The 144,179-nt window shown below is 39.9% G+C and overlaps 5 protein-coding genes across 8 annotated transcripts in view; 3 read left to right on the top strand and 2 right to left on the bottom strand.

Moving 5' to 3' along the window:
• The window catches only part of hic1 (hypermethylated in cancer 1), a 10,515-nt gene extending 3,396 nt beyond the window's left edge, over positions 1 to 7,119 (bottom strand). Inside the window, exons 1-2 of one of the 3 annotated variants that reach the window (XM_055196627.2) lie at positions 6,881 to 7,119; positions 1 to 1,060 (exon numbers count right to left, since the gene is read on the bottom strand). The exon at positions 1 to 1,060 is cut by the window's left edge and continues 3,396 nt beyond it. In XM_055196627.2, coding sequence (XP_055052602.1) covers positions 1 to 1,043 — 1,043 coding nt within the window. In that variant the 5' untranslated portion in view covers positions 1,044 to 1,060; positions 6,881 to 7,119. Of the gene's footprint in view, positions 1,061 to 2,710; positions 2,796 to 5,385; positions 5,788 to 6,880 lie in introns of those variants that run through there. The other 2 variants (XM_055196626.2, XM_055196628.2) reach the window with 2 other exon arrangements.
• Positions 7,120 to 24,348: 17,229 nt separating this feature from the next.
• On the bottom strand, positions 24,349 to 41,221 carry tsr1 (TSR1 ribosome maturation factor). Its single transcript, XM_055196625.2, has 15 exons — positions 41,065 to 41,221; positions 40,742 to 40,845; positions 40,379 to 40,604; positions 40,102 to 40,236; positions 38,924 to 39,363; positions 38,361 to 38,517; positions 36,359 to 36,531; positions 34,896 to 35,119; positions 34,648 to 34,807; positions 34,444 to 34,554; positions 33,937 to 34,069; positions 32,211 to 32,327; positions 31,965 to 32,105; positions 31,793 to 31,867; positions 24,349 to 24,773 (listed from the first exon to the last, which is right to left on the bottom strand). Exons 1-15 carry the CDS (start codon positions 41,180 to 41,182, stop codon positions 24,598 to 24,600), a joined length of 2,490 nt encoding a protein of 829 aa, XP_055052600.2. The 5' UTR covers positions 41,183 to 41,221; the 3' UTR covers positions 24,349 to 24,597.
• Positions 41,222 to 44,374: 3,153 nt separating this feature from the next.
• Positions 44,375 to 77,789, top strand: taok1a (TAO kinase 1a). Its single transcript, XM_073863163.1, has 20 exons — positions 44,375 to 44,818; positions 61,408 to 61,651; positions 64,256 to 64,327; positions 65,410 to 65,511; positions 65,788 to 65,833; positions 65,981 to 66,077; positions 66,610 to 66,723; positions 66,943 to 67,039; positions 67,128 to 67,216; positions 67,298 to 67,379; positions 69,443 to 69,610; positions 69,697 to 69,912; positions 70,005 to 70,136; positions 70,263 to 70,499; positions 70,630 to 70,758; positions 70,834 to 71,037; positions 72,560 to 72,799; positions 72,946 to 73,158; positions 73,237 to 73,419; positions 73,528 to 77,789. Exons 2-20 carry the CDS (start codon positions 61,520 to 61,522, stop codon positions 74,044 to 74,046), a joined length of 3,072 nt encoding a protein of 1,023 aa, XP_073719264.1. The 5' UTR covers positions 44,375 to 44,818; positions 61,408 to 61,519; the 3' UTR covers positions 74,047 to 77,789.
• A 407-nt stretch (positions 77,790 to 78,196) lies between these two features.
• On the top strand, positions 78,197 to 86,230 carry tp53i13 (tumor protein p53 inducible protein 13). The gene is made up of 9 exons (XM_055196622.2): positions 78,197 to 78,743; positions 79,179 to 79,250; positions 79,336 to 79,371; positions 80,552 to 80,610; positions 80,703 to 80,781; positions 81,038 to 81,166; positions 81,448 to 81,654; positions 81,902 to 82,538; positions 82,626 to 86,230. Exons 1-9 carry the CDS (start codon positions 78,648 to 78,650, stop codon positions 82,739 to 82,741), a joined length of 1,431 nt encoding a protein of 476 aa, XP_055052597.2. The 5' UTR covers positions 78,197 to 78,647; the 3' UTR covers positions 82,742 to 86,230.
• Positions 86,231 to 86,359: 129 nt separating this feature from the next.
• On the top strand, positions 86,360 to 94,508 carry LOC129438081 (matrix metalloproteinase-20). Of its 2 annotated transcripts, none has more exons than XM_055196621.2 (10): positions 86,360 to 88,011; positions 88,376 to 88,611; positions 88,679 to 88,827; positions 89,036 to 89,161; positions 89,243 to 89,401; positions 90,835 to 91,006; positions 91,439 to 91,572; positions 92,960 to 93,116; positions 93,189 to 93,292; positions 93,858 to 94,508. In XM_055196621.2, the coding sequence occupies exons 1-10, from the start codon at positions 87,829 to 87,831 to the stop codon at positions 93,956 to 93,958; spliced, it is 1,521 nt and encodes a 506-aa protein (XP_055052596.2). In that variant the 5' UTR covers positions 86,360 to 87,828; the 3' UTR covers positions 93,959 to 94,508. The 2 variants fall into 2 exon arrangements, with proteins under 2 accessions (XP_055052596.2, XP_055052595.2); XM_055196620.2 differs by having other exon boundaries at positions 88,373 to 88,611; positions 93,858 to 94,507.
• The last annotated feature ends 49,671 nt before the right edge of the window (positions 94,509 to 144,179 follow it).

The raw sequence follows: 144,179 nt of genomic DNA, 5'->3' as shown, positions 1-144,179 counted from the left end.
GGTTCGTTTTTCACCCATCGATAGATGCTAGACCCATCTCTGCCATGTTCTCTTGAGTCCTCCATGGGCTCGGGACTGGGGTGGCAGGGGTAGGACTCCTGGCCATGAGACCGATGTAGGTGTGGAAGATGTGGTGCAAGGGGATGGTTGGACAGGGGGAAGGCATGTGGGGTTAAAGACCCAACGTGGTGAGCTGTCTCTACTTTTCTGGAGCCATCATTGGGGCTGTGCATTGGGCTAGTGCTTCGGTCCAGCTCTCCCTCAGGATCCTCATCTGGGTGCAGTGAGGATATCAAGTGTGGGTGACTGGAAGAAAGCTGAGACTGGGAACTGGGGCTTTTTTTGGACAGGTCAAGGCCATAGACGGATGAGCAGTTCCTGTCAGTGGGTGGTAAGCGCAGGCTGGACTGGGGTGACAGGGACGCCTTTGTTGGGGGGTAAGGTGGCGGCCCCTGTGTTGGAGCTGGGGCATAAAGCTCTCCTCCGTGGGGAGCCATTGGGAGGGGAGGCAGGTCCTCTAATGGTGTAGATCGAGGTGCACTCACAACCCCTCCAGAAAGACAGGATTGAATGACAGGAGTAGACACTCGAAAACGTCCTCCCATCCCACCAGAGCCTATCTTGTAAGGTAAGAAGCCAGGGTTAGGATGTAAGTGGTACTTCCCATTCCTCTTCAACTTCTTTTTGCATAGCGCTACCAGATCTAGAAGCTGCAGGTAACTTGCGGCAGCCAGCACTGCCCCTATATTTGGCTCAGTGGGGGAGGTGGGGTCACCTTCACTTAACCGTCCTGTGTAGATGTAGTCAAGAATGACCCTGAAGACACCTGGACTGACCATCTCATGGTCCAGATTTATGAGGTTGTCATGAACAACAAGAGACTTAAGGTAGAGGCTGCTGGCAGCCAAAATGTTCTTGTGAGCACGGAAGAGTGCATTCTGCACCACGATGATGACATCACACAAGAAGCCCTTGGTGCGTTGTGTGTTCAGTTGCAAAAGGAGGTGCCTAGCATGACTTGGGACTTCCATGGCATCCAGCATCGACTTTAGACCGCCACCTGAAGCAAAAGAGAAATTAATCAAAAGTGGGTCAGACAAACATAAATTAACTTTTTTTTTTAGAAATAAGCTTTTATTAAATATTGTAATATAATATTTCTAATCTTTATGCTGTTATTGGAGCACTACATGGTTTAGAAAGCCGTGCCATATCTACTCTTTATAGAATTGTTGTGTTCTGAAAATATATCTTAAACATTATTTATAAATAGGGCACAGCTGTATGTCAGAACGTCACAACCTGGAGATATAAAATAAGTATACAGATACGGTAGATATCTTTGCAGACTTTCAGGTAGAACAACTTGCAACTACTTCTAAACAATTCAGCTTTTCCTTTAATACAAGCAGCATCAGTTTGACTCCATAAAAGTGAGCTGTATAACTAAACCAGTAAGTGCTATGGTTTTGTCATTATCAAGATACAAACCCACATGTTTAAAACCTATAGTGTAGTGCAGTTAACAAAAAAGAAAGAAAAAAGACACAGGAAAAATGCCAGTATAAACATGTTTTTATATTGCTGTCTTCCCGATAAAGAATTCCAGAGGTGGTGTGTGGAGTTTTAAACAAAGTCAGAGTGAGCTTTTTGAATGTGTTATGAACAGAAGACATAAACGGGGTGGGAAAAAAAATGCAGCAAATTCACTATAGGACACTTTGTGTAGAAGTGTGACTTACGAATACATTTTTAAAAGATCATCCATCACAATATGCCCATATAATACACAAACACTACAGCAACAATGCAAAGCTTTAACTAGATAGCCCTTGTCTAGTAAACACAATACACATTATAAATTTACCAGAATATACAGTTTAAGTCATGCATGAAAATAGTCTGTATATGAGATATAATCTATTGTCAGGGTCCCTGTGGAATTAATTATTACTGATTGGAAACAAGACGTTAAATAAATACTAACATCAGATTATTGTTGTACAAAAATAAAGTTAAATGCAGTCATTTACAGTCATAAACTTGTATTAGTCCTTAATACAGCATCCTATTGCTACACGAACAATAACACTACAGCATCCTTTCGCCATACACATTTGTAAAAAAGAAAAACCTACACATGTAATTCATATTTGTTAATTTAATTAAAATTAAAATCCAAAGATATACGTGATGCATATAAAATCGCAGATCTGTATCCTGTTAAATATATGTTTGTTTTATTTAAAGAGGGAGCCGACGCGCGTGCACATAGACACAATACATAAAGATAAATATAAAGTTCGCTTATTTCTGTACATGTATTAACGAAACAATAATTTTGTATTAAAACGATATTTATTAAACAAATAAGTAACACTTTAATCAATACTGATGTTTAAAATATTTTTAATTAGTTTAATGCTTTTTTTTGTTGAAATAATACTGGCTGACATCTTTGGTCTGAGGTGCACCTGTACACCCCCTCTTTATTTCAGTCTGTAAATGCGTTTAAGGTTATTCAAGACGATTTTCCTCATTTACATGTCTTCCGTTTTATTCCCGAACGAGTTATTTATAGTTTCTCAGATATTATTATGCAATTTTTGATGATACAAAGAGGATACATTTTTACACAGCTGCACTGGCTAAAAGGCGGAAACAAAGAGAAGACGACACGCTATTAATTGCCGCATACAGACAGCATTACCTTAACACTGGAGTAACTCAACCAAACCCGCAACATTTCTTCTCAGTCCGTCTGTCTCGTCTGCGTCTTTAAAAAGACCTCTTAATAAAAAGCAATGCATTTGTGTAGCTCTTATCCCCTCCCCTGCTGCCCACGGACACGTCTCATCACCTACAGGTGTATTTTAAGGTGAAGATCCATTTTTGGCTGATTTCCTCTATGTGAGAGTTTGAGAAAGCAGCATTTGGGCTATATTAGCGCATGATTCATAACTGTCGCACTGTCCCCAACCTGCTTTAAAGAGGAACTTTTAGCAATTTAATTAATAGCCTATGTAAAAGGGGGAAGAAATATAAACGAAATAAAAAAAAGTTAAACTGTCTGCGATGGTTTAAAACTACACGTTTAAAAAAGAAGGAAAGAAAGTTGTCATCTTGTTTTTACATTTAAAAAGTTTTTTCTGTCATATGTTCAAAGCATCAGGTTTAAAGGGAAATGTTGACAGCAGTAAATCGTGTTTTAAAACGATTGTTTGAACTTTACGCGTAAACACTTACATCCTCCCGCGTGTCACCCGTCTTTAAAACGCGCTTATTTATCCTTGAATTTTAATTGGTCAGTGAATGGGTCTGACAAAATATTTTTTTAATAAATCATCAAAATATACGAATCTGACAGAAAATACCCCAAGAATCCACAGTCAACGCAGTTGGTTTAATAAGCACAGAGTTAATAAAAAAAATGCTAATAAAAATAAATAGATCAAAAGCATGTCAATGCTAAAAAATTGCGAAGATTTGTACGTGGTCGGCGTGCGACAGAGTCCTGGGTTATTTGCTATATTTGGTATGGTACAGGGACTGGATTAAAGACAGTGCATGGGTCATATTTTAGGTGGTTTGGTATTCATTAGCCCTGTGTTTTGTCTGTGTTGTCATTTTGCTCGTTTTGGGGTGAGGCAGGGGTCTGCTTGTGTTCTTAAGACGACTTCTCTCTCTCTCTCTCTCTCTCTCTCTCTCTCCCCCCGCCCTCGGTCTGTCATCTTTGTACCGCGAAATCGTCCTCCCTGTGAGATTTATCCCCTACACTGATGCTAATGTACCTTTAAGGAATAAACAATCAGTCAGTAAAGCATAACTTTTTTAAAATGTGAACTGAAATAGCCTATCAGGTGTTGTAGGTACGGACACGCCAGATATGTCAAGTTTGACTTTTAACATATAAAATAAATAAATAAATAAATAAATAGTGCTGTATTAAATATATAAATCAAATGCAGAATATAGTTGTGTTATTCTGTCAGAGACTTCTAAAGGTATAAACAATTAATTGATTTCAGTTAAAAGCTTAAAAAACTACAACGTTTTTGTGTTTATTTTAAGTATTTCCTAAGACATTGTAGTTTTGTGAATGAAAGCTACAAACTCTATTAGTCAGTTTGTCTTAGATCTTTGCTGATGATGAGACATTTAAGTGATTTAAACGGCTAAACACCTGCGTTTTTCAAATTTGTGTATATGTTAAATGTAAAAGTTTGGAAAGAGTACAGTGGTTCATGCGCAAAACTTTCCTCTATCACGGATGCTTGATATTTTCTGAAGCGCTTCTTCTTTGAACACAGAGCTCTGGATATTCATTCATAAATACCACTGCGAGGATTGCTCACTATACTCTGTATGTGGCCTCCATAGTCGAGGATAATACGGATTTTTTAAAATAATCCAAACCTGTTTTTATAGATTTATGATAGGTTTAGTACAGTTGCGTAAGAAAGCACAGAACCAAAAATTAGGCCTGTTGCAATACTCTGGTTTAGTGTTAAATCAAGGTGAAAAAGTTAATAAACAAAACCATGAGCTGTTAGGTCTATTATAAATGTCATGACATAACGACCCATCACAAGTCTGAGAGATAGTGTTTAGCGTTTAAACATTTTTTATGCTGCATAAGCTTCAGATAATTTTCTTAGTACATAAACCTATTTTAGTTTTTTGTAATAATAAATGACATTATTGGGAGCTCATCTGTAAGGCTGCCGTATACACATGGCCGGAAATATTGTTTAGACTTAACAAAGAATAGCGTTTAAAATACTATCCAGTGACATCAATAGGCTACTTAAAGCTGGATTTTAAATAGTTTAGTTGTAGATCAGACTAAAAATACATGCATCAGGGTGCCAATTTTATCTTGTATTAAATTTAAACACAATGAAACACAATGAATTTTCAATTAACGATGACTGTGAGTCCGATCAATGATGAAGAAATAACTTTGTAGTCTATTAAAGAAGAAATCAATATGCAGTTACAAAACCTTTTGGACTCATCCTGCAAATACAAACGTTACGTGTTTATAATGCTTTATAATAAAGTCTCATGTAAATCTAATACATAAGATAGCTTAACGTTTAGCAGTCGATAAGTGGAACCTCTGAAACTTTTGTAAAATGTATTTTCATGTTGAAAACAATCATGTCCTAGCGCGGAAGTTAATACAGTCTTTAAAACCGAAAGACAAACAACCAGCTCTTATTGTTAAAGTTTTACTTTGATCATTTATAGTGCTCTCAAATTTAAAGTCGCATCAAAGAGAATAAATAAAACCTCGTGCTCGTGTTAATATTATAACTTTACGCATTATTTGTTCATAAAGTTGAAATAAAGAGTTGAGATGTAAAGAGCATAAAACTTTACCTGGATGCCCGATCTCTTCTGCCATCCGATCTAAGTCTCTCTTAATGATCATCTCAACAGTCTTTTGGAGTCATTTCTGACGTTTCAACTTTGAACTGCCAGCCTCCCAAAAACCATGCCAGTTTTCCGAGCACGACTGCCAGCTCTTTTTTATTATTAATTGCAATGAATTTCTTGTTGCTCACCCTCCCTCTTTTCGTCTCCCTCCTCCCTCTTACTTGCTCTTCTATCTCTCTCTCTCTTTCTCTCTCACTCACCCACTCCTCCTATAAAAATATGTGCTTACTCCTGCATCAGTTTTCCTCGATTTTTTATGTTTGTAATTTCCTTGGCTATATTTGCGTCCATGCAATAACGCGACTGGAGATGATAATGGGGCTTCTGGGCTTCTTGAGTGTTTTAGCGCCCCGTGTGATGTCAGTCTATAATAAAACTAAAAGGTAAAATCGAGGGCAGGAACTTACAGTGACCCCAACTTGAACTTCACAACGCATCGAGAGTTCGTCTTAAAGAGACAGGCGTTTTATCGTATATCGCAACATCACTTACGTTAAAGAGTGTTATTATGAGTGTGAACTATGTGGCGCGTGACCTTGATCATACGTTTTGTATAAAGTTCATCAAAATTTCTTTTTTTAGAAAAGTGTCCTAAGTCGACTTGTGGATGCACAATCCTGCTTGTTTACACACAAAGTTTGTTGCTGTAACAAATTATATGGTTGCCATTATTCTAATTTGACACGATTAATTGCTAATTCATCAATATAAACAAGCCATTCATCTGTAATTGTTTTATGTAAAAATGTAAGGCTTAAATTGATAGGCTAATTCGTTTCAGTTATTTGTATGCCCTTTAATAGATGCGTTTGATGATACGGTCCATAAAATGTCTTTACTCACACACGTCTACACAAAGTAAACAGACATTTATTGGTTTTCTGGGTTTAGTCAGCACAGCAACACTTTCAGCATTTGCGCAGACTTCATCTGTCAACACCTTGACAAAGATTAATGTAGTGATATGATATCATAAGCATTGTTGGAAAGTAATAGCTTTCAGTAGTAGATTTAATTAATTCTTTACGTATTTATTCTAAAAGTACAAAGTCTAATATCTAAAGCCTATATCATATCATCTGGCCTATTGATGCATTTTCAGTATAGCGGTTAATTTTTGTTTAGGCCTATATAAAATTAATTCACTATAATTATTCTGGTTGCTAAAAATGTACATACATTTTAAAATATATGAGGATAAAAACTTTAAAACAGTTTGCTGTTTATTTTTTAAATGCGCAACATGGTGTATTCAAATAAATATCTGATTTAAAAAAAAAAACAGCTTTTCTTGCTGTCCACACACGCCTGCAGCACGAGCGCCAGTTAACATAATGTAGCAGATAAATATGCTGGCACGCGCTCAGTGAGCGCACCTGAACGCGCCGCAGGTAACTCACGCGTCTGAGCGCGATGCATGCATTAACAGAGTACTCACCTCGGATTCATGTCTGATGCTCCTGCCGCTATTGACTTTGCCCTTACGGGATTCCCCCATCCAAAGATCCCCAAAAGTGAAAAATTCCTCTGTAACGTCAACTTTTCCCGGAGTTACCAGCTTCTTCCGTGTTTTCCCTAGTCGTTACTCTTCTCCCGTTCTCTTTCTCTACCTCCCTCTCTCTCTCTGCGTGTGTGCGTGTTAGTGTGGATCAGACACTTCAAAATCTGGACGCAAAACCTGAGAGCGTCCGGCTGTCAGACCAACTGTACTGTACACTGCGCGTGCAGCGACACCTATTGGCTCAGGTTATAAGAGACAGAGCGCACGATACCAACACGATACAGCAGACTGCATTGATTATAATACTAGAAATAATGTAACAAATGACATACAGACCTGACAAAATATTCAGATATTTTTCGTTAGATGGAGGTCATTTCTTGTAAAACACTTAAAAGGCATTTAAATATTTAAATACGTCATATTTTTTTATTAATTTGCAAATGGTGTACTTGGCATACAATTAGAAATTATTAAACAAATCTGTTGGATTTATGTGAGAACTATAAATTGTATATTTTTTACATTTTTTTTATTTTATTTAAACGTTATTTGCTTGGTTAGTTTGTTGCACAATAATAATTTCACATACTGTATTTTACATTTATGCATATGGTAGTAGATGCATTTATCTAAAATGACCAACAGTCCTTTCAATTTTTTTCTTTGAAAAACTTTATATTTTACACTATACATGTGATCCCTGGCAATCAAACCCACAACCTTTGCTATCACAATGCTCTACCAACTGAGCTGGAACATAATTTTAATTAAGGAAATATAAAAATGTGGACTAATCCATTAAAAAAATTTTCTGGATTGAATTCCCCCCTTGAAAGAATATTACATATATTTTCGTTAGCTTAATAAATATTAAAATGATTTAAAAAAGCTGCCATAGGGCATCTTGGTGACCTATATGTTTTTTTCATTTAGCATTCAGTAGAGTGCTTTATATTTTTTGTTTTACCAGCACAGTACCCACATATCTGTACACTCTACAAATGCTGTTTTCAATATGGTTGCGTAAAATATAGACATACCCAACCGTTGGGTTTAAATTAACCTATGCTGGGCTGTTGTAACCCACAATTCTGGGATGTTTCAACTCATGGTCAAATATTTTCTAGGTTAATTTAAAACCAGCGTTTTTTCATATTTTACCCAACATTGGTTGAAACAACCCATCATTTTTAGAGTAATTGCTGTTTGCTTATAAGAAACATGACACCTGTCTGACTGACTAAAAGAGAAATTCCCATGGTGTCATGTTTTAACATTTAACATGGTTTGCTTTTGCTATCACTTCGTGGCGTCTGTTTGTTGTTGAGTGCCGCGATGAAAGTGGTGTTTAGCTGGGCATTCACCTGGCAGAAGCCTTTTCGTGTCAAAGCCTGCAGGCTGCACCCCATCACCCCCAGGCCCTGAATTACTCTAACAGCTGACTGACTGACTGACATCTGTTTCCCGATCTTTCTCCTGAAACTACTTTAGAGTTAGATGCTGCGTTTTAATTAGAATGGTCAAAGTCATAGCAGTCCAACTTTACTGAGTGGGAGGTATTGTCTTTCACTTCCAGTTTCTCCAGATGAACGCGTGATAACCTCAAAAACAGAGATATCAGAGCTAGACAAAGGATAGATCAGGCAGCAAACAGCACCTGGATGTTGTTCAGGTCACTTTTAAAGTTACGGTGTGGTATAAAATTCACAGCCCATATGTTGAGAAAAACAATGGGTGTTAGTTGCTCGAAATAGCTCAGTTGTTAAAAATAATTGCTTTATTTGACCTCTGCGATTCACTGACCTTGACTCATTTGACACCAAAGTCACATTTGGCTTGGTTATGTTTATTGTTTGTTTATTGCTATTAAGATTAACCAAAGCTTTATAAGCAGCCCCCTTTAGACATTCTGTTGAATAGAAGTAATGTTGCATGTCAGAAATCTACATTTTAAAAAACACTGTTAAGGTTAGTAAAATAAGTTGATGTGTACTTATAAAGTTACTTTGTAAAGTTACCATCACAATGAAGTCTTAACAGATAGTCTAATACTCTAATGATAGTTACTTGAGCTAGTGTATACATATAGAGGATCATGCTAGCAACGCAAAGGTCATCGGTTTGATGCCAGGGAACGCACATACTAAGAAAAAATTTATAGATTGAATGCATTGTAAGTCACTTTGGATGAACTCTAATAAGGGGTGGTTTCCTGGACAGGGATTAAACTAGTCCTAGACTAAAAAAATTGAAAAGATGTCCTATTTGAAAACAACTTGCACTGACATATCTTAAAATACATAAGTGCCCTTTGTTTTGCCTCAAAATGCAAACAAGTAATGTTTTTAGTAAGGCACGTTTGTTAAAACTAGTTATATTTCCTACTTAAACTAAGGTCTAGTCCTGGCTTAAGCTAATCCCTGTCCAGGAAACCGCCCCTAAAAAGTGCTGGGTTATTTTCAAACCAGCGTTGGGTCCAAAAGGGACGAGCTCAGCCTTTTGGTTAAATTAACCCAGAAAATGTTTATATTTGACCCAACAATGGGTTAAAAAACAACACAATCTGGGTTGAAACAACCCAGCACAGGTTAAATTACAACGCAATGGCTGGGCTCATCCCATTTTGACCCAATGCTGGGTTGAAACTAGCATTTTTGAAAGTAATAAAAGTTGAAATGTAAATCCAACATTCCTAATACTGAACAGAACGTCAAAGCGAACCTTCAACATAAAGTGATATCCTCTGGCCTTATTTACAAACAAGATTACATTTCTGTATAAACTATATTCTTATATTGTTGTCTCAGATTTAGCCCAGCTGTTTACACAAAGATAATTTGACGAATGATTCATGAAGACATTCATTCTCCTAGTCTTTTAAAGGTCACCTGATATGAGAAATTCACTTTAATATGTTGTTTGAATATGATTGTGTGTCGTTTGTGTGCGTACACAGCCACCCTAATGATAAGTCTGCCCACTTTTTTTTTAAATCCTCGTAAAACCTCAACAGTCTCATGGCACAAGCTGTTGGCATTTTCTGAGGGAAACTGATGTCACTTTGCCCACGCCCCGGCCACAATCATCCAAAGACCACAGTTAGGTCTGTAAATCTTCTTTACATAAATCATTACTGTACGTTACATTATGAACACTTAAGTAAGGTGGTTGTCTTATTAAAAACGATGTATGTTTTCAGTATAGATAACAGTAAATGGGAGGGAAGCAGCAGCTCATTTGCATTTAAAGAGACACACGCAGTGGCGGCCGGTAGTGATGTAGTACTTGAGTCGAGACCGGTCTCGAGACCGATTTCTGCTTTCTCAGACTCGTTTCGGACTTGTTCCTTCAAAGACTCGGTCTTGACTATAGGACCACAGTGGGAGGAGAAGGACTCGTAATTTCAGACCGAGTCCTCGAGACCAACGCATTTTTTTATGTTCATATAAAAAACACACAACACATAACAATAATATGCAATGTTGACGGGCATTATTTGAAAATTACATCCCATGGTGCAATGCAAAGATACTGCCATCAGAGCCATTTATTTATCTCTAGAAAAATACGCAGAAGATGATGCATGTGGTAGGGATTTTTTTAATGTAGTCCTTAAAAGTGTAGTCCTTATTAAGACGTTAAGACTGCTCCTCTAAACAATTCCCAATCTAGCTTAGTCTTTAGGCTTAACTATTGATGATTATCTGAGGTGAAATTAAATCATGAATATGAAAACTGACATGTTTTTATGGTCTTCGTCTCGACTCGGTCTCGACTCCTAAAGGACTCGGTCTCGACTCAGACTTGCTTCCTCAAAGACTCTGTCTTGACTCAAGACTCGACTCTATTTGAAAACCAACGGACTCGGTCTCGACCCTTCAAAGACTCTGTCTTGACTCGGACTCGGCATAGGTGGTCTCGTCCCCATGACTAGCGGCCGGTGCACAATGCACCCTCGATTATGATAAAAGAGACGGTTATGATAAAAGGGGTTATGATAAAAGAGACGCTCACGTTGCCAGATACTCATTTAATCTCATGTGTAATCAGACTTTAGTGTTAAGTGAGTGTCTTACGAGTATTTTGTGAACGTGAGCGCCTCTTTATCATAAACCGTTTCGACGCACGTGCACTAGGCACTTATTTTAATATGGCGCATGGTGCACGGGGGTGCACGTGATGCTCCTGACACATGTTTTGACATGACGAGGCATACACGACACTCCGAACACATATTTTAAATTTGCACCCCTTTGAAGTGAAGTCATCGGCCGCTACTGGATAAACACAAAAACAGCACACACAAAAATGGGCCTTTTCAACATGATGTAATAACTGATCCATAGGGTATTTGCACCTGAAACTGCAGGCACATTCTGGGGCCACCTGAGAATATTATTACATCTTATATGACATATTAAAGGACAAGTTCGGTATTTTACACATAAAGCCCTGTTTTCAGCTTGTTTATGATGAAATAGAACGGTTTTGACTGAAATTTGGACATATGATGCTGGCCCGAGAATTTTCGGTTGCTGTTGTATGTATCACCCCACCACCTCTACAATGGCTGCATAGGTGCACTGGAACAATCCTTCCTAAAATGCATTAAACTTTAGTGAAACTCACCGAGTGGTCAGGGGTGCTCACTGATATGCTCACACAAAAATCGCTGCAAAAGATGCTTTCCAACAGGTGTTTTAGCATTCGTTGTAAACTTTTGAACCTATTTTTCCAAACGCCTCACACCCGTATATTCTTCCGTTGAGAGCTTGAATAATAGACACTACAGCCTGGTTGGTGGCGATAATCCGCCTTTGCCAATTGCAAGAATACAAATAATGTTCCCGGCGCGGAGTAATACCGTACCTCACAGTATATATAATACAAGTCAATGGAGTTGGACAAAAACTACGATAAAAACTGTTGGAAAGAATCTTTTGCAGCGATTTTTGTGTGAGCATATCAGTCCGTGAGTTTCACGTCGTTGTTAACGAAAGTTTAATGCATTTTAGGAAGGATTGTTTCTGTGCACCTATGCAGCCAAGGTGGGAGGCGAAACACAAACACCCGAAAACTCTCGGGCCAGCATCACATGTCCAAACTTCAGTCAAAACCGTTCTATTTCACCACAAACAATCTGAAAACAGGGCTTCAAGTGTAAAATACCAAACTTGTCCTTTAAATGAAATTTAAAAAATGGGTGCATTTTACAACCTACCAAAAAACTGCCATTTCCAATGCTTGTAAAGAGTGAATTAGTAAAAACATGATATACTGTAGAAGCAGCGCACGTATAGTACACACTGTAAAAAAAGATCTGTTCATTCAACTTAAAAAGTAAGCTACCTGGTTGAATTGTGTAAAAATTATTGTCAACTTATATTTTTAACTTGAATTAACTCAAAATTTTAATGCAACCAGGTAACTTAATTGTCTTAAGTTGAACTGTCAACTTAAAAAAATCACTGGTGATTAAAATAAGTGATTGATAGCTGTGATAAAATGTTAACCAGAAAGTACAGAACAACTTCCTCAATGCCTGTTGTTGGAACACATGAGCGGGAGAGCAGGAAAACTCAGTTGACTCACTGGCACCTAACAATCAAACATCACCTCCTAAATAACACACATAACCTTGTTTATTTGCGTTTGCAAGGGTCTGTGTTAAAAATATGAGTAACAACAAGAGATGTGTGTGTGTGTGTGTGTGTGTGTGTATGCGAGCGTGTGACAAGAATATGTGTGAAGATTGCAAATTTTGTTTTAACAAGTGGGATGTTTATGTGCTGCATGTTAAACTTTATTGACCGTGTGCATGAGCGATATTGCTGTGAGAGTGTATTGCAGCACTTCTGTCTCAGTTGGTACAGAGAGTATGTACTGTATGCCTCACTTGGGACCAATGCTTTTATGTTCTGGTTGTGTTGAGAATGACTCATAGCAATCCACTTAACTCTATATTACACTGTTATAATCAGAATAATGCACCATAGGAACTATTATTTGGCGGTTTGCTGACTTGTGCCCTTGGCAAGATACCCAACCAGAACGCTCTCTCTATGGTAGTGTGATGAGCACTCTTTGTATCTTTGTGGGTACGGCCACTCAATTCACCACATGCAAGATCACCGGCCCCCAATGCCAGACACACCCCTGAGAACCAACATCTCACCCAAAATTGAGTGGTAAGGCTCAACATTTGCACACACCCTCTCCTAAGTCACTTTAATGAGACGCTGCAAGACAGCTTTAGTGGATAGGCACGCTAAGAGAGGTAATTTGCATCCTCTGCCTTTTGTGAAAGTCCTGGAGTCGCACTCCACTGGCACTGTTGCCGTTTTCCGGAGATGAAAGCTAAATGAGAAGCTGTCATGATTGATCGCGAGTGTGGGTTTCGAACTGGGCATGTTGTGATATAAAGGTTGCGTTGGAGGGAAAGGCATGCACACCATTTGCAAACCAACCACTCTTTATGGTGCCTGTAGGGGCTGATGGTGTGACTTCCTCAAATACCTTTACCGACCATGTTTCTATTGTTACCAGATGTCACCCTAACTGTGAAACACACTTTAGTACAATATTACACGATTGAAGGTCTTGACATCTTATAGCCCCGTTCTGTGCATTTACATGTATGCAGATGCTACAATTACAAGGTATATTTTTATCAGTATGTTTGTTCTCTGGGTTTGAACCCATGACCTTTGCGCTGCTAGTGCAATATTTACCACTGAGCTATACAGAAGTTTATGTGGGTACAAACATGAGATATTTGAAAACCATACATATCTATACATGTTCTCTAACAAAAATAAGGTCTCTTTGTCACACACTTTTTATATTTAGTGCATCATAAACACTAAATATGTTTTTGACAAATGTAATTGAACAGGAGAGACACATTCAAAACTGTATGTTTTACCAAATCATTTTTAAAGGGACATCCCACTTTTTTTGTAAATATGCACATTTTTCAGCTCCCCTAGTGTTAAACATTTGATTTTACCGTATTTTAATCCATTCAGCTGATCTCCGGGTCTGGTGGTAACACTTTTAGCATAGCTTAGCATAATTCATTGAATTCTTGATTCTCTGAGTAGAAAATTACTAATGTATTGAGTATTTGACAAAATAACAGAGTTTAAAACGTGCATGTTTAGGCTGACCTTTGTTGTCATGGAAACAATGCTACAGTTTTTATCAGACTAAAGGCACATTCACCTTAAAAGCGACTTTGTTGCTGTGTGTCGCTCGTCTCTTTTAAAAGAGGCATTTCTATATCTGGTTGTCATAAACAAATGAGTAACTTCCACTCCAGTAACTGAGGATACACAGATGACGTGAACGCCACTCCTTTGTTCTCATTGGTAGTCACTCCCGAAAGTCGTGCATAATTTGCATAAAGTTAAACATTTCTCAACTTTGTCGCGCGACTGGACACGCCCATCCAGCCGGAGCTTTCATTGAAATCAATGAGATCGCGTCGCTCTGCTACTGCTAGTCGCTTATAATGTGAATGTACCTTAAAGGTACTTTATGCAAATTATGAGCGACTACCAATGAGAACGTAGCAGGGGAGTTCACGTCATAAGTCTCTTGTCCGTTACTGGAGTGGACGTTACTCATTTCTATATAGCCCTTTTCACACAGAAATTCCGTAAAATACACGTACAATGCATCCTGGATTTTTCCGGACTAGTTAGAGTTTTTGTTCGTTCACACTGCCAAGATTACACGGCATCTGATGGTCCCGGAAAGACACGTGACATGTTGAAAGTCCCGCCCTTTCTTCTACGCAGCGTCTGAAGTTTGCATATTATATATTATTTCTCTCTCCAAAAACAACTCGCGTGCATTTTTGTTTATAATAAGACTACAAAGGAGCGCGTGAATGCACAGTTCTATGCTGGTGAATGATCTCAGCTTCAGAGTGGATATTTGACGAGCTCCCTGATTTCTGCTTTCATACAGTTTTCAGACATTTCTCATCGTGATTGTTTATATGCATTTAAAACCCGCATTTTGAGGAGCTGAACAATATATCTCGTTGGAATGACATGCGGGTATTTTCGTTTATTGTAGCTCAAATGAGCACGTGACGCGATATTCTTTTATGCTGTTGAAAGATCTCCATTTCAACGCAGTAAGTAACGAGCTAACTTACCTGATATCTGCTTCAGTCCAGTTTGCTGACATTTCTCGTAGTGAATGTTGTAAATCCCTCATTTTAAAGAGTTGAACCAACTTCATGTTGCCATGACACGCGCGTCCTCACTACAGCACGTGCGTCATTGTTTATGCGTCTCATTTATCATTTCCTGATAACTGCTTCAATCAAGTTTGCAACATTTCTCGTGGTGAATGTTTATGCATGTTATCTGTTGTTGTAAGGAGCTGAACCATAACTTGTGTTGTGATGATGACGCGCGCGTCCTCACTTCGACACGCCCTTTACGGCATTCTTGTTCACACAGAGGGTTACCCGCGTATCTTACTAGGTCCTCTTTCCGGCAACGATCCAAGAAGATTAACGGAACGAGTTTTTGTTCACACAGACGCTTGTCTGGCAATTTTACGGGTATTTTCTGGGACCAGAGGTCTGTGTGAATGGGGTTTATGACAACCAGATATAGAAACACCTCTTTTAAAAGAGATGAGAGACACACAGCGACAAAGTCGCTTATAATGTTAATGTACCTTAAAGGGAAACCAGGCATGTCTGCGTAATAATTCTCTACGAGCTACCCCTAGTGTCTGAAAGTAAATGCTTTCAAACACACTGTCGTAAAAACGAACTGTTGTCCCTCCCCCCTCGGAACCAAGTTTAGCAGCTTATTTCCAATCCAGTTATGTTTTCCTTCCGTCAAGGGTTTTTGATGCTTCTTCCCCGGCTCTGCCATTTGCAACAATCCCTAGCCGTGTTTAGCTCGCCTGCCTCTGTGTTGTTTGCCGTAAAGTGATCCTGCTTCTCGCGATATCTGAGACTTTGCGAGACTGAAGGACACCGGGTCGGATACAGCGAACTTGCAAGTGGGGTATTCTTCCTACAGTCGGTAGGGGCGGGCGAGAGAGTCTTCATTCGTCCAGTAATGAGTCACTTAACCAAATACCTACTTACGAAGATGATTTATTAACATAAAAATGCTGCCTTGTGTCCCTTTAAAGCTGCATTCAGACTAGCAGCGACTAGAAGTAGCAAACTGATGCGATCTCATTAATTTCAATGAAAGCTTGGCGACAGTGACCGTTGGCGACTGGATGGGGTGTGTCCAAATGTTAAACTTTATGCAAATTATGAGCTACTTTCGGGAGCGACTACCAATGAGAACGAAGCTAGGGAGTTCACATCATCTGACTCTCGTCAGTTACTGGAGTTGACGGTACTCATTTGTTTATTACAACCAGATTTATACACGCGTCACACGCCTCATGGAAAGAGACCAGCGACACACAGCGACAAAGTCGCTTACAATTAGGGATGCACGATATGTCGGCCGACAACTGCTTATTTTTAATATTATCGGTTATCGGTCTGATAGCAAAATTAGGCCGATAAATGAAAGCCGATAAATGATGGATTATTTTGGTTTGTTGAACCACTTCACTAGCTCATTGCTGGCCATATGGAGTTTTGATTGGTGCTTTTTGTGACATAGCACGAAGATGACACATGTTGCGGTCTTAAGAAGAGTATGCTAGTCTAGTGCAAAGACAAGATGTCCGCGGTCTGGGAGTTTTTCATTGTGAAAATAATATGAATATTTATCGGCCTATCTATATCGGTTATCGGCCCCCAAATATAAAGAGTTATCGGTTATCGGTATCTGCCAAAATTTCCATATCGCTGCATCCCTACTTACAATGTGAATCTACCTTAACCCTGCATCCAAAATCATGTACTCTGAGAGTAGGTCCTCAATTAGATGAATCACCTACTCATCGACCTTTAAAATAGCAGGTACTATAAAGTATGAATATGGATAGTATGAATGTATTTGGGCATACTACATCTGCCATGTTGATACATCACATGACATACGTCATCATAACAGCAATTTAACCAAAATTGACAGCTGTTTAATATATGTATTTGCATTTGAATAGTCCGAATAGTCCGAAAGCGGGTTAACGCTTTCAGACTATTTGAATAAAATGGGGGCTATCGGGATAGTAAAGTATCCATCAAATGAAGTAGTAGGTCATCCAGGTACTTTTCACCTGTTTTTCGAATACTATGACTTTGAACTTCTGCTTTTCGCGTACTTTATAGAATGGAAGTAGGCTGTTTCGGATGCAGCCAAAGATGAAAATAACATGAATATTTTCAGAAATGGCAATGGCAAAGATTGGAATCAGGCCAGATGTGAGGGTTTTCCAGATGACCTTCCCTCACAGCTGCTATGCCCTTGAGTCAGTGCCCTGGCTGTCATACCAAGGTCATTTCCCCTTTTGCCATCCTGCCCTGGGGTTGCATTTTTTGGCACCTGGTGTTGGTCGCTGAGTGTCTTGGTTTGAGCAAACCATTCATCCTGGCATCTGGGCAGCACATGGTTGTCCGCTTAGTGGACTCTGCTCTCTAAAGTGCTCTCATTAGTCCCAGAGAGCCTTGCCACTACACACACACACACAGACACACAGGGGAAGAGCGGCCTTTTGTTTTCTGTGTCCTACGCACACCCTACACCGAATCACCTCCTTTTCTCTCCTCTCGTCCAACTAAATCTCTTTTCCGGCTTGATTCTCGCTGAAAACCATATGGTGTGTGACATCATGGGGGCAGGAAGCCGAGCTAAAGGGAAGGATAGAGCAGAGGAGAGAGATCGTCGGACTGCCAGGTCTCCGCACGGTGATGTAAGCAGACAGGCATGCTGGGAGGCCCATTGAGGTTGGGGGGAGCAGGTTGGAAGTGCTTTGGGTTTTTTTAGATTTCACTCCCACCTGGATAATCAGGGAAGAGCGAGGTGGGGGCCCGTGGACTGTGTGTGAACTTTTTTCTTTGGGGACCTGTTCCTCTGTTGTAATATTGAATGTCTGCCCTCATTTACCAGTCTCATAGATTCACATTTTTACATTGTCCAATCTGATACTTGCGAAATGCGCTCCAAGGTATAATCAGGCTTGCACAACATCTCGGGCACCAATCATGAATAATCAGGAAGGCATTAGGTATAAATTCATTCCTAATGTGCTCCAATTTCTGCACTCGGAAATGTGTTGTTTCAACCCATGGTTGGGTCAAATATGGACTTTTTCGAGGTTCATTTAAGCAACCATGGGTTAAAACAACCCAGTACATTTTAAGGATAATAGTAAGGTCAGCAAAAATACAAAAAAATATAGCAAGTTTTGCAATTACCAAAATAAATTACACTGCCAGAAAGAAATGGTCAAAAATGTCTCTAGCTGTCACCAAGGCAGTACCCTTTCAAAAAGTACTAAAGAGTTCATATTAGTACCTCAGATGGTACCAAATGTATACATATCTGTACCTAAATGGTACACTCTGAAAACGCGTTAAAACAACACATTCTGTGTTAGTTTAAAGGGACACTCCACTTTTTTGAAAATATGCTCATTTTCCAGCTCCCCTAGAGTTAAACATTTGATTTTTAATGTTTTAGAATCCATTCAGCTGATCTCCGGGTCTGGCGGTACCACTTTTAGCATAGCTTAGCATAATCCATTGAATCTGATTAGACCATTAGCATCCTGCAAAAAATAACCAAAGAGTTTCAATATATTTTCTATTTAAAACTTGACTCTTCTGCGGTTACATCCTGTACTAGGAACAACGTAAAATCAAAAGTTGCAATTTTCTAGGCAGATATGGCTAGGAACTATACTCTCATTCTGGCGTAATAATCAAGGACTTTGCTGCCGTGGCATGGCTGTAGGGGGCGCAGTGATGTTGCGCAGCGGCTGAAATTGGTCCCCTGCTATTGAAAGATGCTAAGGGGACTGTTTTCGGTCGCTGCGTGGTGTCATTGGGCCTGCTGCAGCCATGATACAGCAGCAAATTACTTGATTATTACGCCGGAATGATTAAATATGGTGTTAAATGTGTTGTCCTTAAATAGACACATCTCCGTGTTGTTATTGGAAAACACATTTTATGTTGTTTTTTTACACATCTTGTGTTGTCCCTTTTATTTTTTTGAACACAAAATCACAAAATTCATTTTTTTGATCCTTTACCTACACATTACATTTTTTTACACTCTAGGCAAAGTTATGTGTATGATAGAACGTTTTTTTAACAGTCGTGGCCTAATGGTTAGAGAATCGTGTTTGTAACATGTGAGTTGCCAATTTGAGTCTCATTGCCAGCAAGTTGCGACCAAGGTGCGTGATCAAGGTACCTGTCCCCCAATGCTCCCTGTGCAATGTAGTGATAGCTGCCCACTGCTCCGGGTGTGTTCAGTACTCACTGGATGGGTTAAAGGCAGAGGTCAAATTATGGGTTGCCATATATTGGTCATCACTTTCACTTAACAGTTCAGAAGTTGTGAGTTAAATCCCAGGGAACACACATACAGATAAAATAGCTTGTAATGTGCTGTAAGTGTGCGTTCACACCGCCACCGGCGAGAGCATCAAAGTGGCCGGAATTCATTCATTTTCAATGGCGTGGTGTGTCATGTAAGGTGTGAGCGTCGAGGAGAGTTGAAATCAGCTCAACTTTATAGTAATGAGCTATGACGCGGTTTGGCGGCAACCAATCGGAAGACGGAAACCTCCGCTTGAGAGGATTCCAGAGAATGCATTCGAGCGTCCATTACACTTTTTCTATAGCGTTGTTGGCAGAGCTTTTATTGATGCTCTCGCCGGTGGCGGTGTGAATGCAGAGTAAGTCACTTTGTATGAAAGCATCTGCCAAATACATAAATGTAACAGCTCTGAAATAGTTCTATTCTGGTGTTTTGATGACTGCTGTTCTGTTTCTCTCTGGTCCAATTTAAATAAAAAGTCACGAACATTTTAGTGGTCATAGGTAAAATTATTTGCCTATGAAACTAATTTTAAGTATTTAAGCACAGGCCTTTCGACCGAGAACGTTTTTGAGATCACTAGAAACAGCGTTCGGGTTCGTCCAAACATATTGTATTTATTTCATGCTGTATAGCGGCTTTGATTTGTGTGGTACTGTAATGCACTGAGACCTTGGGCAGGAGTTCAGTCTTGATATCTGGTATATGCATTAACCGCGACCGAAACGCACTGCGGCCAACTATTTTCACTGAACTGCCTTAATGAGACAAAAGTGCACATTCTACAGCTGTTTGCATTGAACCATGAGATTTTCCATGTTTATATGCATTGACAGACAGAATCTTGGATCTCCTCTCTTCCTCCTCAGCAGACCCCAAGTCCATTTCCGCTAGCCTATTCCCTCACACTCCCTCGTGCTCCACCTAAACACGGTCCAACATCTCTGCTCGGGTTGTCTGCGTCTATCTCATCCCCTCTCTCACTAAAAAGTCACGATCTGAGCACCGGGCTTTTTTCCCCGTTCGCTCGCTGGGTGAACTCCACAGCTTTGTTGGGAGGTCCCGGTCTCCATACCACCCCCGTTTCAACCATCTCTCTATCAGCACAAATGCACATGTAACACACTCGCACACATGCACACGCACACTACCCCGCGCTCCTCTGATTAATGGCAGAGCTGGGGAGTGTGCCAGGCCGGCTCCTTGCTAAGTGAAGTGAGAGAGAGAGAGGACAGGAGAGGCTGGGCTGCTGCAGCTGTGGTTTGGAGTTTGTCTCTCAGCCCCTGATCTGCCCCTCTCTCCATCTCCTCACTGGCTCCTTCGGGGACACACGCATTGGCCAGGCCCCAGGAACCAGGGAGTCAAGACAAGGGTAAGGGGAACAAGATGGGGAAAGAGACAGATAGAGATAAAGTGGGTGAATAGGAAGAGATTTCATTTTACCAAGAAATTCCTGCATTAAAACTTAACACTAATTTAAGATCAATTCATTTGTTATTCATGTGATACACAGTAGCTCTGAAAAAAGTTTTTATCACTATTAAAAATGCCAAGTTTCATTTTTTGTTACATACACATCCATATATAGTTTGACATGCTTGGTGCAACAGTTTACAATAGCAATTATAGACGGTTTCATCAGACGCACGTGATACACGTCTGGATCCGAACTTCCGGTTTCGTTTTTTTAATGGTCTGACTAGTTGCTAAACTGAACTCTTGAACAAATGGCTCGTCGAAAATAACAAATGTTTTGGTTTCCTATGTAATCTATGTGTTGTTTTTTTGCTTGTTATATAAATAAACTACGTTTAAAGAACTTTGTTGTTATTTATTCTTAGCGGAGTTTACCGGAAGTTACGTGCGGACCGCGACAGCCGCTTGTTTATGTTGTTACTGCTGAAACGGCCTATAAAGATAAAGTATAATTCTTTTTCATTTTGTCATCATTTACTCATCCTCATGTTGTTCTAAACCTGTATGAATTTCTTTTTTCTGATGAACACAAAAGGAGATATTTTGAGAAAAGATGGTAAACACACAGCAGATAGTGACCATTGACTTCCATAGTAGGAAAAAAATATTTTGAAAGTATTGTGATAAATAATGAAGAAAATATTTTGATAAATGATCGTAAGCACACAGTTGACGGTACGCATTAAATGCCATCATTTTTTTCCTACTATGGAAGTCTATGGTCACTATCTGCGGTGTGTTTACCATCATTTCTCAAAATATTTTCTTTTGTGTTCATCAGAAAAAAGAAATTCATACAGATTTAAGACAACATAAGGGTGAGTAAATAATGACAGAATTTTAATTTTAAAGTGAACTATCCCTTTAAGTTTCCAAATACATTTTTGTGACCATTGTATACGTTCTGTGTCACCTTTACAATGTAAAAGTACTGATAAGTGTTGATATAATAGTAAAAAAACAACAAATAATACACAAATAATAGAGGGCATCTTAATATCTAGTAAGAAATGCGAACAAATTACATAGCAGAAAACGAGTTGTAAAATAGTTACCTAGATTAACTAAAAAGTCTAAGTTCGTTTCCACTTAAAGGTGCAGTGTGTAAATTTTAGTGGCATCTAGTGGTGAGGTTAAAAATTGCAACCACCGGCTCAGTCCACTTCTCACCCCTCGCTTTTGAAATGCATAGAGAAGCTACGGTAGCCGCCACCGGACAAACATGTCATCATCGGAGATAACTTAGTAAAAAAGTTTGTTTGTCCGTTAAGGGCTTCTAACATGGTGGCACAAAATGGCGACTTCCATGTAAGGGGACCTTCAGTGTATGTAGATAAAAATGGATCATTCTAATAAAAACAACGGTTTATTATGAAACATTTTTAAACATCCCTGTTAATATAGTTTTGTATATTATTTTGAATGTCTATCAAGAGATGTTCCTAAAAAATTACACACTGCACCTTTAAATATGTAATTGGTTCAAACCCTTACACATGCATGAATCGATAATGATTTCATTTTGCATTTTTTATTACCATCTTCAAATGCTTAACTAGTCGACAGATGACATATTTGGAGTTGTCGCCCCGATGCATCTGAAAGGATCTGCATGTGCTTGGTAAGTGTGCGTCAATGTTCTGTACCCTACTGGCGTCCCGGGCAGGCGGCCCTCTGCGTGTGTCTATCTTGCGGTGTTTTACGGGCTGTGCGCTGCGGTGCGCTGACCTTCCTCTCACCCTGGTGCCACCCAGCCAGTGTAGGACTCAGGCACCATTGGCCCCTGCCAAAATCCCACAGCGCCACATCTGCTATCCATAAACGCCAGCCACTCTTGCTCTCCTTCTCACACCCCTCCGTCCCCCCTTCTCCTCTCAAACATATTTGCTTATTCTTGTTTTCCCAACTGAGCGACACTTAAATTATACTCCTGCACAATCTCTGTTCTACATTCAATTTAAACACACAGCGGTTCAACTCTTATCTCTTCCTCCTCTGCAATCCATCTTTTTTATACTCTCTCTCTCTCTTCCCTTCCAATGGAAAAGTCTCCCATTATGTCCTCAGTGGGATCCAGCTGTGTGTGGTGGCAGTGAATTGGGAACCACAGGACATTCCTGGTCCATGCAAACCCAAAGCAACCAGGGTTAACTCTTGACTGTGGTCAAAACCAATTACGAGAGCCGTCCGTGTATTTTGCCTCTCGCTATCGCAAACATTTCGCTTTTGAGACTTAAAGTCAATTCTTTGAGCTTTGAGTAAAGGAAAGCTCCACGTTCGCATTCAACGCAATGTGTTTCTTAACACTGAGGACAATCTCCAGTGTGGGAGGATTAGATTTCCTCTCTAGATCATGAACATTTGGCCAGGCATACCACACCCCATTCAGCTTTAAACAAGATGTGTTTAACACATTCCCGCTCAATGCCCCGGGTGCACTATGGCTAAAAAATGAACGAGAAAATAAATCGAGTGCCTCGACTTAACTGTCCAGAGCTCCGAGTGCACCCCTAGGCAATAAAGAAGTATTACCCTTGCTTGATTGTTTTATCATTATTTGACTTTTTCCACTCTAATCAAATTCGCAGCGCGGGATAAAAATGTACATACTGAACTCTTGATACCCTGTTTCTTGGATCATGTTTTGTTTTTTTGAGCCCAAAGCTTCACCTTCTCTTTTCCCAGACATATTGGCATGCGTCTGTGGTGTGGTCCCAACAGAACCTGGGGATGAATCATGTAGCTGCAAGTATGCAAGAGTACCGTTTTATGATAAATATTACAATTCATAAATCATTGTTTCTCAGAAGACCAAGTGGACGGGAGAGAGAGAGAGGCGAGAACTGTAAAGTATTCGGGAATCCGACGGGAAAACAAGAAAGGGTCACAAGTGTAAATGGTGGTGAAAAGGGGGCTTCAAGTCAGGATCCACCAGGGAAAGGGAGTGGTTGGAAGTGTCACTCATAATAGCGTAAATCATGGCGTCTACGTATTTGCTTACGAGCAATAATCATCCTTACCCGTTGCCAACGATGGCAGCCAGCGGACAGTGAGAATTGTAAAAAGTGTTGTTGTCGGGAGGACATAGTTGAGGGAGATAATATTGCAGTGTGAGGTTTGGTTCAAGTTAAATGATTTTTAAATGACAGTTTTTACGGTGAGGATTTGGACGTTGGTTTTCCACGCCGTCTCCCTCATAAAACAAAAAGAGACAAACTTACTGGGAGCTTAGGCAGGAATTCAGTTCGGCTTACATAATATCTCTTCTGCTAAATAGAAACTTCACAACAAGGCATAACGCTGAGGGCCTGAATGAGTTTTGTGGCAACAAACAAAACCGATTTGTCTGAGAAATGGCATGAACGGTCATTGTCAACCTGAGGCGACCAAGATCGCTATGTTGTCACTGATTTAAATTAGCTCAGACTTGAGAGATTGCTTTAAAAGGACATTTACTATTGGATGCAGAACTCTGTACACTGTGGAAGATAATAAGCACTTTCACTTCAACACATGTTTGCCATCTAGTGGTGATTAAGGTTATTTAAGTGTTTTTTAAAACAAGCACAAGGTTTATATGTAGAGATTGATATTTAATAGTCCATGAAAGTACATACAGAGTTATCGGTATCTGAGTATTGTGTGACAGCAGTAGTAAAATTGACTTCAGTTCATTTTCTGTATCTACTCCATGTCAATATCATGATATACCGGCTGGTCTCTCTTGACCCAGGGCAGAGGTGCGGGCACATACGGGTCATAGGTCCAATGAGGATACACCCTTTTATACAAATTCATCAGTACTGTGTCCTGAGAACGTAGCTGGTTGTCAAATACACACTTCATGTGACCGTGAGTACCTAATGCACAAACAAAAATTTGCATTCAATCTGCTACATGATATTACTTTTTTATTAACTTATGTATAGCAACAAGTATAGCAAAATTTACTTTAACTTAAAAAAAAAAAAATCCAGATAATTTCCTCACCACCACGTCATCCAAAATGTTGATGTCTTTCTTTGTTCAGTCGAGAAGAAATTATGTTTTTTGAGGAAAATATTCCAGGATTTTCTCATTTTAATAGACTTCAATGGACCCCAACACTTTACAGTTTTAATGCAGTTTAAAATTGCAGTTTCAAAGGACTCTAAACAATCCCAAAGGAGGCATAAGGGTCTTATTTAGCAAAATGATTGTCATTTTTGACAAGAAAAATAAAAAATATGCACTTTTAAACCACAACTTCTCGTCTATCTCCGGTCCTGTGCCACGCCAGCGCGACATCACGTTATACGTCATCACGTCAAGAGGTCACGGATGACTAGGGATGGGAATCGAGAACCCTAGTGAATCGATTCCTTTGAACCGTTGCATGCCTGCTTAACGATTCCGCTTAACGGTTCCGCTCGTTGCAAATGTGTCATGACGTCACACACGCGCTGTGTTGGTTTGGTTCAGAACGCAGCAAACATTGCATCGAGGCAGAACGATACAAAGTTTGGTTATATTTAGTGGTGGGCAGAGCTGGGCTTCGTGAAACACTGAAACAGTTGAATCAATAACTTATATTTCACGCGAAAATACGACAATACGGTCGCGTTGCAGGAGGTTGCAGGACTGTCACGTGTTTAATACACTATTACACAACAACACCAGCGAGTCAAACACCAGCGGAGCTAACGGGACGCCATCTGTTATTAATGCAGAAGGTAATGTGTTAATGTTAATGTGAGCGCCATTTCATTATGTAAACTTTTTCTATACGGATAATCTCCGTTGCCATTGTCCATCAAATTGATGACGGCCAGAGTCTGGCTGGCTCACACACTGGCTCAGAGGCTACAGAAAGTATCTCTCGTGCACCTCTAGCTACTCTGTTTACAGAGGTAGGGAGGAATAAAATGACGGAGGCGAGGATAAACAAATTTCACTGAGCAGCAGAGGCGGACATTACTTAAGTATTTTTACTTAAAAGTACATTTTCAAGTATTTGTATTTTATCAGTTTTTTATTTTTTTGAAAACATACATTCTAAAGCATATTATCATAATTTAAAGCTTTTGGTTTATATTTAATATTTAAGTACATTAAAAATCTAGTAATGTTTTTTACTTAAGTAAAAAGTACTTTTGTACTTTTACTCAAGAAAAGTAAAAGTACACAATTGTTATGTAATTATGTATTAAAGTAATTTTTTCCCCAAGACAAACAATCTGATAAAGCACAGATGCTTGGAAAATGAAACTAAAATACTCAAGTAGTGTCCATCTATGCCGAGCAGTGACTACGTTTGTTGTAAAGGGTTTGCATCCGTTTGCCACATTAGATGCCTCTGCATTTCGGTAGGTTAATTTGCTGTATTTTGTCCAGCATCATGTCTTTTCAAAAGAAAATAACAAATGCATGCATGACCAAAAGTTGCATGTTTTATGTCCAGGGTTTCTGCAGGTTTCACCAAGTCTAATTTAAGACTTTTTAAGACCTTTTTAAGAACATAATGAATTAAATTTAAGACCTATATCACGACAATGAAGTCCAATTTTATAGTCCAATGTGAATGCATCCATTTGTTTTTTAGAACCTTTTATCTTTATTAACAAAAAACAGTATTTTCTAGGGGTGTGACAAGACACTTGTTCCGCAAGATGAAACGAGACTGGTTCACAAGAATAAGATCAGACAAGATTTTTACACTTGGCTGATATTACAAGTTTTTCACCTAAAAAGTCATACGAAGTTTTAAGAAATCCCCAATGATAAAATATATGAGGAAAAATAGCATTATAATTAACTAAAATCACATAATTTTAAAATGTTTTAACCAATCTAAGGATTTCACTAACAATTATTTTGGTAAGAATGATGATCAAGTAATCTGATATTTTTTGGTAATAAAAATAGAGCTAAATGGGCCAAAGCATTTACGATGACAATAGTGATGAGACAATAATAATTGGTTCAAATAATGTATAATGTGCATAAAATAAGCACATGGTTTTATGTAACAACAATGGTAAAATATTAGGTGTGGTTACCCAGATTAAACCTGGACTAGGTCTTATTTATATTAGGACATTTAAGGAGTTTTTTTTTTTAAATATAACTTACAAAATACATTACTGGTGTGCATCTTGAGACAAAACATTGGCATTGAAATATTTTATGGCAAAAATAGAAATAATTAAATTGATGAGACCAGGAGTAAGGGAAAGAGTAGAGTAGTAGATCCACCCTCCGGAGCAGAGGGGGCGCTAATGCACCTATAAGCTAGATGCCAACCGCCATTAAAAGAAAAAAAAGAAGACAGGCTTCGTTCGTTTTTTGACTTGGCAGTGGAGCCAAACGTTTATCGGATGTCTGATGGAGCAGAAGCCGTGGTGCTTAAAACTGCTGATGCAGATGTTTAGCATGCTGTGGTGCTCTTTAGGGCTACTGCTGTAAGCACAACAGAACGGAGAAATGCCGGATGTTTTTAACAGGTTTCTGCAGCGGCTTTATGTTTCTTACATTGCATGTGTGACACTAAAGCTTTGATGCCCATTGTTCTGAGTTTTAAAACTTTCTTGCAAAATAAACAACGGACCCCGTACGCCAGGGCCGGAGTGGGGCCACTTTTCAGCCCGGGAGTTTCAGGCCCAAGACCGGCCCACTTTTTCCATAGTGTTATTCCAAATTAGCACTTTTTTCAAATTGGATAAATAAAGCAACAGTTCAGCTCTTACTATAGTTTTTATTATTATCATGGTTCAACAAATAAGGTAAAAGTTAAATAATATTTCACTTAAGATAAGAAGTTAACAAAAATATTCCTCTACACTCTGGGTTATTTTTGACCCATAATGGGTAAATATTGGACAGAACAAATGCTGGGTTAAAAATAACCTAATGTTGGGTTGTTGTTATGCAACCATGGATTATAATAACCCAACAGTTGGGTTAAAACAACCCAGCATTGGGTCAATTTTAACCCAGCAGCGTGTTCTGTCCAATATTTACCCATTATGGGTCAAAAATAACCCAGCCCTTTTTAGAGTCTATTCCACAAGGAAAGATTGATAAATTATTAGCATTGCTAATGCTATGAGGCCTATGATTAATCAGGTGCAAATAGAAATATAAAACCCAGTCCTAATTTACTGTAAAAAGAAAACAATTTGACAAAAATATTGAATCCAATATTGGGTAAATATATAGCATAAAAAGTGATTTATACGCTTTTTTTAGGCTGCTCATTTTTGACTGGGAACACAAAAGGTGTTAACTTATATGGTTCTGAACACAACCTGAGGGTTAAATAACTTTAATTCATATTGTTTACTCATTGCCTCCTCGTTTTTAGCGGGGAACTGTCTTATCTGCTGCTCAGAAACTGCTTGCATAATATTTGCAAAGTCTATGAATCGCATGTATACACTAAAGGCTGATATTTTAACAAAAAAAATGTTGGCTTGTAAATAGTTTGAAAACGGTATTAGCCGAATAATTACGTTGCTAATGCTAACCATTACTAGGCTTATTTCTCTTTAAGTTACCTGTTGTCACTTTTGTTTGTCCTCTTGAAAATAAATCTGTAAGTTTGGCACATTTGGCAGCATCCTCCTACAATGGCTTTTTTCTTCAACCTGTTTTTTTACGCCCTCCTCCTCTCAGACGCGTTTTGTTACGGTAGCGCCGGCCCGGCCCAGCCTACCGGAGAAAAGTTTTGGAATAGACGTGCTATGGACCGAACCAACTCTATGGGAGGGGAGGGGAAAACTCCTTCACATGGTACAACCCATGCAGAGGCTGCGCGCTGCAATGTCAATGCGAAACGTGTGAAGTGTCATTAAAGAGAAGACAGACTCACTAACGTGACAAATGTAAAAAAAAACAAAAACTCGACCGGCCCAAAAGTGAAGCGGCCCACCGGGAATCCTCCCGGTTCTCCCGATTACCCACTCCGGGCCTGCCGTACGCTAACTTGTCTTTACCACGGAGCAAAATCAGGGTTAAGTAACCAGTTTTCATTAAATGTGCACTTCCCCATAGCTAAAACTCACACTTTTCTCCATTTGCTTATACCCGGGTCCACGCACTTTAGCGAACTCCCCGCAAACTTGTGCTTTAGTAGATTCCACCTATTCAGTTTTTCCTGACACATGAGATGAACATGTATAAAACAGTTACAATCTTCTTGGGGTTGTTGGTTGGACAACACTTTAAGACCTTTGATACCCGGATTTAAGACATTTTAATGCTTATTAAGGCCTTATTTTCATACTACGGAATTTAAGACGTTTTAAGACTTTTTAAGGATCCGCGGACACCCTGTATGTCAGTCTAGTTCTGTTTAATTAATTCCTAGTCCTATCACATATTTACTGGTTGAGAAACACTGCCCTAGGCTATAGGTCCCTGGACTTTAATTTAAGTAGCTGCTCACCTACTTTTAAATTTGTTTTGAGGTTGCTACACATAATGTGTGTATACTCTGTTCTGTGTCTTCTGAACAGATATTAGAGCGAGTTAATACAAACATACAACTTTGTACTTATTCCCTCACCCAATGAGAATCGATAAGGAATCGGATCGATAAGCAACATTGATAATGGAATTGGAATCGTTAAATTCTTATCAATTCCCATCCCTACGGATGACGTATCGAAACTACGCCCCAGTGTTTACAAGTGTGGAGAAAGAGGACCATTCCGACATTGTTGTATGTTGAATGATACTAATGTATGTCTTTGTGTCAGTTTATTGTTTAAAATGGTCTGCAAATGTGCGTTTCATATATGTAACACGTGACCTTTCCACGGCATTACGCAATTGACCTTTCGCCGGCCCCTCCCCCAAAACGGCCATTGTCCAATCTCACACAGCACAGCAACCGTTACTATGCGAGCACCTCCGACAAACATTCACGCCCGCAGCGTTTGTGAGCGGTGCATACAATGGATAAAACAGTGTGGACTGCCCCATTCAATGGATAAAACATTGTGGACTGCCCCATTCAGTTAAATGTGTTGAACATTTACGAAGCATAAATACGTCTGCACAAAGGTAAGGCTTACAGCTAACTAGTTACAGTGTGGTCTAGATCTACTAACTAGGGGCAAGAACACAAATTGGACCAAAGTTATGATTACCATGAATATAATTGCCAGAATGTTAACCTACTCTCTATGCTAAATTTAATGAGTTATTTTGCCAACATTAGTTAACATGTTAGCTAACGCTAGCAACGTTAGCTGCTGTTGTGTTGGGACTTTAAGCTCCCCAACTTTATTTTTCGTCAGTTTACGACAAAGTCGAACATAGCCCCCTTAACAATCAACTTTAAATAATTTGTTTTATCTTACCCCTGAGTTTCCCAATCCCGTAAATGCTGTGCAATTTTATTATATTATAAGTTTTATTTATTATATTATCTGTTCTGCAACTTTTAAGACAAAACAATTTCCTATTTGTGAAATCTATCACCATAAATAAAACATTATGATTCTCAAAACGGCTATCCTCAAAACAACAGACAGAGAAATGTTAGTTAGCTTTGAATGGCTTTGAAACACATGTAGGTTTAGCTAGCCAACATACCCTTGTATTTTAACAAAATAGCTACTCGCAATAGACATTAATAGACAATACCATATGAAAGATAACTTACTCGGCAGTGCAAGAGCATGACTGGTCCACAAGGCTGTGCTGATGGCATTTGAGTTACAGGTCATGTGGTTTCTCATTTCTTGCGTGAGACCGGTAAGCATTAGCCTCGATAGTAGTCGTGTCTCCTTCATTGCATATTTTTATTTTTTGAATATATACCTCCACTGCATACTGTAACCCCTTTTGCCTCGATCTGGAGGAAATCGCGGCGGTATTGCGCCAAAAAATATCACTCACACGCACGGGTATATCGCTTTCCGCCATGGCAATCTGGCGCGCTGGTCATTTGTTTGTCGGAAGTAGCAACAGTAACTAAGGGGGGCGGGGCTCGGCGAAAGGCTAATTACGTGAGGTCGCGCTGGCTCGTCACAGGACCGGAGGAAGATGAGAAGTTGTGGTTTAAAAATGTATATTTTTTATTTTTCTTGACAAAAATGATAATCGTATCGCTAGATAAGACCCTTATGCCTCGTTTGGGATCGTTTAGAGTCATTTGAAACTCAGTTGAAATTGCAATTTTAAACTGCATTAAAACTGTTACATGTTGGGGTCCATTAAAGTCCATTAAAATGAGAAAAATCCTGGAATGTTTTCCTCAAAAAACATAATTTCTTCTCGACTGAAGAAAGAAAAAAATCAAGACAAAGATTGGCATCGTGAAACAATCGTCACAAATCATGATTTCTTTATCAGTGGTGTTATGTCGTACAGTGAGAGAGGTTGAAAAATACGTTTTCCCGGTCTTGCGACCAAAGATAGCCTACGATTGTTTTCTGGCAGTGTCAGAAAATCAGCATGATCAATGCACAGTGTGTCTGCTGCGTACCGGTATTTGTTTACCAGTTGCGCATGCTGATGACGTAGCGCTAATGTGAGTCGCAGTCTACAATTTAATAGGTGTCATCATCGTACAGTCTACATGCTTGTCGTTCCCAACTTTAAATGCGCCACGTTGCACAGTGTAATAAGGTAATGATCTTATAGGATGGCAAAAATCGTGCAATGTATCTCGGGCTTGACACAGCCAATATTTAAAATAACAAGGTTATATTTTCACAAAATGGCAATGTTCATTACATTACGTGGCATGATTTTATGTAAAAACTGATAATTTAGCTGGGTTTTCACTGACTGGTCACATTTATGAAGTGTCACGACTGAAGCGAATCATTCCAACTCTTCATATTTAAAAAAAAAAAAACAAGTTCATTAAATACTCTTCCATGCTTACCTAATGCTTCCTTGATGTGTCCTCTTCGTCCCCATTTCGTACGTAGCTCTACTGGTTTAAACCACAGAATATCATCTGCAAAGAGAAATGTTTTAATGTTAGACCTCAACAGAATGGTTCTTTTAAAATCCTACCCAAACCTGCACATATATGGAGTAAAAATAATGCACACCTCTATTGAAGAACATGTAACGGACCACGGCAGACCGGCGGTTAATTTTGAATGGATGACCACTCAAGACGATTCTCTTTAACACCACCCGCCTAGGATCACAGCTCAACAGACTGCCTGTGGCTACCAGGTCCTGCATTCCTACAGTAGTGGTACAACAAACCACCTCTCAATACATGCTGCAAAGCTATAGGATGTGCTTTTATTTTCGTAATGAATAGGGCTTGTTTGCTGTTTCTCCCTTACCATTGTCTCTCTGTTTGAAGACCAGGACACCAGCTGTGGGGAAGGTGATGGGGGCATAGACAGACATGACTGTGGGGGCATCAGGACGTAGGAAACGCTCCAACTTGTGTTTATCACCTGAGAAAATAAGAAATCCAAATGCATTATTATTAATGGTCTTGCGTTAAATTGGACATATATTTAAAGGAAAACGCCACCGTTTTTCAATATTTTACTATGTTCTTACCTCAACTAATTAATACATACCTATGATTTTTAATGCATACAAAGTGATAGTTCATCCAAAAATGAAAATAATGTCATTAATGACTCACCCTCATGTTGTTCCAAACTCGTAAGACCTCCGTTCATCATTGGAACATCATCGGAACTAAATATAAGATGTTTTATATTTAGTTCGAGAGCTTTTGACCCTTCATTAAAAAAATCTATGTACGGTTTACTGTCCATGTCCAGAAAGGTAATAAAAACATCATCAAAGTAGTCCATGTGACATCAGTGGGTCAGTTAGAATGTGTTGAAGCATCGAAAATGCATTTTGGTCCAGGAATAACAAGTATTACGATTTTATTCAGCGTTGTCTTCTCTTCTGCGTCTGTTGTGAAGCGCATGCGCAAGACTAAAGTCACGAGACTGCAGTGAGACGGATGACGTGTTATCCTCAGACATGTTTGCAAAAAAATTTTTAAGCGTGCTTCTCCCTCAGACTGTAAACAAAGCCCGGGCGCACAAAAAAAAAAACAGTTAGCTGGAGCGCACCAGATAACACGTCAGCCACATGGTACGTCATCCGCATATGTCATCACAACAGACGCAGAAGAGAAGACAATGCTGAATGAAGTGGTAATGGTTGTTATTTTTGGATCAAAATGTATTTTCAATTCTTCAACACATTCTAACTGACCCACTGATGTCACATGGACTACTTTGATGATGTTTTTATTACCTTTCTGAACATGGACAGTATACCGTTCGTAGATTTTCAATGAAGGGTCAACAAGCTCTCGGACTAAATCTAAAACATCTTAAACTGTGTTCAGAAGATGAACGAGTTTGGAACGCAATAAGGAAGAGTCATTAATGACATTATTTTCATTTTTGGGTCAACTATCCCTTTAATCTTTGTACAGCACGTCGTGAATGTGTTAGCATTTAGCCTAGCCCCGTTCATTCCTTAGGATCCAAACAGGGATGAATTTAGAAGCCACCAAACACTTCCATGTTTTCCCTATTTAAAGACTGGTACATGAGCAGTTACACGAGTAAGTATGGTGGCACAAAGTAAAACGTGGAAATTTTTTAAGTGGATAAAAATAAGAACTATATTGTACGGTGGAAGAGCACTTAGTTTGAAGCACTTTGACCTCGGGCGCAGAATGCGAACACATTCATGAAGCGCTTTACAAAGATTAAGTGCACCCAATAAAAAAAGATAGGTATGTATTAATGTGTCTAAGTTGAGGTAAGAACATAGTAAAATATTGAAAACAGTGGGGTTTTCCTTTAAGTAATATTTTAGGAATGAAAAACATCAATAAATTTAAGGTAAGATAAACACATGCATCATTCATTCTTGTCATATGAGCAATCCTGTTGGCAACATTTCTGCAAAAAAAGCAATTTGCATTACAATAAAAGGAATCCTTCACGATTCCCAAAATTGGCAAAAATCATACAGCATAGACTTCATTTAACATCATCTGAGGTGTATGGTGAAAGCTCATACTAGAAGTGTGCTGTGAGAAGATAGCTGAAGCTCTGAAACGTCTGAATCCGCACTGAAACACCAGTTCCTCTTTAGACTTGATGGGTTCTGTATTGCTCGGGTGCTGCCTCACCAACATGTGCATCACTGACATCTGCAGAGAAACCGGCGATATTGACATCTTAACAAGCAGCTTATCTCCAATTTATTCCAATTGAAAAATTTAACTTAACTTAAAGGCAGGGTGCATGATTACTGAGAGCCAAGTTGACATTTGAAATCACCTAAACAAACACACCCCTACCCCAATAGAATCTGGAAACAATTAGGTTAGTAGACATGCCGCTTACTGCTGATTGGCCACAAGTGTGTTTTGGCACTCGGCCCAACTCCCTTTTCCAAAGTGTTTTTCAAAAATCATGCACCCCGCCTTTAATATAGCACATATGGCATTTATATCTATTCATTTATCTAGCAGTTACTACAATACTACAAATTAAATCACAATGATGCGCTCTGAACAAGTACCTTCTGCTCATGTGGCAGCAGAGACACGAGCACTAAAGGTTTGCCAGCCTGGAAGCTCTCCATTACTGAGGGAGGAACATCCACGATATGCAGAGTAACATACCAGCCCACCTGCATGAATTAAGGGGTAAACATGAAACGAAAATGCCCGGGTTCCTTTTTTGAGGTAAATTGTAAAATAAAATGTTTTGGGACACAACTAACCATTGCGCCTTCCTCATCACTGGCAGCCTCTGCCAGCATTCTGCGACGCATGCGCTCAAAGTTCTGGAACTGGAAGATGCGCGAGTAGTTGGGGGGAAGGTTCTCCAGGGGATCCCATGGGGAGGACCGAAAACTCTTTAGACCTCTGTACCTCTGGAATCTTAACATATAGAACACACATTGACTCGCATCATACTTGATTAAGAAGAACTGTATCTGATATTTTATGGTACTATCCCGGCTCTCACCGTGTCTTGGCCGGTACATCAAGGGGCGTGTCCACTTCATCTGGGAACATCTCATTGGCACGTGCCTCTCGATATCTCCTCAGCCCCTCTCCCTCCTCTGCCTCATCCATACATTCGTCATACTTCTGATCGGCTCCAGTACGTCCGGTAGAACTGATCTCCTCCTCCTCTTCTTCTTCCTCGTCGTCGTCATCATCCCCAGAAGCGCATTCAGAGCCAGCATCCTTAGGGAGGAAGAGAACCATATAAAAACATTTCTCTAGACATACATCCACGTAGTGTCTAGCAAACCCAAGCAAAACACTCGATTTCTTTGAAGTCTGCTAAATAGACGCAGCACTTCAAGGAAGATGGGAAAGGGACAAGACATGCTGCTGGGGTGCATTAGCCCCCCGCCGGGTCAACCTGCAGAACAATCGCAGGTGCAGTAATAAAAATAATCTCCGTAATCATCTGTAGTACCACTTCCCCCATTGTTAACATCTCGCATTGAAAACTCTCCTTTGGTGCTCACCAAGACATCAAACGCATGCTAATTGTGATTAAAGAAAATAAATTGACCAGAACTTCCATACATGTCATGTTTCCCCTTGTCCTTTCAAGCCCAGCTGGTATAAATAAATGGCCGCCCCCTCCGCGAGTCTCGACGGGAAGTTCTGTCCAAAGAGCAGGAAGACAGAAGGCTTCTCTCGGGACTCCCTCTCCAAACACTATTGTTGCGTCGAGATGACTGGCACTGAGGCCAAGCAGCAGACATTGAGAAAACAAACAGTGCCGCGCCACCATGTGGAGCACAAACCGACAGTCACGTATGCTCTGTTCCGCCCGCTCCGTGCCCACCCCCATCTTTATGATCAAGCCATCTTTCTGACTTTATTTAGCACCTTAATCAACAAGATAATGCTTCTGAAGTGCATATAGGAGGATGTACACTGCTTTTGCCAAGCTCACTCCTGATTGGTCAGTTCTGCTGCCAAACTGAGGGGTTGTCGTATTTACAATGATTTAAAACATCCTTGATTCCTAATGGAGATTATGTGTGTAATAACATTTGTATTACACCTTTGTTATGCTAAAAAAACTTTCCAGGGTCATATTTGTTTACAATATCCTTGTAATTTATTTTGGCGCAGAGCCCTTAATAGTTTCCTGTTCATACACATGTGGTAGATGAGGGTTTTTTCTCTCGCTTCAGGAAATGCTTCATCAACAACTTGCTCAAAAATGTATGCATGTGAAATCCAGGCTAAAGTCTCAATCTAATTCTGAGATAAAGAGCATCAAAGTTTGATTTAAATCACTGATTTTACTTTCATTTCTAACCTTACACAGTCAATATTAAATATATCAAGATTATATTTTTACAAAATGTTCTTTATATTATGCAAGATGATTTTTTGTAGAAAACAGTAATTACTTTAGCTGGGATTTCACATACTGGGTCACAAATTTGCAAAGCTCACCTGAGATTCGTTATCCATTTCATCTTCCATCATCCCATCATCATCATCACAACTGTCCACGTCATCATCATCCTCCTCCTCCTCATTCTTCTCCCCTTCGTCAATGATCCACATGGCCTGGTAGTCAGATGTTCCCTTTGGTACTTTCATCACATTCTTGTTCTTTCTGGCCTCTAAACATGCAGAAAAGTGATCAAGCTTGTACAACAAACTTTCCACTACGGCTCCAAAGCATATCGAAAAATTACCATTATCCTGATGTATACAGTATGTGCGATATACATATCGCCGAGAGTTGCGATAACTTGCATTTCTTTTACTTGTCTATCATTCGTGTGTTGCATGCTTAGATTGTCCAAATTAGACCAATCAGAAGGGGCCTTACTAAATACCCGCCAACTCGATCTTATACTATTGGCTAGATCACAGGCGCAAAGGTGAACCTAGCAGCTCAAATCAGAGAGCGGAAAATAAATTTGGCAAGAGTAGAGATGAGCGAGGAAAACTAAAACAAACACTTGGACCTAATAAGAAGCCTAAATTAAATTGAATTACATCAGAATAATTTTAATATGATAATTACATATCTAAATAGCTAATTAAAATAGCATATCTATAGAGAAATTGTACACTGCAAGAAAATATCGATTAGATGTGTCAACAATAATCGATTCGGCAATGCATCGCAATGCGCGCATGCACGATTCAACATCGATGCAGCAAAGTGCCATAATCGATTATGTCACTGTTTATTTTCTGGCCTTGAGTGGACAATAAAGTTGTGAAGTTTTAATTACTTCCGGGGGCATAACAACAACAATCAAGATAGCTGAGGCGGAGAGCGATGGGGTGATTCTCACGAAACCATTGAAACACCACGGCACTAATGATTTTAGCTTTAAAATGTGTAATATAGTAACATTAAAAAGCATCAGAATTAACACAATACTGTGTTCTACCTTGCACAATGTGTGATTTCAACATAAGAATTTATAATTGTAAATTTTATCTCATTTTCTGCTGAAATTCTCATTACCGCAATGTGTCCGGCTGTGTTTGAACATGCGTTATGTTGTAATTTAATCAAATTAACACAAAAATATTAAGAAAAAAAATAAATGGATGTTTTGCTAGACTACTTTAGATCAGTGGTTCTTAACGTTATTCCTGGAGGCCCACTGCCCTGCACATTTTGTATGTCTCTTATCTGACAGACTCAGTTCAGTTCATGGAGATCTCTTCTAATGAGCTGATGATTTGAATCAGGTGTGTTAAATAAGGGAGACATACAAAATGTGCAGGGCAGTGGGCCTCCAGGAATAACGTTAAGAACCACTGCTTTAGATGACAGAAAAAATATTTACTGAATATGTATAATAATAATGAAGAAAAATTAGGAAAATTATGTGTCCATGCCTGATGTTCTCATCCTCCGCAACACTTTTTGAATACAGTTTAAGCACACATACAGAATTTTAATAAAGTTTGATTTTGAGTGACCAAGCACATGGACCAGTTACTTCAAGATGGCTACCAGGTAAGATCATTTTTTTACAGTTAATTTGAAATATTGTCTTGTCAGAATGTTTACACGACATTTTGATTATCATTACCGCAACAGATGCTTATTAAATGTTAATTTAATTAATAGAAGCATAATACTTTGATATGAAGTGCATGTGCAGAATCTCCAAATTATGTTCTTTCAGGTTTGTCATGTCATTTTGAAAATATGTCAGTGTTGATGTTTTCTGACTGTTGCGGTAATGAGATTTTTTAGGACTACTTTTTTAAATTATGTTACAAAAAGTGTTAAATGTTAAGTAAAAGTTTTTAAATTAATGTTCCCATTTACTCCAGACTTTGTTTTTCAATGTCTGGTGGGAAAAAAAGTAAATTTAAGCAATTTTTACATTTTCATGCTTGACATTTTTAAAACCAAGTTTTCGTGAGAATCACCCACTTCCACTATTAAAAAACAAAACTCATGGTACAACGGTACCTTCAGCCTCCTCCAGCTCTGCCTCTGTAGGCCACGTCTGCTCCCCATCCATGGGGTCTACCTCTGCCTCCGCCTGCAGGCTCTCCCTCTCCTCGGGGTCAGCTTTCATTAACACCCGAACGCCATGATCACCATTCATATCTCCATCAGCACCATCCTGCAGGACAAAAATGGATGACGAAGTAAGCAACCTGTATCTCTCACTTTAACACCATAATATTGTGACCTAAACAACATAAGAGTGATTTTTTAACCACTACACTGACATTTGAAACTTGAAATTTTTAAACAGGCAGGACAGTTGTGTGGGGATCTGGGAAAAATGATACTGCATTTACATTTATGCATTTGTCAGATGCTTTAACAAAAAGCAATTCACAGTGCATTCAGTCTATACATTTCATCAGTATGTTTTATTCCTAGGATCAAACCCATAATTGTGTGTGTTGCTAGTAGTGAAGTAAAGCAAATATACCTGTAACTAGGGTAGTTTTTAACGTGGAATGTAATAACTATTTGTGGCAATTTCTTATATTCAATAAAGAACAATGCAGCCACCTTACCATCATCTCTACCTCTCCTCCTCGTCCTGGCTTCGCTTGCCTGGGTGCTGCTGTTAAGGGCAGAGGGTCTGAGGGAGCATCAATCTGACTGAGCTGAAAGTCTCCATGGCCTGCGATGTGCACCAGCCTGTTGACTTTTAAAGGAGCGCCCCGAACATATCCTGACACACACAGGGTCCCTAACCCCGTGGCCCCATTCTGGCTGGTATTAGAGATGTACGTTGCACTCTGAACCAACAGGTGCGAGCGACGAGAGCGAAATGCCAGGCGCCTCTGTTTTTGTGCGGACAGATGCCTCACCAACAGCAACGCATCCTGCTCGGTGTCAATGGGAAAGAGACGTGCATCTTGGAAACGAGACTCCACCAAACGGGAGAGAGCTCGGCGGGATTCAGTTCGTTTCTTTACCGCCAGATCAGCTATTCCTTGACACACCAGTGCTGAATGGAAAAAACAGAAGAAATTTAACAGTACTCTAAAATAGTAAATTCTGATATTTAATCACAAAATGGGATGATTAACCTATGACTTCCTACGAAGCAGTGCTACTTTCATGTCACTCTGTGCCCTTTTCTTAATTAAAATAAATACAATTGCATAATTAAGTTATTTTTTTAACTAACAAATAATTTACTTACTAACCTTATGTTCAATAATTTGGTAGGAAGTCATGTAAACAGGTGATGCGGGGTCAAATGGTTATAAGTCACTTTAAAGGTGCAATGTGTAAATTTTAGCGGCATCTAGTGGTGAGGTTTTGAAATGCAACCAACGGCTCAGTCCACTGCTCACCCCGGACAAACATGTCATCATCAGGAGACAACTAAGTAAAAAAAAGTCTTCTGTAGATACATGGCGGCCCAAAATGGCGACTTCCATGTAAGGGGACCCTATGTGTATGTAGATATAAACATCTCATTCTAAGGTAATAAACACATAACAGTTCATTATGAAAAGTCTTTATACACCCCTGATAATATAGTTTTGTATATTATTTTGCATTTCTGTCAAAAGATCCTTCTAAAAATTACACACTGCACCTTTAAGTTGTTTTTATCTGTATAGCTCTTTTCACATTAAGTATAATTATTCAGCCTCAGTTTGACCATACATTCGTCCTTATCTACTTCGATAAAGTAAAAGAGATGGAGATAGCTTTCTGATCGGTAGTGTCTCACCGTGACTTGGCAACCCCTGGGAGAAGAGACAGGAGAGGCAGTATTCTCCATAACTATCCCAGCCTTCATTCGAGTCCAACACAAACACCAAACTATCAGCAATCTTTGCCACATCAAGGACTGAATGCAGGTCAGCTGAAATGACAGATAACATGAGAGACAACTCTTAAAACAACATGGGCAATCTTAAAATGTTCAGTTATGGTCTTAAAAACAATCCATGTGAACTTATGGAATAAAATTCGTATCGATATGAATACTTTATTATAATTCATACTCATGTCTGGCCTGTAAAATGTGAATCTCTGTTTAAAACGGGGAAGCACAAGACCAAAACTATCCACGGCCCCACTGACGCCTTGATCTTCGTGCACTACCCCATCAACTTCTGCTTTTAATATTTTTGTCACAGCTCCAGCGTCCACTCCTGAGTGAAGAGCAATGACTGCCACCAGATGAGGAGGGCCATCCCTGCTACCCAGCTTCCGTTTCTCTGTCAACACCTGTTCACGTCAACAACACAAAGGCATTAGTGTTATTCTCACTTATGAGCGGTGTTTCTCAACCATTAAGGGGGTCAACAAATTGACTACAAATAATATTGTGGACTGATGTGTAGGACTACAATAGGCTGATTTACCGAGTCTTTTTTGTTACGACGCAGCTGATTGGCTTTGTTCCTCCGATCCATTTTCCTCAGCTCTCTTCTCTGTTTCTTGGTGATGGCCATGACAGCAACTTTACCTAATTTGATTGACATGAAACGTTTTTATGGTAATGTTTGTGGTACATTGCTATACAAATCAAATACTCTTGACAACGCTAAACGTTTATGTGTTAAATCACATTTACAGTGTTTTCATGCACTGTTGCCTCTTGGGATCTTTAACACGTGTTCATTCGGACAGGCTGCGGACACGCGACTGCTCAATCTCCTATAAATTTCACCATGACCGGACATACCTTTGTTCTCCCGCCCGATCTCGCCTTTAGTTCGGTGTTTGCCATGTTTATGTAGTTTGTTTTTCTGTTTATAACTCCCAGGTCTGTGGGCTTGCTGCTGATCGCCTCCCGCAGCCATCTTCTGTCACGCCGCACATGTAAACTTTAGTGACGTCATATTCGCGCGCCTGCCTGTCCATGCTTCAGAATCGCAAGCGTGCTGCTGCCACCTACCGTTGCTCTGGAGCAATCTACTGTATTTGGATTGAAAAATCCATGATCAAAGTGTTACTTTATATTGTGGCATTATTTTATAAAAACATTATCCACCCCCACAGTATGTTTATGCAGTGTCCATGTACCATTAAAAAAATAACCATGGTGTTACTACAGTTAAAGCAAGAAAAAAACATGGTTACTGTAGTAAAAAAAACATGGTTTTGCTATCAATACACCAAAAAAACATGGTCACTACACTTTTAACACCCAAAAAAAAACATGGTTAATTTTCATAAGGGTAGCTCAATTGGTAGAGCATTGCATTAGCCAAAGTGCAAAAGGTTGTGGATTTAATACCCAAAAAACACATACTGATGAAAAATCTATAGTTTGAATGCAATGAAAATTTATATTTTAAAATGCAGTTTTGTGTGATTTTTTTTTTTTAAATGTACATGTACAAACAACAAGGCACCAAAGTTCAATGTAAAACCTTCACATTACCTTGTAGGGAACAGGCACATACTTCAAGTAAAAGGAAAACAAAATAAAACAAAACAAAAACAATACAACTAGTAAACAAACAACATCAAAATTTGAAAGCCTAGGGCTTTTGATCTAGGTCATATTCTTTCATTCTGGAGAAAAGTTTAGTGGCATTCTTATTCTGCATAATAGTAGGGCTTTTAGTTGTGTGTGAAATGGTGCCCTAATTGTAAATCCACTTAAACCAATAATATACAACTAACAATTTTCCTAAGCAGTAGTATGCCTCTTTCCTATGAGATCTTTTATGTACGGGCTATAGATATCTCTCACTATTAGTTTTTACATTTTAGCCTGATGTAAAGTTTTTGAATGTTGTCCTCAGTTAGCTCTAATTGTTAAATCCACTCTCATTTGTAAGTCACAAAACATTTGCTAAATGAATAAATTTTAGTTAAAGTTAAATGTAAAAAAATTATTTATTTATTATTTATTTATGTGTATTCAGTTTAATTGCTTGTAGTTGCTTTTTTATTGAAATTGATGTTTAAATTTTTTTTTATTTAATGTTCTTATGTACAGCTCTGCTTTTAACCTGCTTTTAAAGGTGCTATATAAAATATTGTTATTATTGTTATTATTAATTATTATATTATTATTAATTATTTTTGTTTATAATACACACACAAGAACTGTGATGGTAGTATTAGAAATCTATTATTACTTGTAAACAGCTTTGTAGGCTACGCCTATTGACAAAATGTTAAATGTCGTATGTCGCTTGGATGAAAGCGTCTGCTAAATTATTAATGTTATGTAAATAAATAGTGCATACAGTACATTCAGAGTGTTTACAGGGACATGGGTTCGAATCTTGTCTGCATTGTGACCTCATCCCACCCCCACTCTCTCATATCTTCCTGCCTTGCTACACAGTTCTATAAATAAAAAGCACAAAGTCTGTAAATAAAAAAAAAATGAGTGTGCGCTGTATTTTACAGGAGAAGGGCTCATTCTCTGTTTTTCTCCACAGGAAATCCCGGGAGGTAGAGATAAAGCACAAATTAACTTCTCATTACCCGCTGAGCAGGACTGAGCGTCACTACTTTTCATCCTAACCAGTTATTCCAGAACTTTCTGATTCTCGCTTCCTATCTCATTTAAATATACTATAAAACAAAAGAACAAATGTGTTATAAACCATTTCCAGCACACACACACAAAATGTAAATCTTTTGCTAAACACCAAGAGTTCATAGAAAGTGTAAGCCATTCAGACATATTGTGAGATGTCAACTGAGTCATACAGAGATTTTTTATGTTAAATAGGCTAGTTAAATCATTAGAGCACACCAGAGTGATTCTCTAATGGCATCAACGGGGGGCAACATGGCCCTTTAAACCCATTCATAAAACAGATTCAAAACCCTCTGTTCGCATGGATACAGTGACAGCATCCCGCTCCCTCATTGGCTGGGTGGGATGTCGGCTTCAGAACCAACCCAGAGCTCTAGTTCTCTGCTCTGTTTACCAATTGGTTGCTTGTTGACATCACTGTAATAAATTTGCCCAGGGATCAGTTTTAACCTCTTAGTGATCCATAGCAGTAGTGATTACCAATATTGAATAACAAGAATATTCACTGCTTTGTTTGTTTGTTTTTAGGTTAAAACTGTGGAGAAATGTATCATCAATCAGTGTAAAGCAGGGATTATGCATTCAGCAGGAGCAAGCTGTAATCCTTCTCATTTGATTTTTTCTGATGAATTCTGCTCTGCTTGTCCTAGTTATCTTCAGGTCCATCTGCATAAGCGCTGGTGGCTTTCAAACCCAAGACTGATCAGTTGCATATTTGAGAACTCATCATCATATGATAACATCTTAAAAGTCACCACAGGAGTATCACAATTTAATAATCTATGTGATACTTCCATATATTGAAGTGATACATTTAAAATGCATTACTCAAAAAATGTCAACAAAAGGCAGAAATTTTGAAAGTCCAGTTGCACAACAGCCGCTTAAGGAATCACGTTCAATTACATTTCCCTCTGATTTCATCTGTGTTTACCTCTTCAGAAAAGGCATGCTGTAATTTAAATTATTATGCATCAGGGTGGGATATCGTAATATTTTTCCACAAAAATATGAATGGCAATCATTGACAAAGCTTACTACCAGATTTTCTTTAATTGATTTGAACAGTCCCAAAACAGACACACCCAGCTGAAATCTTAAATAATTACAATGGGCACATATTTATATCTGTATATAGATGTTTATTATATGGAGACTTTAATGCTCTGTCTCATGGGGCCAGTGGGAGTTTCCCACATTAGGAGGGCGGAACTGGCGTTCCAGGAACCAGGCGAGGACACAGCAATGGTCCGATTCACTTAATCGAACCGGTTCAATAAACCAATTAAATGTCTAAATAATTCAAATCAGAATCAATCAATCGTTTACGTCTTTGTAAAACACATTTACTTTCACCACGTTTGATTACATTATATATACTATGTCAAATGCTAGTTTAATAATTTCCCATCATGTGCTCACGCAGTTACTCCCTCACATCGCAGAGATTCACAAGCGCGTGCGGCTCGAAAGAATCATTTGAAGAACCGGTTCGAACGAACGAGTCGCTAGCGAATCGGACATCACCAGAGGAGGGCAGAGAGAGAAAAATCACAGCCACCACCACAACATGACTCCTACATCACAGTCCAAACACCCTGGTTAAAAAAATAACAACCTTCAATATTTCGGACCGAATCTGAGGTGTGGTCTCGGCCTCTGTGTGTGAACGGCTCGTGTTTTATCTTTGTTTTTTAAACCGTCAGGGAGTGGATCTGTCTCAGACGCCATCTTTAACAGCAGCAGTTGCCCGGGAGGGTGAATAGCTGCTGGGCCACCGTTAACCAGTACCGGGCCGGCACCGGACACTCATGCTTGACAGCGATCGGGACTGATTTGGGCTCGATCGGTGCGTTTCTGTCTTCCGGGTTCGCTGTTGTTGTGTTTGGAGGAGTTTTCCTGAGCTGGCTGCTCATCCTGGCCTGTTGGGAGGGTAAGTGAGCTGTTAGCTCCTCTGCTAACTTCAAGTTTCTGTCAGAATAATCAGCTCGTGTATTTTTTTTAACGCGACATAAACTTTACTGTAACGTTTTAATTGTTGGCAACGGTTTCAGCGAGTTGGCGTTAAAATGGCGCGACAGGACCAGGTTTAAGTTAAGTTGGTTAGTTAGTTAGATAGTTTCCACCCAAGTCAAGGGGTTGACTCAGGTTTTGGCTAAAGCATTTTATTTTCATATTCATTATGAAGACATGCACACGTGTATGGTTAGGACTTAAAAGTATACAGTCATCAGCAGCATTTATAGGTATAGATATAGATATAAATATAGATATACCATCCCCGCGTTGTTACACGAGTGTGTTATATTCATTGGACATGTATCTGTGTAAACAGCAGTCTAGATGTATATTAGTCCAGATATATTTGCACAGTTGAGTCATGCAGTTTTATGTATGGTAAATGATTATGATTGATAGTACTTCTGTTTACATTTGTTATGTCCTTCATCTACCTTTGAATGGGATGATGCCTTTATTGTTGTAGACATTGTGAATTATAAATAGCGTTTTGACAGTAATGACCTGTCATTTATTTATTGCAACTCTCATCCTGTAGTCTCCATCCACTGTAGTTTACATTTACATTCAGCGCGTCTATGCAAAGTTACTTGCAGTCCATTCCTGTTATACATTTTATCAATATGTGTGTTTCTACGACTTGCAACACAAGTTTAGCTACAGGACGACCTATGTTTTACAGGATTTTCGGCTGTCACCTGTGTAGTGATGATGGCATGCTGAGCTTGCCCTCCTACAACGGAAATGGCTGCAGTGATTCTAATGCAATGAAGCTCCGCCGTGGTGGCCTGCTGCATTTGTTTATGGCTTTGCATTGCGCATAAACATGCAAACCGGTGGTATGTGAACAGGAGGCTGAATAGTGCCTCTGTTGTTGAGAGACACTGCCTGCTTTCTCCACCACGATTGTCTTTCTCTGACCTCATTGCTGCCACTTAAATCTGGGCCTCTGTCCACACAGCATCCGTTACACAGAGCCCTCGGGGTCTCCACTCCCACATCAATCTGATATCAGACATCTGATTATCATTGATGTCATCAAGTGACTTACACAAGTCTGCCTCTTACCCTGGACTAATAATGTTGAAGAAACGTGGTTCAGATCGTATAAATATAGTTTCTGTGATACACTAAGGTCTGTATTGTTGCAAAACTGATGATAGTCATAATTTGTACCAATATATTTGTGTCAAGAAGTAGTGCATCTTTTTCATTAGATGCTTAATATTATAATGGTGTTTATATATGTAATGATTTAAAAGGCTGTGGTTACACTTTTTTTAAGGTGTTTTTTGTTACAGCATTATTATATATTTAAGTACTGAGTAATATTTATTAACATGTACTTACAATATTGTTAGGATTAGGGTTTTGTTTCATGTAATGTGCATACTTTACTGTTATTAGTACAGTAAGTACATGCAACATGTGTAACAAAGACTTAACACTTAAGCCCGATTTATAGTCGTGCGTAAGCTCTACGCCGTAGCTACACCATAGGTTATCCATAGCCTGTGCGTAGCTCTGCATAGCCTGACATGCACCTCGCAAAAATTTTAACAGCGCGTCAGTTCTACGCAGACCGCAAGCGCTGTGATTGGTCCACCAGAACCCCTGCCGTCAGGTAAAAAAACTGCATCATAGCTATTTCCGTTTGCGATGGTGAAAACAAAGATGAGCCAAGTTGAAGAGTGATTTAACTCAAACTGAAACAAAAGTCACTGTTTATTTACTTCCGTTATTGCTGGTCTTCTCAAATCATACACAACAAGTTGCTGTTTCTTCTTCGTTTGTGGGTTAACTTGTCAAGCTGCTTCTTCTTTGACGATTGCGCTGCTACTATGGTTACATTCGTGGAGACTGCCTACCAGCGGTCTGCGCGCGTGTTTGCACGTCGACGCGGATGACGACGCAAAAGTATAAATGAAAACCGTCGCGGCTACGCAGTAGGACAAACGCACAACAACAACGAGCCCTTTACACCTATAGTGTAACTGCTTGGATAGTTATGTAAGGAATGATTGACGACGGGCCATTGAATTATAAGAAAATAATGCACACCCAAGCTGGTTATGCGGCACAACGCAAAGTGGAGTGTTGTTACACCGCGGATGTGCATTATTTTCAAATAATTCAAAGGACCGGAGTCAATTATTCCACTTATACCATGGTTACCACAAACATTGCTCTGGTGCCTATTTTTAAGACATTTGAAAAGTAAGGTGTGTGGTTAATGCACACCCACAGAACATTTTTTCAACCAATCAGAATACAGCATTCAACAGACCCGTGGTATAATAATATTTATACCACAGGCCTGTTGAATGCTTTATTCTGATTGGCTGAGAAATGTTCCATGGGTGTTGATTATATTTTTGTAAATCGCACACCTAACCTGTAAAATGTCTTAAAAATAGGCACCATAGCAATGTTTGTGGTAACCATGGTATAAGTGGAATAATTGACTCCGGTCCTTTGAATTATTTGAAAAAAATTGGGTGTGCATTATTTTCGAATAATTAAATGGCCCTTTTGTCAATTATTCCTACATACACATAATTTCAACTAGGGATGGGACGGTATGAAAATTTCATATCATGATTATAGTGACCAAAGTTATCACGGTTAGCAATGTATATGATGAACTAATCCAAGATTTAGTGACAGCAGTGTAGCACCGGCCCAAAATTTATCATGCACGCTTTTATTTTAAATGATGAACATAATGTCCTCGTGTATGTGTGACAATTTTGATTATTTGGCTTGTTTTAACAAAGTATAAGTTGGCAAATATGGAAGAGACAACTTCATAAAATGATTAACTACAGTTATTAACTGTTTTTCTATAGGAAGCTGTTGATAAGACTTTATTGCATACAAAGATCAATGCTATGAATAGGAAGTATGTTGAAGCTGTATTGGTCGGTTAAACCGTGGTGGTACTATTTACAAATGAAGTGATCCACACAGGTGCAGCTAGAACGCTGAGCCTAATCACTCACAAGGTCAAACTCAGTGTTTATAAATACACACCAGTGTGCACCGCTAACGCACGAGAGCATCTTTAAAGTAGAGAAGGACCGGCTCAGAGTTGTCCTCTTGTTTGTCTAGCAAATGAGGGAACTCCCTGTTTGAACAGAGGACATTCCTAGACATTTCTGCTCATTTGAATTTAAAGTGTGCGGTGATATGTGACAAAGGAGAAGAGGAAGTTATTTGATGTCATGAGGAATTCCTAAAGCCCAGGCTAGAAAGTTATCAGCAGGGATATTTTATAAAGGACAGTAAAGCTAGAAGTATAGTTCAGTTTTTACGTATATGCGAGGGGGTCTGGCGTGTGCAGTGCATGTGACACAATTTTTGTGTCACATGCACTGAATTTTTTAAACTTTGCACAAGTAGGTCGCACATGCGCGTACAGAAAAATGTAGTATGTAGCCTAGGAGATGCTTTGCATTTAGTCACAAATGCGCAATTGCGCATGAGTTGAATATTGGTGTACACGTATGAGTCAAATAAAGTATGTTTTGCAAGGCTGTGCTTTCGTCTGTGCGTGTAAGTTCGCGACCAGACTATACTCCAGGATAAAGAATGCAGTTACACTCAAAGTCTTGATGCCCAATTCTGATTTGTTGATCTAATTTTGATGACCCGCTTGCATCATCCTTTAGATGTGACTCATACTCGACATCTGCATTTACACTTAACACTTGCTGAAACAATTCAAGGTAGACATACTGACCCGGAACAGCTTAGGCCACAGAGGAAGTAAAACGGTGCGATATGTAATTGAAGCAGACAAAATAATTTCTCAAGGTTTATAAACAAGATTATACAGCTTTATTTCTGTAACAACACACAAAACGTCAACATTACTTCACTTAGCGGAGCCGTTGTCCTCCATTAAGCTACTAAAAGAGTTGTGTGATATTGTGTGGTGTCCACCTGAGTTGATGACATTTGGCATTGGTTCTTTGGGGCTTTGTATCGATTCAGATGTTCCAGATCAATTCTATTTCGATTCTCGGTTCGATTTACGATTCTCGTCTCGTTTTTATACTCGATTCTCGATCCAACTCAATGAATATAGATTTAATACAAAAACTATAGTGGGTAATTAAAAAAAAGAAATTAAGAGCCACAAACCTGTATATTAAACTCTTTTATTTTAGGTACACTTGTGTACATTAAAACAGAACCCATCTCTAATTTTCAAATGCATACAATTATGTTTAATACAATACAATTTTGATGCAAGATGAAAAATGTATGTGGAAAAAAGTCAGTACAGTCGCATTCCTTGATCAAACAGGATCAGGTTATTTCTTAAAAAAAAAGTGGCTTTTGAGAATTGATTTTGAATCGACCACGTAAAAAGAACAACCTTTTTTTTCCAGCCCTAGTTCTTTTTTTATGATTTCTTGACATGGCAATATCTAATCTGTCTGCTTGCTTGCTTCCGATTCATATTAATTTATTTCCACACGTGATTGAGGCCTGAAATCGATCTGAAAATATCTGATATGTGCGACATGAGGAAAAATCGGAATTGAGTCACTTAAACTATGCAGTGTAAATGCGGACTAATATGCCGACAGAGCTGATTTTTTTTTGCAAGTCGCAGTTTTCTCACTTTTTGCACATTCCTAAACAGCCGTTCAATGTTTCTTCAATCGGGTAGTTCAGCTTTACTTTGCCTTTAGGAGTTTCGTTTAAACTCGTCAGGTCATTGGAAAATAAGATAAAGGCTAACACTGAAGGAAATGAGTAAATGAGGTAAGAATGTTGACTTAAAGAGCTGATTAGCACTGCAATGGATGATGGGAGATGTGAACTGTCATTAACACATGAGCTGAGTGAACAGGAAATAGTGAAAGACTGAACAAAGCAAATGAAAACCGAGGGAATTCCTGCCCTCCTGTTGTGTTGTGTTGTTTTGTTTTCTGGTCCTGCCACATTCTTTCTGTGTGTGTGTGTCTGTTGAATAGCATGACGGGGTGTCATCTCGCTCAGTCCTTACCGTCACATGCTTAGCATTTGGTAGCTAGTATCAAAAGTCAGCATCAGAGGCCATTCAGAAATAAGTCAATACTAGGGATGCACCGAATCCAGATTTTTTGGGTTCGGCCGAATACCGAATCCACTGTTTAAGATTCGTCCGAAACTGAATACCGAATCCTATTCGCATCCGTATTCCATTAACACAGTAAAACACATTAATGAAGTAAACAATGTCCACAGCAGTGTATTTTTCATTTTATTTAATTTTAACTGTAAAAAAAAGGATAGGCAACATTATGCCAGGATGACAAGTGGGAAAAACTATTTTGACAATTACCATAAGTTACCATATGCATAGGGGTGTGACGAGACACTTAATCCACGAGACGAGACACGAGATTGGGTTCACGAGAACGAGACGAGACGATATTTTTACACTTTTTAAGAAACCCTCGATGATAAAATAAATGAATAAGAAACTGAAATCATGTTATTTTTAATTGTTTTAACTAATCAAGAACTGGCCCTAACAATTATTTTACTAACTGATAATGAAGTAATTTGTTATTTTTGGGTAATAAAAATAGACCCTAGTGAGCAGTACCCTTTAAAATTACATAATAACGAAGATGCAATAATAATTGGTTCAAATAAAGTATTAAAACCAAGTTACATTAAACAACATTACATTAACAAACACATTACATTTGTGGTCTATAAATAAAAAGCATTATGTATCTATATTATAACAAATGCCTGCAGGGGGAGATAGTTGACTCGTCTCGCGGACGCTATCTTTATTTTCACTTTAGACGGAGAGAAACGCTTATTTTTTAGCCAAACAATGTTTAAATCCATTTAAATATTTAATATACGTCCATTTCTTTACAATAGAAATGAACACGCAGACATTAAATCATGTAAACTCTGTGATGGTTTAATCTGCTGAGACTTCACATCTGACAGTGATCAACAGACAAACACAACACGTCTCACGAGCTCCCAAATAGGGCTGCAACTAACGACTATTTTAATAGTCGACTAGTCACCGACTATTGAAACGATTAGTCGACTAATCGAATAATAATTATTTTTTTCTAAAATTAAGCATGAGATTGCTTTAATTCTGTGGAAAATGATAGTAAACAAGAAAGAAGGGGGTAGTTCAATGAACATTTTTTACATTTAATGAAAACAAGTTTTACATTTTTAATAATTGCAGCTACTATGATTTTACCAAAACGAAGTTATGTATTTCAGCTATTTTATTTATAAGGGCTGTCAATAAATTATTTTTATCTGTTCTAAATTTACCTAAATGTAACACTTTTCAAGTTTTTAATGCTCTAATCAGCATGGATTTGGTCAATATATATGCTATATGAAAATGTATGTCTACAACAGCCTGTTTACATTTTCAACAGAACCATCAGCCATAGTTTTATACATGATTTTCCCTTTAGAAGACCTTGTTCTTTCTCCATTTCTGTTTGCTGCTGCATCATTTGTGACCTGTGCTGGCAAATTGAGTTGGGATGAACAAATTATTTTAACATTCTCTATTAAAAAACTTCAAAACCATTGGAACAATTGTTGGAATCTGATAAAGCATGACATAACTACACCTGTTTACGCAGAGCAAAAACAATATCAATATATGTTACATATATGTTTTTCTTTTATTGTTTAATTTTGACATTGAGACAGACCGCTTTAAGATACTGTAGGCTAATGCAAGGGTTTAATATAATGACACAACAGATACTTTTCCTTAACAGTTAACCAAACATTCACTTCAGATATAACAGATTAAAGGTCATACTTGCATGAATTCTTGTCAAAACAGATATTTTTAAAACTGTAATTTTGTGTAAGATGTCTATATATATCTGGGTCGCGCACTCGCATGTTTGTGTGCATGCGCTTCAGACGCCTGCGTCAGACATCGCTTTTGAGCCTTGTCACTCTTAATAACTCTTTTAACATCAATCAGGTCCCGAACTTTATCTCTCTTAATAATTATTTTAACATCAAGCAAGTCCTGCAGTCTATTTTCTATCATTTCTGAATGCTTTAAAAACGAAACTAAAAAGTGAAAGAAGACGCATCTTTGCTTTATATGGATTTGAGACGGTACACCTCTCAGGAAACGTGCAGATAAAGATAATTTTAGATGTTTAATGACCATTTAGAGCATTGAATTCGCTAGACGAGAGCTTAATGTTCTTATTTTTATGAAAAGCTCCGACTCAGACAGCGCCGGTTACTTGCTGCTTCTCAATTCATCCAGCTGTGGGTCAAACAGAAATTGCGTGTTGCGTTAATCGCGCGTTAATAAAATTAGTGCCATTAAAATGAATTTGCGTTAACGCGTTTATTTTGACAGCCCTAATATTTATATATATAAATATATATATATGCTGTATTTTTTAAGTTTTGAAGGTTTAAATCAAAACAAACCAACTGCAGTTGAATTGATATTAATTTGAATGCACAACCAAAAAACGAGATTTCTGAAAAATAAAAAAAACTGTTGTGGGGTGCACGTCTGCTTCTTTTGCAGAAAGGCGTCCGTGGCTCTCTTCTTTAGACTGCATGCATTTAATTTAAAATTTTGTCAGGCACAGTCGGGCATAACGTTAAATCCTTTATTTATTTATTTTAAAGCGAAAATACGCATATAAAATGTACAATGTACATCCAAAACAAAACGTATTGGCTTCCATGTTATTTAAATCTTACCGAGGCGAGTCAAACTCTGTTTAATTCAACTGTCCGACGTGCTTTCTCTTTAAATGTTCGTGCTTGACCGAGGTGCTGCCGTGAAATGCAAAGACTGCTTTGAAAACCATGCAGGTAATCTTTTTATTCGCCGTATCCAGGCTAAAATGCTCCCAAACCTCAGATGTTTTGGTACGCGCATCTGCTGCGTTGGACGCTGCCATTTCTGTGTTATCGCTGAGCAGAGAAGCTAATGCGCATGTGCGACTCATGTCTGGCGACAACGTCGACAATAATATTCATTGTCGACTATTTCTATTATCGATTTTTGTCGACAACGTCGACGAATCGTTGCAGCCCTACTCCCAAACGAACATTATTGGAAACCCAAACAAAAAAGCAAATGCAGTAAAAGACAGAATATAATGCATGCACTGTAAGAGGCTAATTACACCAACCACGCTTTAAACGCTTGGAAACGCAAGGCGCGACACACTGCCTTTTTTAAAAAAGAGCAGTGCGAGTCGACGCGGCTTTTATATTGCTAGGCAACCACCTAGTCAGCTGTCTTGTCAATCAAATATTGAAGTGTGCGCTCTTTTGCTGTTAACTGTCATATTAGCAGAAACTTTAAAAAGATGACGCTTGCTCTGACCTTGTTTGAGGGTGAGAGGTGCACAAACACGCAGGAGAGAGTGAGCGAGTGGAGTCCGGTTCTTCAAAGCAACTGTAAACTTCCCTCACCACAACGTAAGGCCCGCATCTCCCCTCATTCGAGTGGACAATGGAAAGAGGCGAATGACGTCGGGCGCTTCTCTGCTCTCAGCGTTCCTTCAAAGGCGCGTGCTGCGGCCGCCGGCCAAAACCGCAAGGCGCTCAGCGCGCAATAAACAGCGCGCAAACGCTCCATGCCCATAGAATATCATTTAAAAAAGGCGCCTGCAACTGCCATAAACGCTTTTGGTGTAACTGGCCCCTAAAAGGGCCAAACAGAAAGCTGCATCCTCCGGAGGTCGCATATGCAGGGTGCATACGTCATTAAGGTTTATTTCAGATCATTAACTGAGCATTACATTCGCAAGTCGTGAGCATATTACAACAATTTGCGATCAACTAAATTATTAGTAAACTTTATAATTGTTAGTAGTCTCTAATAAGACAGTCTTTATGAAGTAAATGCAGTTTAAAAATGCGACCTCCGAAGGATGCAGTCTTTTATTTGAGAAATGGCCAGAATTTCACCTACACAAGAAATCTCGCGAGACACACTTAATCTCGCGATACATATTTAATGATCGCACGAGATCTCGTCACACCCCTACATATGCATAATGAAAGTGATGGAAGTGCGCTAGTTTTTTCCAGGTGCGTCCACGAAATGTGAACCGCCCCTAAGGCTCACCGAAAAAAAACTCGCTCATCTCCACGTCAGCACCCGATGTGCGTAATCAACGGTCGCGTGACGTCGACCAGCGTAGCACAAGCCTAGGGTTCGGTTCGGTGGGGAAAAAAATCTAAGATTCGGCCGAACCCCGTCAAAAAGCCCAGCATTCGTCCGAATCCTGTATTCGGTGCATCCCGTTAATACCTTTTACGCATTGACATAGGTCATGAATTTTAATTGAGATGGGATGCAAAAATGAATTTAAGTAGAATTAAATCTTGTACTGTTGTGAATATAGTTGTAAGACACAAGTATTATTTACAAAATATTATCTGTGCATTGCAAATGGCTTCCTTTAATGTGTTATTCATTTATATGCCTTGTTTTAGGCTATGATTTATCCATAGATTTGTTCTCTGTAGCTAAATAACGTAATACATTAGTCATACTTACTTATGATTCATGTTTTTTGCAAATCTTGTGTTGCATTAATAAACTTCCTCTGTTGTGTAACAGTTTGACTTTTTTGAATTGCAATCCTGTAGATTATTCTTGTCATTGCAATTCAGCATCCTGTGGGGTGTGACTCATTCAAATTCCAACATGTGAATTGAAAGAAGCCAGTTATGAATTTAGTCCAGCCCCGATTAGATGGGATGTGCTATGACAAGTAAACCTTGCTAACGGTTTACCTTATTAAACTTATTTCTTTGGTAAAGAAGAAAATTGTATTGCAGTGTTGTAGTATTCAAGAGCCGCCATAAGACTGTATACAAAAAACTTGTCTGACCAACAATCAAATCAGTTTCATTTTTCACATTTAAATTTAATCAATCTACCTTTTTTTGTATGACTTACTTGAAAATGCATTTAAAGAGTAGACTAGAGTGTAGTCTGGAGCAGTGTTTTCCAATCCTGGTCCTCGTGTACCCCCTTCCAGAAAGTTTTAGATGTCTCCTTATTTAACACACCTGATTTTACTCAACGGCTTGTTAGGGAGACATGTTATCCATTCTGGAAGGAGACTGATAAGTTGAATCAAGTGTTTTTTTTTAATTGAGGAGACATCTAAAACTTTCTGGAAGGGGGTACTCTCAGACCAGGATTGGGAAACACTGGTCTGGAGTATAGTCTGTTTTTGTGTACACGGACTTATGCGCACAGTCGAAAGCACAGCCTTGCAAACTATAGTTCATTTGATAGACGTTCTAGTCTACGCTTGCCCATTGCGACAAAATGTAACACATCTCTTGGGCTATACTAAATTAATCTGTAAGCACATGCGCTGACTGCGTTTCAAAAATCGCACATGCACTGTACTCGGACCCTCACGTACGTGTAAAAAGTAGACCATATTTTCGCCTTCAGTTTATGCAACCAACCACTGGTCTTAATTGCATTTCGGATTTGTCTTAGTCTCTGACATTATTTTAAGACTGGTCAAGACCACAACTGTTGTGATCATTAGAGATTTTTTTAGGGGTGCTCCAATCAGGATTTTTGCAACCGATAAAGAGTACCGTTTTTTTTTCTTCATGATCGGCCGATACCAATGCACGATACTGATTATTTAAGCTGATATGCAAGCTCTTTGTAACTCATAGAACAAGGAAGACATCAGCCCGTTTTGAGGACAGTGAAAGCAGCGCTATAAAGATAAGTAAATTGTGTGAAAAATACCGTGTCTTTTTACACATGAAACATGAACACATATTGCGCACTGTAAACGCAATCAAAGCTTCAAAAACACAGAAAGAACGGGACCTTTAACTTTCGGGGCCAGGCGCATAACCGTGGCAATGCGAATGCATTTGATAAAACCGTCTATAGTCAGTGTGTGTTAACCATGTATGTGTAGTTCTTATGTGTGTGTGCGGTGTGTAAAGAGTGCTAGGCAGCTGGTGTGGTGGGAGGCCGGAGCTCGGTGTCTTGTGACTGTAGCATCAGCTCCGAGCTTTCAGCATTGTGTCTGTGCAGCCGATCATCTGAGCAACGCTCTGGGGGGGAGAGCGGCGCGAGAATCCAACATGCTTGAGCAACAAACAAAGCCCTATTTGTGAATGAGGTCATTCCTGTGTGCCTATAGTTTGATGGTGTTTACTAATAAAGCACGCATTGGGAATGCGGGGCAGTTATGTAACCATGACAGCATCTCCATTTGTTATTTATAAAAGTGGTTAACTCGCAGTGAGGTTCTTGTTATCATCACTGACAAATCAGTGAGTAATATCCATTTTGTGGATCCAAACCCGTCTTTTGTGTCACTCCCTTTGCCTGCCACTCCTTTGGCTCTTATGTATAGTCCCACTAAACCAACAGACAGAATGGCATGGTTTATTATGATGGTTTATTTGCTTTTAATACTGCATCACAACAATAGAAGGGTTTGCATTGGAATACTGATGGATTAAAAAAAAACGGCAAAGGAGTTTGGGGTGATTACAAGGTGTGATGCTCCTATCTGGAATGTTCAGTCCAGACTGACACAGCTGTGGATCAGGTGTCATGATCTGGATCATTATATTGCTCTGTCAGTTAGTCATTCATGCACGTAAGCAGATAAACATCGTTTGATAGCACATTCTGAGAAGGTCGCACGCAGCCTCTCGGCCATTGGCTCAGGGATGCAGTTGCCATGGCAACTGATATGCAAGTTGTTGCTGGGCTTCAGATGGGAACCTATGCTGGAAGCGATCACTCTCCTAAGTTTTGGCTGGAGAGAATATGCTTGTCTTCTCTGATAGGCTGCTTAATAACAACATAATTTGCCTATAAACAGGAAACTCAAGTATTCCAGTCTGTTTTATATTCATGCTGCGCTGTACTACGCTGTCTATGACATTTTTTTATTACATTCATTATTTTCATTAGAGATGCTCCGATCAGCATTTTTGGGGCCGATTACCGATCACCAAAATCATGATCTGCCGATCGCCGATCAGTGCCGATCACAGAATGGCAGTGGAATGGGAATCTTTTATCTATAATCTAGCAGAGTTTGCACCATTTGTAGAAATGAAATTAACTATAAATTAGGTGTATTATTGTTTTAATAAGAGAATCAAATAAATAAGCACAACAAATATTTCTTCTTGCAAAGAGAAATGTAATATGCCTTTAAAAAGGTTTATGTCTGTTAAAAGTGATTAAAATAAAACACTTCACAGTCTTTACTGTATGAATTAAATATACACGCATTCGTATGAAGTACAACAGTTTTTCACTGATGAGCACAGAGTAATTTTATTGAGAGATGAATTAGGATACTGTAGCTTTAAGACGTGGGAGAGATCATTCTCTTCACGTGCACTGATGACAGGCTGCTGTGTATGCGTGCGGCGGGTGTCCGCAAACAAGAGCAGCTGTGAGGAAAATGGAAGTTTAAACCTTCAAAACTTTAAAACGAATGCAAGTAATAAACTTTCGGCATGAGGATGCAATTGTCCGCGATAGATATGTGTTGTATACGCTGATGTGAAGACGCATTGCGCTGAGGACCAGAGCGCGTCCTCGTAGTCCGCAAACAAGAGCAGCTGTGAGGAAAATGGATGTTTAAACCTTCAAAACTTTAAAACGAATGCAAGGAATAAACTTTAGGCACGAGGATGCAATTGTCCGCGATAGATATGTGTTGTATACGCTGTTTGATAGGGATGTGAAGACGCATCGCGCGTCCTCATAGAAAATGCGCATATCTCTGTTAAAGGCAGAGAGGAAATCCAAATCTGCACGTCACACAGACATGAGCAATAGGTTACAAAATGCTCGCACTGTGTAAAATGGTCTCTTATTGCAGCCGTATCAGGAACGCTATGATGACAAAAGTAAACAGAAAAATCGGCTCATGAGATCGGCAAATTTAGCGAGTGCCGATCGCGTCATTTAATGTCGTTATCGGCCGATTACGATCGGCGGCCGATCGATCGGAGCATCACTAATTTTCATGTACGATTCTAGTTTTACCTAATGCTTCACCATCCATCATTTGAACCGCAAAGTAGTGCTGCGCTGCCTCACGATTAGTCTAATTAGACTAATCATTTGCAGAATAAAAGTTTTTGTTAACATAATATATGTGGGTGTATCCACATATAACCAGGGTGTAAACTATAACCATTAGGGATGTTCACATTGAACGTTTAACCGTTAACCGAAGGTAAGAAATTATGACTGATTAACATTATCAGTTAAAATAAAAAATATTTGTTAATACATGGTGCGTGTCGTCATGAGCCGACAGACATTTCGCCACTTTTCTATCTTTAATTTGTGAATGTCCTGTAAATGACACAAATGATTGCTGCCCTGACGGTCTGATAAAGTAATCATTTGTATGAGAAATCATTTGTATGCGTGTTTGGAAGCTGAACGGAGACGCGCGCGTGTCCGCGCAAGATGGCGCGGTCCGTCTTCCGCACATCCGGACAGACGTTCGCTGATGGCCTCTGACCCTAACCATAAACATATAGCTCTTTTTGGACAAACAGAGAAAGACGACGCAAAACCACTGACCACTGTGGTAGATGAAACGGAGACAATCTGCCCTTTGGATATTAATCCTCTGGACCGATCACCGATCGCATGCTTTTTAATAAGGTAATGTTGCGTGAATATCTGATAATGTATGAATCCTGGTTCTGTTGTTGATCTGTGGCTGCTGTTTGCACGACGCAAAACCAAAGACGACGCAAAACCAAAACTTTCTGAAAAGCGTCCTGCTTTAGAAATGACCACTGTGATAGATGAAACGGAGACAATCTGCCCTTTGGATATTAATCCACTAGACCGATCGCATGCTTTTTAATAAGGTAATGTTGCGTGAATATCTGATAATGTATGAATCCTGGTTCTGTTGTTGATCTATCACTGCTGTTTGCACGTTCAAATTAAATTTTTTTTTTACTAGTTCACAGACAACCGTCAACTGCATTTTTACTCAATGACAATTTCATATTAAAATCTTATCAGTTAACGGTTAATGTTCGGTTTAGAAGCTACGGTTGTCGGTCGGGAAAATTAACTGATATGAGCATCCCTAATAACCATTATTTTTAGAGGATTTAAAAAATATTTCCTATAGAATTATTTAAATTTTTTAGATTATCATTATCAAAAATGATCATTACCGCCACATGATATTACATTAAATATATGCATTTACAAACTCATGTTTCGGTAATGAGAACTATAAAGTTTAAAAAAACAAAATTTCTACTTTTATCTGCAGAGAAATAATAAAGATCATGTTCCATGTAGATGTTTTGTGAATCTCCTTTCAGATATATATATATATATATATATATATATATATATATATATATATATATATATATATATATATATATATATATATGTGTGTGTATTCATCATTACCGTGGGTTCACACCAGCCGCGTTTAAGGCGTCAAAATCGCATCTTTCCTGTGTAGTTTACTCGCTTCCTTTGCACGTCAAATACTAGTCATCGAGACAGTCACGCAGAGATTCGCGTCCTGGGAGGGCCTTCCATAGGCTTCTGCGACTTCGCTCGCTTCCTGTAATCACTTCATTACTAGAGCAAGCTCCTGATTGGTTAACGTGGTTTTTCTGTTTAAATTCAAATTTTTCAACTCGCGCGTTTTCCACAGCAACCCTCAATTCGCGCCATTCACACAAACGGGTCGGAATCGCGTCTGCTCCGCTAAAAGCCTCATTCGTGCCGCAAGACCTCTAGACGCGCGTCAACGCGTCTTTACATTGACTTACTTCGATCTCTGCTATCGATATTTTAAAAGCTTTCAAAGAGCTGCAGGTGTTCAGCTCTATTTTTTTACAGAAAAAGTATTGCAATGTATTGCAACATGCAATGTATTGTATTGTGATACATTGTATCATGGCCCATGTATCGTGATACGTATCGGATCGGGAGGCTCTTGCTAGAGTTCTCAACGGGTCGGGCCAGCCCGACAAACCCGACGGGACCCGCGAATTCGGGCCGGGTTCGGGTCAAAAATATAAGCAACTGAGTCGGGTCGGGTCGGACCTTGGGCTTAATCTTTTACGCTCCGCGAAAAAAAATTATTAATCATCACTGCTGTTTACCGTAAAGAAAGTCTGGTCTGGCTGCTGCAACATGCATCACAGAGAGGGGCGGGGGATAGCAATAAGCTCCGGGGTGGATCAGCAACGGATCCAGACCGGAGCTGCCGGCTTCAGAACGGATCCGTTGCGGATCCGCCCCAGAGCTTATTGCTATCACTGCATGCACGCCTGTTGCCTGGAGAAGAAGAGATGGAGAAAAGTAAACTTGCCGCAGGTGAATTCATTTTTAGGCATATTTATATAGCCTATATTTAAAGTTTATTGTTTCAGTTGTTTGTATTGTTATAAGGCGTGAACATTAAAGCTTGGTTTGAATTTCCGTCTGCTGGTCATGATAATAGCCTAACGTTACGTGTATGAGAAAAAAGGCAGGGGGGGGGTCGGCGGCGTCGGGCCGCGGGTCGGGTTCGGACAGATAATTCACGTTGATGTGTCGGGTTACATCGGGTCCGGGCTTTAAAAGCCACGGGCCGGGTCGGGTCGGGTTGTAATTTTCAGGCCCGTTGAGAACTCTAGCTCTTGCCAATACCCAGCCCTACTACCGCGGCTGGTCTGAACGCAGCATTAGTAATATGTGTTGGTAAGGACTTCATTTTGACAACTTTAAAGGTGGTTTTCTCATTATTTAGATTTTTTGCACCCTCAGATTCCAGATTTTCAGCCAAATGTCGTCCTGTACTAACAAACCATACATCAATGGGAAGCTTATTTATTCAACTTTTATAAAATATATAATCTATAAATCTCAATTTCGAAAAATGTATACTTATGACTGGTTTTGTGGTCCAGGGTCAAAATTGTTATATGTATGTCTATACATTTTTTTATAATATATATTTATAAAGCTTCAAATTAGCATAATGAAAGAAGTTCATCTATCCTTTGAGTTTTGATTAAAGCAAATGACTGGATAGAGAAAGAAGAGACTGACGATTGAGGAGGGTTTCTGTTGTGAATGCAGCTCCTTAATTTCTTGCTCTTTTTCTCTCTGTCTAAAGAGGAACTGACTGTTCTGCACAGTGACCACATCTGCTGTAATGCGGTGCATTAGTCTGGGCTGTTTTGCTGCAAACAGCAATTTAAGCAAGTAGTTTCTCCTAGAGTTGACTTAAAAACAGTATTCTTATAATTTCCTCTTTATGGTTTCACTTAATAATTCTGTTTAAACAGTTGCAAAAGCCTGAGACCACATGTAAAATGTTAAATACATTTTAATTTTAAACAATTTAAGAATGTTATGTGCTTTAACGTCATTCATCTTTAAATCTTGAGATATCTTGAATCATCATCATAAATCTCTCTCTCTCTTTCTCTTAGGTGTTGGTCCGCATGAGGCCACTGTCTTGCAGATGAGCCATCATTGGGGGCTGTCGCGTCGCAGACCCAGATAGTGACTGGAGGCTGCGGCCCAGGCCCGCCCCCTCCCAGCATGCCCAACGCTGTTCGTGCGGGGAGCCTGAAGGACCCCGAGATCGCCGAGCTCTTCTTTAAAGAGGACCCCGAAAAATTATTTTCAGACCTGAGGGAAATCGGCCATGGCAGTTTCGGCGCGGTGTACTTCGTAAGTATCTTTACACTGTATTGCAAATGACTAAAGGGTTGTTCTCTATGACTTACTGATAAACAGATGCAATTCAAGGAACTTTGACAGCATAAACACAACAATAGTGAGCAGTTCTCTTAAAGGAATAGTTAATTTTCTTAAAAGAAAAATCCAGATAATTTACTCACCACCATGTCATCCAAAATGTTGATGTCTGTCTTTGTTCAGTCGAGAAGAAATTATGTTTTTTTGAGGAAAACATTGCAGGATTTTTCTCATTTTAATGGACTTTAATAGAGCCCAACATTCAACACCCAACCCAACACACAACAGTTTTTTCAACAGAGTTTCAAAGGACTATAAACAATCCCAAACGAGGCACAAGGGTCCCATCCAGCAAAACGACCGTCACCCCTGACAACAAAAACAACAAATATACACCTTTAAAGCACAACTTCTCGTCATGTAGATCCGGTCGTGATGCACCAGCTGACCCCACGCAATACGTGATGACGTCAAGAGGTCACAGAGGTCAAACGCGAAACTCCGCCCCAGTGTTTACAAGTGTTTTGAAAGAGGACCGTTCCTACGTTGTTGTATGTCAACTGATATTAATTAATGTCTTTGTGTCAGTTTATTGTTTACAATGGTCCGCAAATGTGCGTTTTATATATGTAACACGTGACCCTTCGACGTCGGTATCGGCCGATAATGGCATTAAATGACTCGATCGGTGCTCGCTAAATCTGCCGATCTCATACACCGATCTTTCGGTTTACTTTAGTCATCAAAAGGATCCTGAATGCGGCTGCAATTAAAGACATTTTTTACCTAGCGCGAGCATTTTTACAACACGTTGCTCATGTGCGGCGTGCAGATTTGTATGTCTCTCTTTGCCTTTACAGAGATATGCGTATTTTCTATGAGGACGCGCTCCGGTCAACAGCGCGAGGCGTCTTCACATCCCCATCAAACAGTGTATACATATCTATAGTGGACAATTGCATCTTATTGCCGAAAGTTTATTATTTGCATGCGTTTTAAAGTTTTGAGCGTTTAAACTTTTATTTTCCTCACAGCTTCTTGTCTGCGTTCAGCCGCCGCCCACACACACAGCAGCCTGTCATCAGTGCACGTGAACAGAGCGATTTCTCTCTCACGTCTTAAAGCTGCAGTAACCTAATTCATCTCTCAATAAAATCACTCTCTGCTCTTCACTAAAGAACTTTTATACTTCATACGAATGCGTGTATATTTAATTAATACAGTAAAGACTGTGAAGTGTTTTATTTTCAGTACTTTTAGGAGACATAAGCCTTTTTAAAGCAATATTAAATTTCTCTTTGCAGAATAAATATTTGTTGTGCTTATTTATTTGAGTCTCTATTAAAACAATAATATACCTAATTACTGCAAGTAATATAACAAAGGCAACATCCATGGTATTATTTTATCTAGAAAAAATGGAACAGTTACAGTCATCAAAGAGCTTGCATATCAGCTTAAAAAAAAAATCGGTATCGGCTGCAAAAATCCTGATCGGAGCATCCCTAGTGTTAAGTGTTGGTGTCCATTAAAGTCCATTTAAAATGAGAAAAATCCTGCAATGTTTTCCTCAAAAAACATAATTTCTTCTCGACTGAACAAAGAAAGACATCAACATTTTGGATGAGAAAATGGAATATTCCTTTAATATGTGTTTTGCCCCTGTGAGAAACTTTTTTATTCTGCTGATACTTCCGAAAAAGTTTTAATCAAGTTAATCCAAACATAGTTCTAAATTTTTTTAGAGGAAATTATTGAAAACATCTTTTTTTAGTCTTACTTTATTTAATTAGACTTTATTCTCACCATGAATACAGCCTTAGAAGCTGGCATGGGGTTTATAAAGAAAGATATATGTTTTACTGTCAGCATCAGCCATGGGAAGTCATATGAAGCTTAGGAAGACATTAAAACAAGTATCATTAAAAGTTTTCAGTGTTTTAAGTTTTCAATGTAATCTTGTCTGTTACATCCCATTTGCATTTGTTCAGTTGTTTTCTAGAAATTTAGTCATATAATGATTCACACAAAAAATAGCTTTAGTTTGACACATCTGAACTGTTTTAAGTCTGAGTAACCCGTGCATTTAACTCTTTCCCCGCCATTGACAAGTTATCTCATCAATTAAGAGAAAACTTTTTTCTGCCAATAGCGCTTTCCTGATGAGTTTTTACGGTAATTTGTAATTCACTCTCTTATCCAATTTATAAACAACTGCAGCAAAATTTTCAACATTTAAAACTATGTGTATGCTTTGATAACCGTTCTGAATCTGATCTCTAACAAAATTCCTTTACTAAAATGCTATTTTTTCAGCTTTTTGCTCAAAATTTTGTATTTTTGAAGAAACCTACCAATATTTAAGAGGTACAAAAAGAAAAAAATTAAGATAGGATGAAACGTTTTTTTTTTTCCGTTTTGTTTGTTTGTTTGAAAGCAGAGGGTCTGTTCTTTCATTTGATATATTTGTATGTTTATATATTTGTAGAAGAAAATTTGAAACAGGCAGCTGTTTTTAAAAAGGCTGGCGTGGATAAGTTATAATAATTTTTACACAGATCATTTTATTTATTTCAGGCATGGGACGTTAGGACCTCGGAGGTTGTGGCCATTAAGAAAATGTCATATAGTGGGAAACAATCCAATGAGGTAAAATAAAACATTTTCATGCTATCACGTCAATTTCTTTTGAATTTCCATAGAGATTACACATAATTGTGACTTCCTCTAAACCGCATCCTAATGGTATGATGGATATATCCCACAATTCATTATTCTATCAGAATTCTGTCTTTTTGCATTTACCCCCCTAGGCATGTTAAAGGTTTAGTGAGGTAGCTATGAAAGATTATAAGCAAATTCTTTATATAAGAGGAGAAGAAAGTCTTAATGATCTTTTTAAAAAACCCTTTTAACAGGGTTCCCACGGGTCCTTGAAATCCTTGAAGTTTGTGAATCTGGGGAAAAAATTCAAGGCCCTGGGAAGTTTTTGAAAATATACTTACATAGATACAGGTCAATGAAAGTGCTTGAATCTATTTTATGCAAGAAGTTTTCTGGAAAAAATCCATATTATTCCCTGTGTAGTGGAGGATAATATCATAAAAATTCTAGACTTTTAAAGCACACGTGCTAAACTGTTTGCTTTAAATGCTTATATCTTCTGTATGCGAATGTTGATTCCTACCAAAATGCTTTTTTGCATAGTTGTGTTTGACACATGAAAACATCTCTGGTTACGTATGTAACTGTTGTTTCCTGAGAAGGGAACGAGACGCTGCGTCTCCCTTGCCATACTTCCTGCATCACTGTAACGCCATCTTTGGCAATATTTCAGATAGCAATATACTTCCTGGCTCCCATGTCACCCTGTCTTTGTTGTTAAGCCTCACCATTGGTTTAATTTGATACACATTCAGACGCACTTACCCCTGGAGGCGTCCCCAAAGTGTCACCGCAGTGACAGAAAGGGAACTGTTACAATGTATCTTAAAAGGTAACACAATGTAATTTTGCTCTCACTTGAAATGTGTCCCCACATTTAGTCCTTGAATTTGAGGGTATAGGACCTGGAAAGTCCTGGAAAGGCCCTTGAATTTGAAGTTAACTGAGGTGTGGGAACCCTGTTTTAAGTTATTTGAGGATACATTGTGCTATGTCGTTGTAAATTGAGTTGGTAATCAGGGTTTAAATATTAAAACTCTGTTCTAACCCAGTCTGAATTTTTACAGAAATGGCAAGATATAATAAAAGAGGTCAAATTTCTTCAGAGGATAACCCATCCAAACAGCATCGAATATAAAGGATGTTACCTGCGAGAACACACAGCATGGGTGAGTAACAAATCTCCTGCAATCTCATACACTCTCAGATTAAAAGGTACTAATATATATCATTTAGGTATAAATATGCACCTTTGAAGTACTAATATGCACTTTTTTGAATACAAAGGGGTACTTTTAAAACGGTTTCACTTCACTGACAGCTTTTGTATCTGTGTATGAGTATGTCAGATGCAGTCCTGTAAATAATGTTATATTTGTTTGTTTTCTGTATGCATATATTCCTGTTTTAAACATGCTTAAACATATCTTCTCTGTGTCTCTTAGCTGGTTATGGAGTATTGTCTGGGTTCTGCCTCAGATCTTCTGGAGGGTACGCTTTGATGTTTTTGATGATTAGCTGCAGATATATGCAGATGCCCCCAGTTTAAACCAAAAGAACATTTATTTATTTATGGAAGTATTTGTCAGCCAGACCCACTAAGAAGATCTGAGAGACCTGTTTTTTTTTTTCTTTCAGTACACAAGAAACCCTTGCAAGAGATTGAGATAGCGGCGATTACTCATGGTGCTTTGCAGGGGCTGGCATACCTTCACTCCCACAACATGATTCACAGGTGAGACCTCACGTTAACTAGCGTTTTCTCTCTTAGTTAGTACTAAACCTGGCTACAGTGAATGTACAAATGCGTGATCTTGTTAAATGAATAGCATATTAATACACTCTCAATTTAGAGAATATAGCAGGACAATGACTTTTGTGTGGTGGCAGGGCTCCAGACTGCCACCAAAATTTGAGAGTGTGCCACTGAATTTTACATCCAGTCGCACATGTGTGACTAGTAAATTTGACCTTTTTTTTTGTGATGTGACATTTGAAATTGACATGTGACATGCGAAATTTGAAACCACACATTGTACTTTCTGCATCTATCATTCAAGTATTTATTAGTAATACAGTGGACATTAGTAGAAATGTGAATATTTGGTTAGCATGTTGATTTACAGTGTGTGCCCCTAAATTTTCTGGTTGCGCCCCTAAAATTTTCAGTTTGGGGCCACTGTGCTTCTAGTGAAAAAAGTTAGTCTGGAGCCCTGGGTGGGTTAGGGTTGAGTGTGTCAGTAAGGTTTTTCTTTGCTGTTTGACAGGGATATTAAGGCCGGGAACATCCTGCTTACAGAGCCTGGTCAGGTGAAGCTGGCAGATTTCGGTTCTGCGTCCATCGCTTCTCCAGCTAACTCATTCGTGGGGACTCCTTATTGGTGGGTTGCACTGTTTTTCTATTGCTCTCCGAGACTTTCAGCATTGATAAAAGGCTACGGGAAAATCTAATAATTAATGATAGTCTCTGTGGCTGTTTCAGTTTTTAAATCGGATAAGAATTAAATAAATCAAATGTCTGCTAATTCTTTTTTTGCCTTTAATGTATTCTTGAAATGTTGTTATAGTTGTATATTATATGATATTTGTTGTCATCTAAGGATGGCCCCAGAGGTGATTCTGGCAATGGATGAAGGTCAATATGATGGAAAGGTCGACATCTGGTCTCTAGGAATAACCTGTATTGAATTAGCTGAGGTGTAATTATGTGATGCATGCATATAGCTCTGTTTTTGCTCGGTCTGTTGTCTATTTCTGATGAAACTCTTTCTTTCTTCCAGCTGAGAGGAAACCTCCACTCTTTAACATGAATGCAATGAGTGCCTTATACCACATCGCACAGAATGAGAGCCCAACGCTCCAGTCCAGTGAATGGTGAGCACAGTACATGAGAAATAGCTCCAATGTTTTAACCTTCTTTAGCTCGGACCTGAACATTCTTCTCTTTCTTTCCAGGACGGACTACTTCAGAAACTTTGTGGACTCCTGCCTTCAGAAGTTACCCCAGGACAGACCCAACTCTGAAGAACTTCTGAAAGTAATCATTTTTCACTTAACGATGCATATGTAATGTAAACTGACAATATTAATTGTAGATTCAAATATCGCAGAAACGTGAAATCACATAGGTTCTCACATGTAACGAATTACATTTACTTGTGTTACTGTAATTGAGTCATTTTTTGTGTACTTCTACTTTTTGAAGTAGTTTTTAAAATGAGTAATTTTACTTAAGTATGTTTTGTTTAAAGTATTGTTCTTCGCTACAACTTAAGTTATATCGTTACTAAGTAAAAAAAATATAAAAAATAAAGCAAGGTGGAAAAGGCGAGCCACGAATACTGATTGATTGATGGTCGGGGGAAAGCTCTAAATTTACAAAAAGAGCCATGAAGATAGACGAAAGAGGCGCCAGTGATGCAAACTCTGAATTTAATTCGTATGAAAATTTTTTCCATTGCATAGTACCCCACGGGTCAGGTCGTGTCAGCTCACTTTACTTTGGCTTGGTTAGCTTTTCCATCGAGTTTAGTAATACTTTGGAGTGGGAGGGATTATAGGCATGTCTGTATATTTGTGCTGCCTACTGCCGTGACATTATGTGAGAGCATCGTTGTACATTCCCATACATTTCAGGGCTCCAGACTAACTTTTTTCACTAGGAAGCACAGTGGCCCCCAACTGAAAATTTTAGGGGCACAACCAGAACATTTAGGGGCACACACTGTAAATCAACATTTTAACCAAATATTCATATTCACACTGTATTACTAATAAATACTTTGATGATAGATGCAGAAAGTACAATGTGCTGTTTTAAATTCAGTGTCACATCAAAAAAAAAGGTCAAATTTACTGGTCGCACATGTGCAACTGGATGTAAAATTCAGTGGCACACTCTCAAATTTTGGTGGCAAAATGCGACCATTTGGTAGCAGTCTGGAGCCCTGCATTTGTTTATTTCTCAATCCGCCAAAAAATTAAAATTGACCACCACAAATAGATGTTTGCGCATCACGTTTATCACTACCTCTGTCTCATATGACAGTGTTGTTCAACGCACTCCGTTGAGCCTCATTTAAGTTGCGTTTAAGGATATATATGGAAGAGGGAGTTTGGGAACTTACAGCAAAGCACAGATGACAACAGGTTTAATCGAGACAGCGCAAGCTAGCATGAAGGTAAAGCTAATCTTTTACATTATAGCGATGACACTGGTAGTGACGATTCTCTCAGACCAATCAGTGATCTACAGTGTTTTCGCGTCACGTTTTGATATCAGCTCGGGTCGCTTGGTACCCCGACCCAGGTGGTACTAAAAAAAGGGTACTACGTACTGCTCCCAAAAGTAAGCTGACCGACCCAAACCAAGTTTTTACAGCTCATTTGCACAACGCGCCAGTGTTTTTGACACCATGCGCATTATCTTCTGAGGTCTAGCAGCTTCGCGTGAAGTCAAACACAACTTAACTTAAAGCAATAAACAATTATTTAACTAACCTAACTATAGTGATTGCATTTACTAGCTGCTGACCTCATATTTTTTGCCTCAAAAGTGCACCTTGTTAAATCATTAAAGAGTTCCATGAGTTTCTTAGTTATAAAAAGATATATTTATTTACTTTTTGTTATTGCACTTTAATTAAATTTTTTAACTAGTAACTTTACTTGCACTTAAGTAAAATATTATTAATGTAACGGTAATTTTACTTGAGTAGAATATTTTATTACTCTTTCCACCTCTGCTCGTGAATGTGTTTTATCACAACGCACATGATGATATTGTAGATGTTGTAACGATCGGTAAACTGCTCAAATTATGATTTTTTTTAAAACTTATCATTTCACATTTATTAACCCACCAGAGTCATATTTTTTGCAATATTAATGAAAGGATGTGCTTTGTGGAGCTTTGAAACGTTGAAATCTGGTCAATGCCATTGAAAAGCAGCTAAAGAAAAACAGACATAAACATGAGCCCTGTGACGTTTTAATCTTCTTGATATAAAGAAGCCAAGTGTTATCGTAAAGTAGAAATTGTCACAAAAAAATCTGATCCTTTTCTCTTGATCTTCATAACCCTTTCTTATCTGTGTGCAGCATGCATTTGTTCAGCGTGAACGGCCGGAGTCGGTGCTTATTGACCTGATCCAGCGCACCAAAGATGCCGTGAGAGAGCTGGACAACCTGCAGTACCGCAAGATGAAGAAGATTCTGTTCCATGAGGCCCACAACGGCCCTGCAGTCGAGGTTCCAGATGATGAGGAGGTCAGTTCGGAGGACGTTATGTTTATTTGTACATGCACTACCTCAGCAAAACCAGGTGATTCATGTGGGGTCTTAATGTGTTGTAGGAGGTGGAGCACAGTGTTGGCCGCACCGGCACGGTGAACAGCGTGGGCAGTAACCAGTCAATCCCTAGTATGTCTATCAGTGCCAGCTCACAGAGCAGCTCCTTCAACAGCCTGCCTGACGCCACAGACGCCGCCGACGACAACAAAAGCGAAGTAGACCTGATGGAGAAAGACCAAACCATTATACCCAACAGTTCCGTGATCCACGTCAAACGGGTTTGTGGACTTCCAAATACGTTCACATTATGTTTTTGCATATGATACAAAGTTGTATTTAGTATCTCTGTAAAACCGTAACCTCTTTAAAGGATGAAGAGACCTTTCAGGAAGACGTGGAGACTCCAAGGACGCCAAATGAGCCCCAGTCGCCCCCAGCGCAAACTCCACGGCGACAGTTCCGAAATCGAGAGCACTTTGCAACCATCCGCACAGCATCCCTGGTGAGAGCCACATTTCCACCCTAAAAAAGACGTGGAGAGTCTGTTTACTGTCTGATCACATTATGTTCACTGTTTTTACTCAATCTACAAAGAGTTAACCATCACATGCATGTGTTTGTGCATTAGGTCACTCGTCAGATTCAAGAGCACGAGCAAGACTCCGAGGTACGAGAGCAGATGTCTGGCTACAAACGTATGCGCAGGCAGCACCAGAAACACCTTTTGGCCTTGGAGAACAAGCTGAAGGGGGAGATGGATGAGCACAGACTCAAATTAGACAAGGAACTGGAGAACCAGAGGAACAGTTTTGCCGCAGAGATGGACAAACTCATCAAGAAGCACCAAGCCACAATGGAAAAAGATGTACCGTAACACAATTACACATAAACAAAGAGCTAAGATGTCGAAAATGAATTATTAATGTGCCATGCTACCTCATTCTCATGATTTGTTAACAGCTGGTCTTTAAGTTTAGCAACGCTCTGTATTCCAGGCCAAGACTTTTGCCAACGATGAGAAGAAATTCCTGCAGCACATTCAGAGCCAGCAGAAAAAGGAGCTCAACAGCTTCGTGGAATCTCAAAAACGGGAGTACAAACTGCGCAAGGAACAGCTCAAGGAGGTCAGAAAGCTTTACAAGCGTAAACCACTAGACCCTCCATTACACAGTCCCATGCATTGCACTTTTTATTTTCAGGAACTGAATGAGAACCAGTCCACACCAAAGAAAGAGAAACAGGAATGGCTGTCCAAGCAGAAGGAGAACTTCCAGCACTTCCAGGCGGAGGAGGAAGCCAACCTTCTCCGTCGACAGAGACAGTATCTGGAGCTTGAGTGCCGCAGGTTCAAGCGGCGGATTCTCATTGCACGCCACAACGTCGAGCAAGATCTTATGAGAGAGGTTCGAAAATGAAGGGCATTTATTTACAAACGTCTCAAAAATAAAGTTTTGTCTCCACAGACTTGATGAGTTTGTTGTAGGGGTGTCACGATTCGATAGCTTTTCAATTCTAAGGTCACGATTCGATTCTCGGGTTTTTTTTACCGTCAGACGAGATTGTGAGACTATACCCCAATAAGTCATGTTTAAATGCTGCTTTCATAACTCTTAAGCAACTGAAATAAGTTGTTGTGAAACTTAAAGGATTAGTCCATTTTCTAAAAAAAAAAATCCAGATAATTTGCTCACCACCATGTCGTCCAGGATGTGGATGTCTTTCTTTGTTCAGTCGAGAAGAGATTGTTTTTTTGGGGAGGGCATTCCAGGATTTTTCTCATTTTGATGGACTTTAATGGACCCCAACACTTAACAGTTTTTTTAAACGGAGTTTCAACGGACTATAAACGATCCCAAACGAGGCATAAGAGTCTTATCTAGCGAAACGATTGTCATTTTTGACAAGAAAAATTAAAAAATGCACTTTTAAACCACGACTTCTCGTCTTTCTCCGGTCCTGTGATGCCCAAGGGTGACCCCATGTAAAACATCATCACGTCAAGAGGTCACGGATGACGAATGCGAAACTACGCCTCAGTGTTTACAAGAGGACCGTTCCGACGTTGTTGTGGAATGATACTTATTAATGTCTTTGTGTCAGTTTATTGTTTAAAATGGTCTGCAAATGTGCGTTTCATATATGTAACACGTGACCTCCCTACATCACTACGCAATTACGTGAGGTCGCGCTGGCGCTTCACAGGACCGGAGGAAGACAAGTTTTTGTTGTTTAAAAGTGCATATTTTATTTTTCTTGCCAAAAATAACTATCGATTCGATAGTTTGAGATCGTTTAGAGTCTTTTAAAATTCCAAAAAAACTGTTAAGTGTTGTTTTAAGTGTTGGTGTCCATTAAAGTCCATTAAAATGAGAAAAATCCTGGAATGTTTTCCTCAAAAAACATAATTTCTTCTCGACTGAACAAAGAAAGACATCAACATTTTGGATGACATGGTGGTGAGTAAATTATCTGGAATTTTTTTTAGAAAATGGACTAATCCTTTAAACAGATCTCAGTTCAGAGAAACGACCGGTCCTGTCTCAGATGCCATGCTGTGCATGCGCGCGTGCTTTGAGTTCAGCTGAAGGCGGGAGCCGCGTGCCGTTTTCGTTTCCCATGTAAAGACCAGCTCGCGTGGTGTCTCCTGCATCTTTTAACTAGCTGTAATTAGCTAAGTTAGAGGAGGTTGACTTGCAGCACTCAACACGTGTTTTTTTCCTGCTTGCCAAGCCGACCGGACGTGACATGGGGCGTGGCAGCATCGATGATTTCATTTTTTTATTCGATGTTCGAGGTTGTGACTTCATTTGGATCGATTTCAATTTAAAATCGAAAACGTGACACCCTTAGTTGGTTGGTTTGCTAACTTCTTTGCATAGATCCACCAGTGTAGCAACCTCATCGGTCTTATGCATGTGTTCATAGGAGTTAAACAAGCGTCAAACGCAGAAAGATCTGGAGCACGCCATGCTCCTCCGACACCACGAGTCAATGCAGGAGCTGGAGTTCAGACATCTGAGCAACATCCAGAAGATGCGTGCCGAGCAGATACGCCTGCAGCACCAGACCGAGCTCACCAACCAGCTGGAATACAACAAGCGCAGAGAGAGAGAGCTCAGACGCAAACACGTCATGGAGGTCCGACAGCAGCCCAAGAGCCTTAAGGTAACCAGGTCACATTTTCAAGTTCAGAGTATATACAGTGCTTTAACTTTTGTTGATTGTATATAGTTTAATGTAAGGACATGTTTCGTGACTGGGTGCCAGTCCATGTGGCAAACCTCATTGACGTTTTGTTATTTCTCTGCCAGTCCAAAGAGCTTCAGATCAAAAAACAGTTCCAGGATGCGTGTAAGACCCAAACCCGGCAGTACAAAGCCCTGAGAAACCACCTGCTGGAGAGCACACCAAAACCAGAACACAAGACCATGCTGAAGAGACTCAAGGATGAACAGACGAGGAAACTAGCCATCCTCGCCGAGCAGTACGACCACACCATCAACAACATGCTCTCCACACAGGCTGTGAGTGCAGGATAATGTAATGGATAATGTCATCAATGTCTGATCGTATTATAAAGACTTTTTCTCTTTCTCTCTCAGTTGCGTCTGGATGAAGCACAGGAAGCCGAGTGTCAGGTGCTAAGGATGCAGCTGCAGCAAGAGTTGGAGCTGTTGAATGCGTATCAGAGTAAGATCAAGATGCAGACGGACGCCCAGCAGGAGCGAGAGAGGAAGGAGCTGGAGCAGAGAGTGTCTCTGAGGAGAGCCCTGCTGGAGACCAAGGTCTACTCATTCACTTAAACACATCACCAGACATTCAATCTATACAATGAATACCCTTGATATTCAAATTGATATCTGATGTCACCCTCTGATGTGTTTTTATAACAGATTGAAGAAGAGATGTTGACCCTGCAGAACGAGCGCACCGAGCGGATCCGTAGCCTTCTGGAGCGGCAGGCCCGAGAGATCGAGGCGTTTGACTCGGAGAGCATGCGCCTGGGCTTCAGCAACATGGTGTTGGCTAACATCTCTCCTGAAGGCCTCAGCCACAGCTTCCCCGGGGCCCCGGGCAGCTGGATCCCCCATCAGCACCACCCGGATAGTTCTCAGGGGACGCAGTGGGGTAGCAGCATAAGTTCGGGGACCAGCCACCACTATCACTCCAGTCAGGGAGGACCACAGGCCCAGCAGGGCTGGGGCCAAGCCATCCCCGGAGGTGGGCTTCCACCGTGGGGCCACTCTCCGTCGGGCCCCTCAGGGGCCATGCCAAAAAGCAGCGTGGGGATGCGGAACAGCCCCCAGGCGATCCGGAGGACCACCTCGGCGGGGCGCACCGAACCGGGCATGAGTAGGAGCACCAGCATCACATCTCAGATATCCAACGGTTCACACCTGTCCTACACATAGACACCAGTGCGTTTGTGCCGACCCTGAACACACAAAAACACACACGCAGGGTGGGGAAACGCACTGGCCCAGACTAAAGACAGGCACAGAGAGCAGAACTAAATGCACTCTTTCTACCCCACCTCTTTCTTTCCTCTTTTTCATTTTATCCTCCCACATGCACATGCACATGTAGTAAATATTGCTCAGGTCAAGAGGTATTCCAACTCTGCACGAAATGGATTTGACAGGCGTGCAGAGTTGGAGTCACCAACACTAGTCTGATGATTTAAAGCTTACTTGAGTGCTAATGATATATAAAGGGTATATAAAATAGATGTTTATTGATTAAGCTTTAGTCCACTTAATGTGTGGAGTTACAAACCCAAAGCGTGTCTAAAGGAGATGTTGGCCATAATTCTCAACAATAAATGAAATCCGGTTTCGTCAGCTCTTTAGCTATAAGCCTGCTGTCATGCAACGATTTGGAGGTTAAAGAAAATAGTGAGATCAATGACTTGTATGCGCAGTATATGTAATGTCTGTATTAGGAAGAGTGCCGCCACCTGGCTGTGATTCGAGTGTTTAAGTTGTCAGAAGTTTCAATTGCAAGATTTAGTTCGCCTATATTAGGACAGCGTGTGTTTTGTTTTTAAATACTTGACCATATAGACTTTCTTTTAGACGTCAGTTTAAGATTATAGGGGTCATGTTGTTGCACAAGAAGTGTGTTGTTTTTTTAGTGCTAGTAAGCACAAATCTGTTCATATCTCTTGCGTGCTTGCTTTTTTCGTTTGTACTTGAATCAGGTTGTGAGTCTCCCTTTAGTCATCTCTCAGCGTTTTTATTTTATTATTCGTGTCAGCTGGATTGTGTGTTAAGGTGATACAGAAGCAGTATATTTAAGATGCAGTTGAGAAGATTAAATAAGTATATATTGTCCTTTTGGTCCTTTTGTTTTGCATACAGCAAGCTAAAGGATATGTTCAGTGCCTTGAATTTATTAATGATTTCATGCCAAGATGTAAATGTCCCAAATTGATTTTTACTCTAATCTTATACCCCAAGTAGTAAACGGACACATAAATATCCAATGTTGTGACAGAATGTAAGTACATGCTTGTGCGAGTTTGTGAATATGATTGGGATTTTCCCATACTGTAATCCCATTTTGCTCATTTTAAACTTTCAAGGTGCCTTTTAATAGCTGCCAAGCAGAAGCACTTTATGTGTGTTGTGGTATATTGTTTAGGATTATCATTAATACAGGCGTAAATTGTATTGCGTGTGGACCTTGTTGTTGAGGGTTCGCTGTTTTAAAATATATGCGGTCACTTTAAGGAAGTGGTAGGTGGGGAACGTGTTGGATTTGTCAGTGGGTTTTGGACAGTATCTTTAAGAAGAAATCAATTACCTGTTTGAATGTACTTTGTCCTCCATCAGGTTGTGTCTTGTTTGACACTCTATGATTGTAATGAATTGTGCATGATTGACTTCCTGAAGGTCATGACAGCAGGCTTATGTGAAACATAACAGGCAAAGCGCTTTCATAGCAATAAAAAATCTTGATCTGGTATCATACCATTGACACTAAATAGCAAATGAGTGTGTTGACCATCCGACACGAATACACTACCACCGTGTTGTCTCATTTTACACACAGGTGTCACCTCATGACAATATGACAATAATAGTATTAAGGTCATAAAACAAAAGAACAACACAAGAAGACACTGACCAAATAAAATGCTAACTATAATATATTTTAGCTTTTACCCTTTGCTTACTTTTCACTACTCTATAAAGTGGATATATATTTAAAAAAAACAATAGCTGCCCCAAAGATATAGTAGATAGCCAAAAAATGCAATTATTTTTTTCCCATGTTTTATGGCTGGATGCAACCACAATGACCAAGCACATGAGTAGGATTTTCTCTTTAACTGGCAGGGAACCCTTTTATCTTTTCATCCCTGCTGCCGTTCTGTCCTCTGTGCCGCCTGTTCGGCAGGTGTCAGTGCCCGGTGTTGTGAGGATATGAGCTGTGCTGCCGATGCCCCTGCCCACACCGTTACCCAATGCTTTATCTGCCTCTTTGCCATCACACCACGCCAAGCTCAGCCTGGATCCAGCATTACAGAATGGATGGATGCCCGAATGCACTTTTTTGGGATTTTCGTTTAGTCAAGCTAACTTTTCTTCCAAGTGAGTTTGTGTAGTTGGTTTGCGTGGCATCGCTATGACTGCACGAGTCACTTTGACTACAAAAACCATTGACTCGAGCTTGTAAAGGTTTTATGTTTTGACACTTATGATGGAGTATAATGTTACCCCCTATCCCTTGTGCAATCATTTGTGAACACAAAATGCTGCCTCTCAGTCCCCAAGGCAGGACCCATCTTTCTCCCTTCCCTTACGTATCCCCCCAAAAAATTACAGAGTGGATTCAGCTCTAATTTGAAAATCGTCTGGGGGAGAGTGTTTATATTGTATATTTGACTAAAATAAAGATTTTAAAAGACAAATGTTAGCAGATTTGATGGTGGCACCCCATCAAGAGTGTCTGCACATATAAAAAAAAATATTTAGAAATGTAAACTATTTACCGTGAGCTTTTATGAGGTTTTTGGCCTGTGTACGAGGAGACTCACTCAGATTTGAACTTCAGGGAGTAGTGTGTGTTTACATGTCACCTCTACACACTTTGTTTTCCATTTTCGTGAGAAAATTTGTCTGTTTCTGCATATGCCGTGGTCCCCTGTGTTCTTCATTTTGAACCTTTCATTTGTGTGAGCCAGCAGGTGCAGCGTCCACTTATATATCCTACCGTGGCTTCAATTTATAAAACACGAATGTGCAGAATAGAACTGTAAAAAAGTCAAATATTTTAATTTTTCCATTTGTTTTACATTTTGCAATCAAGGTAAGCCTTTTGTTTTAACCAACAAATGTTTTGTTCGATTGTTTTGTTTATTTTGAATACCATTTGGGTGAGGGCTGTTTGCATTTGGTTGGCATTACTTTGTCATGTTTATTTGTCATACCTGCCACCGATATAGATTCAACATTTTATTTTTGAGTTTTATCCTAGTTTTTCAAAGACTTGTTCTACTGACTGAAATTAGGGGATATGTTAGTGATATATGAGAAATACTAGAATGACTTTTAGTCTAAATAATGGAGGTTAAACCTCTGGTCAAACACTGTGCCATTCCACAGCTGCCAAGCCCGATCACTACTGCATTGTGTCCTCTCAAGAGAAACCTATTGACAGGCTATGAAAGAGTGATGGTTACCAGTGCACCTGAACATTTTTATCGCCAACACTACAATGAAATGAGGAGTGTGAGAGAGAGGGGCTGGACTGAGGGGAAGGGCTACATTTCTGTATAAAACATCAGTATTCATTTGCTGTGTTTAAAATGGCATGCTAATATACTGCATACTATTAAATAGAGTATGGGTAGTATGCTAGTATGCTATTTTAAATGCTCCCATTGTTTTCTGGCTCAGCATCACCACTATAACTCATATGTAACCTGTAACAAAATGTATAGATTGTGTATCATGTTATTGAATGTCTAAAAAGATTATAAAAAAGTTTAAAAATACAGAATAAATTGTTTGAAATTGTATTAAAGTATTCATGAATAAGAGAAAACAAAGTCTAGGGATAAATGCTATTTTTTCTTCTGTAATTACTATTGTGTTGATGGAGGAACACTGGTCAGAGGATCCGCTGTAATAAAGTACATTTCGTACAACATTTTGGATGGTCTTTTATTTAAATGGTTTGAAACATAGACTGTAAAAAGATAAGTTGTCATTCAAATCTATCTTGAAACTTTTTTTTATTTAAAATTTACCGAGTTTGACAACTGAGTGAAAGCTTTTTGGCCAACATTACATTTTTTTGATGAGAAATATTTTCTCAAAGCCAGAATATATTTAAGTTGAATTTTTTATTTTATTTTATTTTGGTAAATATTTTTCAGCAAATTTGACTTAGTAGTTTATTTAGAAAGTTTGTTTAGTTTACTTTTTTAGTATATTCCTTAGAATCAAAGAATTGCAGATATCCTAACCTGGCGCGAGTTCGCGAAGGCAAAAATGAGTTTTGATCCATTCGAGCCACCGTAACTTACACATTGTACGTTACGTGTGTAACTTTACAGAGTTGTTATGCGGATTATTAAATGTTTTTTAATGCTTAAAGATATACTTTAAAAAAAATAATAATAAGTGCGAACCTTATATGTTCAAAGCTACACGGAAGCTGCAACGTGTCTATGACATGTAACTTCTTAACAAAGTTCAGATGTTTACCTAGTGACTCAATACTTAAGTATTTTAAACAGCTGTGACTCTTCTTTTGTCTTGAATAATGGAGACGTTTTCGATCGGACCTCATTTTGTATTTCTTTAGCAAAGTAAAACCCGACCAGGCGATTTTTGTGTGGATTATATTTTCATGAACATGGGACGTCAGACGTGTTTAAACGGAGATCTTTACACTTATAAACTCTCACAAAGTTATTTGCGCCACAGCTTGGCGATCATTTGACAGAGATACAGTAAATCTCACTGTATCACAATTCTTTGAATGCATTTATGAAGTCATCATGAATCCTCGGGTAAACCTGCTATCTGGATTAATCTGGATCGGTGTGATACAGTGCTGTCACTCCAGACTGCCACACGACTGCGACAATGGGAAGGTAATCAGACATTTACATCTAATTAATCTTACGTAGTTTTGGTTATCTGCCAAAAACAATTAAACTTCGACTAGGGATGTGTCATTCATTAACAAAATTATTTTTCTAAAAAGCGTTTCATCCTAACTTGGGTGAAAGTTATCATATTGACCTCCTCTACAAAATACTTTATTAGTAAGTAAATAGCCATCTATTGCGTTATTTGGCTTTTTTTATTAATTTTTCATCAGAAAAAAGTCAAGACATTTTAGCTGGGAAAATTTCCATCTTTGATTAATTTGACATAAAATTATTTATAACCACCACAGTCATGGGAATAGTGACCTTTGTTTTATTGTTAAACACATATTTCTATAAGCTTATATATGTAGTTTCTATGAGCTCACTTGAGATAACTCTTTATGGTACAGTTGTGTATTTCATTGTATCAAACAGGCAAATCTTGAGACAGACCTACCAGGATCTGAAAAGCTCATGTGTCAAGAGCATTGGCCACAGTCACAGATGGTAAATTATGTTGTTTTGCACTGCACAAATAACATTTAATGAAACAAAAAACATGACTGACAGGTGCTTTATTTTCATGTTGCAGAATATTCCTGATATTGACACAAAATATCCTATACAGGTAAATGGTTTGTTAGTCACATCACTTTATTTTGCAAAACAAAATTGTTTTATAATGACATTTTATTACCGCATCAGTTGGCGCTTCAATATTTGCATGTAATATTAATCTATTACGACAAACTATATATCATTGAAAAGGTATAAGAATGTATATTTTATATTTCAAAACCTTTTAGCAGTAATAATAATGCAATGACAGTCATTTATTAATTTGTGACAAGAGTATGCCGCAAACCGTAGACACCTAGTGGCCGTTATTGGTAAAACCACTAAAATTGTAACACAAACCTCATTTTATGTATAAAATATATACTTTATTGCATTATTTTTATTTATTACAATTTAATTTTGTATTTTATATTTTCACTTTTTCCGTGAAAAACTTTAAAGTATATTCTTCAAAACAAGACCAAACAAATGCCAGAGTTATATTAATTTGAAGATGTACATGGGTCAGTGGTTTGGCAAGATGAGAAATGTAAAAATCTTTTTAAAAAAACTTGTTTTAAAAGCATGCATCAAGTTTATTTCAATGCACATAGTGTATTTCCATTAATTTTATGCGATAAAAAATACATTTGCACCATTTTTATGAAAGTTAAGACTGAATGGACATAAAAATGTCAAATGTTGTAACCGCCAATTGCGTCAAAGAATGAGAAATATTAAATATTTTATCCATTATCCTTGATGGCATGTAAGCGTAATCATCAAAAAAATCATTTTAAAATATCATTTTATTAGTTATTTCTAAATTTCTAAATAGCTCTGTTTTCTTAATAATCTTTGACAAATGATGTAAAAATGTACGAAAAAGATCATATTACCCTAAACTAGATGATTTTATTTTATTTCACATTTTTTATGAATATATTTATATTTTCTTTAAAAAAATACTTTGACACAGACCGGTTACACCACATTGACATTTTTGCAATTACCCCCCAAATGAAATAAACCCAGAAATTTTAGACTTGGTTCTCAAAAAAGAGAATGTATGCAAGTAATCTGCAAATTTATTTTAAAATTTTAACCCTTTTACATTTAATTGAGTCATACAGACACAAAATAATTAACGTTACGTCATTGACCCACATCACCTTTTCACCCCCCACTCAAAAAGGGCTGCGCCAGTTTAAGGGTTAAAGAAATCTAATGTTGACTTCTGTGTTGTGCAGGGTTCTGATTACATCTGTATGGACACACCCATTACATACAATGATCCGATACCTACCCAGTGAGACGAGACACAGTCCCTTATTTTTATGCTAATACTTCTAATATATGTGGTGGTACATTACCTGTTTTTCTTGCTTTGTTATCTTTTAGTGGACCTTACAGGCCTGTTGAGGCAGAGAGCGGAGAGTATCTGTATTGTCCACCTCAGCGTTGGCTACACAACCTCAAAGTAAAGCACACATACAGTATTTCAGTGGGTAAAGGTGATGCCCTAAGTCAGTGGTTCTCAAACTTTTTCGGCATGCGGCACATTCCAAAACTTACAGTTTGAATTAAACAAAACATATTAAAATTATACAATGTAGTGTTATTTTTCTGAGGTTTAATTACCCAGAATTTATGTCACCATCACAGGGCCCCCCAGTTTGAGAACCACTGCCCTAACCAATGTCACAATAAGCATTGAACATTTTTACCTTTTACAGAATGGTGCGTTGGTGCTTCTCTATCACCCCTGTGTCTCATCTAAAGTTCGCAGGAGTCTCACCGTGTTGGCTCGGTCTTGTCTGGCTCATTACATTCTCACACCTCACCCCTGGCTCAGCCAACACAGAGTGAGTCATGATAAGACACATTACATTATCTTATATCACATGTGTCTCAATCCCTTTTGACCACTGGAGGATTGTCTACTGGTTTTGTTTGTTAAAAACCTATATTTATATTTATATTTATTTATATTTATATTTATTTATTTATTTATTTATTTATTTATTTATTTATTTATTTATTTATTTATTTATTTATTTATTTATTTATTTATTTATTTATTTATTTATTTATTTATTTATTTATTTATATTTAGACGAATGTCTGTTATCTTTCTTTCTCGAAGCCTTTAGCTATGGTTTCTTGGGGTCGTTCACTAGAGATGTCTCGCATCACACCAGGGGTTTGTGATTGGTTGGTTTCCATTTCCTACAATATTAGTCAAGCCAGCACAAGCCAAGGAAAAAAGTACAATTTGTTTTTGACCAAACCAGCACCTGTGAACAGCCTAATGGACGTCAATCAAGAGATGGCAAGTTTGGAAGGATTAAAGGTAAAGAAAATGCACGTTGACCACCATAACAGTGCTTATTAATTGGTCCTTAAAATTAAAATGTATTAATATTAAAATGAACGGCACAGACCCAAAACTATTAGCATGACTAGCTAAATAAGTAAATGAAGAAATTGGTTGAAATAAGTTATGGAAAATTTGAAATTTAAACAAAAAATTCTTGCTTTAATTATAGCTTCATGTACATTGTAACGTTCAAGCTAACCTCCAATTAAATGTCTCCTAGTTTCTTAAAAATTGCTGCTTTGAAGCTCTCCATCTTGAAGTACGGAGGACCAGAGGAAGATCCAGGAAGACCAGGATGGCCCTTAAACAAACGTCACAAGTAGTCGAACCAAGCAGACTTAACAGCACAGACAATGCAAAACACAACATTACAGACACACTATCAGAAAATAATAAAACTGTGATGACCTTGCCGTCACACAATTCATCTACGGATTTAGGGGTACCCGGCAGGGGTGCCAAAGTCGAGGAGATGACTGATGCAGAGAAGCAGTTTGCACAAAGTAATTTAAATGAAGGAAGTAAAAACCAGATATACAGAAAGACACACAAGAATACAACGGTAGAAAGGACGAGGCATCGGATAAAGACTGACACAAAGGCGCAGAGGTTTGGGTCTGAATGCGAAGATCTCGGACTGTGTGAAACTCAAGAGTCTCCAGGTATCGAGGGTCTGTCGAAGGGGCAAAGGATAAAGATCCAGCGTACAGATGAAGCCGTGTGGGCAGCAGCCGCTTTGGGCTTCCTGTTGGTGCTGCTCACCCTGTCTGTGCTCCATACGCGCCTCTATCGCCACTGCAGGTCTTCAACCAGCCTGTACTGGCAAGACAACAAGCAAGACTTTGAGAATGTGGGTGGTAAGTACACAAGCAGTCAAGCACAAGTTCTTCATGTTGCTGAGGTTTTTTTTACCAGGCGTATAGCAAAGATGTCATGTTTTGCAGATATAATCCGGCGGAGACTCAGGATGGTTGGCAGGAGGAAGAGGAGGGGCAGCTATAACAGGAGAAAGGAATGTGCATTACTGTCCAACTCCAGCAATGAGGAGAACTCGGACTGACTACAGGATTGTTGAATGCTATGGGAATTGACAGGATATGCACGCTAGGATACTGGTTTGAGTTTCTCACACCCAGACCTTTTTATTGATCATTCACTTTTACATGGAAAACTCTATTTATAACATTTTAAAGATTTTCGGTCGTAATAAACTGTAGTGCATACATTGTGTTTAAATTATATAATTATTATTGTTAGCATTTTGGTTATATGATTATAACTCGCAATTCCCCGTGAGTTAATTTTTTTATGTGTGATTAAGTAGGTGAAAAACAAAGCAGTTTGTAATACCTGAAGAGAGCTATACAGTACATTAGCATCTCCATTAACCTCAATAGTGGTTGCTTGGCTCGCATATGCAATATTGCTGCCATCTTTCATATGCGTTCAGTTCTTTACTGTAAATGGTGTGTAATTAATTACCTTCAAAATCGACTTGTAAATGTAGCGAATCGGTGGGGGAAAATGTTATTTAAAGGACCAGTGTGTACATTTCTAGAGGCATCTGGTGGTGAAACTGTGAGTTGCAGCCAGCGGCTGGGTCCATAGCTCACCCCTCCCTTTCATAAAGGCATGGTGAGGCTACAGTGGCTGCCACAGGACAAATACGTCATCGTCTGAGACACGTAGTGACAAAATGCGATCTATAGTGCAGTTTGTCGATTTAGGGCTACTGTAGAAACATGACTGCGTCCCGCGGTGTATGGGGATAAAAATGTCTCATTCTAGGGTAGTGATAACAATACGGTTGATTATGTTAAGTCTTTGTACACCACTGATAATATAGTTATGTTTATTTATTGCATCTGTCAAGAGATCGTTCTAAAATGTACACAGTTCACCTTTGAAACACTATTGAAATTACCAATGAAATGCGTAAAATAGGAAGTTAGTTGTTTAAAATCCATTCCATTAAGGAAAATGCATAATTTATACTTAATTGTCATTTATTGTACATATTTTGTAGCATCTGATCAGCAGGAATTATGGTAGTGAAAAATGTATGCATTCATCCACGAAGGCTCAGCAATCACAAATCAATTTAAAAAACTGTTTCTTCTGTTCGAGCAGGTAAAAAAGATTGGGCAGTTTAAAGGTGCAGTGTGCAATTTTTGGAAGGATCTCTTGACAGAAATGCAAAATAATGTACAGAACTATATTATCAGGGGTGTATAGAGACCTTTTATAATGAACCGTTATGTTTTTATTGCCTTGGAATGGGATGTTTTTGTCTACATACACCGAGGGTCCCCTTACATGGAAGCCGCCATTTTGTGCAGCCATGTTTCTACAGAAGCCCTTAACGGACAAACTTTTTTAACTAAGTTGTCTCCGACGATGACGTGTTTGTCCTGTGGCGGCTAACGTAGCTTCTCTATGCGTTTCAAAAGTTAGGGGTGGGCGGTGGACTGAGCCGTTGGTTGCAATGCTCAACCTAACCACTGGATGCCACAAAAATGTACACACTGCACCTTTAAGTGACTTTGCATGTAAACAACACACATGCATGAAGGTTTATTAGCTACACTACAGGGATACACAAAACATCTAGCTAAACAGTAGACTAAACTAAACCTGCATTGAACTTGTGAAAGTAAGGGAAGCATAGAGAGAGTATGAGAGATGCACATCAATCATTTCACCTTATTCTAAAGTGGAATCTCTTTGAAGAGAAGAGGGTGTCTAATCTAACACCAATTTATGATGAGCGAGAGGAGGAAGGAGATGATAAGATCTTTTGAGGAATGTATTATCAGAGGCCCCCATAGGGACTGTTGGTCATGAACCCCCCTGTCCAAGTTATAATTCAAAGCTATTGCAATCCAGATGGCTCAAGACCCAACATTAGGCCTCGCAGCCAGATGCTACAAAAACATCAACTATGATGTAATCAAATTTTTGTCAGGCTATTTTTTAGACTACACAACTACATTTAAATAGCTGTCAATGAAGGAATGTGCTTTTGCCTGCAGAATAATGTAGTTAAAGGAAAACTGTTTTTTAATATTTTACTATGTTCTTACCTCAATTTAGATGAATTAATACATACCTATCTTTATTCAATGCGTGCACTTCATCTTTGTCCAGCATGTCGTGGATGTGTTAGCATTTAGCCTAGCTCCATTCATTCCTTAGGATCTAAACGGGTGAATTTAGAAGCTACCAAATGGGTCTTATGTTTTTCTCTATTTAAAGACTGTTACAGAAGTAGTTGAGTGGCACAAAATAAAACGTGGTGATTTTTAAGCGGATAAAAATGTAAACTATATTGTATGGTGGAAGAGCACTTAGTTTGCAGCACAACATCATCACTCCTGACTACTGCCCCGTCACTCAAACTGTCAATATTACTGCACCCGAGGTCGAACAGTTTGTTGTTTTAGCAAAGTTTTAATGTCCATTCATATTTATTTTTCACTCTTTTTTAAGATACAAACAGAAAATACAGGAAATATGCACACAAAATTGAAAAAAAAATTTTTTTAGAACTAAATGTCTTCTTCAGGCATCAGTCAGTATTTAGTGTGACCTCTCTTGGCACGAAACACATCTTTGAGCTTTTTTGAGAAGACTGAAGTCCTGAAGTTATTCGAAAATAATTAAAAATGAGGATTTAATTTTATTTAGGTTTAAGAGATCCTTCCGCTGCCTGCTATTGCTCAAGTGAAAGGGGAGTTTACCCGAAATACTTGACACTTCAGCTTATACTTTTATACTGTTTTTAATACTACATACACATTTTTTATATTTTCTGGTTGTATTCTAATAGAGACTGGGAAGTTATTATATATGATCACTATACAATTGCAAAAACAACACATCTAATGGAGGCATGGTGGCCAAAGACTTTTGCACCGTATTGTATATATGGTTAGTTATTATTGTAATACCATAACAAATTCATAATCATTATTCAAAGCTTTCAGAATTTGTATATATATTAGACAATAGCAGTTGAAAATCAAGTTACCATATGTGTATTGTAGTAAAAGTAGTGTTTTAAGTTTAACCATGATCACTATGGTACATTTTATGGGTATTTATTTCATTCAGTGTTGTATTTGTCACACCAAAGTCACATCCTGATTGCAATCTTTCTCCTTAAAGGATTATACAGGGTATAATATGGATCATCGTGGATACTGTCTTGTGAAATGCTCTGTCTTCCAGTAACTGTGCAGAAGGAGTTAATCTATTAAAACAGAAACAATCTTCACAGCAAACAGTTTGTCAATCATAATCCTGTGTTGTTGCCAAACTCGTATTGAAAAACATTTTGAAGTATTTTGTAATGTATCTATTTTTGTAACACGACACTACAGTATTAAGTCTTTTAGCAGATGTTCATTTTCCTTTTCCTCATAATTTTTCCTGTTCAAAAGAATTAATGGTACGATTATCTCAGAGATCATCTACAGAAGCTCTTTTGTAAATGAGTGTTGTGCAATGGAAGTAGCCTGAAAGCAAAATAAATGCATTGTAATCTATGGATCATTGGTCTGTGTTGTGAAACCTGAACAGAAAACAAGTGATACTACAACATGTATGCAGTGGAAGGAAAAAAGAGTTTTGAATAATTTCAACTGCTATTGTTAAATTATACCTTAAATCTGTTCGAACATGACGCTTGATAGGTTATTAAGTAGCATCTCTAAACTACATTGATTATTTCCTTCTTACTTTAAAGGTGCAGTGTGTACATTTTAGCGGCATCTAGTGGTGAGGTTGCGAATTGCAACCAAAGACTCAGTCCACTGCTCACCCCTTGCTTTTGAAACACATAGAGAAGCTAAGGTAGCTGCCACTCGACAAACATGTCATCGTCGGAGACAACTTAGTAAAAAAGTTTGTCCGTTAAGAGCTTCTGTAAAAACATGGCGGCACAAAATGGCAACTTCCATGTAAGGGGACCCTCGGTGTATGTAGATTAAAACGTCTCATTCTAAGGTAATAAACACATAATGGTTCATTATGAAAGGTTTTTATACACCCCTGATAATATAGTTTTGTATATTGTTTTGCGTTTCTGTCAGGAGATCCTTTTAAGGGGTACACACTGCACCTTTAAGGAGTCCTTGCAAAAATCTTTGCAAATATAGCAGTACAGAAAGGTTGCTGCATGTTCAGGATATGTTTTTTATTTTATTTTTTTTAGCATGTTGGAATGCTGTACTTGTCACCGAACAAGTTTAATTGTTTAAAAGGGTTTTGCATTCTTCATACCACAAACGTGTTTCCAGTTAGCCACTTTACCATGTTACTGTAAAAAGACAGTAGACTCTGTTTTTTTTGGACTGTAACTTGTAATTACAAGTATCTTTTAAAAAACTTAGTGCTATACACCAAAAAAGCAAGTGTAGATGGTTTTATGGCATGTCTGTCTAGTGGAATCTAACACTAAAGAATGTCTGTAAAACGTCTCTGAATGCTGATGACTTTAAAAATGAAAAAAAAAATGCATTCAAGGAAATTGTTGCAATGAACTAATAATTATTATATAAATTGCTTGGAATGCAAAATACAACTTACATAAATGTGTGAAAATATAAATTATAGATGCTAAAACTGTCAAATGAGTTTATAAACTGTTAAATAACATTTGCAACACATCAAGATTAAAAATATTTACACAGCTAATCTTGTGATAAACCATCAGCCGTGTAGTATTCTGCCAAATTCTCAAGAAAGGAAAGAAAATAACAGCATTCATTTTTAAATGGTGCCGATCGCGAGATATAAGTAACACTGAGCAGTTCAAAGCATTAGGAGCGGACATTAGAGCTTTTTAAGGAAGAAAACATTTTCCAAATGCTTTTAAGTCCCATGTAGCACAAGATCAGATAATGGAAGAGACATTTCATTGGCCGTGAAATACGTCTTAAGCGTGGTAGCTACCACTCCCACAATCCCATGTGAGATCCAAGAATTGCGTTTTGAGGTACATGTCTTTCATATATAATTTGACAGAGGATTTTTACACAGGATCCCTCTTTTCCTGTGACCAGAACAAACCACTCCCAGCGCTTGAGGTTTTTCTGGTCTTGGCACTGTCTGAGTCATAATAATACGTTATAAAGAGTTCAACTTATGTCTTCCAGGACTGATCATTCAGAAGCTACTGTGGTCTGGAGAGGAAAGATGCAGGTTTTGCTCTACCTAGTTTCTGTCTTTGGTCTTTTTGGACAGTATCGTCTGACACCTTTACCACATCCAGATGATGAATTGGTTCTTCCAACAAAACCTGCTCAGAATGACCTGTCATTGGCTACTGTAAGTATGAATTTTTTTTACATGTAGTAAATCTTTACATCCATTTACACATTTTTCAGATAAGGTGTTTTATAAACCTAATGTCATTGTGTTTCATAAATAGCACTTAGATGTATTTATAAAAAAAGGTTGCCTTTATTATGCATTTATGTTGTTGATTTCAAATCTATTAAAAATCTGTGCAATTGTTTAAAATTTTGGCATGACTCAATTAAAATGACATAATGACATCACCTAAATAGCTGTTATATATTTCAATTGACAAACGTCAAATACAGTTAACTTAGTCAATCATATTGATAAAAACGGTGGGGAATTGAAAGTCAATGCTCTGTGGTGGTTGCTGTTTATTTTCCTCCAGAAGTACCTGGAGCAATTTTACAGTTTCAAAGCCGATCCCATGGGCCGCAGGAGGCGGAGTCGCCCCTCGTTCTCATCCAAACTGAAGGACATGCAGAGCTTTTTTGGACTTAATAGAACGGGAACCTTAAATCCAGAGACTTTAGCTGTGATCAGAACCCCGAGATGCGGTGTCTCTGATGTGGAGGACTACAGTCATAGACGTGGAAACAGATGGAAGAGAAACCTCATCACTTATGGGTATGTATTATATGTTTATTTAATGTGTGTCCAGTACATGTTCAGTAATGTAACAGTAATCTTACAGTGTTGGGAGGTATACCAGTCACTTACCTGTGAACACAGTGGACTCTCTGATCGCGTCGGCTCTGGATGTATGGGCGAAGGCCAGTCCCCTTTCTTTCCTCAGATCATATTCGCACCAGGCAGACATAATGGTGGAGTTTTTTAGAAATGGTAAGCTAGTGCATTTTTTGTCACATAATATGTCTCTTTTATGCATTTGATCAGTTTATGTGTTCCCTGTGGATTATACCCCTATGACCTTTTCCACTACTAACACAATCCTCTTCCAGTGGAGCTACATGATCATGTTTTCCTGGTTTTCGAACCCGTGACCTTAGTGCTGATAATGCAATCTGACATGTTCATGTTCAACACTTAGACCATGGCGACTCCTTTCCCTTTGATGGTCCAGAAGGCACCCTTGCCCATGCTTATGGGCCAGGTGAGGGCATCGGTGGGGATGTTCACTTTGATGAAGCTGAAGCATGGACTGCAGGGCCTAAAGGTAGCCTATTTTGTAGTACCATTTGTAGGGTACAGATATATTTTAGTGATACGGGATGCTAATACATTTTCTTTTTTCTAGGGTTTAACTTGTATATAGTAGCTGCGCATGAGTTTGGTCACGCACTGGGTTTGAAACACTCACAAAACCCAGAATCGGTGATGTACCCGACATACAAACAACGAAAAACACATAATCTGCTTTCCAGTGAGGACATTGTAAATATCAACACACTATATGGTAATACATACATTATGGGAAACTCATTGTAAAGCACTGTTAAAGAGCCACTATTATACGATTCACGGTAATGTAAAATTACAGAAAAAAACTGTATTTTTGTATTACGGTAATTTATTGTGCTTATAATGTTACTGTATTTGTTTCAGCACACCAGCTGCCGGAATTTTACAGTTTTTTTACGGATTTTTTTAAAATTACAGAAAAAACTGTATTTTGTATTCCGGAAGATTTCTGTAATTTATTGTGCCCGTTATTTTACGGTATTTTTCTGGCACCACAGCTGCCGGAATTGTACAGTTTTTATGGATTTTGTTTTACAGTGTTAATGTAAAATTACAGGAAAAATTTGTATTTTTATATTATGAAAAATTTCTGTCATTTATTTTGCGCGTTATTTTACAGTAATTTTCTGGCACCCCAGCTGCCGGAATTTTACAGTTTTTACAGATTTTTTCCCAGCTGCCGGAATTTTACAGTTTTTACAGATTTTTTCCCAGCTGCCAGAATTTTACAGTTTTCTGCGGATTTTTTTACAGTATTAATGTAAAATTACAGGAAAAAATATTTTTATATTATGGAAAATTTCTGTAATTTATTGTGCCCGTTATTTTATGGTATTTTTCCCAGCTGCTGGAATTTGACAGTTTTCTACGGATTTTTTTACAGTATTAATGTAAAATTACAGAAAAAAAATATTTTTGTATTACGAAAAATTTCTGTATTTTATTATGCCCGTTTTTTACGGTATTTTTCCCAGCTGCCGGAATTTTACATTTTTTTTACAGATTTTCTTACAGTGTACATTTCCTTTGGTGTGTAAGTATGTGTTCACATCATGTTACAAATCCCAAAGTTTATGATGATGCAAGTTATATATGTTGTTTGTCATGTCTACGATCACAAATGCAGGCATGGTTTTAATGGTTTAGTATCCTTACCAATCTGTTACGTTCTGCTCATGTTGTGTTTGTAAAGTTGATGGATCAGCTTGGTCATCTGCAATTTCTGGTTCAGATTCAGGCTCATATTGATAAGGTAGTAAAGACGATATTAACTCCTGTCAGTACTGCATTGTGAGCTGATCTTTCATATACGGTAAAGAGCGTCACATTTCCACCAGCCTTCTTGAGGTATTTGGCAAATCGCTTGCACTGGATAGCTGGCCAATCAGAGCACGCCATGCTTTTCAGAACGATGAGCTTTGTACAAAATTTATGCGTTTCAGAGAGGCAGGTTTTTTTACAATAAACCACGCAAATTGTATTGCACAAAATTACATTATTGTTAGCAATGTAATAATGGCTCTTTAAACAGCTGCATTTATACAGGTGATCAAAAATACTCTTAAAAATAAGGATGCTTCACACTGATGCCATGGAAGAACCAATTTTACTTTACTTTTAAGAGTGAAGATGCTTTGTGTTTCATAGGTCCAAGAAACAAAAGTCCCTCTCCATCTTTAAGATTCAACTGGAACAATCCCAGTAATCCCTGGTACAGTGGTTCTTTTTTCCCTGTATCATTGAAGGAAATATGTAATCCGGACTTGACTTTTGATGCTGTCACAACTGTAGGAGAAGCTCTGTTCTTTTTTAGAGACAAGTAAGTTGATTTGTCTTTACAAATCTTTTCAACTACAAATTTCAACTCTTTTGGAAAATGTCTTGTGGACACTTTCATTCACACCATGCAATTCACATTTGTCTTTTAACATTGCAGATATATAAAGATGTGCAAAAATAAGAACATTCCTAAAAGTGACTCTGCCTGTGAAATGTTTTTTTGTAAAATATAACCTTCATATGTTTACTATTGTGTGGATAAGGTCATGACAAAGAATGAAATGAATGTCAAATGACTCAAATCAAACTTTGATGCTTCTAATCTCACAATTAGATTATGAGACTTCATCCTGGATTTCACAGACAGGGTCACAAGTAGTGAGACTTGCATATCAGATGCAAAAATGTTTGATACTCTATTTATTATTATGTTTAGAAAAGGTTAACAAAACATCATATTGTATTCTTTCAGGTACTTGTGGATAAAACACAATAACCAAAATGATATAAAAGAAGGTCCCATCAGCAATTTTATGCCAAATATTGATCGCCAGATTGATGCTGCTTATTGGGTGCCACAGCGAGCAACAGCTTATCTGTTCAACGGTACAGACATTGTTTCACATTTTGCACCTCCGTATTACCGTCAAGATATTAATTAAAGGGAAATTCCGCCTTGAAATGATCCTAGGGTTAATAACAAACGTGTACCGAGTTCGACCGTTCACTGGAGTTTGTTTTCATGCTAGTCTAACGTGACCAGTGTTATTGCTAAACGCAAATTAGCATGTTATGGTAGCCTTCGGGGCATCAGTGCATTAAAAACGAAATCGCTATGTCTATACTACTAATAATGCTCAAAATAACCCCACACTTACACTGTAGCACAATGAGGGTCTCTATATGTAAACCGAAGCATTGAGAACTTTGCAAGTGTACAGGCAGTTTATTAAAAATAAACATTTACCGTTCACGTCTGGATCACATATCCATGCGGGCGCCATCTTGGGAAAACTGAACTCTCGCGTGAAAGCACAACACCTGTTCAGGGCAACAACGTTTCACGCGAGAGTTTAGTTTTCCCAAGATGGCGCCCGCATGGATATGTGATCCAGACGTGAACGGTAAATGTTTCTTTTTAATAAACTGCCTGTACACTTGCAAAGTTCTCAATGCTTCGGTTTACATATAGAGACCCTCATTGTGCTACAGTGTAAGTGTGGGGTTATTTTGAGCATTATTAGTAGTATAGACATAGCGATTTAGTTTGTAATGCACTGATGCCCCGAAGGCTACCATAACATGCTAATTTGCGTTTAGCAATAACACTGGTCTTGTTAGACTAGCATGAAAACAAACTCCAGTGAACGGTCGAACTCGGTACACGTTTGTTATTAACCCTAGGATCATTTCAAGGCGGAATTTCCCTTTAACACACATAGGCCTGGTTTCACAGACAAGGCTTAGCTAAAGCCAGGACTATAGGCCTGCATCTTAGCATCTTTTATAAACATGCCATCAAAAAAAAGACTTTACTGACAGTGGTGGCCGGTGACTTATTTTTCGAGGGCGCTCGATGCAAAGTTTGTCACAACATGTATAATCTCAGGCATAATCAGAGTTTAATGTTAAGGGAGTGTCTTGCGTGTATTTTGTGAACGTGAGCGTCTCTTTCATCATAAACGGTTTTGACGCGTGTGCAGCAGGCACCCATTTTGACAAAACATGTGATGCACATGGTTCACATGACACAACAAACACATATTTTGAAAACACAAGCCACACACATGACACCCCGAACACTTATTTTGAATTTGCGCCCCTCAGATGAGCAGTCACAAGCCGCCTCTGGTTACTGGTGTGTATCTTGAGATGGCACTGGCATATTTTAAGATATGTAAGTGCAAGTTATTTTCTGTTGAGACAGCCCCAACATGTGTTTTAGTCTAAGAGCTGTAAAACCAGGGGATAATCTTTAATATCTTAATCACAGGAACCATTTTCTGGACTGTCAAAGGATCGCAAGTTAAAGGCCGAGCCAGAAACATCAAAAGTTTTGGGTTCCCATCATGGGTCCAGCAGATAGATGCAGCCGTCCACATTCACAGAACTGCACACACTTTGTTTTTTACTCAACACTTGTACTGGAGGTGAACTATTAGATACAACAGCATAGTTTTCACTGAAATCAGTTTCCAGGCACTAAAATATTTTTCTTGTAGGTATAATGAACACTTCAAGTCTATGAATGACTCAAGCCCACGTAACATTTCTGAGGATTTCCCAGGAATAAATGGACCAATAAGTGCAGCAATTTATAAAGATGGTATGTACTAGATTTTATTGATTTTTATTTTATAGAAGCATACAGTACTGTGCAAAAGTCTTAGGCCACCACCACCAGACTTGTGTTAGAAGTTTTAATGTCCATCCATATTTATTTTTTTATTCTATTTTATTAACATACAAACAAAAAATACTGGAAATATGTTAAAAAAAATCAGGATTAAATGCCTTCTTTAGGCATCGTCAGTGTTTAGTGTGACCTCTCTTGGCACTAAACACATCTTGAGTGTTTTTGAGCAGAATGAAGTAAAAAGACTAATTTCTTTAAAATTAGAAATTAGGATTAAATTTTATTTAGGTTTATGAGAGTTTCCTGCTATTGCTCAAGTGGAAGCGAAGTTTATCCTAAAAACTTGACACATCAGTTTACATTTACAGTTTTTAATACTACACACACATTTTCTGTATTTTCTGGATGTATTATATTAAAGAGACTGAGACACAATTATATATAACAATTATATACTGTACATTATAATCAGTAACTTGGCCTGTTTTAACTAACATGCATTTTTAGTCTTTACCAATCACTATTATTTTTTCAGGGTCGCTTCATTTCTTTGTTGGCTCGGATGTGTACAAATATGACATCAAACAAAAGGAAATTATTGGGGCAGAAAAAACAACATCTTGGTTTGGATGTTAATAGACAATCATTTGAATAACCTTATTTTGAAGGCCAGTGTGTCATTGTTCTGTTAAATTACAAATGTTCTGTGCAGAGAACATTAAACGATTCTTCACTAAACTGAATGCAAGCACCGTGGCTCTTTAAAAACATCAGTCTGATATGAAGCATCTGACTCAAATGGCTTCTGGCTCGACCAATGGCGTGAGTTCAGGGCAGGACTCCAGCGACAGTGGATGGGCGAGGCAGTGTTTTGGAAACCAGTCTCAAAACAATCATTGTTTTTGGAGGTCTGTTTGGTGCAACAAGCTTTTAATGAATATGTAATAAAAATGTAAACCTGCATGTCATGTTTGCATTTCACCAGAAAACTGAATCTACTGTGTGTAATGTCTTTGGAATGTGGATATGCAAATATAATAGGGTGTAGATTAAATTATTTTTCAGAAGACATGTGTGACTTTTGACAATATTGGAGTAAAAAAATAGATGGTTTTGTCCTTGACACATTCAAGTATGAAATGTGTGCCTGGAACTTTCTTTGCCTCATCAAATGAAGTTTTATGCAGCGTGTAACCAGCTGTCTATGCATCCCACGTGAGTAAATAATTGGACACGAAACATGGATTTGAAATATTTTATTAGCACATTTGTGACGCGCAAACCTTCCACGAGAAAAATGTTTCCCATTAGCTTTAAGCCAAGACGTGAAGTTCAAAACAAAAATATGCACTATAGATACACTTAGCAATAGATGCTAACTGAAAATATAGAGAGAGTTTAAAATGTAAAAATCATCACATTTGCAATGTGCAAAAGCAGATACTATTTGCACCTTAGTAATTTGGTAGATTAATAGGATGCAATACTAACAGGGTAATTAAAATTATTAAAGGTGCAGTGAGTAATTTTTAGCAGAATCTCTTGACAGAAATGCAATATACATAACTATCTTTTTAGGCATGCATTAGGTAATGAACCATTATGTTTTTATTACCTTAATATGAGCAATTTCTATCTACTTACACCGTGGATCCCCTTACGTGAAAGTCGCCATTTTGTTTCCACAGTAGCCCTAAATGTCTCAGACGACGACATGTTTGTCATGTAGCGGCTACCATAGCTTCAAAAGGGTGAAAAGGGGTGAGCGGTGTACTGAGCCATTGTTTGCATTTCACAACGTCACCACTAGATGCCACTAAAGTCTACACAGTGCACCTTTAAATGGATGCTGCATTTTGGGGAGAATAAAACCCCTCCCTATACGGACCTCTAAGCCTACACAATAAAACCTTTTATTAGGGCCCGAGCACCGAGGAGCAGGCCAGAATGGCCTGCACCGAAAGGTGCGAAGCCCTATTGTTTTTGCTCGAATTTATTAGGGCCCGAGCACCGAGGAGCAGGCCAGAATGGCCTGCACCGAAAGGTGCGAAGCCCTATTGTTTTTGCTCGGATTATTATTTTTATTAGGGCCCGAGCACCGAGGAGCAGGCCAGAATGGCCTGCACCGAAAGGTGCGAAGCCCTATTGTTTTTGCTCAAATTTATTAGGGCCCGAGCACCGAGGAGCAGGCCAGAATGGCCTGCACCGAAAGGTGCGAAGCCCTATTGTTTTTGCTCGGATTATTATTTTTATTAGGGCCCGAGCACCGAGGAGCAGGCCAGAATGGCCTGCACCGAAAGGTGCGAAGCCCTATTGTTTTTGCTCAAATTTATTAGGGCCCGAGCACCGAGGAGCAGGCCAGAATGGCCTGCACCGAAAGGTGCGAAGCCCTATTGTTTTTGCTCGGATTATTATTAGGGCCCGAGCACCGAGGAGCAGGCCAGAATGGCCTGCACCGAAAGGTGCGAAGCCCTATTGTTTTTGCTCGAATTTATTATTTTTTTTTTTTTTTTTTTTTTCAACACTTGTGCTAATTTGGGAGCCTTAACATACTCGAAAAGTCTTGAAATTTGGCACACACGTCAGAGTCGCGTGCCACTAGGCTCATGCAAAGGCTGGAATACGGGCGTGGCAAGGGAGCTCTGTAGCGCCCCCTGTAATTCAAAAACAAACATTGGGGCACAGATCGGGCAAAAATGTACGCACATGTATGAGAGTTGGTACACATATAGATCTCATCGACCCGAACAACTTTCGCCCTCTAACATTTAAGCTCCGCCCAACAGGAAGTCGGCTATTTCGGATTGTTTAAAAAATGCATGCGGTGAACTTTTGAATACTCCTTCTAGGGGATTCATGGGATTGACACCAAACGTGGTGATCATGATGTCGAGACATTGTACTTGCTAAATTGCGAAGGGATTTTTGATATCTCGAACGGTTCTGCCATGGCGAAGCGGCAAAGTCATGGCGAAATCAGAGAAACAGGAAGTGTCTAATATCTAAGGCAAAAAATGTCTTATTGTGATGACACGCGGGGCGTTTGTTCGTCTGAAGATTCCGATCGCATCGATGTGCCTATTGTGAGTCTCGGGTATAGCGCCACCACCAGGCGCCAGGAAGTGTGTCAGTCACAAAGGTGGATTTTTTTGACAGTTCCATCCGATGTTCTTTTAAATACTCCTTCTAGGATATTCATTCGATTGACACCAAAAGTGGTCAACATGATGCTGAGACATTGTAGATGATAAATTGCGAAGGGATTTTTGATATCTCGAATGCTGTTCCCATGGCAACGTGTCAAACTTTACTTTCATTTTAAAGGCATATTGAAGCCTTTCAGTTCCATGCAGTGAACTTTTAAATACTCCTTCTAGAATATTCATTCGATTGACACCAGAAGTGGTCAACATGATGCTGAGACATTGGAGATGCTAAATTGCGAAGGAATTTTTGACATCTCGAACGCTGTTCCCATGGCAACGCGTCAAACTTTACTTTTATTTAAGGCTTTTTTAAGGCTCTTGGCGTGTTTGGATTAACTTTAAATTTGGCACACACATCAGAGTTGTTGGCAGTTAAGTGTTGACAAAAAGGTCAGATAAAGGCGTGTCTATTTAGTGGCTGACTAGCCACCCCCCCCCCCGTTTGTCTAAAATGTGGGGTTTCTTTTACCTACAGTCCCCAAATGGGTCAGTAACAACATTAAATAGCCCACTGATATTTACCCACTTGATGCCCTTGCCCACCGTGCATCGTTTTCTCGGACGCACCGTGTAGCGGAAAAATAACGTGCGAGGGCCCGCCATCGCTGCTTGCAGCTATATTTTATTTTTTTTTTTTAACACTTTTGGGCATTTTGGGTGCCTTAACATACTCGAAAACTCTTGAAATTTGGCACAGACGTCAGAGTCGTCCGTCATTGCAAACGGGCAAAGGCTGGAACACGGGCGTGGCACGGGGGCTCTGTAGCGCCCCCTGTAATGCAAAATAAAACATTGATGCACAGATCGTGCAAACATGTACGCACATGTACGAGAGTTGGTACGCATATAGATCTCATCGACCCGAACAACTTTCGCCCTCTAACATTTAAGCTCCGCCCAACAGGAAGTCGGCTATTTTGGATTGTTTAAAAAATGCATGCGTTGAACTTTTGAATACTCCTCCTAGAGGATGCATGCGATTGACACCAAAAGTGGTGAACATGATGTCGAGACATTGGACTTGCTAAATTGCGAAGGGATTTTTGATATCTCGAACGGTTCTGCCATGGCGAGCCGACAAAGTTGTGGCGAAATCAGAGAAACAGGAAGTGTCTAATATCTAAAGCAAAAAATGTCTTACTGTAATGACACGCGGGGTGTTTGTTCGTCTGAAGATTCCGATCGCATCGATGTGCCTATTGTGAGTCTCGGGTATAGCGCCACCACCAGGCGCCAGGAAGTGTGTCAGTCACAAAGCTGGATTTTTTTGAAAGTTCCATGCAATGTTCTTTTAAATACTCCTCCTAGGATTTTCATGCGATTGACAGCAAAAGTGGTCACCATGATGCCGAGACATTGTAGATGATAAATTGCGAAGGGATTTTTGATATCTCAAACGCTGTTCCCATGGCAACGCGTCAAACTTTACTTTCATTTTAAAGGCATATTTAAGCCTTTCAGTTCCATACAGTTAACTTTTAAATACTCCTTCTAGGATTTTCATGCGATTGACACGAGAAGTGGTCAACATGATGCCGAGACATTGTAGATGATAAATTGCGAAGGAATTTTTGATATCTCGAACGCTGTTCCCATGGCAATGCATCAAACTTTACTTTCATTTTTACACATATTTAAGGCTGACAGTTACATGCTGTGAACCTTTAAATACTCCTCGTATGGGATTCATGCGATTGACACCAGAAGTGGTCAACATGATGCCGAGACATTGTAGATGATAAATTGTGAAGGAATTTTAGACATCTCGAACGCTGTCCTCATGGCAATGCGTCAAACTTTACTTTAATTTCAGGCATGTTTAAGGCTCTTGGCGTGCTTAGTTGAACTTTAAATTTGGCACACACATCCAGAGATGTATAAGTACTAAAGTACTAGGGACCCAGACTTGAGTAAAAGTACAAGTGCTCTATCAAAAAAGTGAGCACACCACTTAAGTGGAAGTACTGAAGTATTAAACATGTTTTGTACTTAAGTATTGCAAGTAGTTTATTTTAAAATATACTACTCAAGTACTGAAAGTAAAAGTACAAGTATTGTGTAATGTAGTTATTAAAGAAAACAGTAAAAAGTTTGAATATAATATTGTTTATATTATTTCAAATGTTTAAGCTAAAGGACACTCACAATTGCTTTGGCTGTAGCAGGAGTACAAGGACAGGAATGTTCAGATTAATTTAACTAATATGGCAATAGAGAATTCAGAATTAATAAAATATTAGTCGATGTGATGGTAATAGGTAAAGGTACAAGATGTTTCAATGTATTTAGGTTTCCTTCTTTCGCGCACACTCGCCCTTTCTCGCGAATTCTCTCTCTCTATCGGTCTCTCTCGTGCACTTTGGTTCTCTCTTCACTTCACATTTGTCCACAACTGCGGCTCATATTTGTGAGTGAGAGGGAGGGAGGGGTCCGCTCTTCACTATCTCCTATTGGTTTAGACCACAATCTGTGTGTGTTTCTAATGTGTATCACCGCTCCGGCAGTGATAATGTGGGTTTGGAATGATTCGTAACATTTGAGTGTAACGAGTAACTATGCAGCACATAAAAAATGTATTGGAGTAAAAGTATTAAACTCATCGAAAATATGTACTGAAGTAAAAGTGGAAGTAGGAGAAAAAAATAATACTTCAGTAGAGTACAGATACTGCCTATTAGTACTTAAGTACAGTAGTGAAGTAGTTCTACTTCGTTACTATACATCTCTGCACACATCAGAGTTTTCGGCTGTTAAGTGTTGACAAAAAGGTCAGACATAGGCGTGTCTCTTAAGTGGCTCACTAGTGCACCTGTTTGTCTAAAATGTGGGGTTTCTTTTACCTACAGTCCCCAAATGGCTCAGAAACAACATTAAATAGCCCACTGATATTTTACCCACTTGATGCTCTTGCCCACCGTGCATCGTTTTCTCGGACGCACCATGTAGCGGTAAAAAAACGTGCGAGGGCCCGCCATTGCTGCTTGCAGCTATATTTTTTATTATTTTTTTTATTTTTTTTAACACTTTTGGACATTTTGGGGGCCTTAACATACTCAAAAACTCTTGAAATTTGGCACAGACGTCAGAGTCGTCCGTCATCGCCGAAAGCCAAAGGCTGGAACATGGGCGTGGCACGGGGGCTCTGTAGCGCCCCCTGTAATGGAAAAACAAACAGTAGTGCACAGATTGGGCAAAAATGTATGCACATGTACGAAAGTTGGTACACATATAGATCTCATCAACCCGAACATTTTTCGCACACTAACCTATTAGCTCCGCCCAACAGGAAGTCGGCCATTTTGGATTGTTTAAAAAATGCATGCGGTGAACTTTTGAATACTCCTCCTAGGGGATACATGGGATTGACACCAAACATGGAGATCATGATGCCGAGACATTGTACTTGCTAAATTGCGAAGGGATTTTTGATATCTCGAACGGTTCTGTCATGGCGAGGCGACAAACTTATGACGAAATCAGAGAAACAGGAAGTGTTTAATATCTAAGGCAAAAAATGTCTTATTGTGATGACACATGGGGTGTTTGTTCGTCTGTAGATTCCGATCGCATCGATGTGCCTATTGTGACTTCCGGGTATAGCGCCACCACCAGGCGCCAGGAAGTGTTGCAGTCACAAAGGTTGATTTTTTTACAGTTCCATGTGATGTTCTTTTAAATACTCCTCCTAGAATGTTTATGCGATTGACACCATAAGTGGGTCAACATGATGCCAAGACATTGTAGATGATAAATTGCGAAGGGATTTTTGACATCTCGAACGCTGTTGCCATGGCAACGCATCAAAGTTTACTATTATTTCAGGAATATTTAAGCCTCTTGGCATGCTTAGATTAACTTCAAATTTGGCACACACATCAGAGTTGTCAACTGTTAAGTGTTGACAAACAGGTCAGACATAGGTGTGCCTCTTAAGTCGCTCACTAGTGCCCCCGTTCGTCCTAAATGTGGGGTTTCTTTTACCTACAGTCCCCAAATGGGTCAATAACAACATAAATAGTCCACCGATATTTACCCACTTGATGCACTTGCCCACCGTGCATCGTTTTCTCGGACGCACCGTGTAGCGGTAAAAAAACGTGCGAGGGCCCGCCATTGCTGCTTGCAGCTATATTTATTTTTTTTTTTTTATTTTTTTTTTTTTTTTTATTTTTTTTAACACTTTTGGGCATTTTGGGGGCCTTAACATACTCGAAAACTCTTGAAATTTGGCACAGACGTTAGAGTCGTCCGTCATTGCGAACTGACAAAGGCTGGAACACGGGCGTGGCACAGGGGCTCTGTAGCGCCCCCTGTAATGAAAAAAAAACATTGATGCACAGATCGTGCAAACATGTACGCACATGTACGAGAGTTGGTACACATATAGATCTCATCGACCCGAACAACTTTCGCCCTCTAACATTTTGGCTCCGCCCAACAGGAAGTCAGCTATTTTGGATCGTTTAAAAAATGCATGCGTTGAACTTTTGAATACTCCTCCTAGAGGAATCATGCGATTGACACCAAACGTGGTGATCATGATGTCGAGACATTGGACTTGCTAAATTGCGAAGGGATTTTTGATATCTCTAACGGTTCTGCCATGGCGAGCCGACAAAGTTGTGGCGAAATCAGAGAAACTGGAAGTGTCTAATATCTAAGGCAAAAAATGTCTTATTGTAATGACACGCGGGGTGTTTGTTCATCTGAAGATTCCGATCGCATCGATGTGCCTATTGTGACTCCCGGGTATAGCGCCACCAGCAGGCGCCAGGAAGTGTGTCAGTCACAAAGCTGGATTTTTTTGAAAGTTCCATGCAATGTTCTTTTAAATACTCCTTCTAGGATTTTCATATGATTGACACCAAAAGTGGTCACCGTGATGCCGAGACATTGTAGATGATAAATTGCGAAGGGATTTTTGATATCTCAAACGCTGTTCCCATGGCAACCTGTCAAACTTTACTTTCATTTTAAAGGCATATTTAAGCCTTTCAGTTGCATACAGTTAACTTTTAAATACTCCTTCTAGGATTTTCATGCGATTGACACGAGAAGTGGTCAACATGATGCAGAGACATTGTAGATGATAAATTGCGAAGGAATTTTTGATATCTCGAACGCTGTTCCCATGGCAATGCATCAAACTTTACTTTCATTTTGACACATATTTAAGGCTGACAGTTACATGCTTTGAACCTTTAAATACTCCTCGTATGGGATTCATGCGATTGACACCAAAAGTGGTCAACATGATGCCGAGACATTGTAGATGATAAATTGCGAAGGAATTTTAGACATCTCGAACGCTGTTTCCATGGAAACGCGTCAAACTTTACTTTAATTTCAGGCATGTTTAAGGCTCTTGGCGTGCTTAGTTGAACTTTAAATTTGGCACACACATCAGAGTTTTCGGCTGTTAAGTGTTGACAAAAAGGTCAGACATAGGCGTGTCTCTTAAGTGGCTCACTAGTGCCCCTGTTTGTCTAAAATGTGGGGTTTCTTTTACCTACAGTCCCCAAATGGCTCAGAAACAACATTAAATAGCCCACTGATATTTTACCCACTTGATGCCCTTGCCCGCCGTGCATCGTTTTCTCGGACGCACCGTGTAGCGGTAAAAAAACGTGCGAGGGCCCGCCATCGCTGCTTGCAGCTATATTTAGGGCCCGAGCACCGAGGAGCAGGCCAGAATGGCCTGCACCGAAAGGTGCGAAGCCCTATTGATTTTGCTCGGATTATTATTAGGGCCCGAGCACCGAGGAGCAGGCCAGAATGGCCTGCACCGAAAGGTGCGAAGCCCTATTGGTTTTGCTCGAATTTATTTATTTTTTTTTTTTTTTTTTTTTTTTTTTTTTAACACTTTTGGGCATTTTGGGTGCCTTAACATACTCGAAAACTCTTGAAATTTGGCACAGACGTCAGAGTCGTCCGTCATTGCAAACGGGCAAAGGCTGGAACACGGGCGTGGCACGGGGGCTCTGTAGCGCCCCCTGTAATGCAAAATAAAACATTGATGCACAGATCGTGCAAACATGTACGCACATGTACGAGAGTTGGTACGCATATAGATCTCATCGACCCGAACAACTTTCGCCCTCTAACATTTAAGCTCCGCCCAACAGGAAGTCAGCTATTTTGGATTGTTTAAAAAATGCATGCGTTGAACTTTTGAATACTCCTCCTAGAGGATGCATGCGATTGACACCAGAAGTGGTGAACATGATGTCGAGACATTGGACTTGCTAAATTGCGAAGGGATTTTTGATATCTCGAACGGTTCTGCCATGCCGAGCCGACAAAGTTGTGGCGAAATCAGAGAAACAGGAAGTGTCTAATATCTAAAGCAAAAAATGTCTTATTGTAATGACACGCGGGGTGTTTGTTCGTCTGAAGATTCCGATCGCATCGATGTGCCTATTGTGAGTCTCGGGTATAGCGCCACCACCAGGCGCCAGGAAGTGTGTCAGTCACAAAGCTGGATTTTTTTGAAAGTTCCTTGCAATGTTCTTTTAAATACTCCTTCTAGGATTTTCATGCGATTGACACCAAAAGTGGTCACCATGATGCCGAGACATTGTAGATGATAAATTGCGAAGGGATTTTTGATATCTCAAACGCTGTTCCCATGGCAACCTGTCAAACTTTACTTTCATTTTAAAGGCATATTTAAGCCTTTCATACAGTTAACTTTTAAATACTCCTTCTAGGATTTTCATGCGATTGACACGAGAAGTGGTCAACATGATGCCGAGACATTGTAGATGATAAATTGCGAAGGGATTATGATATCTCAAACGCTGTTGTCATGGCAATGCATCAAACTTTACTTTCATTTTTACACATATTTAAGGCTGACAGTTACATGCTGTGAACCTTTAAATACTCCTCGTATGGGATTCATGCGATTGACACCAGAAGTGGTCAACATGATGCCGAGACATTGTAGATGATAAATTGCGAAGGAATTTTAGACATCTCGAACGCTGTTCTCATGGCAACGCGTCAAACTTTACTTTAATTTCAGGCATGTTTAAGGCTTAGTTGAACTTTAAATTTGGCACACACATCCAGAGATGTATAAAGTACTAGGGACCCAGACTTGAGTAAAAGTACAAGTGCTTTATCAAAAAAGTGAGCACACCACTTAAGTGGAAGTACTGAAGTATTAAACATGTTTTGTACTTAAGTATTGCAAGTAGTTTATTTAAAAATATACTACTCAAGTACTGAAAGTAAAAGTACAAGTATTGTGTAATGTAGTTATTAAAGAAAACAGTCAAAAGTTTGAATATAATATTGTTTATATTATTTCAAATGTTTAAGCTAAAGGACACTCACAATTGCTTTGGCTGTAGCAGGAGTACAAGGACAGGAATGTTCAGATTAATTTAACTAATATGGCAATAGAGAATTCAGAATTAATAAAATATTAGTCGATTTAATGGTAATAGGTAAAGGTACAAGATGTTTCAATGTATTTAGGTTTCCTTCTTTCGCGCACACTCGCCCTTTTTCGCGAATTCTCTCTCTCTATCGGTCTCTCTCGTGCACTTTGGTTCTCTCTTCACTTCACATTTGTCCACAACTGCGGCTCATATTTGTGAGTGAGAGGGAGGGAGGGGTCCGCTCTTCACTATCTCCTATTGGTTTAGACCACAATCTGTGTGTGTTTCTAATGTGTATCACCGCTCCGGCAGTGATAATGTAGGTTTGGAATGATTTGTAACATTTGAGTGTAACGAGTAACTATGCAGCACATAAAAAATGTATTGGAGTAAAAGTATTAAACTCATCGAAAATATGTACTGAAGTAAAAGTGAAAGTAGGAGAAAAAAATAATACTTCAGTAGAGTACAGATACTGCCTTTTAGTACTTAAGTACAGTAGTGAAGTAGTTCTACTTCGTTACTATACATCTCTGCACACATCAGAGTTTTCGGCTGTTAAGTGTTGACAAAAAGGTCAGACATAGGCGTGTCTCTTAAGTGGCTCACTAGTGCACCTGTTTGTCTAAAATGTGGGGTTTCTTTTACCTACAGTCCCCAAATGGCTCAGAAACAACATTAAATAGCCCACTGATATTTTACCCACTTGATGCCCTTGCCCACCGTGCATCGTTTTCTCGGACGCACCATGTAGCGGTAAAAAAACGTGAGAGGGCCCGCCATTGCTGCTTGCAGCTATATTTAGGGCCCGAGCACCGAGGAGCAGGCCAGAATGGCCTGCACCGAAAGGTGCGAAGCCCTATTGTTTTTGCTCGGATTATTAGGGCCCGAGCACCGAGGAGCAGGCCAGAATGGCCTGCACCGAAAGGTGCGAAGCCCTATTGTTTTTGCTCGGATTATTAGGGCCCGAGCACCGAGGAGCAGGCCAGAATGGCCTGCACCGAAAGGTGCGAAGCCCTATTGTTTTTGCTCGAATTTATTATTTTTTTTTATTTTTATTTATTTTTTTTATTTTTATTTATTTTAACACTTTTGGGCATTTTGGGTGCCTTAACATACTCGAATACTCTTGAAATTTGGCACAGACGTTAGATTCGTCCGTCATTGCGAACTGACAAAGGCTGGAACACGGGCGTGGCACGGGGGCTCTGTAGCGCCCCCTGTAATGCAAAAACAAACAGTAGTGCGCAGATCGGGCAAACATGTACGCACATGTACGAGAGTTGGTACGCATATAGATCTCATCGACCCGAACAACTTTTGCCCTCTAACATTTTAGCTCCGCCCAACAGGAAGTCCGCCATTTTGGATTGTTTAAAAAATGCATGCGGTGAACTTTTGAATACTCCTCCTAGGGGATTCAAGCAAATGACACCAAACGTGGTGATCATGATGTCAAGACATTGGACTTGCTAAATTGCGAAGGGATTTTTGATATCTCGAACGGTTCTGACATGGCAAGGCGACAAAGTTGTCGTGAAATCAGAGAAACAGGAACTGTCTGATATCTAAGGCAAAAAATGTCTTATAGTGATGACACGCGGGGTGTTTGTTCGTCTGAAGATTCCGATCGCATCGATGTGCCTATTGTGACTCCCGGGTATAGCGCCACCACCAGGCGCCAGGAAGTGTTGCAGTCACAAAGGTTGATTTTTTTGACAGTTCCATGCAATGTTCTTTTAAATACTCCTCCTAGGATTTTCATGCGATTGACACCAAAAGTGGTCACCATGATGCCGAGACATTGTAGATGATAAATTGCGAAGGGATTTTTGATATCTCAAACGCTGTTCCCATGGCAACGCGTCAAACTTTACTTTCATTTTAAAAGCATATTTAAGCCTTTCAGTTCCATACAGTTAACTTTTAAATACTCCTTCTAGGATTTTCATGCGATTTACACGAGAAGTGGTCAACATAATGCCGAGACATTGTAGATGATAAATTGCGAAGGGATTTTTGATATCTCAAACGCTGTTCCCATGGCAACCTGTCAAACTTTACTTTCATTTTAAAGGCATATTTAAGCCTTTCAGTTGCATACAGTTAACTTTTCAATACTCCTTCTAGGATATTCATGCGATTGACACCAAACGTGGTCAACATGATGCCGAGACATTGTAGATGATAAATAGTGAAGGGATTTTTGATATCTCAAACGCTGTTCCCATGGCAACGCGTCAAACTTTTTACTTTCATTTTAAAGGCTTATTTAAGCCTGACAGTCGCATGCAATGTTCTTTTTAATACTCCTTCTAGGGAAATAATGCAATTCACACCAGAAGTTGTCAACATGATGCTGAGACATTGTAGACGCTAAATTGCGAAGGAATTTTTGACATCTCTAACGCTGTTCCCATGGCAACGTGTCAAACTTTACTTGTATGTCAGGCATATTTAAGGCTCTTGGTGTGCTTAGATTGACTTTAAATTTGGCACACACATCAGATTTGTCGGCTGTTAAGTGTTGACAAAAACGTCAGATAAAGGCGTGTCTATTTTGTGGCTCACTAGCGCCCCCGTTTGTCTAAAATGTGGGGTTTCTTTTACCTACAGTACCTAAATGGGTCAGTAGCAGCATGATATTTACCCACTTGATGCACTTGCCCACCATGCATCGTTTTCTCGGAGGCACCGTGTAGCGGTAAAAAAACGTGCGAGGGCCCGCCATCGCTGCTTGCAGCTATATTTATTTTTATTTTTATTTTTTTTTTTATTTTTTTCAACACTTTTGGACATTTTGGGGGCCTTAACATACTCGAAAACTCTTGAAATTTGGCACAGACATCAGAGTCGTCCGTGATCGCCGAAAGCCAAAGGCTGGAACTCGGGCGTGGCACGGGGGCTCTGTAGCGCCCCCTGTAATGCAAAAACAAACAGGAGTGCACAGATCGGGCAAACATGTACGCACATTTACGAAAGTTGGTACACATATAGATCTCATCGACCCGAACAACTTTCACCCTCTAACATTTTAGCTCCGCCCAACAGGAAGTCCACCATTTTGGATTGTTTAAAAAATGCATGCGTTGAACTTTTGAATACTCCTCCTAGGGGATTCATGCAAATGACACCAAATGTGGTGATCATGATGTCAAGACATTGGACTTGCTAAATTGCGAAGGGATTTTTGATATCTCGAACGGTGTTGCCATGGCGAAGTGGCAAAGTCATGGCGAAATCAGAGAAACAGGAAGTGTCTAATATCTAAGGCAAAAAATGTCTTATAGTGATGACACGTGGGGTGTTTGTTCGTCTGAAGATTCCGATCGCATCGATGTGCCTATTGTGAGTCTCGGGTATAGCGCCACCACCAGGCGCCAGGAAGTGTTGCAGTCACAAAGGTTGATTTTTTTGACAGTTCCATGTGATGTTCTTTTAAATACTCCTCCTAGAATGTTTATGCGATTGACACCAAAAGTGGTCAACATGATGCCAAGACATAGTAGATGATAAATTGCGAAGGGATTTTTGATATCTCAAACGTTGTTCCCATGGCAACGCATCAAACTTTACTTTCATTTTAAAGGCATATTTAAGCCCTTCAGTTGCATGCAGTTAACTTTTAAATACTCCTTCTAGAATAATCATGCAATTGACACCAAAAGTGGTCAACATGATGCAGAGACATTGTAGACGATATATTGCGAAGGGATTTTTGATATCTCCAACTCTGTTCCCATGGCAACGTGTCAAACTTTACTTTCATTTTTACACATATTTAAGACTGACAGTTACATGCTGTGAACTTTTGAATACTCCTTGTATGGGATTCATGCGATTGACACCAAAAGTGGTCAACATCATGCTGAGACATTGTAGATGCTAAATTGCGAAGGAATTTTTGACATCTCGAACGCTGTTCCCATGGCAACGCGTCAAACTTTACTTTCATTTCAGGCATATTTAAGGCTCTTGGCGTGCTTAGATTAAATTTAAATTTGGCACACACATCAGATTTGTCGGCTGTTAAGTGTTGACAAAAAGGTCAGACATAGGCGTGTCTCTTAAGTGGCTCACTAGTGCCCCCGTTTGTTTAAAATGTGGGGTTTCTTTTACCTACAGTCCCCAAATGGCTCAGAAACAACATTAAATAGCCCACTGATATTTTACCCACTTGATGCCCTTGCCCACCGTGCATCGTTTTCTCGGAGGCACCGTGTAGCGGTAAACAAACGTGCGAGGGCCCGCCATCGCTGCTTGCAGCTATATTTATTTTTATTTCTTTTTTTTTTTTTTTTTTTTTCAACACTTTTGGACATTTTGGGGGCCTTAACATACTCGAAAACTCTTGAAATTTGGCACAGACATCAGAGTCGTCCGTGATCGCCGAAAGCCAAAGGCTGGAACACGGGCGTGGCACGGGGGCTCTGTAGCGCCCCCTGTAATGCAAAAACAAACAGGAGTGCACAGATCGGGCAAACATGTACGCACATTTACGAAAGTTGGTACACATATAGATCTCATCGACCCGAACAACTTTCGCCCTCTAACATTTTAGCTCCGCCCAACAGGAAGTCCGCCATTTTGGATTGTTTAAAAAATGCATGCGGTGAACTTTTGAATACTCCTCCTAGGGGATTCATGCAAATGACACCAAATGTGGTGATCATGATGTCAAGACATTGGACTTGCTAAATTGCGAAGGGATTTTTGATATCTCGAACGGTGTTGCCATGGCGAAGTGGCAAAGTCATGGCGAAATCAGAGAAACAGGAAGTGTCTAATATCTAAGGCAAAAAATGTCTTATAGTGATGACACGTGGGGTGTTTGTTCGTCTGAAGATTCCGATCGCATCGATGTGCCTATTGTGAGTCTCGGGTATAGCGCCACCACCAGGCGCCAGGAAGTGTTGCAGTCACAAAGGTTGATTTTTTTACAGTTCCATGTGATGTTCTTTTAAATACTCCTCCTAGAATGTTTATGCGATTGACACCAAAAGTGGTCAACATGATGCCAAGACATTGTAGATGATAAATTGCGAAGGGATTTTTGACATCTCGAACGCTGTTGCCATGGCAACGCATCAAAGTTTACTATTATTTCAGGAATATTTAAGCCTCTTGGCATGCTTAGATTAACTTCAAATTTGGCACACACATCAGAGTTGTCAACTGTTAAGTGTTGACAAACAGGTCAGACATAGGTGTGCCTCTTAAGTCGCTCACTACTGCCCCCGTTCGTCCTAAATGTGGGGTTTCTTTTACCTACAGTCCCCAAATGGGTCAATAACAACATAAATAGTCCACCGATATTTACCCACTTGATGCACTTGCCCACCGTGCATCGTTTTCTCGGACGCACCGTGTAGCGGTAAAAAAACGTGCGAGGGCCCGCCATCGCTGCTTGCAGCTATATTTTCTTTTTTTTTTTTTTTTTTTTTCAACACTTATGGACATTTTGGGGGCCTTAACATACTCGAAAACTCTTGAAATTTGGCACAGACATCAGAGTCGTCCGTGATCGCCGAAAGCCAAAGGCTGGAACACGGGCGTGGCACGGGGGCTCTGTAGCGCCCCCTGTAATGCAAAAACAAACAGGAGTGCACAGATCGGGCAAACATGTACGCACATTTACGAAAGTTGGTACACATATAGATCTCATCGACCCGAACAACTTTCGCCCTCTAACATTTTAGCTCCGCCCAACAGGAAGTCCGCCATTTTGGATTGTTTAAAAAATGCATGCGGTGAACTTTTGAATACTCCTCCTAGGGGATTCATGCAAATGACACCAAATGTGGTGATCATGATGTCAAGACATTGGACTTGCTAAATTGCGAAGGGATTTTTGATATCTCGAACGGTGTTGCCATGGCGAAGTGGCAAAATCATGGCGAAATCAGAGAAACAGGAAGTGTCTAATATCTAAGGCAAAAAATGTCTTATAGTGATGACACGTGGGGTGTTTGTTCGTCTGAAGATTCCGATCGCATCGATGTGCCTATTGTGAGTCTCGGGTATAGCGCCACCACCAGGCGCCAGGAAGTGTTGCAGTCACAAAGGTTGATTTTTTTGACAGTTCCATGTGATGTTCTTTTAAATACTCCTCCTAGAATGTTTATGCGATTGACACCAAAAGTGGTCAACATGATGCCAAGACATAGTAGATGATAAATTGCGAAGGGATTTTTGATATCTCAAACGTTGTTCCCATGGCAACGCATCAAACTTTACTTTCATTTTAAAGGCATATTTAAGCCCTTCAGTTGCATGCAGTTAACTTTTAAATACTCCTTCTAGAATAATCATGCAATTGACACCAAAAGTGGTCAACATGATGCAGAGACATTGTAGACGATATAATGCGAAGGGATTTTTGATATCTCCAACTCTGTTCCCATGGCAACGTGTCAAACTTTACTTTCATTTTTACACATATTTAAGACTGACAGTTACATGCTGTGAACTTTTGAATACTCCTTGTATGGGATTCATGCGATTGACACCAAAAGTGGTCAACATCATGCTGAGACATTGTAGATGCTAAATTGCGAAGGAATTTTTGACATCTCGAACCCTGTTCCCATGGCAACGCGTCAAACTTTACTTTCATTTCAGGCATATTTAAGGCTCTTGGCGTGCTTAGACTAAATTTAAATTTGGCACACACATCAGAGTTGTCGGCTGTTAAGTGTTGACAAAAAGGTCAGACATAGGCGTGTCTCTTAAGTGGCTCACTAGTGCCCCCGTTTGTTTAAAATGTGGGGTTTCTTTTACCTACAGTCCCCAAATGGCTCAGAAACAACATTAAATAGCCCACTGATATTTACCCACTTGATGCACATGCCCACCGTGCATCGTTTTCTCGGAGGCACCGTGTAGCGGTAAACAAACGTGCGAGGGCCCGCCATCGCTGCTTGCAGCTATATTTAGGGCCCGAGCACCGAGGAGCAGGCCAGAATGGCCTGCACCGAAAGGTGCGAAGCCCTATTGTTTTTGCTCGGATTATTAGGGCCCGAGCACCGAGGAGCAGGCCAGAATGGCCTGCACCGAAAGGTGCGAAGCCCTATTGTTTTCCTTAGGATTATTATTTTTTTTTTTTTTTTTTTTTTTTTCAACACTTGACCTAATTTGGGTCCCTTAACATACTCAAAAACTCTTGAAACTTGGCACACATGTCAGAGTCCCGTACCACTAGGCTCATGCAAAGGCTGAAACACGGGCGTGGCACAGGGGCTCTGTAGCGCCCCCTGTAATGCAAAAACAAACATTGGTGCACAGATTGGGCAAGCATGTACGCACATGTACGAAAGTTGGTATGCATATAGATCTCATCGACCCGAACAACTTTCGCCCTCTAACATTTTAGCTCCGCCCAACAGGAAGTCCGCCATTTTGGATTGTTTAAAAAAATGCATGCAGTGAACTTTTGAATACTCCTCCTAGGGAATTCAAGCAAATGACACCAAAAGTGGTGATCATGATGTCAAGACATTGGACTTGCTAAATTGCGAAGGGATTTTTAATATCTCGAACGGTGTTGCCATGGCGAAGTGGCAAAGTCATGGCGAAATCAGAGAAACAGGAAGTGTCTAATATCTATGGCAAAAAATATCTTATTGTGATGCCATGCGGGGTGTTTGTTCGTCTGAAGATTCCAATCGCATCGATGCGCCTATTGTGACTCCCGGGTATAGCGCCACCACCAGGCGGCAGGAAGTATGTCAGTTACAAAGCTGGATTTTTTTGACAGTTCCATGCAATGTTCTTTTAAATACTCCTTCTAAAAAAATCATGCAATTGACACCAAAAGTGGTCAACATGATGACGAGACATTGTAGATGATAAATTGCGAAGGGATTTTTGATATCTCGAATGTTGTTCCTATGGCAACGCGACAAATTTTACTTTCATTTTAAAGGCTTATTTAAGCATTACAGTTGCATGCGATGTTCTTTTAAATACTCCTTCTAGGTAAATAATGTTATTGACACCAGAAGTGGTCAACATGATGCTGAGACATTGTAGATGCTAAATTGCGAAGGAATTTTTGACATCTCGAACGCTGTTCCCATGGCAACACGTCAAACTTTACTTTTATTTCAGGCATATTTAAGGCTCTTGGCGTGCTTAGATTAAATTTAAATTTGGCAAACACATCAGAGTTGTCGGCTGTTAAGTGTTGACAAAAACGTCAGATAAAGGCGTGTCTATTTAGTGTCTATAATGTGTGGTTTCTTTTACCTACAGTACCTAAATGGATCAGTAGCAACATGAAATAGTCCACTGATATTTACCCATTTGATGCACATGCCCACCGTGCATCGTTTTCTCGGAGGCACTGTGTAGCGGTAAAAAAACGTGCGAGGGCCCGCCATCGCTGCTTGCAGCTATATTTTTTTTTATGTTTATTTTATTTTTTTTTTTTTTAACACTTTTGGGCATTTTGGGTGCCTTAACATACTCGAAAACTCTTGAAATTTGGCACAGACGTTAGAGTCGTCCGTCATTGCGAACAGACAAAGGCTGGAACACGGGCGTGGCACGGGGGCTCTGTAGCGCCCCCTGTAATGCAAAAAAACAGTAGTGCGCAGATCAGGCAAACATGTACGCACATTTACGAAAGTTGGTACACATATAGATCTCATCGACCCGAACAACTTTCGCCCTCTAACATTTTAGCTCCGCCCAACAGGAAGTCCGCCATTTTGGATTGTTTAAAAAATGCATGCGGTGAACTTTTAAATACTCCTCCTAGAGGATGAATGCGATTGACACCAAAAGTGGTGAACATGATGTCGAGACATTGGACTTGCTAAATTGCGAAGGGATTTTTGATATCTCGAACGGTTCCGCCATGGCGAGGCGACGAATTCATGGCGAATTCAGAGAAACAGGAAGTGTCTAATATCTAAGGCAAAAAATATCTTATTGTGATGCCATGCGGGATGTTTGTTCGTCTAAAGATTCCGATCGCATCGATGTGCCTATTGTGACTCCCGGGTATAGCGCCACCACCAGGCGCCAGGAAGTGTGTCAGTCACAAAGGTGATTTTTTTTCACAGTTCCATGCGATGTTTTTTTAAATACTCCTTCTAGGATTTTCATGCGATTGTTACAAAAAGTGGTCAACATGATGCCGAGACATTGTAGATGATAAATTGCGAAGGGATTTTTGATATCTCAAACGCTGTTCCCATGGCAACCTTTCAAACTTTACTTTCATTTTTAAGGCATATTTAAACCTTACATCTGCATGCGGTAAACTTTTAAATACTCCTCCTGAGGAAATAATGTGATTGACTCCAGAAGTGGTCAACATAATGGTGAGACATTGTAGATGATAAATTGCGAAGGGATTTTTGATATCTCAAACGCTGTTCCCATGGCAACACGTCAAACTTTACTTTTATTTCAGGCATATTTAAGGCTCTTGGCGTGCTTAGATTAAATTTAAATTTGGCAAACACATCAGAGTTGTCGGCTGTTAAGTGTTGACAAAAACGTCAGATAAAGGCGTGTCTATTTAGTGTCTCACTAGCGCCCCCATTTGTCTAAAATGTGGGGTTTCTTTTACCTACAGTACCTAAATGGATCAGTAGCAACATGAAATAGTCCACTGATATTTACCCACTTGATACACATGCCCACCGTGCATCGTTTTCTCGGAGGCACCGTGTAGCGGTAAAAAAACGTGCGAGGGCCCGCCATCGCTGCTTGCAGCTATATTTATTTTTATTTTTTTTTATTTTTTTATTTTTTTCAACACTTTTGGACATTTTGGGGGCCTTAACATACTCGAAAACTCTTGAAATTTGGCACAGACATCAGAGTCGTCCGTGATCGCCGAAAGCCAAAGGCTGGAACACGGGCGTGGCACGGGGGCTCTGTAGCGCCCCCTGTAATGCAAAAACAAACAGGAGTGCACAGATCGGGCAAACATGTACGCACATGTACGAGAGTTGGTACACATATAGAACTCATCGACCCGAACAACTTTCGCCCTCTAACATTTTAGCTCCGCCCAACAGGAAGTCCGCCATTTTGGATTGTTTAAAAAATGCATGCGGTGAACTTTTGAATACTCCTCCTAGGGGATTCATGCAAATGACACCAAATGTGGTGATCATGATGTCAAGACATTGGACTTGCTAAATTGCGAAGGGATTTTTGATATCTCGAACGGTGTTGCCATGGCGAAGCGGCAAAGTCATGGCGAAATCAGAGAAACAGGAAGTGTCTAATATCTAAGGCAAAAAATGTCTTATAGTGATGACACGTGGGGTGTTTGTTCGTCTGAAGATTCCGATTGCATCGGTGTGCCTATTGTAAGTCTCGGGTATAGCGCCACCACCAGGCGCCAGGAAGTGTTGCAGTCACAAAGGTTGATTTTTTTGACAGTTCCATGTGATGTTCTTTTAAATACTCCTCTTAGAATGTTTATGCGATTGACACCAAAAGTGGTCAACATGATGCCAAGACATAGTAGATGATAAATTGCGAAGGGATTTTTGATATCTCAAACGTTGTTCCCATGACAACGCGTCAAACTTTACTTTCATTTTAAAGGCATATTTAAGACCTTCAGTTGCATGCAGTGAACTTTTCAATACTCCTTCTAGGATATTCATGCGATTGACACCAAACGTGGTCAACATGATGCTAAGACATTGGAGATGATAAATAGTGAAGGGATTTTTGATATCTCAAACGCTGTTCCGATGGCAACGCGTCAAACTTTTTACTTTTATTTTAAAGGCTTATTTAAGCCTGACAGTCGCATGCAATGTTCTTTTTAATACTCCTTCTAGGGAAATAATGCAATTCACACCAGAAGTTGTCAACATGATGCTGAGACATTGTAGACGCTAAATTGCGAAGGAATTTTTGACATATCTAACGCTGTTCCCAAGGCAACTTGTCAAACTTTAATATTATTTCAGGAATATTTAAGCCTCTTGGCATGCTTAGATTAACTTCAAATTTGGCACACACATCAGATTTGTCGGCTGTTAAGTGTTGACAAACAGGTCAGACATAGGCGTGTCTCTTAAGTCGCTCACTAGCGCCCCCGTTTGTCCAAAATGTGGGGTTTCTTTTACCTACAGTCTCCAAATGGGTCAGTAACAACATAAATAGTCCACCGATATTTACCCATTTGATGCACTTGCCCACCGTGCATCGTTTTCTCGGAGGCATCGTGTAGCGGTAAAAAAACGTGCGAGGGCCCGCCATCGCTGCTTGCAGCTATATTTTTTATTATTTTTATTTTTTTTTTTTTTATTATTATTTTTTTCAACACTTTTGGGAATTTTGAGTGCCTTAACATACTCGAAAACTCTTGAAATTTGGCACAGACGTCAGAGTCGTCCGTCATCGCAGAAAACCAAAGGCTGGAACACGGGCGTGGCAGGGGGGCTCTGTAGCGCCCCCTGTAATGAAAAAAAAATCATTGGTGCACAGATCGGACAAACATGTACGCACATGTACGAAAGTTGGTACGCATATAGATCTCATCGACCCGAACAACTTTCGTACTCTAACATATTAGCTCCGCCCAACAGGAAGTCGGCCATTTTGGATTGTTTAAAAAATGCATGCGGTGAACTTTTAAATACTCCTCCTAGTGGATTAATGGGATTGACACCAAACGTGGTGATCATGAAGCTGAGACATTGTACTTGCTAAATTGCGAAGGGATTTTTGATATCTCGAACGGTTTTGTCATGGCGAGGCGACAAATTCATGGCGAAATCAGAGAAACAGGAAGTGTCTAATATCTAAGGCAAAAAATGTCTTATTGTGATGACACGCGGGGTGTTTGTTCGTCTGAAGATTCCGATCGCATCGATGTGCCTATTGTGACTCCCGGGTATAGCGCCACCACCAGGCGCCAGGAAGTGTTGCAGTCACAAAGGTTGATTTTTTTGACAGTTCCATGTGATGTTCTTTTAAATACTCCTCCTAGAATGTTTATGCGATGTACACCAAAAGTGGTCAACATGATGCTGAGACATTGTAGATGCTAAATTGCGAAGGAATTTTTGACATCTCGAATGCTGTTCCCATGGCAACGCTTCAAACTTTACTTTAATTTCAGGCATATTTAAGGCTCTTGGCGTGCTTAGATTAACTTTAAATTTGGCACACACATGAGAGTTGTCAGCTGTTAAGTTTTGACAAAAAGGTCAGATAAAGGCGTGTCTATTTAGTGGCTCACTAGCGCCCCGTTTGTCTAAATGTGGGGTTTCTTTTATTTACAGTACCCAAATTGGTCAGTAGCAACATGAAATAGTCCACTGATATTTACCCACTTGATGCACGTGCCCACTTTGCGTCGTTTTCTTGGAGGCACCGTGTAGCGGAAAAAAAAACGTGCGAGGGCCCGCCATTGCTGCTTGCAGCTATATTTAGGGCCCGAGCACCGAGGAGCAGGCCAGAATGGCCTGCACCGAAAGGTGCGAAGCCCTATTGTTTTTGCTCGGATTATTATTAGGGCCCGAGCACCGAGGAGCAGGCCAGAATGGCCTGCACCGAAAGGTGCGAAGCCCTATTGGTTTTGCTCGAATTTATTATTATTTTTTTTTTTTTTTTTTTTTTTTTAACACTTTTGGGCATTTTGGGTGCCTTAACATACTCAAAAACTCTTGAAATTTGGCACAGACGTCAGAGTCGTCCGTCATTGCAAACGGGCAAAGGCTGGAACACGGGCGTGGCACGGGGGCTCTGTAGCGCCCCCTGTAATGCAAAATAAAACATTGATGCACAGATCGTGCAAACATGTACGCACATGTACGAGAGTTGGTACGCATATAGATCTCATCGACCCGAACAACTTTCGCCCTCTAACATTTAAGCTCCGCCCAACAGGAAGTCGGCTATTTTGGATTGTTTAAAAAATGCATGCGTTGAACTTTTGAATACTCCTCCTAGAGGATGCATGCGATTGACACCAAAAGTGGTGAACATGATGTCGAGACATTGGACTTGCTAAATTGCGAAGGGATTTTTGATATCTCGAACGGTTCTGCCATGGCGAGCCGACAAAGTTGTGGCGAAATCAGAGAAACAGGAAGTGTCTAATATCTAAAGCAAAAAATGTCTTACTGTAATGACACGCGGGGTGTTTGTTCGTCTGAAGATTCCGATCGCATCAATGTGCCTATTGTGAGTCTCGGGTATAGCGCCACCACCAGGCGCCAGGAAGTGTGTCAGTCACAAAGCTGGATTTTTTTGAAAGTTCCATGCAATGTTCTTTTAAATACTCCTTCTAGGATTTTCATGCGATTGACACCAAAAGTGGTCACCATGATATCGAGACATTGTAGATGATAAATTGCGAAGGGATTTTTGATATCTCAAACGCTGTTCCCATGGCAACGCGTCAAACTTTACTTTCATTTTAAAGGCATATTTAAGCCTTTCAGTTCCATACAGTTAACTTTTAAATACTCCTTCTAGGATTTTCATGCGATTGACACGAGAAGTGGTCAACATGATGCCGAGACATTGTAGATGATAAATTGGGAAGGGATTTTTGATATCTCAAACGCTGTTCCCATGGCAACCTGTCAAACTTTACTTTCATTTTAAAGGCATATTTGAGCCTTTCATACAGTTTACTTTTAAATACTCCTTCTAGGATTTTCATGCGATTGACACGAGAAGTGGTCACCATGATGCCGAGACATTGTAGATGATAAATTGCGAAGGGATTTTTGATATCTCAAACGCTGTTCCCATGGCAACGCGTCAAACTTTACTTTCATTTTAAAGGCATATTTAAGCCTTTCAGTTCCATACAGTTAACTTTTAAATACTCCTTCTAGGATTTTCATGCGATTGACACGAGAAGTGGTCAACATGATGCCGAGACATTGTAGATGATAAATTGGGAAGGGATTTTTGATATCTCAAACGCTGTTCCCATGGCAACCTGTCAAACTTTACTTTCATTTTAAAGGCATATTTGAGCCTTTCATACAGTTAACTTTTAAATACTCCTTCTAGGATTTTCATGCGATTGACACGAGAAGTGGTCAACATGATGCCGAGACATTGTAGATGATAAATTGCGAAGGGATTATGATATCTCAAACGCTGTTCCCATGGCAATGCATCAAACTTTACTTTCATTTTTACACATATTTAAGGCTGACAGTTACATGCTGTGAACCTTTAAATACTCCTCATATGGGATTCATGCGATTGACACCAGAAGTGGTCAACATGATGCCGAGACATTGTAGATGATAAATTGCGAAGGAATTTTAGACATCTCGAACGCTGTTCCCATGGCAACGCGTCAAACTTTACTTTAATTTCAGGCATGTTTAAGGCTCTTGGCGTGCTTAGTTGAACTTTAAATTTGGCACACACATCCAGAGATATATAAAGTACTAGGGACCCAGACTTGAGTAAAAGTACAAGTGCTCTATCAAAAAAGTGAGCACACCACTTAAGTGGAAGTACTGAAATATTAAACATGTTTTGTACTTAAGTATTGCAAGTAGTTTATTTTAAAATATACTACTCAAGTACTGAAAGTAAAAGTACAAGTATTGTGTAATGTAGTTATTAAAGAAAACAGTCAAAAGTTTGAATATAATATTGTTTATATTATTTCAAATGTTTAAGCTAAAGGACACTCACAATTGCTTTGGCTGTAGCAGGAGTACAAGGACAGGAATGTTCAGATTAATTTAACTAATATGGCAATAGAAAATTCAGAATTAATAAAATATTAGTCGATGTAATGGTAATAGGTTAAGGTAAAAGGTGTTTCAATGTATTTAGGTTTCCTTCTTTCGCGCACACTCGCCCTTTCTCGCGAATTCTCTCTCTCTATCGGTCTCTCTCGTGCACTTTGGTTCTCTCTTCACTTCACATTTGTCCACAACCGCGGCTCATATTTGTGAGTGAGAGGGAGGGAGGGGTCCGCTCTTCACTATCTCCTATTGGTTTAGACCACAATCTGTGTGTGTTTCTAATGTGTATCACCGCTCCGGCAGTGATAATGTAGGTTTGGAATGATTCGTAACATTTGAGTGTAACGAGTAACTATGCAGCACATAAAAAATGTATTGGAGTAAAAGTATTAAACTCATCGAAAATATGTACTGAAGTAAAAGTGGAAGTAGGAGAAAAAAATAATACTTCAGTAGAGTACAGATACTGCCTTTTAGTACTTAAGTACAGTAGTGAAGTAGTTCTACTTCGTTACTATACATCTCTGCACACATCAGAGTTTTCGGCTGTTAAGTGTTGACAAAAAGGTCAGACATAGGCGTGTCTCTTAAGTGGCTCACTAGTGCACCTGTTTGTCTAAAATGTGGGGTTTCTTTTACCTACAGTCCCCAAATGGCTCAGAAACAACATTAAAGGGATACTTCACCGATTTAGCATTCAGCTTTGTATCTGTAGAAACCCGGCAGTATTACTGAATGACCATGTTTCCCTCCCTCATTTCCCCCTGAGAGGAGAGATATCTGCATTTTGGTTCTGCAAAAAAGTCCTCCGATGATGTAATATGACGATTTTTGCATCATCGGAGGACTTTTTTGCAGAACCAAAATGCAGATATCTCTCCTCTCAGGGGGAAATGATGGAGGGAAACATGGTCATTCAGTAATACTGCCGGGTTTCTACAGATACAAAGCTGAATGCTAAATCGGTGAAGTATCCCTTTAAATAGCCCACTGATATTTTACCCACTTGATGCCCTTGCCCACCGTGCATCGTTTTCTCGGACGCACCGTGTAGCGGTAAAAAAACGTGCGAGGGCCCGCCATTGCTGCTTGCAGCTATATTTTTAGGGCCCGAGCACAGAGGAGCAGGCCAGAATGGCCTGCACCGAAAGGTGCGAAGCCCTATTGTTTTTGCTCGGATTATTATTTTTTTTATTATTTTTATTTTTATTATTATTATTTTTTTTTAACACTTTTGGGCACTTTGGGTGCCTAAACATACTCGAAAAGTCTTGAAATTTGGCACAGACGTCAGAGTCGTCGGCCATCAGGTCCGGGCAAAGGCTGGACCACGGGCGTGGCAAGGGAGCTCTTTAGCGCCCCCTGTAATGCAAAAACAAACATTGGGGCACAGATCGGGCAAAAATGTACGCACATGTACGAGAGTTGGTACGCATATAGATCTCATCGACCCGAACAACTTTCGCCCTCTAACATTTAAGCTCCGCCCAACAGGAAGTCAGCTATTTTGGATTGTTTAAAAAATGCATGCGTTGAACTTTTGAATACTCCTCCTAGAGGATGCATGCGATTGACACCAAAAGTGGTGAACATGATGTCGAGACATTGGACTTGCTAAATTGCGAAGGGATTTTTGATATCTCGAACGGTTCTGCCATGGCGAAGCGACAAACTCATGGCGAAATCAGAGAAACAGGAAGTGTCTAATATCTAAGGCAAAAAATGTCTTATTGTGATGACATGCGGGGTGTTTGTTCGTCTGAAGATTCCGATCGCATCGATGTGCCTATTGTGACTCCCGGGTATAGCGCCACCAGCAGGCGCCAGGAAGTGTGTCAGTCACAAAGCTGGATTTTTTTTAAAGTTCCATGTGATGTTCTTTTAAATACTCCTTCTAGGATTTTCATGCGATTGACACCAAAAGTGGTCAACATGATGCCGAGACATTGTAGATGATAAATTGCGAAGGGATTTTTGATATCTCGAACGCTGTTCCCATGGCAACGCGTCAAACTTTACTTTCATTTTAAAGGCATATTTAAGCCTTTCAGTTGACGCCGATGTTCCTTTAAATACTCCTTCTAGGCTATTTATGCGATTAACACCAGAAGTGGTCAACATGATGCCAAGACATTGTAGATGATAAATTGCGAAGGGATTTTTGACATCTCGAACGCTGTTGCCATGGCAATGCATCAAAGTTTACTATTATTTCAGGAATATTTAATCCTCTTGGCATGCTTAGATTAACTTCAAATTTGGCACACACATCAGAGTTGTCAACTGTTAAGTGTTGACAAACAGGTCAGACATAGGTGTGCCTCTTAAGTTGCTTACTAGTGCCCCCGTTTGTCCAAAATGTGGGGTTTCTTTTACCTACAGTCCCTAATTGGGTCAGTAACAACATAAATAGTCCACCGATATTTACCCACTTGATGCACTTGCCCACCGTGCATCGTTTTCTCGGAGGCACCGTGTAGCGGTAAAAATACGTGCGAGGGCCCGCCATCGCTGCTTGCAGCTATATTTAGGGCCCGAGCACCGAGGAGCAGGCCAGAATGGCCTGCACCGAAAGGTGCGAAGCCCTATTGTTTTTGCTCGGATTATTATTTTTATTTTTATTTTTTTTTTTATTTTTTTCAACACTTTTGGACTTTTTGGGGGCCTTAACATACTCGAAAACTCTTGAAATTTGGCACAGACATCAGAGTCGTCCGTGATCGCCGAAAGCCAAAGGCTGGAACACGGGCGTGGCACGGGGGCTCTGTAGCGCCCCCTGTAATGCAAAAACAAACAGGAGTGCACAGATCGGGCAAACATGTACGCACATTTACGAAAGTTGGTACACATATAGATCTCATCGACCCGAACAACTTTCGCCCTCTAACATTTTAGCTCCGCCCAACAGGAAGTCCGCCATTTTGGATTGTTTAAAAAATGCATGCGGTGAACTTTTGAATACTCCTCCTAGGGGATTCATGCAAATGACACCAAATGTGGTGATCATGATGTCAAGACATTGGACTTGCTAAATTGCGAAGGGATTTTTGATATCTCGAACGGTGTTGCCATGGCGAAGTGGCAAAGTCATGGCGAAATCAGAGAAACAGGAAGTGTCTAATATCTAAGGCAAAAAATGTCTTATAGTGATGACACGTGGGGTGTTTGTTCGTCTGAAGATTCCGATCGCATCGATGTGCCTATTGTGAGTCTCGGGTATAGCGCCACCACCAGGCGCCAGGAAGTGTTGCAGTCACAAAGGTTGATTTTTTTGACAGTTCCATGTGATGTTCTTTTAAATACTCCTCCTAGAATGTTTATGCGATTGACACCAAAAGTGGTCAACATGATGCCAAGACATAGTAGATGATAAATTGCGAAGGGATTTTTGATATCTCAAACGTTGTTCCCATGGCAACGCATCAAACTTTACTTTCATTTTAAAGGCATATTTAAGCCCTTCAGTTGCATGCAGTTAACTTTTAAATACTCCTTCTAGAATAATCATGCAATTGACACCAAAAGTGGTCAACATGATGCAGAGACATTGTAGACGATATATTGCGAAGGGATTTTTGATATCTCCAACTCTGTTCCCATGGCAACGTGTCAAACTTTACTTTCATTTTTACACATATTTAAGACTGACAGTTACATGCTGTGAACTTTTGAATACTCCTTGTATGGGATTCATGCGATTGACACCAAAAGTGGTCAACATCATGCTGAGACATTGTAGATGCTAAATTGCGAAGGAATTTTTGACATCTCGAACGCTGTTCCCATGGCAACGCGTCAAACTTTACTTTCATTTCAGGCATATTTAAGGCTCTTGGCGTGCTTAGATTACATTTAAATTTGGCACACACATCAGAGTTGTCGGCTGTTAAGTGTTGACAAAAAGGTCAGACATAGGCGTGTCTCACTAGTGCCCCGTTTGTTTAAAATGTGGGGTTTCTTTTACCTACAGTCCCCAAATGGCTCAGAAACACCATTAAATAGCCCACTGATATTTACCCACTTGATGCACATGCCCACCGTGCATCGTTTTCTCGGAGGCACCGTGTAGCGGTAAACAAACGTGCGAGGGCCCGCCATCGCTGCTTGCAGCTATATATTTTTTTTTTTTTTTTTTTTTTTTTTAACACTTTTGGGCATTTTGGGTGCCTTAACATACTCGAAAACTCTTGAAATTTGGCACAGACGTCAGAGTCGTCCGTCATTGCGAACGGGCAAAGGCTGGAACACGGGCGTGGCACGGGGGCTCTGTAGCGCCCCCTGTAATGCAAAAAAAAACATTGATGCACAGATCGTGCAAACATGTACGCACATGTACGAGAGTTGGTACGCATATAGATCTCATCGACCCGAACAACTTTCGCCCTCTAACATTTAAGCTCCGCCCAACAGGAAGTCAGCTATTTTGGATTGTTTAAAAAATGCATGCGTTGAACTTTTGAATACTCCTCCTAGAGGAATCATGCGATTGACACCAAAAGTGGTGAACATGATGTCGAGACATTGGACTTGCTAAATTGCGAAGGGATTTTTGATATCTCGAACGGTTCTGCCATGGCGAGCCGACAAAGTTGTGGCGAAATCAGAGAAACAGGAAGTGTCTAATATCTAAGGCAAAAAATGTCTTATTGTAATGACACGCGGGGTGTTTGTTCATCTGAAGATTCCGATCGCATCGATGTGCCTATTGTGACTCCCGGGTATAGCGCCACCAGCAGGCGCCAGGAAGTGTGTCAGTCACAAAGCTGGATTGTTTTGAAAGTTCCATGCAATGTTCTTTTAAATACTCCTTCTAGGATTTTCATGCGATTGACACCAAAAGTGGTCACCATGATGCTGAGACATTGTAGATGATAAATTGCGAAGGGATTTTTGATATCTCAAACGGTATTCCCATGGCAACGCGTCAAACTTTACTTTCATTAGGGCCCGAGCACCGAGGAGCAGGCCAGAATGGCCTGCACCGAAAGGTGCGAAGCCCTATTGTTTTTGCTCGGATTATTATTTTTATTTTTATTTTTTTTTTTATTTTTTTCAACACTTTTGGACATTTTGGGGGCCTTAACATACTCGAAAACTCTTGAAATTTGGCACAGACATCAGAGTCGTCCGTGATCGCCGAAAGCCAAAGGCTGGAACACGGGCGTGGCACGGGGGCTCTGTAGCGCCCCCTGTAATGCAAAAACAAACAGGAGTGCACAGATCGGGCAAACATGTACGCACATTTACGAAAGTTGGTACACATATAGATCTCATCGACCCGAACAACTTTCGCCCTCTAACATTTTAGCTCCGCCCAACAGGAAGTCCGCCATTTTGGATTGTTTAAAAAATGCATGCGGTGAACTTTTGAATACTCCTCCTAGGGGATTCATGCAAATGACACCAAATGTGGTGATCATGATGTCAAGACATTGGACTTGCTAAATTGCGAAGGGATTTTTGATATCTCGAACGGTGTTGCCATGGCGAAGCGGCAAAGTCATGGCGAAATCAGAGAAACAGGAAGTGTCTAATATCTAATGCAAAAAATGTCTTATAGTGATGACACGTGGGGTGTTTGTTCGTCTGAAGATTCCGATCGCATCGATGTGCCTATTGTAAGTCTCGGGTATAGCGCCACCACCAGGCGCCAGGAAGTGTTGCAGTCACAAAGGTTGATTTTTTTGACAGTTCCATGTGATGTTCTTTTAAATACTCCTCCTAGAATGTTTATGCGATTGACACCAAAAGTGGTCAACATGATGCCAAGACATAGTAGATGATAAATTGCGAAGGGATTTTTGATATCTCAAACGTTGTTCCCATGACAACGCGTCAAACTTTACTTTCATTTTAAAGGCATATTTAAGCCCTTCAGTTGCATGCAGTAAACTTTTCAATACTCCTTCTAGGATATTCATGCGATTGACACCAAACATGGTCAACATGATGCCGAGACATTGGAGATGATAAATAGTGAAGGGATTTTTGATATCTCAAACGCTGTTCCCATGGCAACGCGTCAAACTTTTTACTTTCATTTTAAAGGCTTATTTAAGCCTGACAGTCGCATGCAATGTTCTTTTTAATACTCCTTCTAGGGAAATAATGCAATTCACACCAGAAGTTGTCAACATGATGCTGAGACATTGTAGACGCTAAATTGCGAAGGAATTTTTGACATCTCTAACACTGTTCCCATGGCAACGTGTCAAACTTTACTTTTATGTCAGGCATATTTAAGGCTCTTGGTGTGCTTAGATTGACTTTAAATTTGGCACACACATCAGATTTGTCGGCTGTTAAGTGTTGACAAAAACGTCAGATAAAGGCGTGTCTATTAAGTGGCTCACTAGCGCCCCCGTTTGTCTAAAATGTGGGGTTTCTTTTACCTACAGTACCTAAATGGGTCAGTAGCAGCATGATATTTACCCACTTGATGCACTTGCCCACCGTGCATCGTTTTCTTGGAGGCACCGTGTAGCGGTAAACAAACGTGCGAGGGCCCGCCATCGCTGCTTGCAGCTATATTTTATTATTTTTATTTTTTTTTTTTTTTTTTTTTTATTTTTTTCAACACTTTTGGGAATTTTGAGTGCCTTAACATACTCGAAAACTCTTGAAATTTGGCACAGACGTCAGAGTCGTCCGTCATCGCAGAAAACCAAAGGCTGGAACACGGGCGTGGCAGGGGGGCTCTGTAGCGCCCCCTGTAATGAAACAAAAAACATTGGTGCACAGATCGGACAAACATGTACGCACATGTACGAAAGTTGGTACGCATATAGATCTCATCGACCCGAACAACTTTCGTACTCTAACATATTAGCTCCGCCCAACAGGAAGTCGGCCATTTTGGATTGTTTAAAAAATGCATGCGGTGAACTTTTAAATACTCCTCCTAGTGGATTAATGGGATTGACACCAAATGTGGTGATCATGATGTCAAGACATTGGACTTGCTAAATTGCGAAGGGATTTTTGATATCTCGAACGGTGTTGCCATGGCGAAGCGGCAAAGTCATGGCGAAATCAGAGAAACAGGAAGTGTCTAATATCTAAGGCAAAAAATGTCTTATAGTGATGACACGTGGGGTGTTTGTTCGTCTGAAGATTCCGATCGCATCGATGTGCCTATTGTAAGTCTCGGGTATAGCGCCACCACCAGGCGCCAGGAAGTGTTGCAGTCACAAAGGTTGATTTTTTTGACAGTTCCATGTGATGTCCTTTTAAATACTCCTCCTAGAATGTTTATGCGATTGACACCAAAAGTGGTCAACATGATGCCAAGACATAGTAGATGATAAATTGCGAAGGGATTTTTGATATCTCAAACGTTGTTCCCATGACAACGCGTCAAACTTTACTTTCATTTTAAAGGCATATTTAAGCCCTTCGGTTGCATTCAGTGAACTTTTCAATACTCCTTCTAGGATATTCATGCGATTGACACCAAACGTGGTCAACATGATGCCGATACATTGGAGATGATAAATAGTGAAGGGATTTTTGATATCTCAAACGCTGTTCCCATGGCAACGCGTCAAACTTTTTACTTTCATTTTAGAGGCTTATTTAAGCCTGACAGTCGCATGCAATGTTCTTTTTAATACTCCTTCTAGGGAAATAATGCAATTCACACCAGAAGTTGTCAACATGATGCTGAGACATTGTAGACGCTAAATTGCGAAGGAATTTTTGACATCTCTAACGCTGTTCCCATGGCAACGTGTCAAACTTTACTTTTATGTCAGGCATATTTAAGGCTCTTGGTGTGCTTAGATTGACTTTAAATTTGGCACACACATCAGATTTGTCGGCTGTTAAGTGTTGACAAAAACGTCAGATAAAGGCGTGTCTATTAAGTGGCTCACTAGCGCCCCCGTTTGTCTAAAATATGGGGTTTCTTTTACCTACAGTACCTAAATGGGTCAGTAGCAGCATGATATTTACCCACTTGATGCACTTGCCCACCGTGCATCGTTTTCTCGAAGGCACCGTGTAGCGGTAAACAAACGTGCGAGGGCCCGCCATCGCTGCTTGCAGCTATATTTAGGGCCCGAGCACACCAGGGTGCGAGGACCCTATTGTTTTTGCTCGGTTTATTATTATTATTATTATTATTATTATTATTATTATTATTATTATTATTAGGGCCCGAGCACACCAGGGTGTGAGGACCCTATTGTTTTTGCTCCGTTTATTATTATTATTATTTTTCTTCTTCTTCTTCTTCTTCTTCTTCTTCTTCTTCTCCGAAATGGATCGCATTTTTGAGGGCCTAAACATACCCGAAAACTCATGAAAATTTGCACACGTGTCAGAAGTGGCGAAAATTTACATGTAGTATAGGCATCAGAAGTGGGCGTGTAAAAATGGCTCGATAGCGCCACCTGCAAAATTTCAAGAGAACAGCCCCCCCACTACGAAAAACGTACAGATACGAAATTTGGTAGGATCATCTATCACTCCAAGACCTACAAAAAAGTCTCTTGGAGCGAACCTCTAAACCCCACAGGAAGTCGGCCATTTTGAATTTTCTCTGTCATTTTTGGATATTTCCAAGCGTCGTACTTTAACGAACTCCTCCTAGAGATTTACTCTGATCATCATCATATTTGGTCAGTATCATCTAAAGGCCTTTGCGATGCTAAATTGCGGAGCTTTTGACTTTTCGTTGGAGGGCGTGTCCTTGGCGGCCTGGGAAAGTTTGATGTTTCGCCATGAAACAGGAAGCTGATGTAATTCAGGCATACGTTGTCTGATCTGCCCCTGACTTCACACGTTTGATAAGGGTCCAGGCCTGAACACATCAACATGGCATAATTCAGTAACACTCATAGCGCCACCTAGAGGCAGCAGGAAATACCATGTTTTATGCTGTGTCTTACTGCTCTTAGAGATTTAAACATATCAACATCATATTTCACCAGTGTAATCTCAAGACCTTGTGTGATGATAAAGAGCAACGGCCTTGACTTTTCATTAAAGGGCGTGTCCGTGGCAGCCTCGCAAAGTATCGCTAAATGAATCACATTTTTGAGGGCCTAAACATACCCGAAAACTCATGAAAATTTGCACACGCGTCAGAAGTGGCGAAAATTTACATGTAGTATAGGCGTCAGAAGTGGGCGTATAAAAATGGCTCGATAGCGCCACCTGCAAAATTTCAAGAGAACAGCCCCCCCACTACGAAAAATTTACAGATACGAAATTTGGTAGGATCATCTAGCACCCCAAGACCTACAAAAAAGTCTCTTGGAGCTAAGCTCTAAACCCCACAGGAAGTCGGCCATTTTGAATTTTCTGTGTCATTTTTTGACATTTCCAAGGGTCGTACTTTAACGAACTCCTCCTAGCGATTTAATCCGATCATTATCATATTTGGTCAGTCTCATCTAAAGGCTTTTGCGATGTTAAATTGCGGAGATCTTGACTTTTCGTTGGAGGGTGTGTCTGTGGCGGCCTGACAAAGTTTAGCATTTTCGCCATGAAACAGGAAGTTGTTATAACTCAGGCATACAATGTCCAATCTGCCCCACGCTTCACATGTTTGATAAGGGTCTTGACCTGAACACATTTTAATGCCAATATTCAACTTCAGTCATAGCGCCACCTAGAGGTAGCAGGAAATGCCATGTTTTACGCTGTGATTTACTGCTCTTAGAGATTTAATCAAATCATCATCATATTTGGTCAGATTGATGTTAAGCCCTTTGCCGTGATAAATTGCGGAGATCTTGACTTTTCGTTGAAGGGCGTGTCCATGGCAGCCTGGCAAATTGTGATATTTCGCCATGAAACAGGAAGCTGTTGTAATTCAGGCATACATTGTCCGATCTGCCCTATACTTTACACTTTTGATAAGGGTCACGGCCTGAACACATCAATATAACAACAATCAGTTACAGTCACAGCGCCACCTGCTGCACACATGCGGTGTGGCACATCAAAGTTCCTTTAAATATCCACCTATATTTACCCATTTTAATTCATATCCCCCTGGTTCACTGCTTTACTAATGCCATAGGGTGGCGGTGCACATGCGTGCGAGGGCCCTTCCATCGCTGCTTGCAGCTTTAATTATTATTTATTCTTCTTCTTCTCCAAAGTGAATAGCATTTTTGAGGGGCGAAACATGCTCGAAAACTCATGAAATTTTGCACACATGTCAGAAGTGGCGAAAATTTACATGTGGTATAGGCGCTAAAAGTGGGCGTGTAGAAATGGCTCGATAGCGCCACCTGCAAAATTTCAAGAGAACAGCCCCCCCGCTACGAAAAACGTACAGATACGAAATTTGGTAGGATCATCTATCACCCCAAGACCTACAAAAAAGTCTCTTGGAGCGAAGCTCTAAACCCAACAGGAAGTCCGCCATTTTGAATTTTTGCCTTGATTTTTGTGCAAATTTGGTCATTTCCAGGCTTCATACTTTAACGAACTCCTCCTACAGATTTAATCCGATCATCGTCATATTTGGTCAATCTCATCTAAAGGCCTTTGCGATGTTAAATTGCGGAGATCTTGACTTTTCGTCAGAGGGTGTGTCTGTGGCGGCCTGACAAATTTCTGCATTTTCGCCATGAAACAGGAAGTGGCTCTAACTCAGGCATACAATGTCCAATCTGCCCCACGCTTCATACGTTTGATAAGTGTCTTGGCCTGAACACATTTCAATGCCAATATTCAACTTCACTCATAGCGCCACCTAGAGGTAGGAGGAAATACCATGTTTTACGCTGTGATTTACTGCTCTTAGAGATTTAATCAAATCATCATCATATTTGGTCAGACTGATGTTAAGCCCTTTGCCGTGATAAATTGCGAAGATCTTGATTTTTCGTTGAAGGGCGTGTCCGTGGCAGCCTGGCAAAGTGTGATATTTCGCCATGAAACAGGAAGCTGTTGTAATTCAGACATACATAGTCCGATCTGCCCCCAACTCCACACGTTTCATAAGGGTCCCGGCCTGAACACATCAACATGGCATAATTCAGTATCAGTCATAGCGCCACCTAGAGGCAGCAGGAAATACCACCTTTTATGCTGTGACTTAGTGCTCTTAGAGATTTAACCATATCAACATCATATTTCATCAGTCTAATCTCAAGACCTTGTGTGATGATAAATAGCATCGACCTTGATTTTTCGTTAAAGGGCGTGTCCGTTGCGGCCTCGCAAAGTATCGCTAAATGAATCCCCTTTTTGACAGCCTAAACAAGCTCAAAAAGTCATGAAACATTGCACATGTGTCAAAAGTGGCGAATATTTTCATGTGATATAGGCTTCAGAACTTGGGGTGTTAAAATGGCTCTATAGCGCCACCTACAAAAATTCAATAGAGCAGCCCCCCCGCTACGTTAATCGCATAGATACGAAATGTGGTAGGATCATGTATCACCCCAAGACCTACAAAAAAGTCTCTTGGAGCAAAGCTCTAAACCCCACAGGAAGTCAGCCATTTTTAATTTTCTCTGTAATTTGAGTGCAAATTTTGCCATTTCTGGCCTTCGTATTTTAACAAACTCCTCCTATAAATTTAATCAGATAATCATCATATTTGGTGAGTGTCATCTAAAGGGCTTTGCAATGCTAAATTGCGGAGATCTTGACGTTTCAATGGAGGGTGTGTATGTGGCGGCTTGCCAAATTTCTGTGTTTCTCAATGAAACAGGAAGTTGTTCTAACTCAGGTTTAAAATGTCCAATCTGACCCACGCTTCACAAGTTTGATAATTGTCCTGTCCTGAACACATCAACATGGCAATATTCAGTAAAAGTTATAGCGCCACCTGCTGGAAGCAGGAAATGACATGTTTTACACTGGGATTAACTGCTCATTGAAATGTATTCAGATCATCATCATATTTGGTCAGTCTGAACTTAGGGACTTCACAATGATAAATTGTGAAGATCTTGACATTTCGTTAAAGGGGCGTGTCCGTTGTGGTCTGTCAAAGTTTGATTTTTCGCCATGAGAAAGCTGTTGTTACTCAGACATGCAATGTCCGACCTGTCACAGACATCATACGTTTGACAAGGGTCCTGGCCTCAACACATCAATGTTACAACAATCAATTACAATCATAGCGCCACCTGCTGCATAAAGGAGTAGTGGCACTTCAAAGTTCTTTTGAATATCCACCTATATTTATCCACGGAAATTTCAATCCCCCTGTTTTATTGCTTTACTAAGGCCATAGAGTGGCGGTGCACATGAGTGCGAGGGCCCTTCCATCACTGCTTGCAGTTTTAATTAGGGCCCACTTCTGACGCCTATACCACATGTGGGTGCAAAGCCCTATTGTTTTTGCTTTGTTTATTATTAGGGCCCGAGCACCGAGGAGCAGGCCAGAATGGCCTGCACCGAAAGGTGCGAAGCCCTATTGTTTTTGCTCGAATTTATTATTTTTTTTTTTTTTATTTTTTTCAACACTTGTGCTAATTTGGGAGCCTTAACATACTCGAAAAGTCTTGAAATTTGGCACACACGTCAGAGTCGCGTGCCACTAGGCTCATGCAAAGGCTGGAATACGGGCGTGGCAAGGGAGCTCTGTAGCGCCCCCTGTAATTCAAAAACAAACATTGGGGCACAGATCGGGCAAAAATGTACGCACATGTACGAGAGTTGGTACACATATAGATCTCATCGACCCAAACAACTTTCGCCCTCTAACATTTAAGCTCCGCCCAACAGGAAGTCGGCTATTTCGGATTGTTTAAAAAATGCATGCGGTGAACTTTTGAATACTCCTTCTAGGGGATTCATGGGATTGACACCAAACGTGGTGATCATGATGTCGAGACATTGTACTTGCTAAATTGCGAAGGGATTTTTGATATCTCGAACGGTTCTGCCATGGCGAAGCGACAAAGTCATGGCGAAATCAGAGAAACAGGAAGTGTCTAATATCTAAGGCAAAAAATGTCTTATTGTGATGACACGCGGGGTGTTTGTTCGTCTGAAGATTCCGATCGCATCGATGTGCCTATTGTGAGTCTCGGGTATAGCGCCACCACCAGGCGCCAGGAAGTGTGTCAGTCACAAAGGTGGATTTTTTTGACAGTTCCATCCGATGTTCTTTTAAATACTCCTTCTAGGATATTCATTCGATTGACACCAAAAGTGGTCAACATGATGCTGAGACATTGTAGATGATAAATTGCGAAGGGATTTTTGATATCTCGAATGCTGTTCCCATGGCAACGTGTCAAACTTTACTTTCATTTTAAAGGCATATTGAAGCCTTTCAGTTCCATGCAGTGAACTTTTAAATACTCCTTCTAGAATATTCATTCGATTGACACCAGAAGTGGTCAACATGATGCTGAGACATTGGAGATGCTAAATTGCGAAGGAATTTTTGACATCTCGAACGCTGTTCCCATGGCAACCTGTCAAACTTTACTTTTATTTAAGGCTTTTTTAAGGCTCTTGGCGTGTTTGGATTAACTTTAAATTTGGCACACACATCAGAGTTGTTGGCAGTTAAGTGTTGACAAAAAGGTCAGATAAAGGCGTGTCTATTTAGCGGCTGACTAGCCCCCCCCCCGTTTGTCTAAAATGTGGGGTTTCTTTTACCTACAGTCCCCAAATGGGTCAGTAACAACATTAAATAGCCCACTGATATTTACCCACTTGATGCACTTGCCCACCGTGCATCGTTTTCTCGGACGCACCGTGTAGCGGAAAAATAATGTGCGAGGGCCCGCCATCGCTGCTTGCAGCTATATTTATTATTATTTTCCGAAATGAATCGCATTTTTGAAGGCCTAAACATGCCCAAAAACTCATAAAATTTTGCACATGCGTCAGAAGTGGTGAAAATTTACATGTGGTATAGGCGTCAGAAGTGGGCGTGTAGAAATGGCTCGATAGCGCCACCTGCAAAATTTCAAAAGAACAGCCCGCCCACTACGAAAAACTTACATATACAAAATTTGGTAGGATCATCTATCACCCCAAGACCTACAAAAAAGTATCTTGGAACTAAGCTCTAAACCCCACAGGAAGTCAGCCATTTTGAATTTTCTCTGTCATTTTTTGATATTTCCAAGCGTCGTACTTTAACGAACTCCTCCCAGAGATTTCATTCGATGCTCATCATATTTGGTCAGTATCATCTAAAGGCCTTTGCGATGTTAAATTGCGGAGCTTTTGACTTTTCATTGGAGGGTGTGTCCGTGGCAGCCTGACAAATTTCAGCGTTTTCGCCATGAAACAGGAAGTTGTTCTAACTCAGGCATACAATGTCCAATCAGCCCCACGCTTCACACATTTGATAAGGGTCTTGGCCTGAACACATTTCAATGCCAATATTAAGCTTCAGTCAGAGCGCCACCTAGAGGTAGTAGAAAATACCATGTTTTACGCTGGGATTTACTGCTCTTAGAGATTTAATCAAATCATCATCATATCTGGTCAGACTGTTCTTAAGCCCTTTGCGATGATAAATTGGGAAGATCTTGACTTTTCGTTGAAGGGCGTGTCCGTGGCGGCCTGTCAAAGTGTGATGTTTCACCGTGAAACAGGAAGCTGTTGTAATTCAGGCATACATTGTCCAATCTGCCCCCGACTTAACACGTTTGATTAGGGTCCCAGCCTGAACACATAAACATGGCTTAATTTAGTAACAGTCATAGCGCCACCTAGAGGCAGCAGGAAATGCCATGTTTAATGCTGTGACTTACTGCTATTAGAGATTTAACCATATCAACATCATATTTCATCAGTCTAATCTCAAGACCTTGTGTGATGATAAAAAGCAACGACCTTGACTTTTCATTAAAGGGCGTGTCCGTTGCGGCCTCGCAAAGTGTCGTTAAATGAATCACATTTTTGACAGCCTAAATAAGCTCAAAAAGTCATGAAACGTTGCACACATGTCAAAGGTGGCAAATATTTTCAAGAGATATAGGCTTCAGAACTTGGGGTGTTAAAATGGCTCTATAGCGCCACCTACAAAAATTCAATAGAGCAGCCCCCCCACTACGTTAATCGTACAGATACGAAATGCGGTAGGATCATGTACCACCCCAAGACCTACAAAAAAGTATCTTGGAGCAAAGCTCTAAACCTCACAGGAAGTCAGCCATTTTGAATTTTCTCTGTAATTTGAGTGCAAATTTTGCCATTTCTTGCCTTCGTATTTTAACGAACTCCTCCTATAAGTTTAATCAGATAATCATCATATTTTGTGTGTGTCATTTAAAGGGCTTTGCAATGCTAAATTGCGGAGATCTTGACATTTCAATGGAGGGTGTGTCCGTGGCAGCTTGCCAAATTTCTGTGTTTCTCAAAGAAAGAGGAAGTTGTTCTAACTCGGATTTAAAATGTCCAATCTGACCCACGCTTCACAAGTTTGATAAGTATCCTGTCCTGAACACATCAACATACCAATATTCAGTAAAATTATAGCGCCACCTGCTGGAAGCAGAAAGTGACATGTTTAACACTGTGATTTACAGGTCATCTAAATGTATTCAGATCATCATCATATTTGGTCAGTCTGAACTTAGGGACTTCACAATGATAAATTGTGAGGATCTTGACATTTCGTTAAAGGGGCGTGTCCGTGGTGGCCTGTCAAAGTTTGATGTTTCGCCATGAGAAAGCTGTTGTAACTCAGGCATGCAATGTCCGACCTGTCACAGAAATCATACGTTTGACAAGGGTCCTGGCCTCAACACATCAATGTTACAACGATCAATTACAATCTTAGCGCCACCTGCTGCACAAAAAGAGCTGTGGCACTTCAAAGTACCTTTAAATATCCAACTATAATTACCCACTGAAATTTCAATCCCCCTGGTTTATTGCTTTACTAAGGCCATAGAGTGGCGGTGCACATGCGTGCGAGGGCCCTTCCATCACTGCTTGCAGTTTTAATTAGGGCCCGAGCACCGAGGAGCAGGCCAGAATGGCCTGCACCGAAAGGTGCGAAGCCCTATTGTTTTTGCTCGAATTTATTATTTTTTTTTTTATTAGGGCCCGAGCACCGAGGAGCAGGCCAGAATGGCCTGCACCGAAAGGTGCGAAGCCCTATTGTTTTTGCTCAAATTTATTATTTTTTTTTTTTTTTTTAGGGCCCGAGCACCGAGGAGCAGGCCAGAATGGCCTGCACCGAAAGGTGCGAAGCCCTATTGTTTTTGCTCAAATTTATTATTTTTTTTTTTTTTTTTTTTTTTTTATTTTTTTTAACACTTTTGGGGATTTTGGGTGCCTTAACATACTCGAAAACTCTTGAAATTTGGCACAGACGTCAGAGTCGTCCGTCATTGCAGAAAACCAAAGGCTGGACAACGGGCGTGGCACAGGGGCTCTGTAGCGCCCCCTGTAATGCAGAAGAAACCATTGATGCACAGATCGGGCAAAAATTTACGCACATGTACGAGAATTGGTACGCTTATAGATCTCATCAACCCGAACAACTTTCGCCCTCTAACATTTAAGCTCCGCCCAACAGGAAGTCGGATATTTTGCATCGTTTAAAAAATGCATGCGGTGAACTTTTAAATACTCCTTCTAGGGGATTCATGCGAATGACACCAAATGTGGTGATCATGATGTCGAGACATTGTACTTGCTAAATTGCGAAGGGATTTTTGATATCTCGAACGGTCCTGCCATGGCGAGGCGACAAATTTGTGGCGAAATTAGAGAAACAGGAAGTGTCTAATATCTAAGGCAAAAAATGTCTTATTGTGATGCCAAGCGAGGCATTTGTTCGTCTGAAGATTCCGATCGCATCGATGTGCTTATTGTGAGTCTCAGGTATAGCGCCACCACCAGGCAGCAGGAAGTGTGTTAATCATGAACTTTTAAATACTTCTTTTAGGGGATTCATGCGATTGACACCAAACGTGGTGAACATGATGCTGAGACATTGGACTTGCTAAATTGCGAAGGGATTTTTGATATCTCGAACGGTGTTGCCATGGCGAGGCGACAAATTCATGGCGAATTCAGAGAAACAGGAAGTGTCTAATATCTAAAGCAAAAAATTTCTTATTGGGATAAAAACGCAGTGTGTATGTTCGGCCAAGGATTCCGATCGCATCGATGTGCCTATTGTGAGTCTCGGGTATAGCGCCACCAACAGGCACCAGGAAGTGTGGCAGTCACAAAAGGTGGATTTTTTGACAGTTGCATGCGGTGTACTTTTAAATACTCCTCCTAGGATTTTCATGCGATTGACACCAAAAGTGGTCAACATGATGCTGAGACATTGTAGATGATAAATTGCGAAGGGATTTTTGATATCTCGAATGCTGCTCCCATGGCAACACGTCAAACTTTACTTTCATTTTCAGGGATATTTAAGCACTTGGCATGCACTTTGGGTGCCTTAACATGCTCGAAAACACCGGAAATTTGGCACAGACCTCAAAGTCGTCGGCCATTAGGACTGGGCAAACGCTGGAACACGGGTGTGGCAGTAGGGCTCTGTAGCGCCCCCTGTAATGCAAAAAAAATATTGGTGCACAAATCGGGCAAACATGTACGCACATGTACGAAAGTTAGTACGTATATAGATCTCATCGACCCGAACAACTTTCACAATCAAACCTATTAGCTCCGCCCCACAGGAAGTCGGCCATTTTGGATTGTTTAAAAAATGCATGCGGTGAACTTTTGAATACTCCTCCTAGGGGATTCAAGCAAATGACACCAAATGTGGTGATCATGATGTCAAGACATTGGACTTGCTAAATTGCGAAGGGATTTTTGATATCTCGAACGGTGTTGCAATGGCGAAGCGGCAAAGTCATGGCGAAATCAGAGAAACAGAAAGTGTCTAATATCTAAGGCAAAAAATATCTTATTGTGATGACACGTGGAGTGTTTGTTCGTCTGAAGATTCCGATCGCATCGATGTGCCTATTGTAAGTCTCGGGTATAGCGCCACCACCAGGCGCCAGGAAGTGTTGCAGTCACAAAGGTTGATTTTTTTGACAGTTCCATGTGATGTTCTTTTAAATACTCCTCCTAGAATGTTTATGCGATTGACACCAAAAGTGGTCAACATGATGCCAAGACATAGTAGATGATAAATTGCGAATGGATTTTTGATATCTCGAACGTTGTTCCCATGACAACGCTTCAAACTTTACTTTCATTTTAAAGGCATATTTAAGCCCATGCAGTGAAATTTTCAATACTCCTTCTAGGATATTCATGCGATTGACACCAAACGTGGTCAACATGATGCCGAGACATTGGAGATGATAAATAGTGAAGGGATTTTTGATATCTCAAACGCTGTTCCCATGGCAACGCGTCAAACTTTTTACTTTCATTTTAAAGGCTTATTTAAGCCTGACAGTCGCATGCAATGTTCTTTTTAATACTCCTTCTAGGGAAATAATGCAATTCACACCAGAAGTTGTCAACATGATGCTGAGACATTGTAGACGCTAAATTGCGAAGGAATTTTTGACATCTCTAACGCTGTTCCCATGGCAACGTGTCAAACTTTACTTTTATGTCAGGCATATTTAAGGCTCTTGGTGTGCTTAGATTAACTTTAAATTTGGCACACACATCAGATTTGTCGGCTGTTAAGTGTTGACAAAAACGTCAGATAAAGGCGTGTCTATTTAGTGGCTCACTAGCGCCCCCGTTTGTCTAAAATGTGGGGTTTCTTTTACCTACAGTACCTAAATGGGTCAGTAGCAGCATGATATTTACCCACTTGATGCACTTGCCCACCGTGCATCGTTTTCTCGGAGGCACCGTGTAGCGGTAAACAAACGTGCGAGGGCCCGCCATCGCTGCTTGCAGCTATATTTTTTATTATTATTTTTATTTTTTTTAACACTTTTGGGCATTTTGGGTGCCTTAACATACTCGAAAACTCTTGAAATTTGGCACAGACATCAGAGTCGTCCGTGATCGCCGAAAGCCAAAGGCTGGAACACGGGCGTGGCACGGGGGCTCTGTAGCGCCCCCTGTAATGCAAAAACAAACAGGAGTGCACAGATCAGGCAAACATGTACGCACATTTACGAAAGTTGGTACACATATAGATCTCATCGACCCGAACAACTTTCGCCCTCTAACATTTTAGCTCCGCCCAACAGGAAGTCCGCCATTTTGGATTGTTTAAAAAATGCATGCGGTGAACTTTTGAATACTCCTCCTAGGGGATTCATGCAAATGACACCAAACGTGGTGATCATGATGTCAAGACATTGGACTTGCTAAATTGCGAAGGGATTTTTGATATCTCGAACGGTCTTGCCATGGCGAAGCGGCAAAGTCATGGCGAAATCAGAGAAACAGGAAGTGTCTAATATCTAAGGCAAAAAATGTCTTATAGTGATGACACGCGGGGCGTTTGTTCGTCTGAAGATTCCGATCGCATCGATGTGCCTATTGTAAGTCTCGGGTATAGCGCCACCACCAGGCGCCAGGAAGTGTGTCAGTCATGAACTTTTAAATACTTCTCCTAGGGAATTCATACAATTGACACCAAACGTGGTGAACATGATGCTGAGACATTGGACTTGCTAAATTGCGAAGGGATTTTTGATATCTCGAACGGTGTTGCCATGGCGAGGCGACAAATTTATGGCGAATTCAGAGAAACAGGAAGTGTCTAATATCTAAAGCAAAAAATGTCTTATTGGGATGAAACGCAGTGTGTATGTTCGGCCAAGGATTCCGATCGCATCGATGTGCCTATTGTGAGTCTCGGGTATAGCGCCACCAACAGGCACCAGGAAGTGTGGCAGTCACAAAAGGTGGATTTTTTGACAGTTCCATGCAATGTTCTTTTAAATTCTCCTCCTAGGATTTTCATGCGATTGACACCAAAAGTGGTCAACATGATGCTGAGGCATTGTAGATGATAAATTGCGAAGGGATTTTTGATATCTCGAATGCTGCTCCCATGGCAACACGTCAAACTTTACTTTCATTTTCAGGGATATTTAAGCACTTGGCATGCAGTTAACTTTTAAATACTCCTTCTAGGGGATTCATGGGATTGACACCAAACGTGCTGATCATGATGTCGAGACATTGGACTTGCTAAATTGCGAAGGGATTTTTGATATCTCGAACGGTTCTGCCATGGCGAGGCGACAAATTCATGGCGAAATCAGAGAAACAGGAAGTGTCTAATATCTAAGGTAAAAAAATGTCTTATTGTGATGACACACGGGGTGTTTGTTCGTCTGAAGATTCTGATTGCATCGATGTGCCTATTGTGAGTCTCGGGTATAGCGCCACCACTAGGCGCCAGGAAGTGTTGCAGTCACAAAGGTTGATTTTTTTGACAGTTCCATGTGATTTTCTTTTAAATACTCCTCCTAGAATGTTTATGCGATTGACACCAAAAGTGGTCAACATGATGCTGAGACATTGTAGACGCTAAATTGCGAAGGAATTTTTGACATCTCGAACGCTGTTCCCATGGCAACGCGTCAAACTTTACTTTAATTTCAGGCATATTTAAGGCTCTTGGCGTGCTTAGATTAACTTTAAATTTGGCAAACACATCAGAGTTGTCGGCTGTTAAGTGTTGACAAAAACGTCAGATAAAGGCGTGTCTATTTAGTGTCTCACTAGCGCCTCCATTTGTCTAAAATGTGGGGTTTCTTTTACCTACAGTACCTAAATGGGTCAGTAGCAACATGAAATAGTCCACTGATATTTACCCACTTGATGCACATGCCCACCGTGCATCGTTTTCTCGGAGGCACCGTGTAGCGGTAAAAAAACGTGCGAGGGCCCGCCATCGCTGCTTGCAGCTATATTTGTTTTTTTATTATTATTTTTTTCAACACTTTTGGACATTTTGGGGGCCTTAACATACTCGAAAACTCTTGAAATTTGGCACAGACATCAGAGTCGTCCGTCATCGCAGAAAACCAAAGGCTGGAACACGGGCGTGGCACGGGGGCTCTGTAGCGCCCCCTGTAATGGAAAAAAAAACATTGGTGCACAGATCGGACAAACATGTACGCACATGTACGAAAGTTGGTACGCATATAGATCTCATCGACCCGAACAACTTTCGTACTCTAACATATTAGCTCCGCCCAACAGGAAGTCGGCCATTTTGGATTGTTTAAAAAATGCATGCGGTGAACTTTTAAATACTCCTCCTAGTGGATTAATGGGATTGACACCAAATGTGGTGATCATGATGTCAAGACATTGGACTTGCTAAATTGCGAAGGGATTTTTGATATCTCGAACGGTGTTGCCATGGCGAAGCGGCAAAGTCATGGCGAAATCAGAGAAACAGGAAGTGTCTAATATCTAAGGCAAAAAATGTCTTATAGTGATGACACGCGGGGTGTTTGTTCGTCTGAAGATTCCGATCGCATCGATGTGCCTATTGTAAGTCTCGGGTATAGCGCCACCACCAGGCGCCAGGAAGTGTTGCAGTCACAAAGGTTGATTTTTTTGACAGTTCCATGTGATGTTCTTTTAAATACTCGTCCTAGAATGTTTATGCGATTGACACCAAAAGTGGTCAACATGATGCCAAGACATAGTAGATGATAAATTGCGAAGGGATTTTTGATATCTCAAACGTTGTTCCCATGACAACGCGTCAAACTTTACTTTCATTTTAAAGGCATATTTAAGCCCTTCGGTTGCATGCAGTGAACTTTTCAATACTCCTTCTAGGATATTCATGCGATTGACACCAAACGTGGTCAACATGATGCCGAGACATTGGAGATGATAAATAGTGAAGGGATTTTTGATATCTCAAACGCTGTTCCCATGGCAACGCGTCAAACTTTTTACTTTCATTTTAAAGGCTTATTTAAGCCTGACAGTCGCATGCAATGTTCTTTTTAATACTCCTTCTAGGGAAATAATGCAATTCACACCAGAAGTTGTCAACATGATGCTGAGACATTGTAGACGCTAAATTGCGAAGGAATTTTTGACATCTCTAACGCTGTTCCCATGGCAACGTGTCAAACTTTACTTTTATGTCAGGCATATTTAAGGCTCTTGGTGTGCTTAGATTAACTTTAAATTTGGCACACACATCAGATTTGTCGGCTGTTAAGTGTTGACAAAAACGTCAGATAAAGGCGTGTCTATTTAGTGGCTCACTAGCGCCCCCGTTTGTCTAAAATGTGGGGTTTCTTTTACCTACAGTACCTAAATGGGTCAGTAGCAGCATGATATTTACCCACTTGATGCACTTGCCCACCGTGCATCGTTTTCTCGGAGGCACCGTGTAGCGGTAAACAAACGTGCGAGGGCCCGCCATCGCTGCTTGCAGCTATATTTAGGGCCCGAGCACCGAGGAGCAGGCCAGAATGGCCTGCACCGTAGGTGCGAAGCCCTATTGTTTTTTTTTATTATTTTTATTATTTTTTTTTTTAACACTTGGGGCTAATTTGGGAGCCTTAACATACTCGAAAACTCTTGAAATTTGGCACAGACGTCAGACTCGCGTGCCACTAGGCTCATGCAAAGGCTGGAATACGGGCGTGGCAAGGGGGCTCTGTAGCGCCCCCTGTAATGCAAAAACAAACATTGGGGCACAGATCGGGCAAAAATGTTCGCACATGTACGAGAGTTGGTACACATATAGATCTCATCGACCCGAACAACTTTCGCCCTCTAACATTTAAGCTCCGCCCAACAGGAAGTCGGCTATTTTGGATTGTTTAAAAAATGCATGCGGTGAACTTTTGAATACTCCTCCTAGAGGATTCATGGGATTGACACCAAACGTGGTGATCATGATGTCGAGACATTGTACTTGCTAAATTGCGAAGGGATTTTTGATATCTCGAACGGTTCTACCATGGCGAAGCGACAAAGTCATGGCGAAATCAGAGAAACAGGAAGTGTCTAATATCTAAGGCAAAAAATGTCTTATTGTGATGACACGCGGGGTGTTTGTTCGTCTGAAGATTCCGATCGCATCGATGTGCCTATTGTGAGTCTCGGGTATAGCGCCACCACCAGGCGCCAGGAAGTGTTGCAGTCACAAAGGTTGATTTTTTTGACAGTTCCATGTGATGTTCTTTTAAATACTCCTCCTAGAATGTTTCATGCGATTGACACCAAAAGTGGTCAACATGATGCTGAGACATTGTAGATGATAAATTGCGAAGGGATTTTTGATATCTCGAATGCTGTTCCCATGGCAACGTGTCAAACTTTACTTTCATTTTAAAGGCATATTGAAGCCTTTCAGTTCCATGCAGTGAACTTTTAAATACTCCTTCTAGAATATTCATTCGATTGACACCAGAAGTGGTCAACATGATGCTGAGACATTGGAGATGCTAAATTGCGAAGGAATTTTTGACATCTCGAACGCTGTTCCCATGGCAACGCGTCAAACTTTACTTTTATTTAAGGCTTTTTTAAGGCTCTTGGCGTGTTTGGATTAACTTTAAATTTGGCACACACATCAGAGTTGTTGGCAGTTAAGTGTTGACAAAAAGGTCAGATAAAGGCGTGTCTATTTAGTGGCTGACTAGCCCACCCCCCCCCCGTTTGTCTAAAATGTGGGGTTTCTTTTACCTACAGTCCCCAAATGGGTCAGTAACAACATTAAATAGCCCACTGATATTTACCCACTTGAGGCCCTTGCCCACCGTGCATCGTTTTCTCGGACGCACCGTGTAGCGGAAAAATAACGTGCGAGGGCCCGCCATCGCTGCTTGCAGCTATATTTTTTATTATTTTTTTTTTTTTTTTTTTTTTTATTATTTTTTTCAACACTTTTGGGAATTTTGAGTGCCTTAACATACTCGAAAACTCTTGAAATTTGGCACAGACGTCAGAGTCGTCCGTCATCGCAGAAAACCAAAGGCTGGAACACGGGCGTGGCAGGGGGGCTCTGTAGCGCCCCCTGTAATGAAAAAAAAAACATTGGTGCACAGATCGGACAAACATGTACGCACATGTACGAAAGTTGGTACGCATATAGATCTCATCGACCCGAACAACTTTCGTACTCTAACATATTAGCTCCGCCCAACAGGAAGTCGGCCATTTTGGATTGTTTAAAAAATGCATGCGGTGAACTTTTGAATACTCCTCCTAGGGGATTCATGGGATTGACACCAAACGTGGTGATCATGATGTCAAGACATTGGACTTGCTAAATTGCGAAGGGATTTTTGATATCTCGAACGGTTCTGCCATGGCGAAGCGGCAAAGTCATGGCGAAATCAGAGAAACAGGAAGTGTCTAATATCTAAGGCAAAAAATGTCTTATTGTGATGACACGCGGGGTGTTTGTTCGTCTGAAGATGCCGATCGCATCGATGTGCCTATTGTGACTCCCGGGTATAGCGCTACCACCAGGTGCCAGGAAGTGTGTCAGTCACAAAGGTTTTTGACAGTTCAATGTGATGTTCTTTAAATACTCCTTTTAGGATATTCATGCGATTGACACCAAAAGTGGTCAACATGATGCTGAGACATTGTAGATGATAAATTGCGAAGGGATTTTTGATATCTCGAATGCTGTTCCCATGGCAACGCGTCAAACTTTACTTTCATTTTAAAGGCATATTTAAGCCCTTCAGTTGCATGCAGTGAACTTTTAAATACTCCTTCTAGAATATTCATGCGATTGACACCAAAAGTGGTCAACATGATGCTGAGACATTGGAGATGATAAATTGCGAAGGGATTTTTGATATCTGGAACGCTGTTCCCATGGCAACGCGTCAAACTTTACTTTTATTTCAGGACTTTTTTAAGGCTCTTGGCATGCTTAGATTAACTTTAAATTTGGCACACACATCAGAGTTGTCAACTGTTAAGTGTTGACAAAAAGGTCAGATAAAGGTGTCCTCTTAAGTGGCTCACTAGCGCCCCCGTTTGTCTAAAATTTGGGGTTTCTTTTACCTACAGTCCCCAAATGGGTCAGTAACAACATTAAATAGCCCACTGATATTTACCCACTTGATGCCCTTGCCCACCGTGCATCGTTTTCTCGGAGGCACCGTGTAGCGGTAAAAAAACGTGCGAGGGCCCGCCATCGCTGCTTGCAGCTATATTTTTTATTATTTTTTTTATTTTTTTTAACACTTTTGGACATTTTGGGGGCCTTAACATACTCGAAAACTCTTGAAATTTGGCACAGACGTCAGAGTCGTCCGTCATCGCCGAAAGCCAAAGGCTGGAACACGGGCGTGGCACGGGGGCTCTGTAGCGCCCCCTGTAATGCAAAAACAAACAGTAGTGCACAGATCGGGCAAAAATGTACGCACATGTACGAAAGTTGGTACACATATAGATCTCATCAACGAGAACAACTTTCGCCCTCTAACCTATTAGCTCCGCCCAACAGGAAGTCGGCCATTTTGGATTGTTTAAAAAATGCATGCGGTGAACTTTTGAATACTCCTCCTAGGGGATTCATGGGATTGACACCAAACGTGGTGATCATGATGCCGAGACATTGTACTTGCTAAATTGCGAAGGGATTTTTGATATCTCGAACGGTTCTGCCATGGCGAGGCGACAAACTTATGGCGAAATCAGAGAAACAGGAAGTGTCTAATATCTAAGGCAAAAAATGTCTTATTGTGATGACACA

Source organism: Misgurnus anguillicaudatus, chromosome 24 (genome assembly GCF_027580225.2).
Source record: "Misgurnus anguillicaudatus chromosome 24, ASM2758022v2, whole genome shotgun sequence".
Taxonomy (NCBI): domain Eukaryota; kingdom Metazoa; phylum Chordata; class Actinopteri; order Cypriniformes; family Cobitidae; genus Misgurnus; species Misgurnus anguillicaudatus.
The sequence above is the reverse complement of the archived record's forward strand: the minus strand, read 5'-3'. Positions and strand labels throughout refer to the sequence as shown.

Bases quoted from the DNA above. Each gene is read 5' to 3' on its own strand.
- tp53i13 (XM_055196622.2), top strand. From the start codon at position 78,648: ATGAATCCTCGGGTAAACCTGCTATCTGGATTAATCTGGATCGGTGTG. The intron at 81,655-81,901 runs GTAAAGAAAATG...AATGTCTCCTAG, and splicing joins CAAGTTTGGAAGGATTAAAG to TTTCTTAAAAATTGCTGCTT. The intron at 82,539-82,625 runs GTAAGTACACAA...CATGTTTTGCAG, and splicing joins AGACTTTGAGAATGTGGGTG to ATATAATCCGGCGGAGACTC.
- LOC129438081 (XM_055196620.2), top strand. From the start codon at position 87,829: ATGTCTTCCAGGACTGATCATTCAGAAGCTACTGTGGTCTGGAGAGGA. The intron at 89,162-89,242 runs GTAGCCTATTTT...TCTTTTTTCTAG, and splicing joins ATGGACTGCAGGGCCTAAAG to GGTTTAACTTGTATATAGTA. The intron at 91,573-92,959 runs GTACAGACATTG...TCTTAATCACAG, and splicing joins AACAGCTTATCTGTTCAACG to GAACCATTTTCTGGACTGTC.
- tsr1 (XM_055196625.2), bottom strand. From the start codon at position 41,182: ATGGCTGCGGGAGGCGATCAGCAGCAAGCCCACAGACCTGGGAGTTAT. The intron at 38,518-38,923 runs GTAAGGTGGCTG...TTTGTCCTGCAG, and splicing joins GAGGAGAGGTAGAGATGATG to GATGGTGCTGATGGAGATAT. The intron at 32,328-33,936 runs GTATGAGCTTTC...TTATTTTCTCAG, and splicing joins CTTCTCACAGCACACTTCTA to GTGATAAACACAAGTTGGAG.
- taok1a (XM_073863163.1), top strand. From the start codon at position 61,520: ATGCCCAACGCTGTTCGTGCGGGGAGCCTGAAGGACCCCGAGATCGCC. The intron at 66,724-66,942 runs GTGGGTTGCACT...TTGTCATCTAAG, and splicing joins TTCGTGGGGACTCCTTATTG to GATGGCCCCAGAGGTGATTC. The intron at 73,420-73,527 runs GTCTACTCATTC...TTTTTATAACAG, and splicing joins GAGCCCTGCTGGAGACCAAG to ATTGAAGAAGAGATGTTGAC.